This window comes from Pyrgilauda ruficollis, unplaced genomic scaffold (genome assembly GCF_017590135.1).
Source record: "Pyrgilauda ruficollis isolate IOZ18807 unplaced genomic scaffold, ASM1759013v1 scaffold113, whole genome shotgun sequence".
NCBI lineage: Eukaryota > Metazoa > Chordata > Aves > Passeriformes > Passeridae > Pyrgilauda > Pyrgilauda ruficollis.
Genome location: NW_024509544.1, coordinates 975,423 through 1,100,289, shown reverse-complemented (window position 1 = coordinate 1,100,289; position 124,867 = coordinate 975,423). Strand labels below are relative to the sequence as shown.

At 45.5% G+C, this 124,867-nt stretch overlaps 8 protein-coding genes across 13 annotated transcripts in view; 6 read left to right on the top strand and 2 right to left on the bottom strand.

Moving 5' to 3' along the window:
* Window positions 1–1,749, top strand: part of PPIA (peptidylprolyl isomerase A) — a 2,054-nt gene extending 305 nt beyond the window's left edge. Inside the window, exons 2-5 of the mRNA XM_041478510.1 lie at window positions 789–819; window positions 924–1,012; window positions 1,174–1,346; window positions 1,449–1,749. Coding sequence (XP_041334444.1) covers window positions 789–819; window positions 924–1,012; window positions 1,174–1,346; window positions 1,449–1,584 — 429 coding nt within the window. The 3' untranslated portion in view covers window positions 1,585–1,749. The remainder of the gene's footprint in view (window positions 1–788; window positions 820–923; window positions 1,013–1,173; window positions 1,347–1,448) is intronic.
* A 3,168-nt stretch (window positions 1,750–4,917) lies between these two features.
* LOC121359571 (steroid 21-hydroxylase-like) lies at window positions 4,918–11,465 on the top strand. Its single transcript, XM_041478603.1, has 10 exons — window positions 4,918–5,107; window positions 5,314–5,403; window positions 5,921–6,072; window positions 6,529–6,624; window positions 6,904–7,011; window positions 7,671–7,757; window positions 8,085–8,270; window positions 8,955–9,115; window positions 10,182–10,285; window positions 10,849–11,465. Exons 1-10 carry the CDS (start codon window positions 4,918–4,920, stop codon window positions 11,094–11,096), a joined length of 1,422 nt encoding a protein of 473 aa, XP_041334537.1. The 3' UTR covers window positions 11,097–11,465.
* Window positions 11,466–13,740: 2,275 nt separating this feature from the next.
* On the top strand, window positions 13,741–23,071 carry POLB (DNA polymerase beta). 2 transcript variants are annotated; one of them, XM_041478357.1, is made up of 14 exons: window positions 13,741–14,100; window positions 14,178–14,235; window positions 14,322–14,388; window positions 15,402–15,476; window positions 15,922–15,980; window positions 16,652–16,701; window positions 17,410–17,461; window positions 17,931–17,985; window positions 18,074–18,146; window positions 18,616–18,686; window positions 19,410–19,496; window positions 20,392–20,456; window positions 20,986–21,125; window positions 21,741–23,071. In XM_041478357.1, exons 1-14 carry the CDS (start codon window positions 14,040–14,042, stop codon window positions 21,833–21,835), a joined length of 1,008 nt encoding a protein of 335 aa, XP_041334291.1. In that variant the 5' UTR covers window positions 13,741–14,039; the 3' UTR covers window positions 21,836–23,071. The 2 variants fall into 2 exon arrangements, with proteins under 2 accessions (XP_041334291.1, XP_041334282.1); XM_041478348.1 differs by lacking the exon at window positions 17,410–17,461 and adding an exon at window positions 17,101–17,152.
* Window positions 23,072–24,055: 984 nt separating this feature from the next.
* VDAC3 (voltage dependent anion channel 3) lies at window positions 24,056–37,241 on the top strand. Of its 3 annotated transcripts, none has more exons than XM_041478397.1 (10): window positions 24,056–24,132; window positions 26,800–26,871; window positions 27,781–27,830; window positions 28,898–28,900; window positions 31,727–31,879; window positions 32,917–32,969; window positions 34,236–34,463; window positions 35,301–35,451; window positions 36,327–36,384; window positions 36,745–37,241. In XM_041478397.1, the coding sequence occupies exons 2-10, from the start codon at window positions 26,805–26,807 to the stop codon at window positions 36,834–36,836; spliced, it is 855 nt and encodes a 284-aa protein (XP_041334331.1). In that variant the 5' UTR covers window positions 24,056–24,132; window positions 26,800–26,804; the 3' UTR covers window positions 36,837–37,241. The 3 variants fall into 3 exon arrangements, with proteins under 3 accessions (XP_041334331.1, XP_041334346.1, XP_041334338.1); XM_041478404.1 differs by lacking the exon at window positions 24,056–24,132 and adding an exon at window positions 25,507–25,530; XM_041478412.1 differs by lacking the exon at window positions 28,898–28,900.
* A 261-nt stretch (window positions 37,242–37,502) lies between these two features.
* Window positions 37,503–47,809, bottom strand: IKBKB (inhibitor of nuclear factor kappa B kinase subunit beta). The gene is made up of 21 exons (XM_041478111.1): window positions 47,646–47,809; window positions 47,479–47,573; window positions 46,695–46,812; window positions 45,866–45,935; window positions 45,385–45,473; window positions 44,834–44,923; window positions 44,352–44,476; window positions 43,916–44,023; window positions 43,490–43,619; window positions 42,844–43,038; window positions 42,501–42,615; window positions 42,049–42,172; window positions 41,624–41,775; window positions 41,449–41,510; window positions 40,873–40,982; window positions 40,568–40,617; window positions 39,974–40,073; window positions 39,666–39,813; window positions 39,340–39,467; window positions 38,564–38,654; window positions 37,503–38,043 (listed from the first exon to the last, which is right to left on the bottom strand). The coding sequence occupies exons 1-21, from the start codon at window positions 47,748–47,750 to the stop codon at window positions 37,975–37,977; spliced, it is 2,274 nt and encodes a 757-aa protein (XP_041334045.1). The 5' UTR covers window positions 47,751–47,809; the 3' UTR covers window positions 37,503–37,974.
* On the top strand, window positions 47,809–56,821 carry PLAT (plasminogen activator, tissue type). 2 transcript variants are annotated; one of them, XM_041478235.1, is made up of 14 exons: window positions 47,809–47,929; window positions 49,099–49,200; window positions 49,584–49,623; window positions 50,032–50,163; window positions 50,467–50,580; window positions 50,946–51,120; window positions 51,675–51,766; window positions 52,026–52,200; window positions 52,343–52,440; window positions 52,885–53,080; window positions 53,609–53,745; window positions 53,835–53,975; window positions 55,360–55,508; window positions 56,364–56,821. In XM_041478235.1, exons 2-14 carry the CDS (start codon window positions 49,120–49,122, stop codon window positions 56,520–56,522), a joined length of 1,689 nt encoding a protein of 562 aa, XP_041334169.1. In that variant the 5' UTR covers window positions 47,809–47,929; window positions 49,099–49,119; the 3' UTR covers window positions 56,523–56,821. The 2 variants fall into 2 exon arrangements, with proteins under 2 accessions (XP_041334169.1, XP_041334177.1); XM_041478243.1 differs by lacking the exon at window positions 50,032–50,163.
* A 948-nt stretch (window positions 56,822–57,769) lies between these two features.
* On the bottom strand, window positions 57,770–65,702 carry AP3M2 (adaptor related protein complex 3 subunit mu 2). The gene is made up of 8 exons (XM_041478277.1): window positions 65,085–65,702; window positions 63,657–63,828; window positions 63,018–63,155; window positions 62,390–62,475; window positions 61,708–61,841; window positions 60,646–60,853; window positions 59,817–59,961; window positions 57,770–59,383 (listed from the first exon to the last, which is right to left on the bottom strand). The coding sequence occupies exons 1-8, from the start codon at window positions 65,355–65,357 to the stop codon at window positions 59,283–59,285; spliced, it is 1,257 nt and encodes a 418-aa protein (XP_041334211.1). The 5' UTR covers window positions 65,358–65,702; the 3' UTR covers window positions 57,770–59,282.
* Window positions 65,703–66,393: 691 nt separating this feature from the next.
* Window positions 66,394–98,645, top strand: KAT6A (lysine acetyltransferase 6A). Of its 2 annotated transcripts, none has more exons than XM_041477906.1 (18): window positions 66,394–66,514; window positions 68,325–68,367; window positions 68,482–69,252; window positions 76,889–76,997; window positions 77,530–77,645; window positions 77,915–77,996; window positions 78,761–78,896; window positions 80,338–80,648; window positions 81,799–81,917; window positions 83,449–83,564; window positions 84,401–84,542; window positions 84,969–85,130; window positions 86,020–86,113; window positions 87,365–87,596; window positions 88,695–88,905; window positions 89,565–90,260; window positions 90,968–91,286; window positions 93,570–98,645. In XM_041477906.1, exons 3-18 carry the CDS (start codon window positions 68,650–68,652, stop codon window positions 96,149–96,151), a joined length of 6,030 nt encoding a protein of 2,009 aa, XP_041333840.1. In that variant the 5' UTR covers window positions 66,394–66,514; window positions 68,325–68,367; window positions 68,482–68,649; the 3' UTR covers window positions 96,152–98,645. The 2 variants fall into 2 exon arrangements, with proteins under 2 accessions (XP_041333840.1, XP_041333849.1); XM_041477915.1 differs by having other exon boundaries at window positions 66,426–66,514; window positions 89,568–90,260.
* Window positions 98,646–124,867: the final 26,222 nt, after the last annotated feature.

Here is a 124,867-nt window from a genome sequence, read left to right as displayed (position 1 = left end):
CCGCGCCGCGCTCGGGCGGCTCCGGGAGCGGCGGCGCGATGCCAGCCCAGGGCGCGCCATCGCCCGAGGGAGTCCGTCCGCACCTGGTCCGGTACCGCTGGTTCCCCGTTACCGCTGGCCGCGCCACCGCCGCCTTCCCGCCGCGCCTCCGCTCCGCCCCGGGGCCGGGGGGGCGCGGCGGTTCCCCCCCACTGCGGGTCGCGGCCGTGGCGGCTTCGCCGCCATTTTATCGCAAGGCCCCCGGAGCATCGGGATGAGCCGTGTCGAGCTCCCGGGTAGTACTGCCCGAGTCTGGGGATGCCGGCGGGGAGTGCCGGCAACCCGATCACCGCGGGATTGTCGCTGGAGGGCGAGGCATTTGTCACCCCGCCCGGGGCGCAGAGCATCCCTGGCACGGCTGGGCCTGCTCCCGGCGCCGCGCTCCCGCACGGGCGGCGCATCCAGCCCAAAACCCTCCTGAAGCGCTGGGAGGCGGCGCGCGCGCCCCGCCCAGGAAGGCTTCAGGCACATTAATGTTTAATTTAATCCAGGCCAGCGGAACGAGCGCTTCTCTGCCCCGCTGGTGAGATGAGCGATGCCGCAGCTGTTAGTTCAGAGCTTGCGGATAACGGTGTGAGGCGGGGAGGAATCTAGAACTGCTGGCACGGCTGAGAAGCCCCCACCGCTGGGGGTCCCTGGGCTCTGAGCAGTGTCTGGGGGCATTCCCGCGGTCCGGAGTGGCCTGGGGGAATGGGGGACAGTGGCCAGTCATCAGCCCGGATTTGACAAATGCCTTTCTGTCTTTACAGCTGTTCGCAGACAAGGTCCCGAAGACAGCAGGTTGGTAAAGCAACTTTGCCTCCACTGCAACTGCACCAAGCCCTAGTACTGTCCTGAACTCAACAAATCCAGCTGTTCACGGTGGGGTTTTATTTCCTTTGCAGAAAACTTCCGTGCTCTGAGCACTGGTGAGAAGGGATTCGGCTACAAGGGGTCCTGCTTCCACAGAATCATTCCTGGGTTCATGTGCCAGGTGCGTGGTGCTCCCGCTGCAGCGGGTGCGTGGGTGGGTGAGGCAGTCTGGAACTCTGGATGGTGCCAGATTCAGGGTGACAGGTTGGTTCTGCCTTAAACCTGCACCCACTTCCAGAGTGTTCTACTGCACCCATGTCCTGAAACGCTGCCTTTTCACAGGGTGGTGACTTCACACGCCACAATGGCACTGGAGGCAAATCCATCTATGGGGAGAAGTTCCCAGATGAGAACTTCATCCTGAAGCACACGGGGCCTGGTATCCTGTCGATGGCCAACGCCGGCCCCAACACGAACGGTTCCCAGTTCTTCATCTGCACTGCCAAGACCGAGTGGTGAGTCTTGGGCTATGGGAGGAGAAGCTGGGGGGTCTCTCTGGGGGATTTCCTCTGCTGGGGGATGTCGGGGACCGGCTGTGACCGCTGCTTCTCCGGCAGGCTGGATGGCAAGCACGTCGTCTTCGGCCGCGTCAAGGAGGGCATGAACGTGGTGGAGGCCATGGAGCGCTGCGGCTCCAAAGACGGCAAGACAAGCAAGAAGATCACCATCACCGACTGCGGGCAGCTCTCGTAAACCCTGGTGTCACCGACTGACGATTCCCTGGGCAGCCTGGGCAGCACGCCCCGCTGCAGCTCACCCGCTCCCACCCCGCTCCTGATGTACTGCTGCGTTTCTACTGGGTCACGGTCCCACTGGGCCGCAGTTACCTTCGAGTCTAAATAAAACGAGTTAAACTACGGACGCCGTGGCAGTTCCCTTCTGTGCCCACCTGGGGAGGGCAGGGTGTGGTGCTGGTGGGGGGAGGAAAAAGGTGTTGAGGGGGCAGGAGGAGCCCTGCCAGTGGGGTGGTTACACCAGGCACCCCAGTAGGATCCAGAGTGAAGGGAGTAAGCTGATCTGGGCACTGAGCTGATCCATGGGGGTTCTTGGTGTTTCAGCCCCCTAGACCCCCAGAATCCACCCTGTACCCTCCAAATCAACCCCGGGATCCTCACAAGCAATCCTTGGGGTGCTCCAAATCCATTTAAGGACATCCTGACCCTTCAAATTCACCACAAGACCCCCCAGCCCCTCAGACATCCCCCATTCCCTGTGACTCCTCTGGCAGCCTCCAAATGTAACCTGGAAACCTCTCCCTCCCAGGAATCCCCCAAACACTGGGACTCTCCAACCCCCTCCAGACCCCCTAAATCCACCCTAGTACACCTCAGAGTGACTGGGAACCCCAACGCCCCCCGGGACCCTCCAACCCCTATTCAATGCCCCCAAATCCACCCCCAAGGACCCCCTGGGGTCCCTCACCACCCTCTGGTTCCCCCAAATCCACCCTGAGATGTGCAAACATCTGCTGAGAAGCCCCTGGGACCACCCCCTAAAGACTCCCTGGGACCACCCCTACAGAAAGCCCCCCCTGCACACTGTTCCAGCCCCACCACGTCCTTGCCTTCCCCCCACCACATGGCCTTGTCCTCCCCGGTGTCCTTGTGTGCCTCCTGATGTCCTTGTGTCCACCCATCCCCCAGAGGCGTCCCAGCCTGGATGTCCCCTGTGCCCCTTCCCCTGTGGTGGCACTGTCTCCCTGTCCCATTGGGGGTCCCTAGAGGGCTGTCTCTGTGCCCCCAGGCTATCATTGTGTCCCCTTTCCCCACAGTGGATGTCCCCAGGGGGGTGCCCTCCATGTCTCCATGCCCAGGATATCCCCCAAAATGTCACCCTCCTTGTCCCCCACCTGGGGTGTCCCCAAGGTGTCCCATCCAGTGTGTTCCTGTCCCTGGGGTGTCCCCACAGTCTCCCCAGGGTGACAACCACGGTGTTCCCATGCTCCCTGCATGTCCCCAAGGTGTCCCCAGAGTGATGGGCCTCAGACCAGGATGTCCCCATGTCTCCCACAGCCCCCTCCATGTCCCCTGTGCCCATCCATCTCATTCCCACTCCTGTGCCTTCCATGTCCCCCAAATCCCCCTCATGTCCCCATGTCCCCATGTCCCCCAGAGCCCCCTCGAGGTGCCCTAGGGCCAAGGGTGGTCCAAGGGGGATCGTGCCTTCCATGTCCCCCATATCCCCCATGTCCCCCTGTGTCTGCTGGTGCTGCAGGAGGGCCAAGGGTGGTCCAAGGGGGATCCTCCTGTGGGAGTTGAGAGAGGGGGGCTGGGAGGGCTCTGTGGGTACTCGGGGGGTGGGTGTGTCCAGAGGGGCTGTGGCAGATCCTGTGGGTTCTGGGGGTGTCTCTGCGGGATTAGGGAGGGACCCACATTGAGACATCCCCCCCCTTCTGCAGTACCCCTCTCGAGGGCCCCCACCATGGCACCCCACAAACTCCCCTAGTGACACATCCCAGGGTGGGGGTCCCCTTCCTGACTTCAGCACCTGTAATCATCCCAGGACCCACCCCCTGGAGGGACGTCACCCCCCAAGGGGACATCCCTAGGACTCACACTCTATTGGAGACCTCCCTCGCTACTGCTGGACCCCAATAAATGTCTCTGATCCTCAAACGCTGCTGCCAGAGTGAGGGAAATGGGGGGCAGGCACCCGTGAAGCAGGCTCTGGGTGCAGGGACTTAATGGGGGGTGGGAGCACCCCCACGAGGGCTCAGACCAGGATGTCCCCATGTCTCCCACAGCCCCCTCCATGTCCCCTGTGCCCATCCATCTCATTCCCACTCCTGTGCCTTCCATGTCCCCCAAATCCCCCTCATGTCCCCATGTCCCCATGTCCCCCTGTGTCTGCTGGCGCTGCAGGAGGGCCAAGGGTGGTCCAAGGGGGATCCTCCTGTGGGAGTTGAGAGAGGGGGGCTGGGAGGGCTCTGTGGGTACTCGGGGGGTGGGTGTGTCCAGAGGGGCTGTGGCAGATCCTGTGGGTTCTGGGGGTGTCTCTGCGGGATTAGGGAGGGACCCACATTGAGACATCCCCCCCCTTCTGCAGTACCCCTCTCGAGGGCCCCCACCATGGCACCCCACAAACTCCCCTAGTGACACATCCCAGGGTGGGGGTCCCCTTCCTGACTTCAGCACCTGTAATCATCCCAGGACCCACCCCCTGGAGGGACGTCACCCCCCAAGGGGACATCCCTAGGACTCACACTCTATTGGAGACCTCCCTCGCTACTGCTGGACCCCAATAAATGTCTCTGATCCTCAAACGCTGCTGCCAGAGTGAGGGAAATGGGGGGCAGGCACCCGTGAAGCAGGCTCTGGGTGCAGGGACTTAACGGGGGGTGGGAGCACCCCCACGAGGGCTGTGATAGGGGATATTTGGGGAGGTGAGGATTTGAGGGGTGAGGCACCCCCAGGGTGGGTGGTTTTTGGGAAATTTCAGTCAGGGTCCCCAAGGGGGAGGAATGAGCGGGTGCACATGGAAAGTTGATGCTAAGAGTTCGGGGGTGAACCCCGTAATTGCAGACCGGGCCTGGAGAGGACAGAGCTTAAAACGTGCCCTTTATAAAGTGATGTTTGGAAGGGGCAGGGCTTGAGGGGGCACTTTTATAGCGGTGGGGTCATTTTGGGGGTTAGGGATTAGAGGATTTGTGGAGGAATCAATGCATCAGCAGGCAGGGATTCTGGGGCAGGGACTACGGGTCTGTTTTATAAAGGATGGGGGGCTGCCTCCAGGGGCGGGGGGGCACGGCGCCCCTTTATAAAGGCAGAGCGGCCGGTTGAGGTTTGATGAAAAACGGGGCTTTGAGCCTCCTGTAGAAGGGCCGAGCCTCAAGGGGTGGGTTTTAAGGAGCCCTCTTTACGGGGCTGGCCTTAGGGGCCACTTTTATGCTTGCGGCGGGGGGGTTGCGGTGGCGGGGCGCGGGCGCCACCTGCGAGAGGCAGGACTTTAGGGGTGGGGCTCCATGGGGCGTGGTTTGGGGGCTCCCCAATATAGGGGCTCTCCGGATCTCCCTCCCCCCCGCGGGCCATGGCGGTGTTGCTGCTGTGCCTGCTGCTGCTGTCGCTGCTGTCGCTGCTGTCGCGACTGTCGCGGCGCGGCGATGGGCGCGGCCCGCGCTGGGGCGCGCTGCACCTGCTGCACCCGCAGGGGGCGCTGCACCTGAGCCGGCTGGCGCGGCGGCACGGGCCCGTGCTGCGCATGCGCCTGGGGGGCCGCGGTGAGTGAGGGGACCCCGAAACCCCAGCCCTGCCCTTTCCCCCTGCCTTGGAGACCTCCCCAACCTTCAGACCTCTCCTCAAAGCCCCCCCAAACCTTTCCTGGGGTCCCGATGCTCCCCCCAAAATCCCATGCCAGGACTCTCCGCTTGCTTTGGGAGCTGCCCCAGTTTTGGAGTACCCCCCCAGCCCCTCCTCTTCCCTCCAGACGTGCTGGTGGCGAGCTCGGTGGCGACCATCCGTGAGGCGCTGGTCCGGCACTGGGGGGACTGGCTGGGGCGCCCCCCCAGTTATCTGGGTATGGGGCCAGGAGAGGCCGGGTGGGCTATGGGGGGGAGGTTGGAGGGGTTCCTGGGGGGTTTGGGGAGTATCCTGTGTGTGGTGAAGCCCTTCGGGGCATTGGGAGTCACTGTGGGATTTGTGGGGTTTTCTGTGGGGCTTGGGGGGGGTCACTAAGGGTTTGGGGGGGCCTGTGGGATGGCAAGTCCTTATAGGGCATCCCTATGAGATGGAGGGGGTTGTTATGGGATTTGGAGGGGGTCCCTATGGGGCTGGGGACATCGGTACTGGGAGGGGTACTGGAGGGGGGGCTGCCTGGAGGGGCTAGGGCAGTCTCTAGAGCTCTCTGCCCCACCAGCCACACCAGGGTTCCTGGTGGGATTAGGAGGGTCCTAAGGAGGAGGCAGCTATGGGGTTGAAGGAGGCTTTAGGAGCTAGAGGGGGCCTGTAGAACACCCCTGGTGTACTGGAGGTGGGTCCCTAGAGGGGCTGGGGGGGGTTTCTGGGGGTCCCTGACTCCTCCTGCCCAACGCCAGGGTCGCTGGTGTCACGGGGGGGCCGGGACCTGGCACTGGGAGGCCCCTGCCCTGGCTGGCGGCGGCAGCGGGGAGCAGTGCGGGGGGCACTGGCCCGGGCTGGGGGGCGTCTCGGGCCCCTCCTTTGGCTGCAGGGCCGGGAGTTGTGTGAGGTGAGACCCTGAAACGGACTTCTCCCCAAACCGATCCTCCTGCAACCCTGACACCCCCGAAACTGATCCTCCCTGCATCCCAAAGCAGATCCCCACACGTCACTGACCGGCAAAACCCTGCCCCATGCGCCCCAAAATTGATACCTTAAACCCCACTCCCTTCACCCAAACCCCACCCATGCACTGTAACCATGTCCCCTGCATCTGAAAACTGCCCCCCAAACTCTGCCCCCTGCACTCAACCCCCAGTCTCTGCATCCCAAACCCTGCACCCACACCACTGTCCCCCAAAACTGACCCACCCAAACCTCACCTTCTGCACCCCGAAAGGGCATGATTCCTGTGAGTCCCCAAAACTCCCTTAGAGCTCTGCACTTCTCTCGTGTGACCCCCTAAAGCAGCCTTAGACTCCCCCTTTATTTCCCCAGGCTCCCTCTAACCTTCTCTTTCCCCCAGGAGCTGCGTTCCCATGGGGAGGCCCCCCTGGACCCCTTTGAGGTGTTCACCTTCCACACCTGCAGCACCATCGCACGCCTCCTCTTTGGGGACTTGGTGGGGATTTGGTGGAGGGGCAGGATGGAGACAGGGGTTTGGAGAGGACCCCAGCTTTTATGAGGGCCCAGGGGTTTGGGGGGGGACCCCTGGGAGTTTGTGGAGGGAACATCCAGCTGCTCGGGGGGGGGACTGAGCAATTTGCAGGTGGGTGGCAGGGGTTTGGGGGCACACGGGAGTTTGAGGGGACCCCAAGTGTCTGAAATTCTGTTGGGGGTGTTGTGGGGGATCCAGAGAGAACTTGAGTACTGGACAGTACCCAGGTGTGTCCTCCTGCAGGTGCCCCCTCCAGGGGAGCTCCGGGCCTTCTCCCGCTGTCTGGGGGAGCTGCTGCAGGTCTGGGGGCACAGCAGTGTACGGGTGCTTGACCTGCTGCCCCTGCTGCGGGTGAGCCTGGCACCTCCTGTGGGGCTGTGGCCTTTTTGCTGCATGAGGGTCTATGGAGCCCTGTGGGGGCAATGGGGGAATTGTGGGGGGCTGCAGGGGGGCTGTGGGCCCTTGGTGGGGGCTGTAGGGCTCTGGGAAGGGCTGTGAGTCTCATGGGGGTTATGTGGCCCGTGGGAGGGATATGGGGCAGGTGGGGTTATATTGGGTTGGGAGTGAGGTTTTAGGATCTGTGTGGGACTGGAGAAGAGTATGGGGGGCTGGCAGGGAGCTTATGGGGTCCATAGGGGGCTTGGGTGGTGTCTATGGCACTGGGAAGGGACTGTATAATCCTAGGAGGGGAAGTAGGGGGTCTCTATGGGGCTGGACAGGGGTTATAGTGTCTGTGTGGGGCTAGGGGGATGTTATGGGGTCTGTATGGTGTTGGGGAGCTCTGTGGGCCTGGGAGGGGCAGTTGTGGCGGGCTGAGGTGGGGTAAAGTGTCTCTGTGGAGCTGAGGGTGCCTGTAGGACATTGGAGGGGTCTCTATGGCCCGGGGGAGCAGCCATAGGGTTTCTCTGGGGCTCAGGAGACTTATTGCAGCATCTCTGGGGGAGCAGGGGGGTCTCTCTGAGGTCAAAGGTTTCTGGGGGTTGGGGTCCCTATGGAATCTCTGTGCCCAGGCCCTGCCCAACCCAGGATTGCAGAAGCTGCTGCAGCTTGTCCAGCAGCGAGACGCGTTTGTGGAGGCCCAGATCCAGCGGCACCAGGTGGGGAGCTGGGGGGCAGCCGGGGGTCAGGGGACACCCAGGGGTTTGGAAAATACATGGGGGTCTGGAAGGACCCAGGTTCTAGGTGGAAACCAGGAGTTTGGGGGGTACCCAGGGTATTGGGGGCACCCACATATTTTGGGGGAAACAGAGGTTTGGGGGGACCCAAGGGGGTGGGAGGAGCAGGGGTTCTGGGGGGGATGTGGGGTTGGGGAGATCTAAGGCTTGGGGGAAGAACCAGGGGTTTGGGGGTTTGTAGGGGACTGCCGTGTTTGGGGGCAGCTGGGGATCAGGAGAAACCCCCAGCACGTGTCATCCCTTTGCCAGGCATGCCCCTCCCCTCTCCCGGACACAGTTTTGGGGGCGCTGCTGGGGCGCACTTCTGGGGCACGGGGGGGCCCCCTGAGCCCCCCCCGGCTGCACATGGCACTGGTCGACCTGTTCATTGGGGGCACCGAGACCACGGCAGCTGCTCTGGGCTGGGCTGTGGCCTTCCTGCTGCACCGCCCTGAGGTGAAACGCGGCTCCCTCCGTGTCTTCCGTGCAGCCCTGGAGGGTCCTGTGTCCCCCCAGGGGTCCTGTGTCCCCACCCACATCCTGTATGTGTTCTGTGTGTCCCTCATGTTCCCTTCTTCGTGGGGTTCCTGCTGCTCTGCCCCCAGATGACGTGTGGCACCCTGTGTCCCCTGTACAGTGCCAAGGCTTCATGTGGGGGTCCCATATCCCCCGCTGTGTCCTACATGTCCCCCATGTCCTCCTCCCCATGGCTGACACCGTGCCCTTGCACCACCCTGAGGCGCCACATGGATGTCACAGACATTTCACAGCTGTGTCTGTGTCCCCACGTGGCTCCTTGGTTTGGGGTTGCCGTGGAGGGGTGGCTCAGGGTTAGAGGGTCCCAAGAGACAGATCTGGGGGCTCAGGGGTGTCCCCAAGGAGGCGGGAGGAGCAGGTTTGGGGCAGGGGGGAGTGGGTCCCAGGGCAGGTTTGGGGGTTTGGAGAGATCTGGGGGTTCAAGGGGGTCCTTAAGGGAGAGGCCCAGGCTTGGGGATGGTTTGGGGTCCCAGGGGCAGGTTTGTGAGTTGGGGAGGGTCTGGGGTGTCCCCCTGTCATCCCATTGCCACGGCGTGCCCCCTGGGATGGCCCCACTCCCCTGACAGCCCACGGCAGACACACACCTGTGCTCCACCTGCGCAGCTGCAGGCGCGGCTGCGGGCGGAGCTGCAGGGGGCACAGGGACCACCCGGGCCGGGGGACACGGGGCGCCTGCCCCTTCTTCAGGCCACCGTCAGCGAGACCCTGCGGCTGCGACCCCCTGCGCCCCTGGCACTGCCACACTGCGCCCTGCGCCACAGCAGGTACGGGACAGAGCAGGGACAGGGGACAGAGCGGGGACAGGGGACAGCGCGGAGGAGCCCCTGCCAGCCAGACCAGTGAGGGACACCTGAGAGCAACCACTGCAGACCAGTAAGGGTGTCATCAGCAGGGTCCAGGAGAACCCAGCAGAGCCCATCAGACCCCAGTGAGTCCCACTAAGACCCATCAGGTCCCAGCATGGCCCCGGTAAGACCCCAGTAAGAACCTGAATATAGCAGTAGGTACCAGTAAATCCCAGGAGGGCCCAGTAGAAGTAGGGCCACAGTAGACTCCAACAGACCAGTACGGCCAGGTAAGTCCCTGTAGGACCCAGTAGGCTTCAACAGACCCCAATAAATCCCAGTAAGACTCATTAGGTCCCAGTAGGCCCCAGTATAACCCCAGTGCATCCCACTAGGCCCCAAAAGGTTCTGGAACGACCCCAGCAGACCCTAACAGACACCCAGTAGATCCTAGAAGCTCCCACAACAGCCCCAGTAGGCCCAGCAGAGCCCAGAACATCCCAGCAGGAGTTCCCAGTATATCCCAGTAAGTCCCAGTGTGGCTCTGCTAAACCCCAGTAGACATCCAGTAGCCCCTAGAAAAGCTCACTATGGCTCCAGCCGTTCCCAGTAAGCCCCAGTAGACCTCAGCAGATACCCGAGAGCTCCAGTATGGCCCCAGCAGGACTCCAGCAGATCCAGTATGGCCTCAACAGACACCAGTTGACACCCAGTAGCTCACAGCAGATCCCAGTATGGCGCTAGCAGATCCCACCCAGTATGCCAGTAGACCCCCCAATAAATTCTAGTAGGTCTCAGTATGGCTCCAGTAGATTCCAGTAGGCACCCAACAGATCCCAGAAGACCCCAGAGAACCCCAGTAGACTCCAACAGACACCCAGTAACTCCCAGTAGCACCTACCAGATCCCAGTATGGACCCTGTAGATCCAAAGAGACATCCAGTCATACCCAGTAACCCCCAGAGAGCCTCAGGAGGTCCCGGTATGGCCCATGTGGCTTTCAGTAGTTCCCAGCAGACCCCAGTCTATCCTTGTCCCCTTCCAGTCTTGGGGGGCTCCCCGTGGTGGCTGGCACTGTCCTGGTCCCCAACCTGCTGGCAGCCCAACAGGACCCTGACATCTGGCAGCACCCTGAGGTCTTCCTGCCCGGTATGTGGGTATGCCTGCACTCTGAGTGCCCCCCAAACTCCTGGGCTCTCCTCAAACATCAAACTGGGGCTTTCCCTGGTTCCTGGGTATCCTGGGAACACCTTGGTGGCATGAGTGCCCCCCGATGCCTGAAACCCCCAAACCACACCCCCTCCTCCAAACCTGTGGTTCTCTCCCCCATCCCCATTAGTCCCCCCATATATCTGTGTACCCCCTAAAACCTGTGGGTCCCTCTGTTCCTCCCCTCCCTCCCCCCCACCCCCAAACCCCAGAGACCCCCTCAGGTGTGTGAACCCTCCCCAAACATGTGAATCCCCTCTGTCACCCTGGGGTCTCCCCCAAGCCTTGGGGTCTCTCCGAGCCCCTGGGTCACCCCAAACCACCATGTCTCCCTTCTGAACCCCGAGGTCCAACCTGGGGAACCCCCAGGGAACCCCCAGGTTCCCTCCAAACTTGTGGAGGTCCGCCCCTCAGTCCTGGGTCCCCCATGGCGCCGGGTGCCCCCGAAGGCCTGTGGGTGCCCCCATGCCCCGGGACCCCCAGCGCTGACCCGTCGCCCCCAGAGCGGTTCCTGGCCCCGGGCGCTCCCTCCCGGTCTCTGCTGCCGTTCGGCTGCGGGGCGCGATCGTGCCCGGGGGAGGGGCTGGCGCGGGCCGAGCTCTTCGTGTTCCTGGGGCTGATCCTGCGGGAATTCCGTCTGGAGCCGGGCCCGGCGGGACTGCCGGGGCTGCGGGGGTCGCCGGGCACGGTGCTGCGCTGTCCCCCCTTTCTCATGCGTATGGTGCCCTGCCAGCCCCCGGGCTCACCCTGACCCTGGCCTGACTCCACCTGACCGCTTTATTACTTTTCTGAACACTCTGTGACTCACCTGAGTGTTTTTTTGACCATTGCTGAATACACCTGACTTCACCTGACTGAACTGCCTGAACCTGGCTGACCGTGACCCCTTGACTGACCCCACCTGACCTCGGCCTCACCCCTGCCAACCCTGTGCCTCACCTTGACACCGGCTGTGACCCCAGCTGTGACCCTTCCTAAGCCCACCCGACCCTGCTTGAACCCTGCGTGACTCCATCCCAACTCACCTGACTCCCCCTGATCCATGGGTGCCCCCATTCAACACCCCTGATGCCAGGCTCAGTGCAGTGTGGGAGGACCCCATTTACCTCTTCCTAATAAAATTTGTACTTTTGACCCCACCCCGTAAGTCCCGGCTCTTCCTGGGACCCCCAAAACCTCCGGAACGCCCGAAGCCCAGCCTTTCCTCCCACACCACTCTCGGCAGCCGCCACAGCCGCAACCCTCGGACAGCATCAGGGGATACCGGTGTGGCTGGTTTGCCCTTCCCCGCCCCGCAAAGCCCCTGCCCGGAGAGGCTGCGGTCCGGTTCGGGCTCGCGGTCCGGTTCGGGCTCGCGGTCCGGTTCGGGCTCGCGGTCCGGTTCGGGCTCGCAGCCCTGCGAGGCGCGGCCGCAGCCGCCGCTCTGTGCGGGGCGCTGGCTTCCGCCGGTCCGCCTGGCAACAGGTGACTCGAAGCGTGAAGCGCTCTGATTGGCCGAGGGATGGTGTGCCTGGCAAGCGATACATCTGATTGGCTTGGAGCTGTTGAGGGCGGGAGGGGAGTGGGGTGCCGTGCCCCCCACCGACCAAAAACGAGGGAGAGAAACGAGGAGGGGCAGGGAGGGGACGAGACCGCCCGCGCCCTCGAGTCCTATGCTCCAAATGGGGACAACGGCAAGGGAACGGAAGGGTTGGTCGGTGAGGAAAGGCAAAGGACGGAGAGGCAATTCAAGGGGCCAGCAACACAAGGCAAGGCAAGCGTGAGGTAGGTAAGGCAAGGAAAGGGAAGGGTAAGAAACGCTAGGGTTAACAACACAAGGCAAAACAACAGAGGGGAAGGCAAGGCAAAGGAACGGAGGGTTGGCAAAGGCAACGCAAGTAAAGGGAGGGGCAGGCAAGGGAAAGCAAGGCAAGGCAAGGGGGTCAAGGCAAGGGGAGGCACTGGAAGCCAAGATAAAATGGAGGGGTAGGCCAGGTAAGGCAGTGCAAGGCAACGGAGGGGTTGTTACCTGAACTATCCAGCTGTAGGATAAATGTTCAAAATAAACATTGGACCCTTAAGGGAAGAGTCTGTCACCCTTGTAAAACTCAAGGGGAGAACAAGGCTCAAAAGGCAGCTCTCCATGCTGCCGGCACCTGCTGCTGGAAACTGCGTCGCGGGGCGCGCTCCGATGGACACGGGGATGCGCAGGGGCGGAACAGCAGCCCGCGGTGCAGCGCCTGTCCCGGGGCCCCCACCCCGGCGGGTGCCGCCCGCAGCTCCGGCTCCATCATCTCTGCAGACCCTGCTCCATCATCCCCGCAGCCCCGCTCCATCATCCCCGCAGCTCCCGCTCCATCATCCCCACAGCCCCGCTCCATCATCCCCGCATCCCCCGCTCCATCATCCCCACAGCCCCGCTCCATCATCCCCGCAGCCCCCGCTCCATCATCCCCGCTCCATCATCCCCGCATCCCCGCTCCATCATCCCCACCGCCCCCGCTCCATCATCCCCGCAGACCCCGCTCCCCGGTGACATAACTCAGGTTTCCCACAGGGTGATTTGCGGAACTACTCCACTTTTACTCCACAACTAGTAAAAGTCGTGAAGTAGATTTGTATCTTTATTCAGCGCCGGACGCACGCAGGATGGATCCTTAAAGAACACGCGCGCCCTCCGAGAGTCCAACCCCCGCTTTGTCCCCCAGCCTGTTGCATACGCATTAAGTTTCGCAATAGGCTCATGCATATTCATGACGTTACAATTAGTTCGTACCAGTCCTTGAGCAGAGAGCTCTGGTTGTCCGTTGTCTCCTGCAGCCTCAGTTTTGGCTTGCTTCTTGTTTCAAGGTCCAAGGGGCCCCTCTTATCTTGGAAGTTCACATTTCTTTCACCTTGTTCGAGGCAGTTTTGCGAGGTACAGGCTTTTTCGAACACAGCAAATTTAACAGACTAAACAAGTTAATTCAAAACAACACACTCCACCTAAATCTGAAACGCATTTCTAACCCAAGTTAATTCCTAATGTCTCACTCGGCAGGAGATGAGGGATTTTTAGGGATTTTTTTAGAACTATTGAGGGTAATTTTAGGAGTTTTTTATGAGTAAGGTATTTTTGGAGGGAATTTTTGGGGTTTTATCAGGGCATTTTAATGATTTTTGGGGTAGAAGGAAAGGAAAGTCTAGCACCCCATTGTCTGAGGGGCAGACGAAGGGCTGTGTAGGGGAGGGAACCCCTCCCCACGGGACCTTTCTTCACCTCACCCCCCAGTCCAAGGTCTGGCAGCCCCCCGTGTGAGCAGCTTGTCCAGAGGGGCTAACGGGGGCATCCCAAGTGTCCCTCCAGGAGATAGGGATGCAGAATCCAGCAGGGACCACTGTTATAAATGAGAAGCTCGATTAGGCCAATGTTCAAGCAGCAATCAATTTATTAATTAATATAGTAAAGTATGAGCAATACAGCGCTGGGTACAGTGACACAGCAGACTAACGCGGAGCAGCACACCGGGCACACCAAGACCCGCGGCTCCGCCCGCGCACCGGCACCGGACGCGGCGTGACGCCACTGCCGGAACCGCCTCCGTTCGTCCGCCGCCTCCTTCCGTGCGACCGCCGCGTCCCTTCCGTGCGACCGCCGCTCCTTTCCGTGCGACCGCCGCTCCTTTCCGTGCGATGCCGCCTGCAGCTCCGGCGGGGCTCCGTGCCGGTGCCGGCCATGAGCAAGCGCAAGGCCCCCCAGGAGAGCCCCAACGAGGGCATCACCGACTTCCTCACCGGTAGGTGCGTGCGCTCGGTCGGCTCCGTGGGTGGGAAGGGCCGCGGCCCGGCCGCTCTCACCGCGGTTCTCCCGCAGAACTGGCCAACTACGAGCGCAACGTGAACCGGGCCATCCACAAGTACAACGCGTACAGGTACCGCTGCCCTCCCGCCGCGGCCCCGGCCCCGTGCCCGTGCCGGGCCCCTGCCCGTTCGGGCGCTGACCGGCCCTGTTCCGCAGGAAAGCGGCCTCGGTCATTTCTCGGTATCCGAGCAAGATCCAGAGCGGGGCTGAAGCCAAGAAGCTGGTAGGTGCTCGTGTCCAGGTGTGGGGCAGCCGGAGCGGGGCTGAGGTGCCGGGGAAGCGTGGGGGCAGCCCCGGTTCTGCCAGCGCCTCCTTCCCTGCCCCAGTCAGAGTTCGGGGATGCGGACTGGGGGGGTTTCAGAGCTGGAACTGGGCATCCCATCTGAGCCTCTGCCTGTAAAAATGTCTTTCCTCTTTGCTCTGTTATCCCTTTGTTAATTAAGAGATCTTGAACAGTAAGAATCAAAGCCCTGTTCAAACTTACAGCTTCGGGGATACTTGATCTAGCCCTATAGCCTTTGCATTACAGTGTTTATGCTGTTTGTATTGTACCCTTGAATTCTTGTGCTCTAATATTTTATTGTGGTGTTGGGTGCCCCACAGTTCTTTCTGGACTCTAAATTCTAGGGAGTTTTCCTTGCTGGTGCCTCCTTCCCTGCCCCAGTCAGAGTTCGGGGATGCGGATGAAGTGTGGCCACTGTGGGGGTTTCAGAGCTAGAACTGGGCATCCCATCTGAGCCTCTGCCTGTAAAAATGTCTTTCCTCTTTGCTCTGTTATCCCTTTGTTAATTAAGAGATCTTGAGCAGTAAGAATCAAAGCTTTGTTCAAACCTATCAAACTTGATCTAGCCCTATAGCCCTTGCATTACAGTGTTTATGCCGTTTAGTGGGGGTTTCAGAGCTAGAACTGTGCATCCCATCTGAGCCTCTGCCTGTAAAAATGTCTTTCCTCTTTGCTCTGTTATACCTTTGTTAATTAAGAGATCTTGAGCAGTAAGAATCAAAGCTTTGTTCAAACCTATCAAACTTGATCTAGCCCTATAGCCCTTGCATTACAGTGTTTATGCCATTTATATTGTACCCTTCAGTTCTTGTGCTCTAATATTTTATTGTGGTGTTGGGTGCCCCACAGTTCTTTCTGGACTCCAAATTCTAGGGAGTTTTCCTTGCTTCCCGCAGATAATGACTTTAAGTGATTTTTAAGTTAACTTGTTTGTACTCGCCCCCAATATTTAGGATGGAGTGGGTGCAAAAATAGCTGAAAAGATAGATGAGTTCTTATCCACTGGAAAACTACGTAAATTGGAAAAGGTGAGTATCTTTCTCCTGTTCTGTATTTCTCAATAGCTGCTTTTCTTGATAACTTGCAAAAAAGCTTGTTTGCTCTGCACATTTCTGTTGTTGTCCCTGGACAGTCTTAGGGGTGGTGAACAGAGGAGTGTATGGTAAGTAGAAATCAAGGACTGAGAAGCTCAGCGTGCAGGTCTTCTGTCAGAAGTGGAAATCCTTTGCTGGAAGGCTGTGGAATTTTGTGCTTTAGGCCTGCTGTGCTCCTTAGCATGGCCAGTTGGGTGGTTTTCAGGCTGGGTACATGTGGCATTATTGTGATGCACCATACTGCCCTTGGTACTGTTCTGCAGTGACTTGTGCAAGCCAGAGTCTGACTAAGCTGTTTTGTCTTCTTAATGCTTCTTTTTGTTTGCTTATTGCAAATGGAGTAAAGAAATATTTGGGTTTTACTGTTTTGTTTTTGTAGATTCGACAAGATGATACAAGTGCTTCCATCAATTTCCTGACACGAGTCACTGGCATTGGGTAAAAGTTTCTTGGGGTGTTTTTAGGGCTTTTTTTCCCTTCTGTTAATTTGATAGACTTATGAATAGAATTTGGATGATTGCACATAATAGAATGAGCTTGAGCTGCTGAGGTAATGCCCACACTGACACACTGTAGTCGTGATTACGAGATTGAGTGAGACAAAAGGGTACAGAATGATGAATTACAGACTTTGTGGTAGAGGAGTGGAAGTAGGAATCTTCCTGAGAGAGGAATGAGAGAGATGCAGGTCAAGAATGGAACTGTGGAAGTGAGACTCTGGCCTCAGGGTTTTTGTAAAAGGAGAAGCAGAGCCTTGAAGGAGGCAACAAAACAAAAACAAATAAAAAAACCCCACGAGAACTCTGCTGCAATGTTATTGTGCATTTGGTATTACTGTCTGAAGCAATATTGCCTATTTGCTGTGACTTTTTAAATTTCTTACAATTATACATCACTGTATAGTTATATCAATGCTAAAAAAATGTGCATGGATCTCTGCTGACCAAAAGCATAAACTGGTAATGAGTATGCTGAAAAAAAAGTAAGCATCACAAGCAACCTCAGTTTTAGCTTTAAGAACCTCCACAGCTGTAAATAATTCTGATATCCTGTTCAGTGTGGTAAGGTTCTTGCTGTTCCTGATGCCACATTGCCTTGTCTCTTTGCAGTCCTGCTGCTGCTAGGAAGTTTGTCGAGGAAGGAATTAAGACTTTGGAAGGTAAATGTGAATAGTTCACACTCCAGTGATCTTTTTTTCTGTCAATCTGCCTCTTCTGCTGTGGTAGCATATATGCCCCAGGCTTTTAGGGGGGTGTGTAAGATGCTAAAGCTAGTAGAAAGGCTTAAGGCACTTCATACATATCCAAAGTAAAGTATGTGCAGGTTACATGGAAGGTAACAAAGATTTTGGTTGTTTGGTGGTCTGTTAATTCTTTTTGGAAGTGCTCTGTGCATTTGTGGTTGTCCTATCAGCTGCTGTGTAGGTAGTTTGAAATTCCCTCCTTTGAGGTTGTATTCTCCTTACATATCCTTTACATGCATCATCTTTGCCTTGATGGAAACTTACTCTAAGATTTTTAGTCCTCAGTTAACTATTTTGTTTGGACTTTTTTTCTAGATCTAAGAAAAATTGAGCACAAGCTGACCCATCACCAGCGAATTGGGTTGAAGTAAGCTTTCTTGGGTGCAAGTGCTTGGTGTTTTTAATCACTGCTTCAGACACCAGGATTAATGGAAGGTTACACAGGCTGAGTGAATTCTCTTCTCTCTGTGCTCTACCTGCCTTTCAGCAGTTATTTAGAGCTTTTGTTTCATTCGGGTTGGAAGGTTTAGTCTCCATTCAGAGGGAAGTTAATTTCAAGTGACTTCCTCAGTCTCTAAGATTTTTAGTCCTCAGTTAACTATTTTGTTTGGACTTTTTTTCTAGATCTGAGAAAAATTGAGCACAAGCTGACCCATCACCAGCGAATTGGGTTGAAGTAAGCTTTCTTGGGTGCAAGTGCTTGGTGTTTCTAATCACTGCTTCAGACACCAGGATTAATGGAAGGTTACACAGGCTGAGTGAATTCTCTTCTCTCTGTGCTCTACCTGCCTTTCAGCAGTTATTTAGAGCTTTTGTTTCATTCGGGTTGGAAGGCTTAGTCACCATTCAGAGGGAAGTTAATTTCAAGTAGCTCATGGAGAATCACTTTAGTGAGGCTGTGGAGTTGTTTCTTCACAATCTGCAGAGAAGTGGCCCAGGCTGGTTTTTTATGTGCTGTGACCAAGGTAACCTTTGCATGTCTGAGCTTGAGAATGCTGCACAGAATGTGTCTGTCCCTCAGTATTCATCCTCAGTATTCAGGCCAGTAAATTAGTATTCTTTCCTCTGATATATGTTTAATTGACTAAAATTTTAAGATGCTGCCCCTGCCACTCTTTCAGACACTTCTATTTTTACATTTGCAGATACTTTGAAGATTTTGAGAAAAGAATCCCGAGGGAAGAAATGCTGCAAATGCAGGTAAAAATCTCATTGTTAAGGATGTGATGTACTGATGGCCAGTGGATGACTGGCCACCTCTAAACACACTTCTTTCCTTTTTACCTAGGAAATTGTGCTCCAGGAGATAAAGAAACTGGACCCAAACTACATTGCTACAGTCTGTGGCAGTTTTAGGCGAGGTTGGTACTCTGTGATCTTACCTTTATTTTGGGATAACAAGCAATACAAGTCACTATGTGTGTTGTTCTTGACAGACTCTGTGCTGGAGCCTGGCCTTTCCTGTTGGTGTTGTCTTGACTAGCTGGTTCAGTGATGAGACACCCACATAAATCCTTGCTTCTCCATCCTTCCCCCATAAAGAGTAGTATCTTGTAAGGTGGATTGTTTGCTCTGCTTTTACATTAACAACATTTGTGTTTCATTGCTGTAGAGTACAGCAAGAAATTCTTGGCTATTTTCTTCTGTATGGAGAATATCAACTTCTGATGAAAGAACAAGATTCTTTCACTTTGTTTTTTGTTCTGCTAATATCTCTGACAGTGACCATTCCCTGCTAGAAAACCATGTTTATGAGAAGATGTACATTCAGCAGCATTAGGATACTTTGCCACACACAGAAGGATTTTTCTTTGCTTCTTTCTTGCCTAGGTGCAGAGTCTAGTGGTGATATGGATGTTCTCCTAACCCATCCCAGTTTCACATCTGAATCATCCAAACAGGTGCCTTTCTCAGATGCCAGGGGTCAGAACTGTACATTGCACACAGTCTCAGACTTGTATTGCAGCTTTTTGTGGTTCTGTATTTACTGTAATATTGAACTTCTCTCTTGGATCACCATGTTTATTTTGAGGAGTTATAATTACTTCTCAGGTCCATATATTATGTTGTGTTTCTCTTGCAGAACTAGTCAATATATTTGTTTTTACCCTTCTCTCCTTCCTCTTCCTGTCATACACCCCCTTGAATTCATGTGCTTTAATAATGCAGAACTGTAAAGCTAGCTAGATTAAAGGTAGACTGACTATTTTTTTATGTAGCCATAATCATTTAGATGATAGGAAACTGTCCTGCTGCCCTTGTAATATTTTGGGACTAACCCTGAAGTAGTATTAATGACAGTGTTTGTTTTTTTCTTTTTTTCTTGTGTTCCTTCTATAGATTCATTGTTTAAAAGCTGAATTAGATTTGTCATTTCCAAGTAAAGGCTATCTCACTTTGGGGGTATTGGTGGAAATTGTTTTTATCTTGCACAACTGTAATTTTATTAGCTTTTTCCCAGTATTATTGTTACATTTTTTTCCATTTGGGTCAAATTTCATGTAGAACACTACATATAATTATGATGATGTCCTGTACTTATAGGAGCCTCTGTCTAGTAAATAGGTAAGATATTCTTGTTATTTGTGGAGTAATTTCTTCTTCTTTGTTACCATTGTTCCTAGTCAAAACTTTTGCATCAGGTTGTAGAGCAGCTGGAAAAAGTCCACTTTGTCACAGATATGCTGTCTAAAGGTGACACCAAATTCATGGTAAGAGCTTTTTTTGGTGGTGAAGGATGTTGTGGGGGGATTACTTTTCCTGACAGAAGCTAGGATGAATACAACTGCTTGGGCTGCTGGAGCTGGGGGTGATGTGTGTCTGTTTTTTTAATTGTTCTGCTTGCACCTCAAAAGAATTTCCTGCAGGTATCTCTTAGGGAATACCTCGTGGCAAGATTTCAGTATTAGAAGGTGTACAGATATTTGTGTAGTTCTGAACCTTGCTGACATAACCTTCATCACATCATGTCACTTGTGTCTGTATTGCTGGATGTTTCCTGGAACCTCAGCACAACATCACTTCTTCAGCTGTGCACCAGTGACCACTTCTGTAATTGTGTCCTCAGGATCTTGGAAACATTTAGCTTTCATCTCAGAACTACGTTTACCTGATTTTGTCTAATATATAATGTACTTTTGTCTCCTTTTTTGCCTGTTTTGCTGCAGAACAGATTTAATAGATAAGCTACTAGGTTTAGGATATAATAGGGATTATGTGGGATGCCTAAAGCAAGCAATAAATTACAAGAACACTAATTTTTTAGATCCCATGCTGACAGTGCCAGGCTTTTTTTTTTTCTTTTCTTAACCTGCTGATATTCATACTTACCAAAAAGCCTGATAATAATGAGGACAGGGAAATGAGGATCCTTCCTGGTGCAATAAAAATTCAAGAAGCAGTTCTGTGCCACACTGAACAACAGTTCTCACAACAGTGTAAGATGGTGTTGCACTGCATTCTGATATCTGGCTGTTCTAGCTCAGCAGGGATTTAACTTTGCTTTCCAGGATGGCTGAGGATTGTTTAGAGGTTGTTTAGGGGTGGGGAGGTTCTCAGATCTGTTTAATTTCATCTGAATTTCTCGCTTGCCTTAATTCCTCCCAGGGTGTCTGTCAGCTGCCAGATAAAGAAGATGGAACAGCTTATCCACATCGCAGAATTGATATCCGGTACTGCCTAACCCCCAGCCCAAACCCTAGTTCAGCTCTCTGCTCCAGAGTAGGCATTTGCACCAATTTTTTAATTCAAATCTCTACTACCACGTTCAGAACATGGCATTTGTTAGGTTTCTAAAGCCTTTGCAGTGTGGCAGCCACTGGACAACTGCCAGTAATTACAACAGGTTATTAGCAATAATTTGCTTCAAATCATGATATTCTATTCAGATTCAGAGTCGTGTCCTGTTTTATCATCCTGCTTTGACACTGGTTCTTGGCAGGAGTGCAAGCACCATAACCAGGTAGTGGCTGAACAGCAGTAATTTCTGGGTAAGGGTAGATGTGCTGAACCTTTCTTTCACGTGCATTTCCCTTCCCTTTTGCATCTGGCTTGTGGGAAAATTGAATGTACGGATTTGCAGAATGTAGACACAGGAATACAAAGTAAACCCACACGTGGCTGAACTAGTGAGTTTTAAATGGCCTGTTACTTCTTTGTTGTATATTTGTTCCAAGTCTTCTCTTCTGCTTTTTGTTCTAGGCTCATCCCAAAAGACCAGTATTACTGTGGTGTGCTGTATTTCACAGGAAGTGATATATTCAACAAGAACATGAGAGCTCATGCTCTGGAAATGGGCTTCACAATCAATGAGTACACAATACGCCGCTTGGGCGTTACTGGTCAGTCTGAGTTTTTGCACAGAGTGTTCTTTCTAGTTGTGCACCTTGTGTGATCACCTTCAGTTGGTTGCAGTTGTTTTGGAAATACTTCTGGTAAATGCTGTGGTTTGTGGAATTTTTCACAGTGTCCTTTTTGATGTTGGGCACCGTTGCAGCAAGGAGGGGGAGCTACTTACATACAGGCAGCTCTGTGGCACAGAGTTACCTCTTTGGGCCTCCTAATCTACTTAAAGTCTCAATGATTTAAAGATTTTTTTTTTTCTGTGCTGTGCACAGCACATATTTGGTTTCCTACTCTTCACAGGGTATGTCACGTCCTTCAGTTGCTTTGCTTTGGAGGAGAGGTGACTATATATACCCACACACAATTATAAATTTATTTAACTGCATAACCACATGGCCCCAAAGTTAATTCATGACCTTATTTCCTTTAACACTAATAAGAATCAGTATGTAAACACTATGAACATTTTGCAGAGGGTGGGGAGATCATTCTGGGTGAGTTCCTCAGGTTTTTTACCTACAGCAGTTTTGTTTTAATCTTGCCATGCACTTGGCATTCCTGAATGGTACAGACTTTCCACCTTTCAAATATCCTGTGTAATTTCCTTGCAGGAGTTGCTGGAGAGGCCCTGCCAGTAGAATGTGAAAAAGACATCTTTGACTACATCCAGTGGAAATACCGAGAGCCAAAGGACAGGAGTGAATAACTGACTGCTTGTCTGGGTTCATAGCCTACACAAACATTTTTATAGCTTCTTACAAAGATCTGAAAGTGCACAGTCTTACTTTGAATGTTACTTGAAAAACTCTGTATTACTGATGTCTAAAGCAAGTCCATGGCGCTTGAACAGAACAGAATGTGTCGTGAACAGTAAATCCTGTGAGATTCCATTTTCATACAGGCACAGAATAATTTGGGTTGGTAGGGACCCCTAAATGTCATGTAGTCCAGTCATGAGCAGGGCCATCTTTGACTAGAGAAGATTGCTTAGAGCCCACTCCAATCTGACTTGAATGTTTGTAGGGATGGAGCATCCCACATCTCTCTGTGTATCTTACATATCTGTAGATCCCAGAATGAAAATGCACAGGCTATATCACGAAGAACTCCTGAAGAGCACTAATTTCCAGCTACTCTCTGTCTCCTCACACCTGTGTTAAGTGTGTTGGTGCAGTGCTGATGCTCATGAGTAGCTCCTGTGTACTTACTTCTAAAATCTTTCAGTATGGGCTGTGTGCCAGGGTGGCTGTTCTCCTGCTGCATGTGAATTTTGTTACTGGCTGTGTTGTACTATTGATTGCAGTGCTCTGTGCTTCATTTGGCTTGCTCTGATTAATTGATGCATTGCTACTGCTCCTGTAGATTCAACCTGCCCTTTTTTTTGTGTGCAAACCTGTCAAATCTTATTTTGCACCTCCCCTCCAATTGCTGGGAAAGGGAATGAGTATTTTGGTCTCTTCAAGAATGCATTACTAGTTGTACTTGGGACAGGGATTCTGATGGTTAGATTTTTTTTTTTTAATATAATTTTCAAAGTAGTAAGCTACTAGCTTCCATGTGTTACAGAGCATGAGCATGGAATTTAGTGCTGCTGCTCTATTTGAATACTGTGTCTTATTTTCATCTCGCTTAAGCTTGCAGAACAACTCCATTTTCAACTTGTTATACAAGGAGAGTTGATCAACCTTAGTAATGGAGATTACAGGCTGATGCTCTTACTTATCTATTTATTTTCTTCCATTTTTCTTGTTAGGAGTTTTAATTAATTTCTGGGAGTGTTCCCTGGTGCTAATGCATGCAGTAGTATGTAAGAAAACTACAAGTTAACTTGGTACTATATGAAGTATTTTGATGCCTCATTGTAAAAATAGACACATAGCTGATAAATATTTAGTATTTTCTTCTTCAGTAACCAGTAGGAATAAACAAATGGAATATTCCATCATGAATGTGTAGTGGCATTTGATTATTGTTCTATTTGCTGTCATTTCAGAAGATCAAAAAGCGTTTACCACGTTTACAAATGTTTCCTGGGCAGCACAAAGCATTGCCCTGATGCATTCTCCATCCTCCTCAACAGGTAGACCAGAAGACTGCTTTGTCTTTTGTCAACAAACAGAATTTGTTGGCTTTGCAGTCCTCTCTCCATAAAACTGCGAATTCTTCTATGTGCAGAAAACCAAAAGGGCTCCTTCAGAGAGCTTGATTGTTTTTTGTGAATTATATAAATATGCATTGTGTCTTTTTTTTTTTCCCTCTGCTTTCTCACCTGACTCCCTCTATCTCAGTTCAGTTCTTATCTCAGTCTTTTCTTCTAGATTTGTACCAGCTACAAGATTTCTGGTAATTTTAGGAGGCAATAGCTGCAAACCTTGTCACGGGGAATCTGTAACTGGGCATGTACTATACGCTTATTTGGGTGCACAACCTTATTTATGTGCAGAATAACAGAATTTGTCAGCAATACTAGCTGCACCATTCCAGCATATTCCACCATATCCAGCTAGTCAGCGCTTTTGTCCCAGACGAAGTATTAATTTAAGATTGGGTGGGCCCGTCCCCTTCCTTCCATTCGGGGCTGTAGCGGCCCTGAGGGGTTTGTCTGTGCAGAATTTCCGAATTCTGACACCGAGAGAAGGAGGTTTGTTGATAAGGCAGGTAAAGAGTTTGCAGAATTTCTGAATTCTGACACCGAGAGAAGGTTTGTTGGTAAGGCAGGTGAAGGGTTTGGGGAGAACCTCCGGTGCCCGCGGTCTCTGACAGGCCGGGTGAGGCAGGGCCCCGCTGCAGCTCTGTGGGCGCGGGGCCTGCGGCACCGAACAGCCCCGCAGGCCGCTCCGTCCGCCCGAGGCACGGGCTCGTACCGGGAGCTCCGGGCCCGGCTCTGCGGCACCGAACAGCCCCGCAGGCCGCTCCGTCCGCCCGAGGCCGTGCGCAGCGGCGGCGCCGCGCATGCGGACGTGGGGGCGCCGAGAGCCGTACCGGAGGCAGCGCGGGCGGCAGGTAGCGCCGGGGCCGCGGCGGGGGTCAGGGCCGGGCCGGGTGGGGCCGGGCCTCGCCGCGCTGTCCCGCTGGAGCCCGGTGCTGCCCTCTGGGCCTCGGCGAGGCGGAGGCGGGCGTCCCCCGAGTCACCTTGCGGCGGCGGGGCTGGACGTGAGGCCCGAGGGGGCGGCGGCCGCTGGCTCCGGCGGCAATTCCTCGCCCGCAGGCCCGGGGGCTGCCCTAAGGGCAGGCCCGGCACGCGGGCCGCCTCTCTCTCCGAGACCGGGCGGTCTCGCTAGTTGCTCCGCGTTCTCGGCCGGGAGGCTCGGACCCATGAGGCGGCTGCGAGCGAGCGTTCCCCCGGCGCCGGTATTCCGGCAGGGAGGGGAAGGGGCGCGGAGCGCGCCCGCTCCGTTACCCGTTGCGTAACGGGGGCAGCGGCGGGGCGGGGGCGGCGCTCGCGCTCCCGGGGCCGCGCGGCCGCCGCCCCGCCGGCTCCGCCGCCAGAGGTGCGTGGCGGAGGTCGTGGGCAAGGCCGCGTCCCTCAGGAAACACGGAACCGCCCTCACGGATATTTCTTGTGCAAGGATTATTTTTTTATTTAATTTAATTTAATTTTTTTTTTTTTTTTGTTGGTTTTGGTTTTTATTCCGCGGACCGACGCGTGTGTTCTTGTGGTTCTTTTCCCCGCTCCGCGCTGTGCTTTGTCAGCTGTTGCCGTGGCATCTGGTTGATTGAAATTTAATGTTAAGAGCTGTGAAACCTCAATTCTTGTAGATAAGTCTCTTGTGCAAGTAGAGCTGCTTGTTGTTAGCAAAGAATTGATGTGTTTCAGTATGAGAATCTCTTAATACTGTCTAAATGCTTGCATAAAATTTAATATACACATTTAAACACTTAGAACACAGAGGATACAGCTGCATAGTGTAAAGAGAGTGAACAGGCTTGCAGATGTCTCAATAGCCTCATTAAAATGAGGCGTAAACACAAGAGGTGGTCATCCAAAAAGGTGACATTTAGGTTGAGAATATGCTGAACAGGATGGTGAGGTCCTCCTTTACTTCAGGTGTGTGCAGTGAAGCTGCTGTGGAGAGCCCCAAGAGTGCCAAGCACGGTTGTAATTTGTCTCTCTAAAGCCAGAGTGTCCACAGACTTGAGCATGAAAGACAGAGCATGGCATGTTTTCAGAAACTGGAGTGAGGGGTTATTATTTAAGCTCTTGTTTGATGTAAAAACCTCAGTGTAATTTTAAAGTTAGAATAGACTGATCTCTTTCAAGCTCTAAATCAGTCAGTCCCAGCTCCCAGAGTGGAGCCATTCTGAAGCTTTTGGGTTATGTGGTTTGGAGGCCAGCTACAAATCCATGATCATGGAGTGTTCTGTAATCTTCCCATGGGCTCCAGATCTCCTAAGCCACAGGTATGTATGGAACTATAGAATATCCTGAATTGGAAGGAACACACAAGGACCAGCAAGCCTGTGTACTGATAGATACACACTGCAGGTTAGTTTTAAATCACTGAACAAAGAGTGCTTGTAAACTGTGCTGTGTAAATTGCCCAAGCTCTTCATTTTAGGAAGGGCTGTCTGTCTGAAAAGCAGGACAGTAGTGTTGCATTTGCAGCAGGGAAACTGAGTACACCAGTAAGCAGCTAAAATGGTGGAAGACAAGTGATAACTTAAGTACTTCCACATGTCTTGCTCACATCATTGCTTTTAAGATTAGTCTTTCAGTTTGGTATTAAAAAATGGGGGGTCAGGGATTTCTGATGTTGGGTGTTGCAGAGAAAAATACGAACAAATGCAGCAGCAGTAGGAATGGAAAGAGTTGTCCTTAAAATCTAATGAAAGGAGCATCTTTTATTCCTTTTATACCATCTTTTATACCTTTTCTATTCTGGAGCAGGTGTGCCTTTACATTTATGCAAGCTTATTTTAGAGGAGGAAGACTAATTTTCCACTGGTGAAGAGTTTGCCTACTTCTTTACTGTGGGTTTTTTGATGCAAAAATCCCTAAATTGTGGTGACTAATAAAATGTATCATCTGCACTGCACTATTACATGCCCATCCTTTTGAGTTATGTTCTCCCCTGTAGTTCTAACAATATTAGGAAGTGTACACCTATTAGCAAATTTAGTTTTTGCTCACTGATGGCTACTGGACAGTATACAGAGATCTCTTTCATATTTTTCACATCTGTGAAAAAGCTTTCTATGAAGTTACAAGTGCAGATGGAAGTGACATCTGTTTTCCTTTGGAATTGTTAAGCGTTGACCTCGTTTGTCACTTGAGGTCCCTTTCAGAATGGGTCCAAAAAATGTGATACCATTGCTTTTGGTATCACAAAAGCAACGTTTCCTCATTATCAGAAGAGCAGTAAGGTCCCCATGAGTTATTTTTGCAGTGTAAGACTGTGAGGCCAGCATATGTAGTGGAGTGTAATAGCTGGGGTTCAGTGATTCTAAATAATGGATTGGCTTTCATAAATTCTTTGAATCAAAGCTTGTTTTGCACAAAGCAGCAATGATGCAAGGATGATTTTGATGAACATTCTTCAAAGATCTGGCAGTTCTGAGTTGGTGACATACTCAGAGACTACTAATCATAGATGTTTATTAATGCTTTGGCTATAGTTTACATTTTATGCTGTTCCAGCTAAGATTCTTAGAGCTTCCCTTGTGTTTCAGATCCAATGGCTGTTCCACCGTCATACTGTGACTTGGGAAAGTCTGCCAGGGATGTTTTCAACAAGGGATATGGTAAGTAAGATGAGGATGGTTTGATCACCTTTCATATTTTTTCCTTAGGCATCTTGAAAATGCCTGTAAGAACACAAGTACCTCAGATTCCCTCATACCCTACCAGCAGAGCCCTGGAGCATGTGTGGCAGTAAACAGGTTCCTGAGGAAGAGTGACCTTTATGTCAATCAGAATAGCCTGTTGTTAAAGCTGGAGTGCATATTTTCACAATATTTGCATTTGTCCCTTTTCTGGAAACAGAAAATGATGATTACTAGATGATACTAGAAAATGTTGATTTTTTTTTTGAATCTGAGTTTGTGTGCAATAAAGATTTCATTTGTATCCCAAATCCATATGCTACATAAAACTAAAATGCACTGTGGTCTGCTCTCTCCCACCCTGGAGTTCAAGCTTTGCTAAAAATCACCTCAAGTTCCCTGCTTTAGAGTCAGTTACTTCAAGCTTTTCTACTTAGTGCAAGGGCCAGATATTTCCCTAGATTCAGAGTAGACAGAAAAGGAAGAAAGCAGTAGCACTTCTGTATATGGCACTGATTAAAGTAAGTTGAAACTTTTTTTTTTTGGAGTGGAGAAGAAGAACAATTTCCTGCCCTGAAATCAGAAATAAAATGTAAACTAAATAAATCAGAATTGTATTGATGGGTCCCAGACTGCAGGTAGCTACAGAAGGTGGAGATACTTGATGGTTGGTGTCTGTTATGATTATAAATTATGAAGCAACATACTCTGAGTTGTCAGAATTCCTTCAGTCATTCCTCTCCTAACCCTCAATATGTTCAACAACTGTTTAAACATGAAAACTGTTTCAGGTCAGTGTACCCTACCTGGCATGCTTTGATTGTGTTGGAAATAAGCCTTGTTTGTATCTTTCAGTGAAACAGATGCTGTGTGCTATTTTATTTTCAGGATTTGGAATGGTCAAGTTAGAGTTGAAGACCAAGTCTTCCAGTGGGGTGGTAAGTATTGGGGACTTTAAACACCACCAGCACAGCAATGGAAGGACAAATTCCTGAGCTGGTAACAAGTATTATAACTTGCTAGCAGGTGTTGCTTGTCTCTTTTATTTCTTATTTTTAAACTCATAGCTGAGATTTCTACAATAGTATGAAGCTGATATAGCAGTACTTTTTCTCCTGTGGCATGCAAGAATTTTTATTCACTTTTTTGTTACTTTCCTGCCTGTTCCATTGACACATCCCAAACATGAGTCTCTTCATAGCTCACATTTCTACTTATGAATGCAATTGACTTTTCCTGCAGTTGCTAGTTTTCATAGGAATTTTAGTCCAGAGGGACTTCTATCCAAAGGTCAAGGGACAAGTAAGCACTGGAGTTTAATTAACTGTGTTTTCACTCATTTCCACTGTGCTTAAAATCCAAGATTTAATTAAAACTGAAAACAGTCCTGCAGTATCCTGTATGTAGAATTTGAGAGCTTAAGTAGGCTTTAGCATTCCAAGTAACAAGAATATCCAGTGATCCCCATTTTAATGATGGAGAAGTGAAGCTTCCTCACAATTTCACAGGAGGGCTGGCAAAACTAGGAATGGGTGTCATAATTTTGATCATTAACCACAGGCATACATTATGTACTAGATAACATTTTTCTTACACTGAGTTCTGCCTGTCTTACCTACCACTCAGTGCTGTTCTGATTGGTAAGGCAGGTTGCTTCTCAGCCTGCTTTTGTAACCACATTTGCCTGAGCTCCCTCTTTCTCTTGCATTCTTATCTTGCAAAAGTGTAAGTCCTTACTTCTGTATTACTGTATTCTGCTCAGTTGAGCTTTTGAGATTACTTGCATTGTGCAGCAGGAACGTGTGGGCACGAGGAACTGGGTGGTCTCCATACTCTGGCTGCCACTGACATCTGACATCTCTTGATAGGCAGTTTTCCTAGCTGGAAACAAAATGCTAATAGTTAATTTTGCTGTCTTTTGATTGTGATGGAACATGAACAACTGTATTAAGTTCTAAAATGGGCTTTTTCTTTTCCATGCAATTTTCTTTGGATGTTTATCCAGTTGGTAAGAATGGTGGCTGTTTTATTGCTTTGTCTGACAAGGCTTTCTGTGCTGCATTTCTAAGTCATTTGTAAACTGTTGAATTGTTTTTTGTTGTGTTGTTATTCATGTTATACAGTTTGTGTCCATAGCCCTAGATCTGCTGTATGATCCATGTATGTAAAGCCATTTGCAATCTTTGTCCAACAATCCACAGCAAGAACGCTGTAAAAACAGCAAGAGGGCAAACAAGAGAGATGTGTTATTGGTACAGTTGTCTCTTGCTGCAGGTTTTGAGCTTGTTAGTGATTCTGATGCAATAATAATAGAGTTTTGGGGATGGAGATGAATTTAGGAACAAAGCATGAGATCTAATTCATACATGGGTACTAATAGTACCTCAGATTGTTACAACACAAACGTTTGGGTGTTTTTCCTGTGGACTGAAAAAACCACAGTGATAGTGTCTGTTGATGATAACTGTTTCATAGATTGCAAGTGGTTTTGCCTACTCAGTGCATGGCATTCCTGTAGATGCTGGGCACTATGAACTAGATGGACAATGAGAAGCTGTGCTTAACTGCTGATACAGACTGGTGTGTGACATGGAGTCAGAATGAGTTTGATTTTTCAGCTACAAAAACTTCAAGAAATTACGGGTTGGTGAGATGTTCTGGTTTACACAGGTAAAGACTGATGGCAGCAGACTTCTGTCTCTGTGGTGTCTGCTTCCAGAAGCAGATTGAGTTCTTGATGCCTGACAAAATGCTTTGGCTTTTGATCATAGGACAATGCATGGGTTTTTATTTCCTTTGGCTTTGAGACTAATGTTCACAATCTGTCCTTTACTTGATCTGAGAAAGAAATTAAGCTTTTTTAATCAGTTTCCTGTTCAAAGATTATAAGTTACTTCTGAATTCTGATGCAGGTTTGCCACATCTTTACACTGAATTTGTGGAAATGACATTAAACACTGTATGGAAATTATGTCTTAAAGTAGTCTTAACACATCCTGACTTCTGTCACATGTTTTGGTAGCTGGCTAGATGTGTTATAATAACTGCTGTGCTGTTGCAGTAGTGCATTATGTTAAGTAAGTGTCTCCTCCTGCCCCAGCAGCATCCCTCACCAGCCCAAACTGTGTGTAAGGAATGTGATCTGTCTCCCTAGCACTTCACAACCATTTGAAGACAGTCTTTGTATCCTTGTATGCTCTGCAAAGTCCAGAATTGTCAAAGTAATATACATCCAGGAGCACAATCCTGGAATGAGAAGGATATGGAATGTCAGGGTCCCAAAGCTTGGATATGTTGGAAATGGATCCTGCTGTCTCTTAAGCACTGTATCTTTCAATACTTAAACTTCAAGAGAGACAAAACTTGTAAATATAGTGACAGATTATTTATCTTCCTTCAAGGGAGATACTGGAGAGCTGAGGATAACAAATAAGAGCAGTTCTCAGACACTTCTTAAAGCCTAACTCATACATCCTGAGCTCACTACTGTGGCCATGTGCCTGTTCACTGCTTAATCCTCAGCTGTGCATGAAGCACTGAGCAGACTGCCTCTTGAGCTATTCCAGGAGAGATGTGTATTGAGATTTCAAGTCCACTAAAATAACAGGAAGCTCTGGTGTGTGAAGAATTGACTGAACAGCATATTACAAAACACATGTTACACAAAATTCAAAGTGGTTGGTTCCATTGCACTGCTGAGTGAAGGAGCAGCCTGACAGAGAGATATCCAGGTGCTCAGGTCAGGTTACTTTCTGATAAAGGAGAAAAGGTCTGCAGTTTGAAGGTGCCTTATGAAGGGTGACTTAACTTCTAAGAGGAGTTACTGGCTGAAGGAATGAAAGAGAAGTTGTGGGGGGAGGTACTAAAGTCATCACTACAGTGATGAAGAGTCTAAATGACAACAGCATAAATGGTAGGGGGAACCACAATGTTAGGGTGCAATGGTCAGTATGAAAAGCATCAGTTCTCCAGAAAACATTGTCACTGCTGAAACATGGGAAGGGGGAAATTATTACAATGCAGAAACATACAAGGTGTTCAGAGAAGTGTGAGAAAAGACTTTTTTTCTTTTTCCTATTCACCTAACTTTATGTAGGATTGCTTTTCTTAAGGGGGAGCAGATTTCCAGGACTGCAGCAGGTGCTTTTTCATCCACAATTGGGACAGTACTAGTAAGATGATAAAGGGAATATTAGAGGATATTGTGAAGAAAAATCCAGGAATATATACAGCTTTGTATCCCAAAGTCACGTGAAGGCACAGAACAAATTGTGGAGCATTGAAACAACTGCTACTTTGGCAGTGGAAGTCAGAAAAAGGACTTTCTGATGCATAAGCTTGGGAAAAAGTGTGGTAAAGTTAAGATGGGGGATAGCAAGTAATCAAACCCCCATGATGAGAAGTGAATGAAGGTGTCAGGTTTTTGTGTAACACTGCTTTTGCCAACCTAGGCAAGTTCCAAGGCTCTATCAGTACACTCAATAAAAGAAATATTCAGAACAGGAATGCCAGGAGTAGCATTTTGTGACACAAAAGAAATTGTTTTAGGTGGGGATAGAGAAGAGGAGATGATGATTTTGAGGGTTCTGTCAAAAGGCCTAAGGATGTGAGTGCTGGCACTTGACAAGTGGAAAAACTGAATGTAATTAAATATAAAGAATGCTAAAACATGACCCTGTGATTAGCTCAGTTGATTAGAGCATGGTGCCAGTAACACCAAGGTTGTGGGTTTGATCTCCATATGGGCCATTCCCATAAGAGTTGGACTCATGATCCTTCTGGCTCCCTCCCAGCTCAGACTTTTTGGTGATTCTGTGATATTTGCTCTTGACAGGAATTCACTGCAACCGGTTGTTCCAACACGGACACAGGCAAGGCTTCAGGCAGTCTAGAGACCAAATACAAGGAGAAATGCCATGGACTTACATTCACTCAGAAGTGGAACACAGACAACACATTGGGAACAGAAGTTTGTGTCGAGAATCAAGTAAGACCAAGTAGATACTTTGGAAATGTTTCTGCATCTGGTATGAGACAGTATTGAGATGAACAGAAAACACTGGAGAATGAAAATTGCACAAAAGTAGCTGGAGTGTTAAAAGAGGTTCCATGGATTTGCAGAACACACAGGCTGGGAGTGGGGGGTGCTAGGTAATGATTTGGGGGTACAGTTACTGCAGTTACAGGTGTGTGGAATTACCTGGCTAGTTGAATGAACCTAACTGTGTAGAACTGTCACTGCTGCAGCCAGGCAGGGAAACCAAAGACAGGTCTCATAACTTTAAATGCTTTAATGTATAAGAATTCAAATTGACTGCCTTGAGATTGAATATATTTTGTAAGGTTGAAGAGAAAGATGAATGTTTGCAGCTTGGCACTGCTTACACAAAGGGTTGCTAGCATGCAGCACTCTCAAAACACATTTTTGACATCAACAGGTTTATGCCTTTCACTTAATGCTTCAAGTATAAGGTAATGATGCCAAAGATAGTAAAAATGCTGTAGTGCCATCTGCCATGTATGGCCATTCATGTGTGTACTTTCACATGTGCTTTAAAATGGAGAGTGCTGTCTAGCTCATAACAAAGGTGGGGGAGAATGAGATGGGTATGTGCTTTGCCTGGAAAGAAGGACTGTGTCTCAACAGAGTATCTGTGGATTATGAGAGAGATTTCTGAGCTGTTTTTGCTATAAAGAATAAGGAAACATGACTTGAGTAGTTTTCTTTCTGTCATTATTGTGTGAATAATTTTCTTGTTGTCAGCACTAGATCTGTCAACTTGCTATATGTAAAAACAGGAAGTTTTTACAAAATCTATGCTGTTAAAGGGCTTTCATGTGAGAAGAAAAAGTCCTATTTCCATCCTTCATCATGCAGCATCTTCAGATTTCGTTGTAAATAATGAGGGACACATTATAGTTCTATGTTGTTTTCTCTTTAGACAGGAAATAGAGTTCTAGTAGTGGAATATAAGAAATTATATTTCAACTGATTTTTCAGCAGATGTGTATTTTTCTTTGCAGTTGGCTGAAGGGTTGAAGGTGGTTCTTGACACTACATTTGTACCAAACACAGGGTAAACATTTTCTATTACCTTTATCTACAGACTTCTAGAATTTCCCATAACTTTTAAAAATACTTCATTCATTGTGTAAAAGTTCAGCATTTATTGGAGAAGATTCTGCAGTCACTGGCTGATACTTAACTCAGAAGGATAAGTTCTGCTTGAAAGCATTCTTCAGCTTTTTGGCCAGTGGCAAATTTACTGTTTTGCAGTAGGTACTAACCTCTAACTCTCCCCTTAAACAACTAGGTCTTCATGTTCTGGACAGTCCTAAGGCTGTCAAGTCAGGAAACCAATTTTATTTTTTTTTTTTGCTGATGCTTTTGGCCAGAATGTTTGTGCACAATTGAATGAGGAGGTAGAATGGGCAGTGGAATAGCACTTAGTTGACTTTCTCAATTCTCATGTACTTAAATTTAGTAAGTAGTAGAGCAGAGGAGGGGTGTTTATGTCTGAATAATGCACAAAGATTGAGATTGCTTTGCAAATAAGGACTGGTACTAATTTATTGATGGGGAGAGCCTGTCAGAAGACTCTTGAGTTTGAAATACTCCTTGGGTATGAGGAATTAGAAGCTAAGTCAAAAATGAGACCCCAGGCCTAGGTGTGAGCTACAGGCTGCAGCACAAGTGTTCTGCCATGTCTTGAGTGGAAGAGAAAGGAGGGTGGGGGGAGAATGAAAGAGGTGGTGAAGTTTTGTCGTGGTTGTGTTTGAATTGGTAGCAAATTCAACAGAGACACACACTGGAGAGAGGAAGAGGTATCACAAGAGGGCCAGAAAAAGGCAGACTTAGGTGGATGATGTCTGGAGGATGAAGAAATCTGGTTTTGCTAGAGACTGGTACACAGCAGTGAAGGAAAAAAAACAAAAAAAAGCACAAAGAGGGAACAGTGGAGAGAACCAAACAGGCAGAAATTCACTGAAAGACAGCCTTTGCTGCAGGTGTATGGATGCTCCTGAAATAAACTGATGATGCCATAATGCATTACACTCACAGAGAAAAAAAAAAATTGAAACCAGATGGCTTTTAAAGCATTAAGGAGAAACAATATTATCTTTCTTGCTTCTTGAGGATTGTGTGGAGTTGGAGGTGGTGGGGGGAAAAGTGGCACCAGGTGAATATACATAGAATTATCCTTATCCTGTGCCCTCTTCAGCAGCAGTTCAGTTTTGGGTGGGGAGCACAGCAGTTTCATTAACTGGCCTCGAGAAACATACATATTGGAATAAAAATACATATATTACATTACTGTGGGTAAAACTGCATGTTTCTGCAGGAAGAAGAGTGGCAAGTTGAAGACCACCTACAAAAGAGATTATGTACACGTAGGCTGCAACGTAGACATTGATTTCTCTGGACCAACTGTTTATGGCTGGGCAGTGGTGGGCTATGAAGGTTGGCTTGCTGGCTACCAGATGGCTTATGATACAGCCAAATATAAGATTTCACAAACTAACTTTGCCTTGGGATATAAGGCAGGAGACTTTCAGCTGCACACTAATGTGTAAGTATTACCTGAGCCTAGAAAAACATCAGAGGAGCCAAACTGTAGGGATAGTTAGCAGTAATGGCCTTAGGTCAAAGGTGGGTGAAGGGAAGGGGATGCTGATTTGTTTCCAATTAATTTATATTCAGTGTTTTCATTTCCAGTACAACTAAAACAGGGGCAACTTCCCATCTCTTGGCTGTCTTGACACCTTGTTTCAGAATAATTTTGGGGTTTGTATATCTGAGATGGTGATGTAAAGGCCCTTTATGATAATTTGTAATTAAAAGCTGTGAGCTTTAACTAATGTAATGGCACGAGACAAAAAAGCCTTCAATTAAACTACTGTACCTTCTCCCCCTCTTCATCAGACAGAAAGTTCCTCCCTCAGAAATGGCCAAGATGAAGCACAAAGGCAGGTGTAGCACTGTTTGTTTCCAGCTGTCATCCCTGCACAGCTCTAGTCTTGGCATTCAGATGGCCTGAGATGCTTTGAAGATGATGTATTTAAACAGTTGTAATGCAGCAACATGGTTTTCAGTCTTATTCCCATAACTGAAGTCTCCTTTGTGTGTCACTGCACAGTGGCAGTGACCACTGTCACTTATCTGGGTGGGTTGTTGGTTTTTTTTTTTTGTCAGAACCTCAACCTGTAGGTCTCTGGCTGTTGGAAAGTCCTGTTCCATTCTGCAAACAAAACATGTTTTGTGTAAAAAAATATGAGCAGCAGTCTGCCAGCTCCAGCTCAGGGAAGTATTGGATCTCCTGGTTCAGTTTAGGAGATAATGATCAAATGATTGTGGGGAAGGGAAAATCGAAGGAGTTACTAAACATACTTGCATCTGTTACAAACAGGAATGATGGCACTGAGTTTGGTGGCTCTATTTATCAGAAGGTTACTAGTAAGGTTGAGACATCAGTCAATCTTGCATGGACTGCTGGCAGTAACAACACACGTTTTGGTATTGCTGGGAAGTACCAGGTGGATGACAAGACTTCTGTTGTGGTAAGAATTTTGTTACAGAAATGAGTATTTCAAGCTCCCCTAAATACTGAAATTTCGTGTTATGAAGCAGTTTTTTTAGCTAGTTACTGAGGAAGTATGGTAGATTGCAAACTGTGGCTTCTGTTGTGGTTCAGTTTTAAATTGGGACCTCACACATCACATTTGTGAAATTATTGGGCAAAAGAAGTCCTAAATATAATCTTGTCCATAGTGAATTAGTCCAACTAGCATGCTTGGAATAGTGTGCTGAAAAATGTATTTTAAAAGGTAATAAAAGGATGCAGTGTCCTTTTAATTCTGAAATCCATAATGTAAAACCGTATTGTGGTTACAATGGTGGGAGTTCAGCTGAGCTTACAGCCCTTCCCAAGTAAGTTAACCCTTGAAAGTCAGCTGACATGTGAGTGTTTTAACTGAGAACTGAAGTAACAAGCATTGATGTGTCAAAACAACAATTAGTTCCAGGGCCACTGAACCAAAATTAAAGATGAGAAATGCTATTGTAAAGAGCTCAAAACATAGTAATGCAAAAAGGGCAGTGCATATTCATGTATTTCTTGCTCATTGCAAGAAAAAAATCATTCCTGAGTGAGGTGAACAGACTCTGAGGAACTGTAGTAAGTAGCTCTTTAAAGGAAATAAAGACATAATAGAGGAGGCAGTGAACAGCATGGCATTCTGTGCAGGACTACCATTTGCTTAAGATGGAAACTCCTGAGAAAAGGAAAAGATTGGAACATGCTTCTAATAGAGGTTGGTCTACAAGTAGCTGAAGAGTGTTAGTGCATAAGGCCCCTTCTCAGGGCACTGGGACACTTCTGTATGAATACTTAAGTATTCAGTTTATGAATACTGTGATTTTTTTTGTCTTGTAGGCTAAAGTGAACAATGCCAGCCTCATTGGAATTGGTTACACTCATGCCCTCCGACCTGGTAAGTAATTCTCACTGCAAATGAGCAAATAGGGTTAAGTGCTACACTATGGTTTAATTCACTGCTTTAATTGTGTTTAAGAACAGAACAGATGAACAAAGGAGCTAGGAGTCTTTACACAGACTCAGAAGTAAAGGGTGTCTGTGTACACAAGTTCCTGTGGCAGCTAAGCCACATTAGTGAGGTCAGGTACCTGAGGCAGAGAGTCCAGGCACCTCAGTGTGTGATGGTTCTCAGGACTTGCTTTTACAGGTGTAAAGCTGACACTCTGAGAGTGTGTGATGGTTGTCATGACTTGCTTTTACAGGTGTAAAGCTGACACTGAGAGTGTGTGATGGTTCTCATGACTTGCTTTTACAGGTGTAAAGCTGACACTCTCAGGCTTGATTGATGGCAAGAATTTCAGTGCTGGAGGTCACAAACTCGGGCTGGGATTTGAGCTGGAAGTTTAATGCAGCTTTAAGTAAAACAACTGGTGGTGCTCTGGAAGATGAAGGAAAAGTGTACCCCGTGCATTTCAGCCTTAATATTACTCTGAAATTTGAAGAAGTGTGAACTTTCTACTCTTCCCAAGAATGACTTTAACCCAATGCTGAAGTCCAGAGTGTGCCAGCACAACAAAGGAAGACACATGAAGGCATGCATGGAAGTTGTGATGTTTGTGCCACATTTCAGTTTCCTGTATTTTAAATCTGTTTCAAAAAAAAAAACAGAAGAAAATCCAACCTCTCCCCACTATTGTATTGCATTTTGCATGTCCTATACTTCACAGCCTTTTATAAAAGGAGGTCTCTGTGCTGTAGTGGAAATTTGGGGTTACATCAGAATGAAATAAATTGGTCATGGTCAGAACACAAGGTTGACATGTGTTGACTCTCACAAAGTTTCCATCCATCTGGGTTTTTTGGTATTTTTTTTTCTTTTCATGCAGCTTTAAGCATGGTTAATAGATAATCTGCAAATGCTTTGTTACAAGATACCTGTACACTGAAGATTTCCTTCTCCTGTAGTTTCTAGGATAACATTCTTACACCTCTCATGTTTTAGAGACCTGCACAGTGAAAGCATCTTTTTCCATTAAAGTGTTATTGAGCGCATCAAAAAGAGCAAACCAAAAGTTTACATGTTTTAGATAATTTCGTTCCCATACAGGAAACAAGTATTAGGTAAGTACAACCATTACACTTAAAGAAAAAAAGTGCAAATCAGCAAAGTTAAGAAATTAAGTTCACAGTTCATTAGGAAGGTGACATCTACCAGTGACTGGGTATACATCCATTGTTCATTAGAAAACCCAAAATGCAGCAAAACAGCCACAGGTGATGCCTAAGGGAAGATTTATCAGGACAGAGTATCTGCTGTCTTAAGGCACAATGAAGAACATTTTCCAAGCAGTTAAGAACAGGCATTCCCTACTGTATCTTTGTGAAAAAGTGTCTTGAGAAGTGGATACTAAAAGCTAGGCCATATGTATCACAGAAGCAGTTGGTGACAGTAGAAGAAGGCAGTTGATATTCCCTTCTCAGAGGCAGCAGCTTTTCACAGTTGGCTTCCCAAAGCAGCATGGCTTCAGAGGCATCCAAAGTGATTTTACATCTCCGTTTGTCCTGGACTGTTTGTTTCTTCCACCTGAAGCTGCAGCCAGCTCCAGTCTAGAGCCTGAAGAATAAATAAAGTTCAGCTCAACTCTAAGCTAGCATTTTCTCTAGAATAAAGGCAAAGCATGTTAAAGACTTGAAAAAAATTTACTGTAAACAAGTTGGTCAATATAATTTCATGATGAGCCATGTGACTGCTATCAAGGAAACACCTAACCTACTTGCACTCTAGTATTTTACAATCTTTTTAATATTCTGCATCATTAAATAAAGCATCCCTGCCCACCACTATACTGCCACCCAATGATGTTAAATTTGCATGCAGTTTTGCACCAAGTGCTTTGCCCCATCCTTTAGTGTTCAGCACAAGTTCCCAGCACAAGGCTCCCAGTCCTGGCAAGCAGAATATGCCAGTCAACAGATTATGAGGGTGCTTCCTGTCTCTGCAGCTCCTACTCTCCCCTTGCCCAGGAGTAAATTGCAGATTTCAATTAGCTGTATTAGTGGTGGCAAAGTTGCAGAAGCAGAACTTTGAAGCCATGCACTTGCCCAGTCCATTTATAGAAGAATGAATACATTACCAAGAAACTCTGCTCTTGATCCTTCATTGTGTCATGCATCACATTTTCCAGTTGGCTACAAAGTTTCCGGGATTCCAGCAGTAGCTCCTCACTGAAAGGGGCAATTATTACACTATTAATTACTAAGACAGTTTAAAGAGATGCTGCCTCTATCATCATGAAATATTTCTGGCAGATATGCTGCAGAACACTGCAGTCAGTCAGGTCACAGGTCTGTAATTCATACTGCAACCTGAAAAGTTGGTGGCAGCCCCTGAGTTACTACACAGAGGAAAGGAAATGTATTCCAGGATGGGACTGGGTTCTTATGTGGAACCACTATTGCTAGGGAAAAAGCCTGTAAACTTAGGGATGGAGCAAAATGCAAATAAACAAACCAAGGTGTCTCATTCCAAGTGGTGAGCCAGTTCATTTAAGGAAGCCAGAACTACACGAGCTTGGCTGCAGCAGTCTCCTCAAGGACACAGCTCAGCTACCATGACCTCACATGGCAATGCTTCAACAGCTCTTGCTGTTGTACTTCCAAATGAACCCAACCATCTCAGATTAAAGGAAGAAAACAAAAAAAACCCCCATTATTACTGAAGCAGGGGGAAGTGAAGCTATGCAGGATGCCCTGTTTTTTGTAAAGATCTGCAAGCCCCAGGAAGTCTAAGTACACCAAGACTGCTGAGAATACAAGCTGAACACAAAGTGTAAAATATGAGAAACCCTGTGTGCCATTATTTCATAAAGCTTTGTAGTGCTGACATTAGCAGCTCCAGACTTTGCCTCACCTTTTCCTTACAGAGTCTGATAAATTGTATGTTCCAGAAGGGACCTGCAGCAGCAGCTGACCCGAGCTACCAAGACGTGATGTGTTCATGCTCTCTGGACTGCCAGTTACAGGACCACGTACTTTACTCTGAAGAAAACACAGAATATTCAGTGTCCAGTTATTTCCACTAGTTTTCAGCAGCCAGGAGTATGAGACAACCTGGAACCTGTCTTTACTATGAATTCAAAATAAAGAACCATAGGACACACTCAAGTTACTATTATTTCAGTAATCTATGCTACAAACCATATTCTTGGGTTAAAATGCAGTTATTCTTTTACTTACACAAGCAATTTTCAGCAAGTTCCACAGTTCTTTCTGTCGTTTCTCCTGAAGCCTAACAACTGTTTCCTCATCTTCACTCATCAGAGCCATCACTTTCTCCACTCTGGGGAACAATTCCAATGCCTTCTGTTTGCAAACTACAGTTTTACTATTAAAAAAGCAAAAAACTAATCAGATCACATGTGGGCCACTGCAGTAGGAGAACATTCCTGAAGTTACTTATTTCCTGCAATACTGCAAGATCTCATTAGCTGTATGCATTGAGTTTTAAACCTTCTCTCAACTCTGAATAAATCCACAAAACTCACCTGAGCTGAGCATAAATGACTCGAACTTTTTTTTCAAAGGTCTGGATTGCCTGGAGGAGCAGTCGTACTATTTCCTGGCTGTCACCACTTGTCCTCTGATCTGGAATGACAGTCAGTATTACACAGAAAGGTAGGACACAGTGAGAAGATTCTCAGTGGCTTGTTTCCACTACTGCTTCAATCCTGAAGCATCCAAAGTTCAGGATATGCAAGTTTGAGTGGGATGAATTGCACTGAATTTTGGCCACTTTCTTCAAAATTTAAAAAAAAGTTGAAAAGGAGAGTTGGGGCTGCATCAAAGGCACAGCCATGTCTTTTATCCTTCCTACACAGAAGCAGCAGCATATGCTTGTGGCAACAGCCTGCTCTGAGAAGAGCTCCAGAGGAGTTGTGAGAACAGCTTGCAAAGCACCAAGAAAGGAAGGCTGGCCTAGTGTGAAAATGACTCCCTGACTCCCCTCTTGAAAAAAAGCCCAAGTGCTGCTAGTGTCTGGGCAGGCCTAAAGGCAGATTGTTTTCTCAATGATCATTGCTACATCTCCAAAGTTACTGTCCACACAAAGCAAGCTGACCCTGAGCTAAAGGATCTTTTACCTCTTGGCTTCTCTCTCAGTCTTCGGTACAGCTCTCTGGCTTGTTCTTCTCTAGAATAAAAAAGCAGGAAAAAAAGGATTTCCAAAGAACCAAAATTAAGAACAAATAGTTTGAGAACTCAGATCTTTTCTATACCTGTCTGCCACTTTAGACCAATGACAGATGAGTCAAAAGCCATCTTTAGTGTTAAAGTCATCCCAGTCCCCCATAATTTGGGTGGAACTAACAGCCTTTTCATTGTCCTGTAGTCAGCAAGCTTAGCTAGAAACACTCCTGCATCTGAAGCTCAGGGCAGTTCAACTCACAAATCCTCTAGTGTTCCTCCTTGTTTACGACCTAGTGGGCTTCTCTGCAGGTCCACAATGTCTGTCTGCAGGGCCATCATCCTCTTCACTAACTGGTCCACATCATCCTCCTGAAAGCAGGGTAGAACATAAGCAACAGAACAGTCTCATACTTAGAGACACTACCACTTCACATTGGTTCTTCCTTTCTCATTCACATTTCTAAACACATATTTATTGCTGTTTGCAAGACACAAACAGCCTTGACCAAAGACAAATGAGAATATGAGTCACTTCAATTCAAGGAAATCAGGTCAGTGCTCTTAGATAAAACAACTTCCAAGATATTTTTGGGGTTTCCCTAAGATCTCACCTTTTCCCCTAAGCCTCACAACAGAATAAGCTTCATGTATGTAGTACCAGTAATGGACAAAAATGGTGCCACGCAAACCAAGGCAATGTGAAATGTGGAATCAGTCCAAACACAAGGAGTTTCTATTTAAGGCAGGGACAATGAAGAAAAAGGGGGAAGAGGGGAGTGATAATAAAAACAAGCCTCTTTTTCCTTATGATAAGCAGATAGATTTAGAAACATACCCGCCCACAAAGTTCCACAGCTTGCTCCATCTCTTTCCAGGCAAACAGCAGCTTCTCAGAAGCTACAGGAATCAAAGAAGAGTGACTGGCTTTCTCATGTTCACAGAGAAAGGGGTAAGTGTTTTTGTGAGGATAAGAGGCACGAAAAGACCTGTTTGCCAGATGCTATACTCACTAATTCCAAATTCAATCTGCTCTTTATACTTTTCCAGATCGATCTGGATGCTTGTTTTAAAGAAGTCCAGCTTTGCTTTCAGCTGCTGAGAAAGGGAGGCCATTGAATTCTTCATCTTCGAGAGGGTGCTGTTGTAACGCAACAGATTCATCCTGCATGGACAAGAAGGTCCTATCAGCCTCCAAAAATAAAAATCCACCAGGATTCCACCTACATCCAAAGCACACACTTGAGATAGCAGCGAGGACAAATGCAGTTGTGCCAAAGGGCTGACCCTCAGCTTTTCATTAATTGCTTACAGCTCCAGTCATGGGTTTCCCCATTCCAACAGGGTCCCATTTATGTCTTCCCTTTCACCAGAGCACACAGACAGAGATAAGTATTTTAAAGACAGAAATAAGTGTTTTAGAGAAAAGCCACCATACATGGCTGCTCGCTGCCCCTGCTGAAGCCGGTTACAGTCCTCCTTCAGCATCCGGATTGTGTGCCAGATCTGACCCCACACTTTCCTCAGCTGGAAAAAGTGGAGGTTCTTCTTTGGATCCTGGACTGGAAACAGAGGAGGTGGGGAAAAGGGAAATGTACATATCAACATGAAGCTGGAAAGTTGTGTTATCACAAAACAGACCAAAGTACTGCTCCTTTGAGGGGCATGTTACCGCCTGCAAAGCCCAGAGCTGGATAACCCCCGTGCAGTTCCCCCAGTATATCAGAATCAAACACTTGCTTTTTTCAGTTATTCTGATAAACGGAATGAATGACATTTTACTGCTTCTTGATGCAAAAGCTCCCTCTGCTCTTTGTACATGACACAGAACACAGAGACTGCTCTCAACACAGACCCCCCCTTCACATTCATGCCAGAGAAAGTGCTTACGGATGCAGTCAACACTTTCTGGATGGGGACGCAAGGCCACCTGAGCCTCATAGGAAACCTTCTTGTTGTCAAAGAGGAAGAGAAGGTCTGTGTCTGCAGCTGCAGTATCATTCACCTGCAGAAGACAAAAGACCCAACTGGGTTTTCTCTGGAAAAGCAAGCCTTGGTAACACAGTAAACAGAACAGTCTTCCTCAGCTAAACTCAGAACACCAAAGGCAACGATGCCTGTGCTGCAATGGCTGTTAGGTCTGTGAGGTTACCATGCCAAGTCCTGTGATCCCAAAGTGAGAGCAGAGTGTTCTGATTCACTCACAAGCAAGAAAGGGAGTATCCAGACTCACCTTGCTATCAGCTGTATGTTTAGTGACCAACTTCTGAGAAAACAATGCAAGTCCTGCTTCCTGCAGTAGTTCCTGGTCTTGTTCTGGAATTCCTGTATCTGACTGAATCCTGGCCTTCACACTCTGCAGAGTCTCTTCCTCTGTCACAGGGTAGGTGTGCACAGTTCCCGTAACCATGTTCAAAACATGAAGCAACTACAAGAAGAGTAGCATGGCATGAGAAAGGCTGAAGATACATTGCTCATGTTAGAGCAGAGATCGAGGGACTGAGACAATGACCACCAAAAAACTGCTCAAAGCACTTGGCAGACAGTCACTCTGCAATTACTTCCTCACATTATGGCAGTTCTTGTCCTCCATCAAGTGAGAGGCCACATGGCAACTAAATACCTTCAGCTGTAAAATCCTCTATCAGAATATTGAACTAAGCATGCACAGAAGCTATTCACTACTCCTAACAAACTCAGGCAGTATTTGTCCTCAAAGAAGGAAGAGGAGAGCACCTGTCACTAACAGGCAGAAGACAGTTCTATGAGTTTCTGCCTCACTCTTCCTCCTAAGTCTATGATTCAAGACTCTCCTCTCACAGACTACAGGCAACTACTCTCTGGAAAACTTTTCAGGCCAGTATGGACCCATTGCTTACCTTCAAGTTCAAAATGTCATCCAAAGCTTTGAAGCACCCATTGGGTCCGTACGTAGGATCTGTACCTCTCTGACGTGGGTGCCACATTAACATGAGTTGCAGCCATTTCTCCAACCTCCCAGACAAAACACTGAGCAATAAAAACCAGGAGATCAGAAGAGGTAAAAGTGCATTTGCAGTAACCATATGGCCTGTTCTGTGTGGGAGAACTAACAAAACTCACCCCCCACTTCTCCCTGTCACAAATGCAGTGTTTAGAAGGCAGAAACCAAGACTGATAGGTGACAAGTTTGACAAGTGACAATAGTACTGCCTGTGTCATGCACTCAATTTATTTACAGATTAACACAATATTATAGATAATATAATCTTGGTCCTTTTGCAGAAGAATCAGTTTATCTCAGCACAGCAATTTCTAGTGCTCACCTGTTCAGATTGTTCGGGCAGGGCAGACTGCTAGAAAACTTGACTTCTCCAGACAAGTCCTCTGAAACAACAATATCCAGCTCACTCTTCTGACGCACTTTTGCATGCCTAATGTAAGCAAGCACAATGGTGAAACAATTGCCTGCCTTTCCCATCCTGCAAGTTAGTAGGCTCTTAAAGCTGCTCTTGACAGACATAATACAGATGCCACTTTGGTTTCTGTTATCTGCCCTGCAGGAGTCAGCCCTCATCCCAAAGGGCAAGTATCAGGAATACTGAACTTGCTCAGGTGGGTCAAACTCCTGTAAGGGGGTCAATTTCCATAAGGGCAAGGAACATAGGGATATTATCCTCAGCATCAAGGGACCACACTTCTACTTCTTGTAAACAGGAAAGCCACACATGCCCACTTAGCACCCAGCCATGGTTCACTCACCATTGCACTGGCTGCCAGTTGGGTAGGAATGGTCGGAAGCCTGTAATGCACTCGAAGGCAAGCGTGCCAAAGCTCCAGTAATCCACTGTCACCGTATACTTCTGCTGCTCCAGCAGCTCTGGAGCCTGACAGTTTACACACATGAGACAAAGCCACCCAGCTCTGAGCTTTCTCTATCCCTTAACATCTCATTGACATTTGTAGAAATGATTAAAGACATTACTGAATGCTGCCTCACACACGCTTTGAGACTCTCTCGGAGTGAGCAGCATTCCTGGTTACTGGCACTCCTGCTTATTTATAACAGAAGCAACTAGCAGAAAACCCACTGTCAGCAAAAAAGCAGTCACCTTTGCTAGCTTCAGCACCACAAACACACCACATACCACACAAGTACTTAACCCCAGCCCAAAGCTTGATAACAGTTAATTTTACCCCACTAGAAAGCAGCAGCTGCTCTTCTGGCTGAATTCCATTCTTACCAGGTACTGCAGAGTCCCAACAAAGGATGTGCATAGGCTACCCTGATCCAACTCCTTAGCATAACCAAGGTCAATGATTTTGTGTATTAACTGAAACACACAACAGAGAATAAGAATGCTAGACTGAAGTCCTGTTAAAAGCAGATCATACAGCAGAAAGAAAAGGTTCAGCTCTTCAAACCTATACCAGAAAGGTGCCAGTGAAGAGACAGAAGTAGAAACAGGAGGCTACTGTAGATTCCTAAAACCACAATGAATTTGAAGGTGTCATAGCACACTTAGCAGCTATGAGTCTAGCTCCTTCCAGTCTTAGGTCAATCAGTACAGTCTGGCTCTTTCCTTAATAGTTGAAAGTCACAATTTCAGGTGTTAACAGATGTCTAATACAATGTCTCATCTCAGCTGCACACAGAATACCATTCATCTGACACAGTGACCTGAGACAGGCGTTATCCTGGGCTGAGTGCTCTTGCAGAGGGACCATGAAGCACATGCATGTTCCTGGTAAGCTTACTTGTCTGTGCAGGCAGAGACAACTGCTTCCTGCTTACCCTTTGTTCTCCTTGCTGCAGCACAATGTTCTCTGGTTTCAAGTCTCTGTGGATGATCCTGTTCTCATGAAGGTATCTGAGAGCAGAAGCTGAGACACAGAAAAAGCCAATTGTAAGAGCATAATAACAGTACCTAGCACGAGCTCAGTAAGGATTCAGCTCTATCTAGTAATAAGCATCAAACCTTGTACAATCAAACACTAAGGGTAAGGTGTAAAGTTAGCATCATAGAACTCTGGACACAACTGAGTTCTCTCACTGGGTGTTCCCTCACATCCTTCCTTTAAACTGTAGTAATGCTGGCTAGATTCCAGTAGGCAAGGACCTCCCCAGACTCCCAACACTTTTGGTAGATGGTCAAGATCATAAAAGGTCAGTCTAAAATGGAGTCACTAAGGTCACTGCTGCATATTTGGAGTAGACTCAGGACTAAAAGGGTTTCCATAGCTCAGACAACTATGAAGGTACTGCTACCACTTACCAATGTCAGATAACAAGATAAGAATAGCTTCTTCCCGCAAGCCACAGCAATTCTCCAGCTGGTTCAGGTACTGCAAGTAAGCAACACAGAATGCAGTCTTTCCCTCCTCTATCCTGAGTGAGGCCCCACAGTCCCACCAATTCTCAGAGATGCAAGAAATTTCAGCAACAGCAATTAAATTCTCCAGAAGCACAAAATTCCATGGACTGTGACCTGTGGTAGCAGCAATTACAGCTTCGTAATTAAACCAGCCTTGGTTTAATTTAATGGGAGGATAAAGGAGCAGGTGAAAGGAGTCACTGTCATCCCATTCTCCTCCTTCTGTTTGTTCCATCCCTCTTTGCCATTTCCCCTGTGCCTGCCAGTATCAACTCCAATCTCAGGCCTAAGGTCTGTGTTTTAGCTATGGGCAGATTATAGCAAAGGCCAGAAAAGCCTTAGAATCAGAATTATCATGTGTTATTTCTTCCTATGACAGACAGGAGTTAATCACTTTCAGGAAGGGTACAGCCTACAGATATACCTGCCCTACAATGGTCTTGGCCATACTCACGTACTGTTGCACATCCCTTACACCTGCCCTCATTCTTTATGTGCAAACTCCTCACAGAGTCACTTGCATCCAAAAAAATAAAAAGAGTTTCACAAAGCACTTACATCTTCAAAAGCTGAACATAATATCAAGGAGCAAGCCAACTTTTGATGCCATGACTAGAATTAGGAAGCATAAGGATGTGAAAGCAAAGGCTTTAAGGGAAAACTTCAGCAGAAAACCTAGGATAAGATCAGAAGCTGATCCATTCCTTGGTTACCACCCCAGGAACCTCACCTTGCGGAGGTCTCCACCTTGGCAGTACTCCATGGCCAACAATGGCAAATCATTTGGTGCCAGCTTCTGCATCCCTTCGGGGACATCGCGGGCAGCCACCACATTGGGATGGTTCAGTCTGCAGAACAAAAATTAGCCAAGTACACACGATGCTCTGCAACTGCTATACAGGCTCACATGCTCCTGGTCATCACCTGAAGTCCCACATGGTCATAAATCCTTTTAGAAACTAAATCAGTGAATTCTAAAGATTTGCATCTTTCACGGATCTAGACTCATTCCAACTCCTGGCTTTTCACGTGCAAGCCAGTGTGTTTCTCCAACACACACGCATCACAGATCGGCCCAGAAGGAACAGCAGCAAGCCTTGCAAAGGAGCGCAAACAAGTGTTGCCACCGTCCAGAAAAGACCCAAACTCCAATCAGAGCACTAAACCCAAAAACGTCCATCCAACACCCCAAGGGACTGCCCCAGACAGACATTAAATCAGGCAAAGCAGCGGCCGGGTAGCTGAGTGCCCTCACACCCAGCAGTGTCTGAGGGCACGGCACACGAGCCGAAGAGACCCAAGAGTCTCACGCAGCACAACGTGGAGTTTTCTCACGCGTGAACTTCCACGCACTTGCCGCCGGCACCTCCCGGAAGGGGATCCCTGGGCGGCCGGCGGCCCAAAGCCGCTCTCTCCCACACGTCCCTCAGCGCCCTCCCGCCCTCCGCCACGCGTCCCGGGCACCCCAGAGCGGGCACCGGGCTCGGCCCGCGGGCACCGCCGCCGCGCCTCACCTCTTCATGATCTGTATTTCCAGCGCCCAGCGGTCGCGGTTGCGCGGGCTCAGCTCCTGCCGGCACTGCTTGATGGCCACCTGCTCGCCGGTTTCCTGTGGGCACAGGACGGGTTGGGCTGAGCGCGGGTCCCGAGCCGGGGCGCCGCGGGCCCGGCCGCCGCCTACCTTGTTGTGCCAGCGGATGACGTTGCCGAAACCGCCGGTGCCCAGGCGCTCCCGCATCTCCCAGGGCCCGCAGGTCAGCGCCTGCAGCGCGGGCGGGCGGCTCATGGCGGGCCCGGCTCCGCTCCGCTCCGCGGGACCTGCGCTTCCGGCTCCGGAGCGAGCGCCGCCCTCTGAGGGGACGCGCGGGGCCGGCGCTCGGCCCGCCCGGGGCCGCCCCGCTCGGAGCGGCGAGCCGCGACCAGGCCGGGGCTCGGCATGGCACCGGAGAGCAGCTCGCGGGCTGTGTAAGTAAGATTGCAGAGTTACCGGCTTCTTCTTCTTCTTCTTCTTCCCACAGCGTCTCTAAAATTGGCCAATCCGGAACGCAGCGTTTGGTTTTCTCGCCCGCGCCGCCCCAGACAAAGCGCTGTTCTGGGCGTTGCATCGGGGTTGGATGCTTCGTCCTCCTGGGCTGGCTGGTGTGAGGTGATTTAATGCACTTTAACGGCACTGCAAAGGCGCACAACGCTACGGGGGTGGAAAGTGCGCTCCAAGATCTGCCACAACTCTAAAGTCCCCTCTTAAGTCCTCTCTTTTTGCAGGCTGATGATGAGAAATCACATCCTAAATTATCCCGCTGTACTCCCGGTTCTGCTTTAGAAACTGGACTATTTGTGCCTTTTGCTTTGAACAAATTCTAAAACAGACAAACAACAAAAAAAAACCCCAATGACAAGACTACTAAAAAACCACAGAGTCTTTCTCCGTATTAGCCTTGAATCTCAATTTATGACTCATCTATCATATTTCACCAGCTGTTATCCAGATGCCTTCTCTGGCTTTATATAAACAGAATCTGAGCTCATGATTTCTGGAAGTAGTAGTTTTCTCAAATAATTGGGTTAGCTTTCTGCATATAACATAGATGATAAAAAGGTGATAGTGTGGGCAACAGTGCCTGAATATTATCTCAAATATTTGGAACTTCAGGGCAGTCCTAGAGACTGGAAATTAAATTGTATCTTCTTGCCTGTATCTTGTACCTGCTACTCTATCACACTCCCAGGTCTTGGTTTGTAGAGGAGGCATTATATTTTAAAAGCAAGAGAGAAGATGGAATTCTGGTGCGGGACTTGTTCAAAGCAGGGGGAGTCCACCAGATCTACATCACACCTTCACAATCTCCCACTGGGGATCAGTGATCCAGGAAACACCTTCTCACTTTCCTCCAGACATAAAAGAGTGTGCTTTAGCTTATCAAGTTTCTAAGTTTATCAAGTTAAAGCACATCTGGGTCCAGCCTGGCAGTTTCCCCAGGAAGACCAGGATAGTTAGACCAGACAGCTGAGAAGTGACGGGTTGAAGATGTGTAAAAAGAATTTCTGTAATTTAAAACTTTGATTTAAAGTCACACCTTGAACTCCATTCACACCGCAAAACTCCTTTGTTCAACATCTTATTTTTGTCTCTACAGATAATTTGAGATTTGGAACTGATGTGGAAAACACTCAGAATGGAAGGCAAACTCCCATGTCTCCTTCTGCTGGTGGGAGCAATCACGACTGCCCAGTGCCAGGTAAGAGGCTAATGCATCAAATAATTCTCTTGCCATCTTCCTGTATTTTCAGCAGCACTTCCTTATCATTGACTCCAGCTGTCTGCATCAGGCAGAAGGAGAATCTGCTTAGCTCACTAGAAATCAGAGGAATAAATGTTACATCTGAATGGCAAGCAATCACCTGGTAATCCGTGGCAACTAAATGATTTACAATTCTTTGGAACCCATCCTGAGGTACTAGAGGCATTTTCACTGGACTGTCTATCAAGAGGGCAGACAGTTCCTCAGAGCTTCCCTGATTTACGTGCCCTCAAGAAAAGGACTGACTCTTTGAAGTTACTTGTTCTCTCATATTTTTTAAGAGAGCAGTTACTCACAGAATTAACCTTCTTTGCTTGCAGGGCTTACACACACGTTTCAAACGAGGAGCCAGACCTAGAGGTAAGCCAGGCTAACTAACTAAAACCATGTTAGCTGGAGCAGTATGAACACAGCAGGGGAAAGCAAATGATGTTGAAGAAACAGAGCCTGAAAGCTTTTTGTCATGGTTATGTGGATGAGAGATTCAGAAGCCAAAATACCAGACCATTAATACCATCCACAACAAAGCTTTCCCCTCTCTCTGCTCTTCCTGAAATAAAAAGAGGCCAGTCAATAGTGGAATAGTACATCTGGCAGCACAGCAGAGAGAGAGATGGGACAGTTGTGTCTGAGAAGGAAAAAGGGCAACCCATTAGACAGATGCTCCCATCACAGATACTTTTCTCCTGGAAACAGAAGGGACTCCTTTTGCTCAGCCAGGTCTTGTCCCTGAATCTCTAAAAGAGGATTTCCTTTCTCTGATTGCAGACATTTGCACAGATCATTCATCTGCAGAAATTTACCAACACAGGGGGACCTGGCTGAGGCTTTCAGGGAGCAGAATAGAATACTGTAGGTGCGACAGCGGTCGGAGTCGCTGCCACACTGTGCCTGTCAGAGGTATGTATGACAAAGAAAAATGGTGAGAGATTGTCCATCTGATCATCCTAAAGAAGAACTCCACAGTCAGGGCCACAGTTACTGCACAGAAAATTTGTCTGGGAATACAAGAGTATAGAAATGAAAACAAAAAGAAAGAATGGAAGCACTACATAAAAAGGCTGTAACAACATGGCAATAACAGGTGGGTAGGGAAAAACAGGCTGAAGGAGACTGACAGGAAAACTAAAGGTGTGTATACATTGCCAGCTTCTTGCTTCTGTGAAATCTAACAGTATTTCCTGACTTTTGCTTATTCCACAGTCTGCACTAGAAATAAATGCTACAATGGGGGCCAATGTTCACAGGCATATTATTCCCCACAGCTCTTCATCTGCCAGTGCCGCCAAGGTTTCTCAGGGAAGCAGTGTGAAATAGGTGAGTATAGCACATCAACTGCTGTGAGCAATGCTGCTGGTGTTAGCTATGCAGTGCACAAGGATGAGGTACCCAGAAGCTCCTGCTGTAGGCTAGGCTCTCTAATAAGTTGGGTTTTTTTTATTCTAAAGCTAATACTACAAAGAACTTTTAAGGACACCTGGGTTGTTTTAGGTGTCTCTTAGTAAAACTGTGAATTTTGCAACTGAAGACCATCATGTACACTTACAGTCTGCCTGACAGAGCATTTTCACTGACTTACTAGATAAGATGTCTGAGAGCCAAGTTTAAACAGAACAGAGACTAGGGAGGCTGTCTGGGAAAGAATTTGGATGCTTCCTTACATTTTGTTCCCTTTTGTTCAGATACTGAAGCTAAATGCTACGAAGACACTGGAGTAACATATAGGGGTACCTGGAGCATGACAGAGAGTAGAACTGAATGTTTAAATTGGAATAGTGGTGGCTTGGTGAACTGGATGTACACTGGCCAAAGAGAGGATGCTGCTGAGCTGGGATTGGGCAATCACAAATATTGCAGGTGAGGAGCTGATGGCACACAGGTCAGAGCCACAGGAATCAGCCCATTCAAAGAGCCTGGAGCAAAAGAATGGCTGATTGCTGTAGTCTGATTCCAAACAGGGAACACTCTGCACAGGTGCAGATACTGTGCAGCCCGTGAGCAGTAATTGCAACATCTGTAGACATGCCTAGTCTGGATGTTTATGGCAGAGTACAAAATGCAAGTATCTCTCACCCCACAATCTTTCCCTTGCCCCTTCCCAGCCCTCCCTAAACTCCAGTTTTAATTCAGTTTCCTACTGCTTCAAATTCTGGTCAAAACTGTAAAAACAATATTTCCTGTACATGACCTAAACTGCACAAGCATGATGTCCACTCCTGCTGGCTACTTGCCATCTCATCTTCACCTCAATGTACTCCACAGTTTTATAATTAGAACAGGAATTCTAGCAACTTCTGATGGTTCAGTCCACATCTTCACTGCAGAGCAGGACTAAGTTAGCAGAGTAGATGGCCTACATGACACTATTGGCAGTAGCTTTATAATGATGCATAGTATTGTGACTCTTTCAGAAACCCAGATGAGGATTCCAAACCTTGGTGCTATATCTACAAAGGGGGAAGGTACACCTGGGAATACTGCAGTGTGCCCTCCTGTTCAGAAGGTACATGCAGGGGACGGGGAATGGACTTTGGAATTGCCATTATTCACTGCATATATAATGCTTTTCTGTGAACTTGGGCTATTTCTGTAGCCTAAAAAGTTGAGTCTCTCATGTTATATCATATTTAGGCTTTTAGTATTTATGACACTGAAAGAATGAGATACATAGAGGTAATATAGAGATGCCTTGATAGAAATCATACCTAGGAACAACTGACGGGTTCACATCAATCTGTTAACGTGCAGCTTTCTTATTGAAGCTAGGAACACGAACTGCAGATCTGGAAGAGGCACAGATTACCGTGGCAGCCACAGTGTTACCAGTTCTGGAGCTACCTGTTTGAAGTGGAATTCTCTAATCCTTGTCAACAAGCTATATACTGCTTGGAGAAGAGATGCTTACCAGCTGGGCCTTGGTAGTCACAATTTCTGCAGGTATGTAGTTGGTTATAGAATTTAAAAAAACCCACCAAACTGCCTTGCAGTACTCTTGGGTAACACTTTGACACCTTTAGGTCTCTGCAAATTCTCTGCAGATCTGATAATAAAAATAGCTCTTCTCTCTGCTGTGTTGCAGGAATCCTGATAATGACAGCAAGCCCTGGTGCCATGTCCTGAAAGGAAATCAGCTCACATGGGAGTACTGCAATGTGCCTGTTTGCAATGTGCCTATTTGTAAGGATACCAGCACTCCTTGTTCTTCTCTTTCTTTGAGGCATTACTGTCCTGCATGTCATCTGTATTAAAGTAAGATCTAGAGGAAAAAAAAAAGCTGTATTCCACTCAGGCATCTTCTAGTGAAAAAAGAGCTGGGGTTAAACAAACAAACAAGAAAAATTTTTTGGAGCAGAAAGAGATTCTGTAGCTCCACTCTCACAGAAGTGCCTTTTGGTCTGCCAGAAGGGAAGATTGCAGAAACGGAGAACAGGAAAGGCAGGGTTTCCTTACTGTATTTTTCAAATCAGAATACAAGTTTCCTAGGAAACAGGGGTGAGTCAAATACTAAACAGTTTTGTGGCAGGCTGCCTCAGCATGGACTGGTGACTAGGAGGCTCTTAACCCTAACTCAAAGCAAGAGTGCCTGAACAAAAAGCCTGTTTTTGGGTTTGTCATCCACAGCCACGTGTGGCTTACGGCAGCGCAGGGCACGCCAGTTCAGCACTAAAGGGGGCTCCTATGCAGAAATTGCTGCTCACCCATGGCAAGCTGCCATCTTCGTGAAGTATCGCCGAGTGCCTGGAGAGCACTTCCTCTGTGGAGGAGTTCTGATCAGCTCCTGCTGGGTTTTGTCAGCTGCTCACTGTTTTGAGGAAGGGTAAGTTGAGGATTCAGTACTATCTGAGGGAAAAAAAAGTGTGGAAAATAGAAGAATCCAGTATAGCTTTACTGGGAGGGTATAAGACTTGGAAAAAACCCTCTTTATCTCAGTAAATCTGCACAAAAGATTATAGTTAATTGTGCTGAGCATTACAGAGAGGCATTTAATTGGGCAAAGTAGCAGGATGGGATTAAGGTACCACAGGAGAGTATCAGATACCTTAAGAACAAAGTTGTCAATACAAAAGCAGAATCATCTGAAACTTGAGAACAGCAAGGGGCTGGCAGAGGAGCTTTGCCCTGATGGCTGTAAGCACACAGAACAAAAATGAAGGCAAATAGGTCACTTTGAAGTCAAACTGCCTGGGTAACAACGTAGTAATAGAGCTAAAATAAAAATAAATTTTAAAAACTTAAAACAAAAAAAGCAGACTTTCCAATAGCACATCTTCAAGGGAAGAGTCAACTCTAGTAAATAGAATAGTAAATAGTGAATAAACAGGAATACAGACTCTCTTTGCTTCAGCTTTAGTACAGATCAGCTGAAGATTGTGCTGGGTAGGACTTCCCGAGCAACTCCTGAGGAAACAGAACAGAAGTTTCAAGTGAAGACCTACACTGTGCATCAGAGATTTGACTCAGAAAATTTAAACAATGACATTGGTAAGAACTTCTCTGCCTTTGTTACTGGAAGGTCATGGTTGGCTCGAGTTTGTGGTTAATGAAGTGGGGATATTTTTTTCCTTGTTCAGCTCTGTTGCAGTTGAACTCAGATGCAGAAGACTGTGCTGTTGAAACAGGCACTGTCCGCACAGCCTGCCTCCCCACGCCAGAGCTGCAGCTGCCTGACTGGACTGAGTGTGAGATCTCTGGGTATGGCAGAAATGAAGAATGTAAGTAGAAGATACATCTCTGCATGTCCAGAGCTTGAGTCCTCTGCCCTCCAAGAATTCAAGCCTTTAGCATCACTGAATGTGTAATGTGTCATATTGGCTTATGTGAGGACTACAAAATGTACACAGGAGTTACTCAAAATCAGGTTTTGCTGTAAGTTATTCATCTCAGTTCTGTCAGTTGTAGGGGTTGTTCTGCCAGTAGTAGAGTCTTCCTTGATACTCTCCACAGTACAAAACTTTAAAAAAAATGGCACAATGATAAGGTAGGAGAGAAATAAGATTTGCCATCAGGTCTGCCACATCTGCTGTACTCAGTACATTTGGATACTGTAATTTGGACAGAAATCCATTTCTGTCAAGCCTTAATATACCATATAGTTGCAGACTGATGCCTTATTCTGAGACATTGGCTATGCAGAGATTAAAAGCTAAAGAAATAACAATCCCAGATATACATTAAAAGGCTGGTTAAATTGTTTCTATAGTGAGCTATAACAAACAGAAATAAAGCTGTCTGAAAGTATACACGGGCAGATCTGTATTTAAAGCAAACAAAAAAAGCCCCAGCCCTCATTTTACTTTCTTCCTTTTCCATCTTCTTTAAGTTCTCTAACTTGTAAACTTAGTAAGACAAAAACTGTGAAGCATCCATTGTACACGACCTAATCACAGTTTGGATCCATAGGGGTTTTGGAACAGACCTAAAGACATAGCATGTAAGTGGAGCATAAAGTGTTTTTAAAGCTTGTCCTCAGCATTGCTTACAGGGAGTACAGGGTGAACTCTGAGAGGGAAAAGATGCTGCAACTGTAATTCAAAACTTTGCTGAATAACAACAATCCTGCCAACTTTCAGTTTTGTGTAATTGTAGCTATACAAGGGAATAAAACCAATATCCAAAATTTACCACCCAAATCTCTTCCATTCCAACTTAAGTGTACCAGTTACTCAGTATTATGTATGACAAAGCATCTAACTTTTGTTAGTGCAAGTCTAGTGTTAAAAAGCTAGGATCCTGTTTCATACAGTTAAGGCATTTTCATAGGCATTTCCCATGACTTCACTTTGATTGATGTAACTATGCAAAGATGACTTATCCACCCAAGAAACCTGGCAGTCTTCAATTTGGAGCCTGCATAAAGCTCTCTAGCTTGCTGAAGAAACAGTATTGTTTCTCAACTAGGTTTAAGCTGTTCTGATTATCAAAGTGGAACACCCAAAATATAAAAAAACCCTTTCACAAGGAAATTTTAGTTTAGCCACAGAGCTACTTCTGTTGACTCTCCCCTAAACTATGGAAATGGAATTGCAACTTTTAAAAAACATACATCTGCACATACACAGACATATATACATATTTATATTGTCATTTTTCTTCCAGTTTCTCCATTCTATTCAGAGCACCTGAAGGAAGGCCGGGTCAGGTTGTTCCCAGCCAGTCGGTGCACAGCACAGTATCTGGACAACAGGACAGTTACAGACAACATGTTATGTGCAGGAGACACAAGGCACCTTGATGATGCCTGCAAGGTAAACCAAATTCCCTCTCCTCTCCTCTCCTCTCCTCTCCTCTCCTCTCCTCTCCTCTCCTCTCCTCGTCTCTTTTCTCTGTACTTTGACCTAACTAAACAAAAAGCTTCAGAAAACAGTTTCAAGAAGTTATGCATTTGCCTACATGGCAGCTCTAGTAGACTTTTGATGGACAGAACTGGTGGCTCCTCTTTCACTTCTCTTCCCCCACCCCTCATGGAAGGGAAGGCAGGGAACACTTAAACAATCAAACCAGAGCAACACAGACCGAAAATCCCAAATACAGGAAATACCACAAAACTGAACAGGAAAACCCACCCCAGCATTTCCTAGCATTTTCTGTTGTGTGAGCATGCAAAACACTCAGCAGGAGGTTCTGTAGAAGGAAGAGGGTGCCCCTCTGCTGAAAGTAGAGAAAAGAGGAATAAAGGCTGAAAGATGGTAGAGAGCAATGACACGAGGAGAAATGAAGGCGTGCATTCAATGCACATCCTTTGTTTAAACAGCTATTTAATAATTTTGCTTTACTGTTACACACAGCAGTATAAAACCCCTTGGATCTTTATAGCTTGAATAAGGGCCTTACTCTCTTTTTTCTTTTCAACATTTTATCTGCATTTCATAAATGAGCTCCATACAAAGTTAGACACTTCAGTGTTACATTTTTCTGTGTCTCTCCCCATAAGAGGAGCATTGAGGGAGTCTGGAACATAGAAGTGACTTGGGTAAAAGTACTGTTACTAGAGCTCTTGATTTGTGAGCATACTGCATAGGGTATTTCTGTAAACATAATGCACCCCTAAAGCCAGTGGGGGTGGGAAAAGCAATTGTTATTAATCTGCTGCTTCTCTGTAGGGTGACTCTGGAGGGCCCCTGGTGTGTATGAAGGATGATCGCATGTTTCTGATCGGAATCATCAGCTGGGGAATCGGCTGCGGCCGCAAAGACATACCTGGTGTTTATACAAATGTGGTTCGTTATCTTGACTGGATTCAGGACACCACGAAGCTCTGAGAAAGAAAAAGGAACCCTTTCCAATCTTGCCACCATGCCCTCAAAGCTTCCTTCTGGGTGTTTTAAGTATGCTGACAGGGCTTTCTGTTTGTCCAGATGCTTATGACTTCTAGTGCAACAGGAAGACAAACTGCAGTGTGTGGGAAGGGCATGTTCTCATAATACTCTCCCTATTACAGTTTATTAAAAGCTAATCAACCTTTTCCCCAACATCACCAAACTTTAACCTTGCATCAAATCACATAAGTACAATAAAAAATTAATTCTGACCCTGAGTGAATAAACCAAGAGAGATCATGCATCTCTTTAGCAGCTATATTGTTTTGGCAATGGGTGTGAACTGAAGGGGACATTTAATTTCCTGAAAGCTTCATCTCCCTCCTTACTTGGCTGTACAATTGGAAGACATTAAGCTCTGTCCTTATACCATTTGACTTTGGCAATTCAAGCTGGTTTCAATAGAAGCTGGTTCTCAGTAGAAAGAAAAGCTGTAGGCATGGGCTGCTTATTTCCAGATTAATATACTACTTACTTCTTCAGTTTGGAACCAATTAATTAACCAAGTTTGAGCTTAAACTCTCTGAGCAAATTCAGGATGGCTTAATTATTAGGACATTTTATTCTTTCACTTAGTTTTGCTCCAGGCAATGGAATAGGTAAAAATTTTAACACTGGCTTGATCTGCCACAGAATCAATGCATATTTTTTGACTATTAAATTTCTATGCATTATCATCTGATATGAAGCAAAAGCTCTCTCTTCTGTGCAGGAGGGCAAAACAAAGGACAAGTCTATTGGTAGCTGTTTTAAGTGCCTGCTAGATTTACATCCCCAAGGTCCTTTAAAAATCAAAGCTACAAAGCCAAAGGACAGTATCAATACTTGAGGAGCAGGAAGGTGATGAGGTACTTAATTGTCTTCATAATCAAAGCACTGCCCTTAGCACGCTACCCAACCCAGTAAACAAAAATGGTTCAGCTGCATTCCTAAAGACATTTTCACTTCAGGTTCTAGGAAATGCTGAGCACTCCTTCTGGGAAACACTAAGAAAAATTACCAAGAAAGCAATTAGTTTCAGTTTTTCAGACAGTGACTTAGTCCCAGGTTTACAATGCCAACTGCGTAAAGACATTTATTTCCCCAAGGCACCCACTATACACAATCAAATTGGCATAATTTACATTCCTCCTCAAACACCAACTTTATTTCTTACAAAGCCTTTACAAACCACTCTGAAATGACACAGATGACATGTAAAAATTAATTTTATTGATGCCCTTGTTGAGGGTTTTGTTTGCACTGAACATGCTCAGCAGTAACGTCGCCTCAGCAGAACACCACCTGCTATGGAATTCAGCTGCACAGGAACCAGTAATCCCACAAGCAAGATGCCACTCATGAAGTGTCCACCACATGCAAGGTGGAATGAATGCTCTCCCTCGTTTAGGGTCACCCTGTTCTGTTCACAAGCATGAACTGTACATGCTGGACTCCACAGCCACACGTGTGTGGTCACATGTACAGCAGCTTAGGTGCAAGTTCTGCTACCAAGAGAAAAAACACTGGCATGTAGTGGACAAAGAGCCTGTCACAGACAATATGAACAGTGTAGGTGCCTCTCATTTCCTATTTCTGCTGTACAGAGGGATGTACCACAGGCTGGAATGGGCAGATGGAACAACAGCTCCTGAGGAAATGATCCCAGTGAAAAATCTGGCATAGGTTTGAACCCATCTGCACAGCACCTGACTGGTAGAGAAACTGAAATGAGGTAGGACAGGAGGAACACTACAAAGGTACCAGGTCACAATTATCTCAAAGGAAGACATCAGTGAGCAGGAAAACAGCAGTATCAGCATCATTTGCAATAGGCAAGGAGAGGCAAAAAGAGGTCCCAACAAGTTACTAGGACAGTGGTTATCTTCATGTAGCCACAGCTTCAAATTCCATCAGTGCTGTCTCCACAGAAGTTTCCCTGTCTGTCTCTTCTGATTCCCCAAATAAGCTAGGAGAATTCCTACCTTCAAACACTGATTAAATAAGAGAAGAATTACATGGAGATACCAGTTACAAGATCTGAATGTATTTCAAGTCTGTATTCAGAGACTAAAGATCCTTGATGATCAGGATGCCTTATGAAAAAGAGAAAGAATTCACTTCTTCCCTTCTTCCCTTTGTGGCACCATTCCCAATCTCAGGCTTCTCAACTCCCATCCAGGGAAGAACAATCTACCCTTCCACTTCTTCCAGTCGTTTCTGAGGCAGAACAGCTAGGTGTTCTCCCTGCTGGCAAGAACTACACAGCTCTACACCCTAACACCCAGTGATACAGGAATGCAGATGCTGGATCATCACATTGAAGTTTGTGGAAATTCAACTTTGTATCACGTACAATGGGATAAAAGCCAAACAAAATACAAGGAAGAGGAGCTACAAAGGGCCATAAATCCCTAGAATTTCCTCTAAGACAGCAAAATGAAGGTGATACAAGCATACATAGCTGACTTGCTAATCCTAAGGGACCTGAGCAACTCTCCCATCTACTATTGTTCCAAATACTTCAGACTCAGGTAGGGATGAGGTGGTTTCAGGTCAACCTTACTTTTCCCTGCTTTTCCAGCACTCTGAGCACTGGCTTTCCTGCTTATGCTACTAGAGACAAGGGAGCAACCCGAAATAGATGGATGAGATAAGAGGCTGCATCCAACAGCCAGGGACAGGGGAAATAGGAAAAGTGCTCTTCCTTGCTATCAGGATCCTCTAGGTTCGGACCTGGAACTTGCCAGCCTTAGTCATGTATTTTATCCCCTTGAATGGCTTGTACTTCTCCCCATACATGTCCAGGCGATTCACCTTCAGTCCTAGAGGCAAACAAACACAGCGTAAGCCTGACTGCTGCCACAAACAAAGCTGGCAGGCCTTTGGGATAAAGGGACAGAAGATCATACTGCTGGTGCAGAAAGCAAAGGGAAAGTTTTAGCAAGCAGTAGGCAGAATGGAGTAAAGCTGACAACTGCTAATTGTTAGAATCATTCTTTACAAAGACATCCATATCCTTAATTTCTTTAGAGGTCTGTAAGCACGAAATGCAAGGAAATGCAAGTAAGTTGTTTCACAGACCACTAGAAAGAACAAATCCATATATCTGTAGTCAAAGCAGACAACTTTTTTGCTTGAAGAACATGTTTCAGGTAGAATGTACTTCAGAAGGTTTGCAGAGTTACTCCAGCTACATGCAGAATGAGCACTGGCACAGCAGAGAACATTCCACTTCTTTACCTCAGAGTCACTTACCAGATATAGCCAGCTGCTGAATTTTAAACTGCAGGTTAATGGTGGGGTTTTCATCTGGTTTCGATGTCCCAGCTTGCAGGCTCACGCTCCCCTTCAGACTTGGCAGTTTCTGGGGGTTTATTTTTCCAACATCCCATGACAGTAACTTTAAGGAACAGAAAATGCAGCACCTTCTAAAGAAGAGTCCCCTTCCAATGACAGCTTTTAATGTTTCTCTATGAAAAATTTCTTTTTCTTAGTATCTTGCCTTTCATATTGGCCAGACACAGGATTAAGGAGTGGATACCTCACTCTGAACCTTTGTCCTCCCTCTTTTTCCATGAGGCTCCCCAAAAGCTATTATGAATGCTATTCCCACTACTTGTGCTAAAGGCCACATGGGTAAGCCCATCAGATTAATGTTCGCAAGAAGAAGAAATTAAGTTACCTCCTCAGGTTCAAACAACAAAACCAGAACACCCCAAACCAAACCAAAACCATTAACCAGCCCTCAGTGTTTGCAAAAGACCAGCATGACAACAAGATATGCAGACATTTGTAAGCCATCCACCAGACTGATGTCCCATTATACAAGACCAGTGCTTGGATTTTCTTCACACACCAAGTAGCCAGAACTGCAATCCACTCAGACACCAAGGTATTTGTTCTGGGGATTAAGAAAACCCTAGTATGCAATTGTTCAGAAAAAGTTCTCATCCCAACATACAGCCTTCAGCAAAGCAGGGTTCATGGAAGTCTTCATGTAAGCATGAACAGGTTGACTGCATTTTCTGATAGATACGAAAGTTTTTTTTTTTTTTAATTATCTAATTTCTCTCTTTCCTCTTACCTTTGTAACTGGATCAAAGGTATGTGTTCCCTGGGAGGGTGTGAGGGTCATATTTAAGACACTTTTTGGCATCTGGCTAGTGACCATCACTCCCTCTACAGTCTTCCCCATAGTCTGCTTTGGCCCCACTGTGATCTCAAACCGTCCCAGTGAGCTGCTGTCACGAAAACTGATGTTGTGCTTAACGTAGACAGGAATTGCCACAAGACTGGAATAAAGACACAAACAGAAAGTCCTTGTCAATCTCTTGTCTTCATATTTGTTTAAAAGAGAAGGAAATTCTACACTCATTTGCTTGAGGTAGGAGCAAAGTCAGGATTCCATTCTCAAGCTTTAATTACACTTTTTCTAATCAAGCTTGCTATATCCTATTTTATCAGAAAAGGGAACTACACCAAATAAAACAGGAGGCTTGACCAAAAATGAGAAACGTTTTTGCATGTCACAACCAGGTTGGCAAATAGTTCCTGGCAGTGCAGTACCACTTGAACTTCATGTTTGTGCTTTTGGTTGCATTTGCCACTCCTTTTCACCTACTAGAAGTAAATCTGACAAAAGTCTAGCAAAATTCTTTAGCAACTGTAACTCCAAATAGTACTTGGCAAACTGCTTCTAGAAAAGAGTGTAAACCTGGACAAGAACTTGTGGTTCCATTAAGAGAGATATCAAAAACCTAACAGGAGCACCAAACTATCTTATTTTATTCTAAAAAGTTTTTATAAACATGAAATCAACAGCTTGATTCATCCACACTGTCTAATGCTTTCTATAGAGCCTCCTCTCTATGGGAGGAAGCTCGCACTGTTGCACCAGCACTATCTAGTTTGTTTATCTGCTAGCAGTCTTTGAAAAATGCTGGCTGGCCAGAAAGAAATTACAGAATCAGTGCTCCAAACAAGGAGAAAATGTGTCATTTAAAAAAAAGAAAAATATAAGTCACCATGCACCCCTAATTCACTTGGCTCAACATGCCACCTCATCTTTAAAAGTTCCTTCTTTTATCCTTTTCCTAGCCAGAAGGATCCAAATTTCATAATTCACAGCACCAGACTCATCACCTACTTCTGAGCACTGACGTGGTAGGAGAGCAAGCGGAAATTTCCGTCAGGAGGAATGAAGGAGAGTATTCTCTCTGACTCCCAGCGCTTAAAACGCACACAGGGGTGAAAGCTGACATCGTCCAATAACCGAGGGTTCTGAAACAAAAGGAAGTCACAAGGATTGTGAAGGCAGTACAACTTAAAATGACTTCCTCTTCTTAGCAATCTTCTATCCATGAAGGGCCTACCACTTGACACACTCTTGACCACTTGGAGGTGTCTACATTCAGACATGTCTGATGCTGTTATATCCATGTGAAAGCAGTACTCAATAACTTCTATCCTTTTTCAGGATATTTTTAATTCTATTTCAGAAAACTGAGTCATGTCACATAATTACACTGGTGTGTACTCATAGCAGAGGTGGCCCTTCAGGATATCTGCTTAAAGCACCACTGTATCTCAAAAACTTAAGTCACAGGACACATCACATGTGCTTTTAAGCAAATAATCTGAAAAAGCCTTTTTAGGCTCTAAGTTGCTGAAGTTCCTGATGAGTTCCCAGTGTAATTTTTTTCTCTTTTCGTCTGGCATACCCAGATTCTGATGTCCTGGGGTCCATCATCACAGGACCCCAATCTTAGCAGCAGGGCTGGAAAACCCCTTTCAAAAGACTTAAGTAAAGATACATCCTTGAGCTTTACCATGAAGGAGAGGGTAAGGTCTGGCATCCCAGTCAGCTTGACACAAGCATCAATCACTCCTTGGATTTCAGCAGTAATAGTGGAACCTGTAACAACAAGGTAAACACAGGTGGTTTTGTGAACCTAGTCAAAAAATCCCAAAAAAGTGGAAAAACTATGAGTGAAGAGGAAGGAAATCTATTTTCTTAATGAGATGCCATGGTTCATTATGTTGCCTGCTCAGCATTTGTATCATTCCCACTGACTCCTCTAGAAGATTCATTCAGTTAAGAACCATGGACACCAACAATGTCCATTTTAATGGCCAATGACAATAGCTCCCAATTCTAACAAGACAAAGAAGTACAAATACTAAAGAGAAAATGCTATGCACAATTTTTACTCATCTTCACTCTATTTTCCCAATATAGAATTGCTTATGAGACCTCAAGAACAAAGACAAGTGAAAATCTTGGCGCCGCTAAAATTTTTGACTGAATAGCACACACAAGTTAGCAACACTGCAGAGTAAAAATAGGAACAGAGTTTCCCACACTTGGATGAAGGTGCACCTATTTCAAAACCTAACTCTCTCTCCAGGCACTATCAGGACTAGTTATCCTGTTTTAACCAGGAGCAACTTCCGTACCTGATTTGTCAATGATTGCATCTATCTCCTCAATCACATCAAAATAGGCCTCATTGTTGGTATATTTTACACCAGTACGTCTCCAAGGCACCACTGAGAGCTGTCCAGTGGGAAGCTGGTCACCCACATTAGTGCTTCCTGGAAAAAGAAAGGGAATCAACAACCACAGAAGTTAGGCAATGCTGCAGAGCAAGTCCCTGGCCTTACAGAGCTTAATTGTAATTAATCCCCGAGAACCTCTGTTTCTTTGTAGGAGAGCAATTACTCTTCCAAACTCTCAGTACTCTAAAAATGCACATCTCTCTTGCACCCAGCTCTAAAACAAACCACAGGAATGCATGGGACAGTGTCTACACATGGGGATGTGTAAACTCACATCAAACTAACTCATCCTGGAAGTCATGTCATGTCTGTAACTGAAAATGTAATCTGACTTTTTTAGGTTAAAATACCCCCAAATCAGACCAAAACCAAAGTGCAGCTGGTGCTGAAATTGGAAGGAACCTCAAAGCAAAGCACCAACAAATGACTCCCTAAACACACCTGTGCTGCATAAATGACATAGAACATAAATTTTTCTTCACCCATGTCCTAATTTACTTATGCAGGAATATTTATCTTCTTCTTGTTTCCCTGTACCTGTGATGGTGTTGACGACTGTTCGCAGAATAGTAGGAGGCTTTATCAGTTCCTTAAGAATATTAGACTCTGTTGCCAATGGAAAGCCATTGTCCAGCATCTCCTCCAGCACCTCATAAACCACCACAACGTTGTCCTTGATTATTACCTCTGAACAGACACCAAAATAATCCTGTGCAAAAGAAAGAATTATTCAGTGATCTCTGAAAGAGAATCCTAGTGATCATTCAGTCCAGTGCTCTCCCACACAGGAATAAATCAAGCCTCTTCTTGGAGGAGGCAAAAAAACCACTGAAACTCCCTGTATTACTACAGCAGACCAGACACACCACTCCCACAGACACACACAACTCTGAGCACGCCTTGGCCACTGCTCCAGTAAGGTGGTGAGTTCCCACATCAGCTGTCCCAGCTAATTCAGCAGTTTTTAAAACTGAACATTTAATTTACTTACTGTCTTATTCTACATGAACTTCAAGCATCTTACAGGAGAGATCAAGTGCATGTGAACAAACACAAACCCGAGCTTCTAGTTATTTACAGCAATTAAAGAAATCTGGTATTTTGCATAAAGAATGAGTATATGTACGCTGTGACAGTAGAGAAATCCTAGTTCTGCATTACAAACACTCTTTTTCAGCCATACAAGATTTTAATATACATCTAAGCCAGTGACTACACACTCATGCCTCATATCCTCATAAAAAACAAGACCTAAGGGTCTGACACGACCCACTGCTGGCCTGAACAGCCAATCCACTCCCTAAAGCCAGAGAAACATAACTCAGAATACAGGTTCTGACTGACATCTCGGAAGCAAAAGCTCCCATGACACTTGTTTGGCCAAGCACACACATTTCCTGTATGCTGGCAAGATGCTGGTCACAAGACATTTCAAATCCAGACAACACAATCCTGTTGTTGGCAGGAGGAAGACAGACATCTTTGCCGTGTTCCTGAACTGATCACAAGATGTGTCAACCTTAGCACGGAGGGAATACAGCTGCTCTGGGGCAACTCCTGCAATTCACTGCTTTAGGAAGCTTTGAAGAAGCATCACTAGATATAAACGCACGGGTGGGTTGTCACTAATTGATTAAAGCACGTGGCTATGAACTGCAAAAGCTCCTTATGAGAACAAGGCCAGCTTGGTCTTAGTTCACAGTTCGCAGAGCAGATAAGGCTGCAAAATAGAAACGCTGATTTATGAAAGGTTCATCCTGTGGGCACAGGTAGATCCCCGAATCCATCGTATAGGCAGGAAATTCCCTACCACGGCAAGACCCGTCTACAAACGCAGGATGAAAATTACGTGACGGGAAACAAAAAATAAAACCCTAGGAGGTGCAAACGAGAGGGGTTCTGCGGCTGAGGCCGTGCCGAGGCTCCCGCTCTCCAGCCTGGGGGTCCCAAGCCCCTCGGCCATACCTGGAACGTGTCCACGACGCGGTGCAGGAACTCGATGACGAAGAGCGGCGGCACCTCACTCTGGATGACGGCCACGAAGAAGATCTTGTGGCGGTAGACGCTGAGGAGGTAGTGGTGCGGCGTGGGGATCACCGGCGGCACGTTCTCCGCCTCCGAGGCCCGCTCCTGCGCCTCAAAGAAATAGTCACACACGGAGCGGCTAACCACGCTCTTCCAGTGCTTCTCCAGGAAGATGTCCCCCGAGGCGTTGATCAGGAACAGACTGTGGATCATGGTTGCGGCCGTGCCGTGCCGTGCCGAGCCGTGCCGGAGCGAAACCCCCGAGAGCGCTCCCCGCACAGGCCCCGCCCCCGGCAGCCCCCGGCTCCGCCCCTCGCGCGCGCAGCGCGGCCGCCGCCAGCACCGCCCCCGGCGCGCGGACAGACACGCCCCCAGCGCTCGGGACGGGTCTCGGCAGCCAGCGGGCGCTGCGCTTCGGCCCGCCCGCAGCGGTGAGGCGGCGCGCTCACGCTCCGCAACAATCCCGGCAGCGGCCGGGCGGGGATCTAGGCGGGTACGGGATCGCTCCCGGTAGAGCCCCCACGCGCCTTTATCCGGCGAGCCGTTCCGTGTCCCGTTCCCCCCCAGCCCCGTTACACACCTGACAAGGCAGGGAGCGGCGCGGGGCGCCCCCGCTAGGCGGCGCCATGGCGAGCCGGGGACGTCCCACACGGAGCGCGCTGCGCGTTCCCCCGCGTTCGGCGGGGTGCGCTCGCTGCCCCGCCTGCTCCTCCGCGGCCTTTTGGGGTCCCTTTTCTAGGGGGGAACTGGACTATAGTCCGTGGAGTGAGGAAATAACCCGGTTTTTGCAGGGAGGTACAGCTAGGGAAACGTTTTTCACTAGATTATTTTGTTGGTTCGTTCGCCAAGGAGTAACACCCCAGAAAACAGCCAGCTGGCGTGAAAACAATTGTCATGCCAAATTTACCCAAATTCTCTAGCAAATTATTCCTTTGCATAACTACAATTAGTTTTTCACGTTCATATAGCAGATCTCTGGACTTCTGAGTAAAACATGCCATGACAAATAATTCTCCTACTACACTGCTGGGAACATACAAAAACAATACAAAAGCAGTGCTTTGTATCCCATTAAATAAGCTGCCTGAGCACACAGCCTTTCTTACATGGGAGCCTCCTCTATACGGGAGCAAGGTCTCACTGTTGCACCAGCACGGAGAGGCTGAGACCTGAGATTTCAGACCCAACTATGATTCAGGACTGTGGGCAAATCTTTTAAGTGGTGCTATACGCCTCACGTCACGTCACCTCACCCTCGCGCCCCCCGCCCCCCGCCGCAGCGCGCCGGGCCCAAGATGGCCGCCGTGTCAGTTTCGGGCTTCGCTGCCGTCCGGCCTTCACCTCCCGGGACCCGGCGCTCGCGGCCCTCGGTAAGTAACGCTGGCGGAGCCGCGCCGGCGCGGGTGGTTGATGCCGAGGAAGTCGGGGACAGGCGGCTGGCGAGCTCCGTGGCCTGGGGAAGGGGAAGGCCCAGTTGGGCGCTCCAGGCTCGCGGCCTGTTCCGGCCCCGCCGCCGCTCTGCGCCAGGCCCGGCCCCGCCGTCCGCTCCCGCGGCGCTCGCCAGGCCCACGCCTCGGGGAGGTGGCGGCCGCGGCACGGCGCGGGTGAGGCGGGCGAACAGGACGGGGGTCCGCGAGCCGAGCTCCGATCAGTGTCTGGCGCGAGAGAGCGCGGCTGAGGCGGGCGCGGGCCCGGCCGTACCAGTGCGAGGAGCTGGCCGGGCCCGCACTGCCCGTGTCCGGGAGGACGGAGAGCTGCGTGGGGCCCGGCTGTCCGCCGCGGCTGCGGCCTGCGCCCCGCTTTTCCCGAATTCGCCGGTGCGAGTCTCTGTGCTGAGGCAGTGCGCTCCTTGGGGCGCCTGCTGCGGGACCTGCCCGCGGTAGGGATGGGGACGAGCGGTAGCAGGTGCAGGGGTCGCTTGTCACCCAGAAAGCCAGCGACCCACCGGCGCTGGGACCGTCCCGGTGTCGCCCCGGCCTGGCCGGACGGTTGCATAACGCCCTGCGCACGGAGCTCGGCTGGGACAGGGGACGGCATCCTTCGGGCCTCGGGATCCAGGGGCACCGCGGGAGCGCATCTCTGTTTTGCGAGGCGGGCAGGTGTCGAGGACCGTATTTCCCTTTACATCTGTGGTTCGCAGAATAAAAGAACTCTAGGCAAGCGCTGCATCTTTTCTGGTTTAAGCAGTCGTTCAGAGTCTTTCCAATACTGGCCGTGTGGAGCTCTGCTGTTGAGTCTGGTGTCTGTATGCAAATGTGTTCCGTGTATTGATAAATTCTTCAGTACTTACTAGAAAGCAGAGCACGGTAACTGTGTTGTGAACTTAGCTCTTGTCTGAAACTTCCCTTGTAGAAAATCATTATTTCTTGTGATAAACACTTTACACATCCTTCTTGGTTAGTGTACTCCTGAAGCAGAACTTCAGCACAACAGACAGTTATCACATCCATAAAATCCTATTTTAAAGATAACTAACTAAAGGCTCTAAAGTAGAGCCTCATACCCTTTCGCCAGCATCATTAATTAGCAGTGTCATAAGCATTCCTTTTACACTGTGTATGGTCACCTGTTACTTTGTCCTCAGGAGTTTTCAGTGGGCCTCATCAATACTGAAAATTACGTTGTATTCTTTTTTCTGTGGCCTCTCAAAGTGGACCATGAAATTGCAATCTCCAGCTGTGTTTCTTCACTTTTTTCCCTTTATGGAACAACTGTCATAGCTTTTCTTCACAGATGGGAAACCCATGATTACACTCCTGAAAGTGCTCTGAAAGTTTCTCGCTGTTTGCTCAAGAGTCTTAGTTATTCCTATTTTCTGTCAGTTTCAGGCAGTGTCTTCCATGTGTAAAAATTAAGAGAGCTGCTGCTCTTTTAAGATGTTTGTTGTGGTTTTCTTTTTTCCCCCAAATATTAATTTATGTTGTGCTCAGCAGTGGTACAAATCTTGGTATAGACTAATGGATCAAAATGGAAAGGACATTTTTCTCTAGGTTGCATGGGGTAATTTTAGTGCTAAAGAATGCTTTTATTAGTAGTGAAGATAAAATCTGAAATATTACTTCAGTATTTCAGAAATGTAGAGGCTTAAAACTCTATGTGTTTAACAAATTAATATTGTCTGCTACTTTTTTCTTCTTCAAAACAGTTTTTTTTTAAAATGTCTCTCTTGTTTTCTTCTAGGCCTAACATTAGAGCTCTTTTGGTTGTGAGACCAGAAGCTCAGGTGAGATAATGCTGAAATCTTTTTATATTTGTGTAAAACCTTTCTGTGAAGCTGTTATGGGATTTATTGGAAAGAGTATATAAGTTTCTAATTGTTTTGTTTTCTTCTCTTCAGTGTGAAAACAAATAATGTTTGAGAAAGAAGGATTAATTCAGGACAGAAAACGTGTATGCTATGGTTAGCTGGTTCCCATCATTCGAGGATCTGTTTTCTCGTCATTTGAAACTCGTTCAGCATCAGGATAAAGGATAACGACTCTATGGATATACAGAATTCTTCACCATGGTAAAACTCGCCAACCCGCTGTATACAGAGTGGATTTTGGAGGCAATCAAAAAGGTAAAGAAGCAAAAGCAGCGACCTTCAGAGGAGAGGATATGCAACGCAGTGTCATCTTCGCATGGTTTGGACCGCAAAACTGTTCTGGAACAGTTAGAGTTGAGTGTTAAAGATGGAACTATTTTAAAAGTCTCCAACAAGGGTCTCAACTCCTACAAGGATCCTGATAATCCTGGGAGAATAGCACTTCCGAAGCCTCGGAACCATGGCAAGTTGGATGGTAAACCAAACGTGGACTGGAATAAACTTATTAAACGGGCAATTGAGGGCTTGGCTGAGTCTAGTGGCTCATCCTTGAAGAACATCGAGCGCTTTCTGAAAGGTCAGAAAGATGTGTCTGCATTATTTGGAGGCAGCGCTGCCTCCATTTTTCACCAGCAATTACGATTAGCTGTCAAACGTGCTGTTGGCCATGGTAGGCTCCTTAAGGATGGACCTCTGTACCAACTCAACACTAAAGCAACCACTAATGCTGATGGGAAGGAGAGTTTTGAGTCTCTTTCCTGTCTCCCTCCAGTGTGTCTCCTTCCCCATGAAAAGGATAAGGTAAGACACAGTTTTTGTATGGTTGTTTTCTTGTGGTCCATGGAATGTGTCAATACAGAGTTGCAATTTGAGGCCAATAATCTTGAATCTGGTATGCTAGAAGTTATTACTGTGTATTTAGGATCCCATTGTATGCAATTTTCTAAACATGAGAGGAAATGTAATGGACTGTAATTTGTACTTTGGATCAGAAAATTGCAGATGAGCTGCTGTGGGGAATTTACAGTGCTTCAGTGCAGTGTTACTGAGAGTATGTAACAGGCTTACTGTAGGTGTGTCAGCAAAACATAGGAAGGAAGCCTCCTCTCTTGAAGGTGAGATGGATTTGCAAAGCAAACTTGAGATGTTCTTTTACTTTCACATTTTTATTTTACTGCCATTTTTTCTTTCTTAGAATTCAGGTAACATAGTGAGGGGCTGATTAGTAATTGTCACCTAATGCTGTCTTAGAGGCTTTCTTTATAATGGGCAAAGAACTTTCTGTTCCAGAGGCTCTTTGTTGTGAAATAGGAAGAAGCCTGGTCTTGTGGAAGATGTTCCTACCTGTGGCAAGGGTTGGAACTGGATGATTTTTAAGGTCCCTGCCCACCCAAACCATTCTATGATCTGCAGAGCATGGAGATCCTGGAAGGAGCACTCAGGGGGTACCTCTGCCCCCTCCTCTCTCCCCCATTTTAAATAGATGTTCTTTATAAAAAACAAATAAATTTTCTGTTGCTTTCTCATATTTTTCTGTGGTTTTCCCCTCCTTTCTACCATACTTCTGCGTTCCTAAGGTCATTGACCCTCCCCTCTAAACTCAGGATGGAAGTTCTTGGAGTGAAATTCTTACCCAGTCAGTATCTTTTTATTATTTCTGTTACTGTGAATGCAGAGTAGAACAGAAGCTTGTCTTTGTTTATTGAAGATCAATTTGCCAGTGATTCATATATTTGTGCTACTTATCTCTAGGACATCTATAATGTGAAAATTATTCTTTTTTTATCCTAAAAAGATACATTTTTCAGCAGAATGGGACATTTTTGGTTGTTCTAAATATCCTGTTCAGGGATGAGTTCCTTGGGTATGTACTACTCATGGTTTTTGAAGTCAGCTTCACTCTCTGGTGAGAGATGCTTTCATGATCTATTAGGATTTGAAGACTTAAAACTGCTGTACGAGTCTTCTTCTTTAAAGAAAATAAAATCTGCACAGCTGCTTTATCACTAGTAAAGTTTCTCTGAAGTTCTAATTTAATTGTGAGAGCTTTACTGTGGACACAGTACTTAACTTGTCAGTGTGTTGTGCTGTGGCCTGGCATAATGTAGGAAGTATTACTGAAGTATTATGCTGAAAATTCCAGTGTTCTGTCTACAAATGTTTCTTATGTAAGTCTCCAACTTTATCCATAATGCAATCAGTACAGCTGTAAAAAATGTTATGAAAACTGGATATAAACAAACCTGGCACATGAGGTGACTGGATTGAGAGTGTTGGTAGCAGTGGATAATAGTGGCTGTGCTGTTATTAACACAGTATGTTTCACAGCCTACTCAGTGTTCTTGTAATGTGCCAAAACTCAGGAGCAGCTTGATATTCTTTGAGATGAATTGTTCCCTGTGCTTTTCTTAAAATGTTATAAATCAGAACGGTGAATGGTAGTATGAGCTACTATAAATACTGACTTTAGTCTGGGATTTGTTTTTTATCCTCCTGGAAAAATATAAATTCTGCAAGGTATTCTTTCAATAAATTCTTCTGAGTTTTTGTGTCTCTGTGTGTCTGTGTTTAACCCTAGGTGTCTGCTCTTCATGTACCATCTCTGTGCTAGGTAACTCAGGCAGAGTTTCATACTAGTCTGAAGTAATTTTGAAGCTACAATGTTAAAACGTGTAGGTTTTGCCAGCATTAATTGACTGGCACATCCATGGTGGCTCAAAGTTCCTGTTCTCCAGGATTTTTTAAGACTGCTTATTTTTTGGTTTTGTTTTGTTCTTGGTTGGTTGTTTTTCCCATGTAGACAGTGCAATGACCTTCACTCTACTGCTTTCTGTTAAATCTCAACCAGTTTATGCAGGTGGAGATGACATACTGTGTTATAGTGACTTTCTTGACTTAGTGGGTTCTTGAGAGTGGTAAGGGATTTTTTTTTTTTCCTTCTTTAATGGAATATACTTGGTACAGATTCTTTGGGAGTATTATGACAATGTTTCCCTTGATTCTTACAAGAGCCTTGGCATTAACATGAACAAAAAAATTCAACCTCCCACCTGCCAACTGATGGCCTGACAGTCCCCGAGCAGCAGCCCCCAGACAGCTTCTCCCCAGTTTATGTGCTGAGCATGACACCATATGGTCTAGAATAGCTCTTCGGACAGCCTGGCTCGGCTGTCCTGGCTGTGTCCCATCCCAGCCTCATCACTGCAGGTGGGGTGAGAAGCTAAAAAGTCCTTGACTTTGGTGTAAGCCCTGCTTGGCAACTACTGAAACATCAGTGAGTTCTCCGAAGTATTCTCATCCTACAAAACACGGTACCATACCAGCTCCTAGGAGATGAATTAACAGGATCTCAGCCAAAACCAGGATAACTGTTCAATAGTTAATGGTATTACTACAATGCAGTAATTACTTTGAGAGACTACTACAACACAGTAATATTTAATACCGTTGAAGAGCAAGGAGTTCTTTCCTGGTACATCATTGTGAGGAACTTAAGCTGTAGTAAGTTGCAGGTCTTAAGGCTGGATGCCTTAAAGATAGCTTGCTCTGCTTTTTCTTGACACTTGTTACAGGAAGAATCTTTGTAAAATCATTATTATTTTAAAAAACCAACAATAACATATCAGCTAACTGAAGGAGAAGTGAAAATAATTGCTCTATGTGTTGGAAGTTTCCAGATAATCTGAAATTTGATATCAGGACAACAGTAGGACTGTTTCTTCCTCAATTAGAAGGAAAATACAGGTGGTATATTTGATATCCATTTGCACTGTCCTGGAGCTGTCTTTTATGTCAGTTAAAACTGTCTGTGGCTGCAGCAACCTTTAAGTAAACATCTTAGTATTATCCTGCAGTACAGGTAAGAGTTTAAAGCCAAAATTCAGGAAGTGCTTCCTAAAAAAAAAAAAAGAGAGGAACTTCCATGGCTGAAAAGTAGGAGTAATATTGCAAGCAGATTCCCTGTGCTGCTGTCTTGCATGTTCCTTACGGTGTGTCTGTTTCCTAGTTTTGTGTTGCTGTTATATCTGTTGGTACTTATCAATCAGTTGAACTGTGGATTATTATAATTGCAGCATCCTTCAGGCCTTCCTTCTTGCCAATAGTAGTTCTAGAACCCACTGTGCCCTTGTATACTCACATGAAGGCAAACTTATTGTGTTTTTTTTAGAAAGTTCATATGCTATGAGGGCATCATAGTTGTTTTGAAGGCTTTTAAGCATACAATAACTATTGCTATATTGTGCCTGTTTAAAGTTAGTAATTGTTAATTCCATGTCTTAAATTAAACAACTGTCTATTTAATGGTAAAGAGGTTATTTTTGGATTGATTTATGTGGGGTGGAGTACATAAATGATCTGCAACTAGAACACTGTAATTACACATTGAGAGCTCACCCATCTCTCCAAGGGCACTGTTCAAGCTTAGGCTCTCAGCTGGAGGAGGATTAGGATTCACTCTCTTCCAGCTGGTTCTGGGGAAAAGAAGTCTGTAGTTCTGTCTAAAAAAACCTTGTGGTTGATAACAGATGGCCTCCATCTGTACACTGTGTAACTCTGGAAACCCAAGTGTTAAAAAATTACTTTGAACTTTATTCACTCAATTAGTAAACAGGTGAAGTAGCTCGTAGTAATTGAGCAAATCCAAGCAGGTCCTAAATGCTATTGCCATGGATGTTGTGAACTGGTTTCACATTTGGTGTGGATTGGGGCTGAGTGTGGTACCGAGAGCGGCGCTGGCAGTGTCCGGAGTCAGGATAACTTAGAGGCAAAGCTTGCAACTCTGGGAAGACATCAGATGTGATGCTGAGTACCTGTGTCAATGGGTGCTACTGTGGAGGAAGTATTTTTAACAGTGTTCTCTGACACAGTTTCAGCAGAAGCTGAGTGTAGGATAGTGGATTAAAAAGTGGGCGACTAGTCCAATATTTTGGCTGGATCCCTGTTGTCAGTCCTTTCTGTCCAGTAGATTATTGACAGATATGAGATTTTATTTTTCTGAAGATGGTTTACGTTCATAAATTAATTGTATTAACTACAGGGATTTTTTTTTTTTACTCTCAGTTGCTTAGTTTTTTTCCTTCACTATACTGTCTGGAGGGAACATTAAGAGTTGTGGTTTCATAACTTCTATAGAAGAAGGGTTAGTTATCAACCATTGCTGCTACAAGTTGATATTATTTAATAGTATTTCCTAAATTCTGCAGTTTTCTCTTATACAGCAAAAAAGCCCGCACGATTTGTAAAATTACTTTGACAATATGAATTTCATTGGCTCTGATTTTATTGAGGCATGGAACTGAAGCAGTTGTCCTCTCCAGCCACTGATCCAAAAGGCATGGAATCCAGGCTTTGTGTGCTCTGCTCACTGAAACATGTTTCCTCATGTTTAAAATAATTTTTTTCCCTGTGGTGTAGGTTGTACTTTCCCTCTGTCTTTTCTGGTTCATCTGCTCTTGCCAGGAGCTACAGTTTTTGAGGGAGACCTTTGCAACAGAATGGGCTATTTGAAGTGAGGAGTAATGATTTGTCACTTGCTTAAAAACAGACACACAAAAAAGCATTATCTAGTGTGAATTCTCAGAAGCCATCTACCCTTGCTTCTAGGGGGCTCACATTCAGGGGATCTTAAAGAGCAAAGCAAAAAAAAAAAGTTGGTGTGAGTGTTTGTATTTCTTTTATGCTGATTTAAATTCTGTACCCACTCGATTCCAACCACAATGACTATCAGAAGTATATATGTGATGATGGGACAAAGATAGTCCTGCTATCTAGTGGGCCTCACATGGTATTAAAATGCCTGTGAAGTAAAGTGCTTTAACATTACTGGCAAGTGATCAATGTGACATTGTGGCTGCAGACTTGACTGTGAGTTTTGAGGCGTTTCCTAACCTCACTTTTCCTAAATTAAGAAGACTACAAAGCAGATGGGTTCGCCAAAAATGAGATTGTAAAATTACTACACACGCGCTTTTTCCATAGGCACTTCTCCATAGTCGCCTTTAGGAGAGCATACAGTCTGAGAATCTTTAAGGCACATTTGGTTTCTAGAAACCCTTTGTATAGTAACAACATGTGCAGAGAGGCTGGCAGGCTGTAAGACACTGTCAGTCCAATTTGTTCTGGCTCCCTCCCTCACTGAATCTGGTGACATCACACAGATAGATGTGCTTGCAAGCAAAACAGCAGAAGGAGTTGAATGTCTGCCAAAAATTTGCAGTATGAAACTGAGCTGCCTGTTTCCAGTCTTGTTTTCACTAATCTTTCATTGTGTGCTTGCATTTTTCACTTGCCAGGATGTTCTTTGCTGAACAAACACAGCAACAGAGAAATCTCTCCATACTTAGCATAACAGTCTCACACAGAAGCTTTGGAAGAGTAGCCTGATCTCCACATTCGTAATTGTTCCAACTTAATTAATTACTCTAAAACATTCTGAATTCTAGTAGAGCCTTCCCCTGAACTGTAGATGTTTTGGGGGTTTTTAAAATGTGGTAAAGTGTTTGCTTGCAGCTTGCCAGGGTGGTAAATACAGAAAACATTGAAGCTGTGAAGGATAGTCTCTGATCTGGTTCTTCCAAACCTAGACAGTGTTACATGTGGACATCCAAATGTGAAGAACTGTGGGGATGAACAGAGTATGCACAAATACTGGCTAAAACAGAAAAGAATTACTATCTTAGGGTATTGACTGTCTATAAAACTCTGTTTGATGAAATAAATTGCTCATGCACTTCCTGGAGAGGATATGTGAAATAATATTATTTTTCCCCTGAAAAATTGCATGAGTGTTAGAGCTTTCCTTTCAAAAGGTAGAAGGTAAAACTAATTCCTGAAATCTTGATTCCAAAGAAATTGGAGCACTGATTGACCCTTCATACACAAGAGTTTTTCCCCCAGTAAACCTGATATTTACTGGAAGCAGCTAGCTGGCTGGCACCTAGAGTCCAGTCATGAACAGAAAGAGAACAGTTTGTGTACAGTAGATCCCTTCTCTCTGTTAAAACAGGATGGGGAATCCTTGCATAGCTGATTTTGCTGTGGTGACTATGGCTGGAAAGATACTGCCTATGGGCAGTGAAGATGCTAGCTTGCCCCTCCCACTTGGATATTAATTATTTGTATGTTTGGCATAACTATCTACAGTTATCTTCTTCTCACTCTTTCTCAAAAGGAGCAAAAACTGCAATCTGTCAATTAACAAATCCTGTGAACATACTCCAAACTGTTGTAGTTTGATTGGCAGGGGATTTCATATTAGTTTAAACTTCAGCATCATTTGGGATTTACCCAAAGGCTAATATAAATACTTGTATTCTAAATGAGGAATATCAGGCTTTCATTCCTGTTGTGTGGCTTAATGTTGAAACAGCAAATTTCCAAGGTGTTCAGATTGTTTCCATCTAGTGGGTGCTTTAAGGACCACACCTCAGACTGGAAGTGCACTGTGTGTGCTATGTCTGTGCACTGAGTGAAAGGCAGAGCTTTCAGATTTTCAGTTTCTGTATTACAGTAGTATAAACAAACCTGTTTCCTGCAAGAAACTGGATACAGCTTTGGCTTTGGCTTAGGCAGAGGAAAGGTGCTTGAAGTTCTTCTGGCATATGTTTCCATGCAGTAATTAACAGTATGCACATATGTACCTGCAGAATAGATTCTGAAAAGGTATGTTCAAAATCACTAACTGTAACTTGATACAGCTAGGCAAAGAATGTTTCTCAAAACTTGCCGTAATCTAAAATTATTCCCACCTCCAGTGTTTTAAATGTGATTTTAGCATATTTTTATTGTATTTTTAAATTAAATTTTGTGTACATCTTTGCTCTGGAAACTATAAATCACAGGATTTAAATGCAGAATTGGATTGGAAAGAATTTGCTAGATAATGTTATCCAGCACTTAATGTTAAATTAGGCTATCATTTTCACTCTTATTAGTTGATCAAGTACCACTTTAAAACAAACAATTATTGCACTTGCTACATCTTTGATAAGGCTGTAGAGTGTCAGGCCTTAAATTTAAAAATGTCCTGCTTATTGCAGTCCAAATGTATTGTTGGCTAGTTCATATCTATTTCTTACTTTGCTAGTGCTGTGCCTCATTTTAAATACATCATTTTTGCTACACAATGTCTAACTCCCCCATAACTTTTTCAGAGAGAGCACACCTTTTTATCTGCATGTGATTGCTACGTAGCATACTCACATAATTTTCTGCAGAAAATTTTTATTTTAGTTTTTCATAACAGTGTTAACAGTTGCACAGTTTTTGTACTTAGGAGTGCTAACTTCTCTTCAGTTAGTGCTGTGAATGTGAAAACCAGATAAAATCTTTGAGACATAATGTGTATTACATCACATTTATGCGATATATAAATGTCTGTGTCATTTTGTGTATTACAGTTTGCTCCCAGTGCTCTTACTGTCTGTTTTCCTCACAGCCGGTTGCTGAACCAATTCCAATTTGCAGTTTCTGCCTTGGTACAAAAGAGCAAAATCGGGAGAAGAAACCTGAAGAGCTCATCTCTTGTGCTGATTGTGGCAACAGTGGTAGGTGACCATTTACAGGGCTGCTGGTTTTATCCCCTTCCCTTGAGACAGAAGAGCTCTCCAATGCCTGGTGCTGCCCCACACACACAGGGAGTATGCATCTAGTGAGAATCTTGCCATTTAAGACAGAGAAGTCTAGTGTGGTCACTCCTGCTGACCCAGACATGTGAGGAATATGCTTCTGTGGCATACAATACAGTTATAGTTCAGCTGAATCTTAGGCTTCCAGAGGGCAGGCAGCTAAGCTAACCTAGCACAAATAACTCATTTGGCTCCTGGAAGTTGTTTTTTTTTTTTAATGTGGCAATGAAGACCAGTTTCACCATGTTTCTCAATTCAGTCATAAGGAATTATCTTTGGGTTCTTTTTGTATGTGGGCCTGCTATTTGCTATCTAGGGCATTGGTTTGTGTTATAAGTAAGTAAGAATAGAAGCACCTAAAAATTGTATCTGGATAGCCAAAATTGTGCATGGGAATGGCCATTAACAGAAGTATAGATTTTACCAGTAACATTTTCTCTTTTTTCTCTAGGTCATCCGTCCTGTTTGAAGTTCTCTCCAGAGCTGACCGTTCGAGTGAAAGCCTTGCGATGGCAGTGTATTGAATGCAAAACATGCAGTTCCTGTAGAGATCAAGGAAAAAATGCTGTAAGTGTAGTGAAAAATGCTGTAAGTGTAGTGAAGTATGGATTGAATGAAATGGATACCAGTTTTGTGGTTGTTATGTTAAACTACAAAATAAAAATATATTAGAGGGAAATGTCTGCAGCTTTTATTTTAGTCTGGTATACTTTCTGAGACCTGTGAAATACCTTGAATTGTAGTTGAAAACTATGTGCCTGTTCTCTGAAATGGTGACAGATTAATGGAGGGCTTGATGCTGATGCACATATAAAGAGAGATTATGTCTTCAACAGGATAACATGCTATTTTGTGACTCCTGTGACCGTGGCTTTCACATGGAATGTTGTGATCCTCCTCTTACCAGGATGCCAAAAGGTGAGGACTTTGTAGTGAAAAGGATAATTTAAGATGGTGTTGGAAGAGATCAGTGGGCAGGCAGTGCTTCCACTTATTTGGTCCTCTTTTAGCTACATTTAGCTCATTTCTGTATGGAATTACCTTTCAGGTATTAGAAACCAGAGGATCAGAACTCCACATCCAGGTTTTTTCACTGTGTCCTGTTTCCTGTATGTTGCTCTCTGTGAAGGATTTTGAAAAAAAATTCTAGAGATTTGAAGGAGTAGAAGTGATCCCTGCAGATTAAGATGATCAGCTTTCATTTGCATGAATAGCCTTGTGTGAAAGAAAGAGATGGCTTGTATGTTTTTGGAGTGATAACCATTTGGACAGTAGAATATTCTGGACAAGTGAACTTCTCTTTCCAATCAGACAGCAGATTATCTATGGAAGATTCTTCCTTGGCAGTTAGAAGAAAACTTTCTTATATAAGATAGTTGGAAGAGCTATAGTCTAAGCAGATAATGGGATAATTAACCATTAAATTACTGTTTTCTGATGATGTACTGCCAATTAAGGAGACTTCCTTTGTGTTTGGAACTCTTTGAGGGCTGGGGAATATTAACAGGGCTTGAGTTTAGATTGTTGAAGCATACACATAATTCTTCTGACACATATATGTGACAATCAGTGCCTTTGGTACTGTTCCACCCTTAATCTCAGAAAGTCTGTGGACTGTATTTTTCCCTTTTTTCCTATATAGATGTCTTTTGCATTCAGTGATGGGGATTTGTGTCTTACAGGTATGTGGATATGTCAAATATGTCGACCACGGAAGAAAGGAAGAAAACTTTTACAGAAGAAGGCAGCACAGATAAAAAGACGCTATGCTAACCCAATAGGACGTCCCAAAAACAGGTTAAAGAATCAAAACACAACGTAAGTCTCTACAAGGAAGAGTAAGATGTGAAATTCTGTAGAATGGGGTATTTCTAAAGTCTCTAGTCTATTTGTGAGAAGTTTTCTTTTACAATTAAGAACTGTTCATTACAAATTTTCTGAAAAGGGCTGTGAAAGACTGAACCTTAGTGCTTCTTTTGGCCAAGATTTTTTACTCTTTGTAGTAATTTACTATTTCTTTTTGAACTATTCCTTATAGTCATAGACAAATTTTTGCTGTTCATGTAATCCCTTTTGCTGGGTGGCTCCTTCTTCCAGCATAATTGCCCTGCTTTGCATTTCTCAAGAACCCTTTCTGTTATTTAAAGAAATTAAATAATCACAATAAAGCATATGAGATTGTTTGACATATATTTAATCTGACACTGCTGCCAGAAAATATTTGGCCCCTTTCTGCTTCCATTCCACATGTTTCTGCATTTGTGGAGAACTGTGTTGTGCTGAAAGTGGTTGTGTTGCTGCAGCCTTGTCATGGTTGTTGTGGGGCAACTAACTGGTTGTCAGGGAGTTTGATTTGGGTAGGCAAGAGGAGCAAAAGGAAAACTGGCCATCTGCTTCTACTGTTCTGTCTCTTTTAACTATTATTTCATCATTGACTCAATTTTTTTGCCTTTGTTCCATCATTTCACTTGCAAAATATATCAGAATTGTGCAAAGATGTGGTTTGTCTTCTTGGGAAAAAGCTGCCTGTTTCTGTCCTCCGTGCCTGAAAAGACTGTAGCTGAAAATAGTCAGTCAGTCTAGGACACTCCTTCTGAGAAGTGTTGAATACTCAGTTATCTCATAGAATCATGGGATCATTTAGTTGGAAAAGATCTCTGAGATCATTGAGTCCAACCATTAACCCAGCATCCCTGTGTTCACCACTACCCATATCCCCATGCCACATCCACACACCTTTTAAATACTTCCATTTCAATCGAGTTTTAAAGTTTACAGTCTTAAAGATGGCAGCTGTTTGGAGAGCAATGCTGTTTTCAGCTAAGGTGGCCATCAGTGGTATAGGTTCTTAGCTAATGGGAACATCCTTTGTGTATTAACTTTCTGTGGAATTTTTACAACAATTTCCTATCAGTACAAAAACTATGGCAATGACAAGTGTAAATGTTTTGAAGCCTTCTATGAAATTTTTTTGTTCTGGTTACTGATTTTAAAATGTAATGTTGTGTTAAATTTGGTGAAAATCTGTTGTTTATACTCAAATTAGTTTGACATAGTGTTCAATGTAGAGAAAAATAGTACAGCACCTTCTACTGAGATGTTCAAATCCTGGCTCCTCTAGGGTACACAGACTCTTGATGACTCCCATATTATTAAATTCCTCAGCTCACGTTCTGTGTGGTTGATAAATAGGTTAGAGAAGATGGTAGGCCACCTTACCACATCTTCTAACTATATCTTTCCCCTTCTCATCCTTTAGATCAAAAGGTCCTTTCAGCAAAGTTCGCACTGGTCCTGGTCGGGGTCGGAAGCGCAAGATGGCTCTGTCCAGCCAGTCAGCATCAGAAGGAGGATACCTGGAGCAGACAGATGTCTTGGACTTCTGCAGAGATGGCAGCAACACCTTGAAGTTTAACAAGAAAACCAAAGGGCTTATAGATGGCCTTACTAAATTCTTCACTCCTTCCCCTGATGGACGAAAAGCTCGAGGAGAAGTGGTAGACTATTCTCAGCAGTATAGGATCAGGAAAAAGGGTACCAGGAAATCTAGCACTTCAGAATGGCCCACAGGTAAAGATTTTTCACCCTGCCAATGTAAGTATCCTGTATACCAAGCAAGTGTTCAAAGGCTAGGATGTTGAACTGACTGGAATTGTTAGAGGCTGGAAACTTTGAGCTGAAAGTTAACACTGGAATGCACTTATCTTTGGTGCATTGAGGTAGAATGTGAGCTGGGAAAAGGAAGTGATCCTAGAGACCTTAGCCTCTTTATATATGATGGCAAGTTGTTATGATGAGTGAAATGGTTACAGTGAGGTAGAATGCCCATTGGTAAGGAGGCATTTGCAGACAGCCTAGGAAATGGGCTAAATAATGTCACATTTGAAAGAAGTAACATAGGCAGTTGTTCATAAAAATTAAAAGCAGCAAAGTAGAAGTATGAAATGGAAAATAGATAACTAAAACCAGTCTGACAGACCCTGGAGTTTCCAATCTATTGATGCATGCAAATGTTCCTTGATTTTCTCAGCCATAGAGGAGCCTTTTTGTGCAGCTTGACATCTTCTTGCTGAAAACTATCCCTTCCCTTTGGAATGCAGTTCTGCTTTCCTTGTTTATTTTTGCTTTTCTAACTTAAGATATTATCTGTGCGCCTGGACCTTTATTTAATTTCTGTATTCAGATATTTACAGTTTTGTTGGATGGTCCTGAATTGTTCCTAAGCAGGCATTGGGAAATATTCCACAATAAAATACTATGTTTACAGCTTTAGAATAGTTACCTGCATTAACCTGGCTGGTGCTGGAAGAACAGTAATGCTTTGAGAGTGAGGTGAAGTGTCTAGAGGCTTTTGTTGGGTTTTTTGTTTAGGCTTGTTTGTTTGTTTTTGTTGAAGGGGTATTTCTAAGGTGTCCTGGTTTTGGTTTAAATAGTTATGATCCTTGTTTTTGAAAAACAGGCTTAGTGGTAAGTCAGTTATGCCTTCATGGAATATCTAGGTGGCAACATTTGGACCTGCTTAAATGTAGGACAGTACTACTTACATGGTCCCCAAATCTAGAACCTGTTCTTCTTTTGTGGTCCCAAATCTGAATAGAAAATCCCATCAAAAAAATCCTGGCACAGTGTGTGAATGCAGCCAGATGTTGTTTGTCACTGCACTAAAAGCAAATACTTTTTTGTAAATGTATATGAAGACAATTTTCTCTTTCATTTACAGACAATCAGGATGGCTGGGATGGAAAACAAGAAACTGAGGAACGTTTTTTTGGAAGCCAGGATGTCTTGAATGAAAAAGACATGGAGTTGTTTCGAGATATTCAGGAGCAAGCACTGCAGGTAAAGTTAAATTTTCAGTGTCTAGCAGTAAGTACCAAATCTGTAAAAGACATTTAAACAAATCTAAAACCACCACCCCAACAACAAAATAACAACAAGAAATACAGACTTCAGATGAATCAGTCTGTCACAGAGGCTAATGTTCTTGATTTTTGCTGCTTGAGAATGGAGAACTGACCTCAAGAGAGCTGAAGGATAATACAAGACTGAGCATAAGCGTGTAAGAGGTTAAAGTGGTTAAAAAAACCTTGGGGACTGTGGCTTTAGTCCTGCCAGAACTGTTAAATAGCTGGTAAAACATGTGGACTATAAAAACAATAAAATATAGGATGGTTTGCTAGGAGTATGGGTGACAAACTCTCTGAGTACTTGAAGCATTCTTTTCCTCCATACTTTACCTCCTTATGGAACAGGATGGAGCATTGCTGTTTGTCTGTGTGCACATTTATAGATGTTCACCAACAGAAGTTGCTGTTTCTTTTCATCAAGAGCTCCACAAAATACAGATGCCTAGGATTAGATCCTGAGGTGACTCTTCCCAACACCAGTCCCACTTAGGAAGCTTAGCAAGATGTTATTTTGGAATGTTACCTTTCCAACACTAACCCATTGTCCTGGGTACAACTGTCTCATTCTGCTAGCATAAATTTGCATATAGGTAATTCACTGGTGCTCTTTATATTAGTTGCTGACCTCCTGCATGAAGTGTTCTCATTTGTTAGTAACTGCAGTCCAGGTGGTTCATATTATAATGCAAGGCTAGTGGGAACAATTGGATTTCTGTCATTCTGTGAGTGACAGTCTTGTGAGATAAAATCTGCATGAGTTGAGAAAGCATTTGTTTTCTTTGAAAGAAGAGCATTTAGTATCCTTATTTTTAGTTGCTATAAAATATACAGTTACTATCAGAGGAACAGGGGAAATAAAGGTTGTAAGTTAAATAGCTTAAAATACTCTATTTTCTATTTTTTTCTTCTAATAAATATGAGGTTTTTATTTTCATTCTTCAGCACTTGTGATGATAAGGAGGTTGTTGCATCCTGAATGTTGGTTTGGTAGCTGCTACATTCACAGTAGTCCACTGTAGTCCATCTAGTCTCAGAGCTGGAAAGACATTAATGTGTGATGTTAAATACTTTCATATTGTGGTTTTTAATCTCAGGAGCAGTTTATGTTTCTGTTCTTGAAATAACAAGTAAGAAAATTACAAGAAGACTCAAAAAAGATTGTGTTAAACTTCACTTTCTACTAATTTGTATTTAAAACTATGTCATGCAACACTGTGAATGGTAGTGGAGATACATGGTATGATAAGGTTTATTAATTCTTTCTTTTTGTGACTCACATGGTTGCTTGAAGTGTGACTGGTACTGGTTTTTAGTGTCAGAGAGCAACATCTGCATCTTCCTAATTAGCAGTGAGTTCGAGCAGGATGTACTGTCTAGATAAAAATGTTTTAATTTATTTCATCTTAAAAGTCTTTCACTTGGAAATTCATGAAAAAAACAAGGGTTTTTTTCCCCTTGCATAGAAAGTAGGGGTGACTGGGCCTCCTGATCCACAAGTCCGCTGCCCTTCTGTTATAGAATTTGGCAAATACGAAATCCAGACCTGGTACTCTTCCCCATATCCACAGGAATACTCAAGGTAAGACTCTTCTTTGTTCTTCTTCAGTGTTTATGGGAAAGCTGTACTCCAGCAGGCGTAGAAATCTGGTGGTTCCTATTTTTTGGTGTCAGAAATATTTTTCTGCTGTGCTGCACCTATAATTGCTTTGTTGTTCTCTTGCTTAAGAACTTTGCAAATTGTCTAAACTGCAATCCCTTTGAACTTTATTCAGAAAGAGGAATGACTTGTAAAGCTGTAGCTAGAGGAAGAAAATTAAGTGAAACTCTTTATTCTGCTGTTTAATAAGAACGTGTGGTCTGTCATGAGGAATTGTTCCAGCTGTGCAGACATTCCTGCTGAAGCTACAGTACATAAATGGAGTTAAATCACAAGAATTTTGGGATACTTGCATTCCAGTTGATCATGTCAGTGTAGTATATAAAACAGTTTTAAAGCAAATGGGTAGGTGGTGATGTGACCCATCACTCAAGGATATGTACATACAGCTGGGATGTTGTTTGTGACAATGAGGAGAAGAAGGGAATAGGAATTATTTATCTCATCCATCCTAGCATCATTAGTGAAAAACTGGGAGGGATTACTGTTTTTTTTTTTTTCCCTAGGATTTTAATATATTTCTCCTGGCATAACTTAATAATGAAAATGTAATTATGCAGGTTATTAGGGGCATTTTTTTAATTGCATTTGTTACAGAATAAGTGTCATGACTTTAACTATGGTAATGTGGTTTTGCCCTCATTAGCACACACACAGGATGAGTGTATATTTGGTTTGTTTTCATCAAGCAGGAGTGAGGAAGTTTATACAAAAGTCTCTGTCTTCAGTCTTTGTTCTTTCTTTATCTTTGCTTACAGGCTACCGAAGTTGTACCTTTGTGAATTCTGTCTAAAATACATGAAAAGCAGAACTATTCTCCAACAGCATATGAAAAAATGTGGGTGGTTTCATCCTCCAGCCAATGAAATTTACAGAAAAAATAATATATCAGTCTTTGAGGTAAGTTAGAAAATGAAGCTGCTAGCTCTTATCTATGAATTAGGGTCCTCAACACCTAATCATGTGATGAATTTTTCATAGTCCTAAACATCTTCATTCTTGAAACACTGAGTTTCCAGGAGTGAAGAACAACAAGCAAGCAGCCAGTAGGAACTGTGTATAGATTATTAATCTGTAAAACACAGAAGACTCACTCTGTAAAAATCTGGGGGTTTTATTTTACAAAAATTAATTTTAAGTTGCCTCTTAAGCTATTGAGTGCAGCAGTGACTTGGTCACAGCCTCTGTTCTGTGGAAGTTTTAAGTCCTTTGAGATGCTACCTGTGACAGAGAAGTCTTCTTTCATGTTAAGACATTTGAAATGTACAAATGAGTGAAGCCTGTCCTTGCAAATGGAGTGACAGAACTTTTCCTCATGTCTCTAAGGTTGATGGCAATGTCAGCACTATCTACTGCCAGAATTTGTGCTTGTTAGCTAAACTCTTCTTGGATCACAAGACTCTCTATTATGATGTGGAGCCATTTCTTTTCTATGTGCTGACACAGAATGATGTTAAGGGCTGTCACCTTGTTGGCTACTTTTCCAAGGTAAGTATTTGGGTACAAATTGTTTGGTATGATGAGCAGTGCTGCTTTAGATTCTTTAAATTGTTGTAATTTAGGCTCTTGCATTTTATATAATAAATTATGTAATACAGGTATAGACATCTGTTGCAGCCAGGTTTTATTTATATTGCATTTGGAGACCACCAGTTAGTAAACACAAATTTCCTGTAATACTGAATAGCATATACTTGCTAAGGAACTTGTACTGCAGCTTAGTGGCTAAAAAAAACTTTTCAAATTATTTCCTGCTCTTGGTGGAGATTGGGTACTACTGTTCATGAGATAAACAGAATTACCAAGCAGTTCTATCTCACCTTTTGTTCTGTTGTTTTCCAAACAAGTTTGGCAACTTTGCAATGATTTGAAGCCTTTTATTTTTTTTTGAGGGAACAGGGCCAAGATTTCAGACAGAACTTTTCTTAAGGTTTTGATCCTTAATTATTTAAATTATTTTAAAATAGTTTTATTTGAAGCTTTTTCTTTAGTATTCATAACAGCAGATATGAGACTAGATTTTGTAATGTTATGCTTGTAACATTTAAAGAATCACTGAAATATTGAAGTCTTTTGCAATGACTTAGCTGCCTTCATATTTATTCTTAGAATTTACCTCCTCTGCAGCCCATGTTCTTTTCTGTATACTATCTAAGAAAAGGGTTTTGTTAAGTTTTTGCTTTTCCTATCTGAAATGATGGTAGAGCTTTAATATTGTCTCTTCAAAGTCTTTCCTTGGCTTTATAATTCCTAAGAAACTTTGACTGTGGCTTCCTGTCTCACTTTTTGATATAGAACTACTTAGGCATCTTACAGAGGAATTTACACTATTTCTTACTGATCTGTTTTTTCAATATGATCCTTTTTTTTCCAACAGGAAAAACACTGCCAACAGAAGTACAATGTTTCCTGTATAATGATTCTTCCACAATACCAGCGTAAGGGCTATGGCAGGTTCCTAATTGACTTCAGTAAGGAGCTTTTTCTTTACTTTTTTCAGTCTGTCTTTTCATATTTTAAAGGACTTAACAGTAGAAGCAGATATTTTTCAAAATAAAACATACCTCGGGACCAAGGCTTCTAAAACTCACAAGATTATCTGAACTTCACCATTTACTATTTTTGTTGGAACTTGGGCTCTAAAGACAAATTGATCATTTTCCCCTTAGTTCCAATGTTTCCTGTGTAAGCAGCTTAAGGTAGAAGCTAAAGGCATGTGGCAGTATAGTGTTTTTTATAGCAGAATCTTATCTTGTGCATGTAGTTCCTTATATAGAAAGCCAGCTGTAAGACTGCATGGTCTGTGGAAATCTTCAGCAGCTTGATTAGGGGAATAAGTGTCTTAAGCAAAACTGTCTTACATTTTAATTTAGTTTTGAGAGCAATAAAACCAGACATACTTAAGCTCTGAATACTCAGATAATTCTGAGAGTCGTATGTGAATCTCTGTAACATCATGGGAAACTTCCTCTCTAACTATACATTGTTAATTATGCCTAGGGCAACTTAATACAGCCCTCCCTGTGGACATACAAATTTTGGAGTTAATGTTCAGAGGAAAACTACTGGTAGAATTGTATCAGAATGATGTAGATAAGTTTTTGTTCCCCGGAAAATACTGGTGAAGCAAAAGAACTCAAGGATGTATCTTGAGAACAGCAAATGCAGGTTGTGGTAGAACAGCAGTGAGAAGGCACATTTGTCATCTTTCATCCATCCCCCTATGTCTCACTGGGTAGAATATAACCTCTCAGCCTTTATTGAACCTGTGCAATGTATCACAGTCTTAAATTAATGAAATCTCTGCAAATAGAGCTTGGTACTCTCCAGTATGGTCCTGAAGTTTGACAGTAGAGAATTTTCAAAGAAATTATTAGTCATATTAGTTTTAAGAGTGTGTTTTTCCTCTGTCATTTCCAAAATTGCTGTTGCAATTGTGCTTTAGGCTTGGTAGGTGATTTCTAGGTAGGCACCTGCTGCCATCTCGTGGCATTACCTATAGTCAGTGTCTGATGGCAGCAGAGTTCAGAAATATCTTACTCAATCACCGAATAACAGGAGTTTAAACAAGCAAATAAAAAAATGGCCCAACACCTCGAAGTATCCTTCAGAGTTGTCATCTACATCTTGTAGACAGCACTAAACTGTTATATGAGGCCTTTGTAGAAGTAAGGGTAGAAACAAGCTAATATTTTGAAACTTTTTTCTTCTGTGTCTTTTAGGCTATTTGCTTTCAAAGCGTGAGGGTCAAGCAGGATCACCAGAGAAGCCCCTGTCAGACCTGGGGCGCCTGTCATATATGGCTTATTGGAAAAGTGTAATATTGGAGTGCCTTTATCATCAACGTGACAAGCAATTAAGCATCAAGAAATTGAGTAAGCTGACTGGAATCTGCCCTCAAGATATCACTTCCACTCTGCATCACCTACGAATGCTTGACTTCCGTAGTGATCAGTGAGTACAGGAGTCCCATTGTAATCCCAGATACTTCAGATGTATTTCATTGAAATTGAATGGTGTTTGAAGACAAGTCACATCTAATAAACTTGATTTTACTAAAGACTTCAGTGTCCAGATACTGAGACTATGGTACTCATGTGCAATCCAAGAATCATTCAATGTCAAAGCTGGTTCAGATGTCCAGCTGTGTAGCACTGCAGATGTGGAATTTTGAGTAATTTGCTGCTGTGAGAGAGAGCAAGTTGGTTTCTTGGTCATGTTTTCTTGGTATTTCTCAGCCAAATCAGTCTAATACACTTGCAAATGGAGCAAAGAACAGCAACTTCCCTTCTCTAGAGGCAGAGCTGCTCCTCATTTTCAGTCAGTGAGCAGACAGTTGGTTTCCTCCTTTTCCCTATGTCTCAAAAATGCCATAAACTGTGTAGATTTGACATGGAATGCTTGAAGAGTGGGACAGATCACTGGAAGAGATGAAATGTGTTGGTGTAGAATAGAGGTCACCTGCTTGCTCAGCCAACAAGTCAGGTGAAATACTGGGAATTAGTCTTGGTCCAGACCATAGCAGTTTGGTGAGTGGGGTTGTATTCTATTGTGTTTGTGGTAAAATTGAAACTTACTTGGAAAACTTGAGGATAGTTTTATGTTCTCATCTCACAGTATACCTTTGACCCATGATGTTTCTCTCAGACCCTTTAACAAAAAGCACTATGCTAGTGGGACTGCAACTTCTCTTGAGCAGTCCTTGTATTTATCTTCAGTAGCTTTCACCTTATACTGCCCATTTCCCAAATAGTATACCCCTTGTCCATAATAAAAATGATACTCTGCAGCTGAATGTTACCCATGGAAGGAAAATGGCTTCACCATTAACAAGAAGTGGAAAGAATTTTAACATTCCCTCAGTTGTGAGATGCTTTCTCTGGTAGTCAGATGGTACTGCAAACTGTACTATTTTAATAAGTTTCTGTTCTCTCTGAAGTTACTTGTGGCAGCAGTGATTAAGAGAAATATATTTTCTGTAATATATCTGTTTGACATGGCAACATGTACAGTATGTCACCTGTTACTGATCAGAGTGTTGTTGCTGTTCAGATTTGTGATCGTTCGTCGTGAGAAGCTTATCCAGGAACACATGGCAAAGCTCAGAACTAACGTCCGACCTATTGATGTGGATGCAGAATGTCTGCGTTGGACACCTGTTATAGTTTCCAACTCAGTTGTTTCTGAAGATGAAGAAGAGGAAACAGAGGATGGGGAAAATGAAGAGCAACAAAAGCAGAAAGAAAAGGATCCAGAGACCAGTGTAAGAGTGAATCTCTTATTTCTGTGTGGCGTGTAGCTTATACTTCATGATTTTTGAGGCAGCACTAACAAAATTTCAAATGTGAAGCTTGTGCATTTGTCATAATCATAAAAAACAATGCAGTCGTTGTTAGTTTGTGTATCTTTATGGTTTCAGATTAGAAAATAAAACTCAAGGAAGCATCAAGGCATAGTCTAGAGAGCAATCCTTGAAGGGGTTGCACTCTTGCATCAGGTGGTGAGCGCTCAGTAGAACACTGAGGCAAATTATTTGCTGTTACTGTATTTACATTAATCTAATGGTGCATTTTAATGGAAAAATAGCTTCAAGTTTTCTCTCACTTTTTTCTTGAAAATTGCACAAATAATGTATTTGAATGTAGCAAGGTGAAGTCAGCATTCTGGCACACCACTGAGTGGTTGACTGAAGTGACTTGTTGGGAAGCTAAGTGAGGTATATTATCACCTCTGAGGAAAGGAGTAGCAACTAGCACTACATGAATCTCTTAATGGTTAAATCTTTTTTTAATCCTGGATTTTTAAAAGTTACTTTTGTTAAACTTTTCTGGCTTTTTTCTCAAACACTTTTGTGGAATCAAATTCAGGATAGACATTTATGCTGAAATGGGAAGTGTGAAATCTATTTGTTTTTGTTTAAAGCAGATGGTAAAATCTGTATCATGGGAGAAGAAAGAGCAAGAGCCTTACTCACCAACAGAGAGTGAAAAAAAGCCAGACATTGTTGCTCCAGCTAATTCTGCACGACCAAACAAGCACATTTTTTCCCTGGATAGTCTTCCTGCTAACAGTCAGCCATCCCGAAGAGGTCGATGGAACCGCAAGAGCAAAAAACTTCACGAGCCCTTTTGTGAGAAGGAGCCAGCGTTGCCCATCGAGGAAAAAACAGCAGTTCCCAGTGGACGGTGCAGTGAGTGTGAGGAAAAGTCAGCAGCCTCACGAGGCCGATGCAGTGACTGTGAGGAGAAGTCAGTGGCCTTGCAAGGAAGGTGTGGTGAATGTGAGGAGAAATCTCCAGCCTCGAGAGGCCGGTATGCTGAAGATGATGAAAAATCTGCAGCTTCCCAGGGACAGTATGGCAAAGGTGAAAAATCTGCAGTTCCCCATCGGCAGCACAGTGAAGCTATGGAAAGGTGGAGGGGGCAGTTGAAAAAGAACACAGAGCCACCAAAATGTAGATTCCCAGAGGACTGCGACAGATTACCCCGGCGCTACAGTGATAGTGACAGGGCACTCCTGAGGTGTTTTAGTGAGAGCAGTGAAGAGGAAGATGATGAGCCTGTGAGTCCTCGGTCAAGCTCTCCGCCTGTTCTCACCAAGCCAACACTGAAACGAAAGGTGTGTGCCTTATTTCTTGTTCTTTCTGACTGTTACCCAGTCAGTTTTGTCTGTGTGTTAGGGCTTGCTGAAGGATGGTGCAGTTCACGAGGTGTGTATTAAGTGTAGAGAGAGCACATGTTCAGTGTTCCAGAGCTCTCTCTGCAGGGTACTTCCTGATGACTTTTTCTAGTGGTGGTTTTTGGTAAATCAGAGGTAGGAGTTTGAGGGGTTTTTGAGTCTAGCCTCCATCTCGTGCTTTTGATTTTTTTTTTTCTAACTTGGTTATTGAAGTTTTTCTCAGTCATGCAAAATAGAAACAGATACAGTCTTACTTATGAAAGAAGCTTGCAAAACACAAATGCTGTCTAAACAACTGAAGTTTGAGTGTAAAGCCTTTGAAATTATTTACCATGGAGATGTGAATTCTACCAGTGTGTCTAAGCAAATGCTTTCTTCACTAAAAAGTTCTCTACTGTATGATTTTTGCACCTTATTCTAAGCTATTCACATCTGTTTTGTAGTGTGTTTAAAGTTGCAGCTGTTATGGATGGGCTGTTGGCTTCAGCTGTTTAAATTCTAATTAGTGGCAGGTGCCAGACAGTATTTCTAGTGAATTCTGGATTCTAGAAGGGAGCTCTCTGCTGTTCGTGTTCTGTATTTATCTAGTGTTTCATTTGCACTGCACATGATAAAATATCTTCTCTTTTGCCACCTTCCACTTTCAGAAACCAATTCTTCATCGGAAGAGGCGGGTCCGCAAGCGTAAGCACCACAACAGCAGCGTTGTCACTGAAACAATCTCAGAAACCACAGAAGTGCTGGATGAACCATTTGAGGACTCAGACTCTGAACGACCAATGCCTCAATTAGAGCCTACATTTGAGATTGAGGAGGAGGAAGAGGAGGAGGAGGAGGATGAAGAGGAGGAGAGTGAGCTTTCATCCAGTGGATACTTTCAGCACTTAGCCCAACCAGACACACTCAGGCATAGACCCTCTTCTAAGAGGAAGTCCAGAGATGAAGAGGAGTCTGATGACAATAATGGTATGTATGGTGGTACACTAGTGAAAGTTTGATAGATTGTCTTGGGTGATAACAGCTCATGACAAAACCAGCTGCTTTCTTCGGCTTGTAACTTCCAGCTGAAATGTAGGTTAGGCATAAATTACCAGTCAAACTAGCCTCAGACATTCCCTAGTTTTATGAAAACATGGTGCATATATTTAACTTTCTTACTGGCAATGACCTGATCCCAGGCTATCCTTTTGATTCAGCTTTCCTAATGGAATTAGTATCTGTGATTGTGCAGCAGAGTCACTTACAGAAATAAAACGGAAATGAACTGGCAAGCCCCCAATTTTCCATAACAAAGGGAAATGTTAAATTGTCTCTTCTGACATCCTCTTCTTCATCACATTGCATGTTCACCCTCTCAGCTTCTCATATCTCCTTAAAGTTCTCTGAACCTTCATTTCATAAAATAATTTGGTTGTGACTGACAATTCAGATCATCTGACATCACACAGTATCTGTTGACTGCTTTTGCCTTTTGCAGTTGCCTTTGCACATACATATTAAAACTGTAATGGCTTTTAAAGAAAATACAGTGTGCTGTCAGTTACCTAAACATGTTCATCATAAACAGCTGGCTTTTTGTTTTGATAAAAAATTAGGCTGGGTGAGAGGGACAGTGCTGCCTTATGACAAATCAAAAATACAGTGTTGCAGCAATTAACAAATGGTTCAGATTTAGGCTATTTCAATCATAACTGTGAGGTAGAAATGTTTATAGGAATCTTAGAAAAAATTTTTCCCATCACTACAGAAATCTTGTGATTTTTTTTTCTTTTCTTTTTATAACTTTCTGACTAGGGTCCAGATTTTTCTGCTGAGAACTTAGTGTCTAGCTGAGGCAATGCATTGAAAGTGTTTTAAGATTTCCCTGAAATGCTACATTGCAGTTTCTTAAATGGGTGTCTGATGAAAATTTGGATGGGTTCTGATTTCTGTCAGGACAGCAGTGAGAATGGATAGTGTAGAGTGGTGATTTGAGGCCAGTTTTTAGTAAGGGTTAGGCATTCTGGAAGACAGAAGGTGTTCTGTGGTGTCAAAACCAAGATTTATTTCTCTATAGTCTATCAAATCTGTGCAAATTAAGTTGTGTCTGGGAAGATGAAGCTTGGTAATGGCTGAGCTATATTATTTTGCTCTTCTTAGTTCTACATGTAAGTTTTACTGTGAATGTGGGAAATGTAATCCTCTGTAGTAGATAGGAAATGTGGAAGACAGGGAAGAGAAATAGGGATGGGTTTTTTAAGAGGTGGGTTTTATTTCTAAGGGTTGAAGTGTTAATGCTTTAGTGAATACTATGAAAGTAGTGTTACCTTCTTCCTGTACAACAAAAGGCTGGCTGACTGTGGCAGACCTTTTCTTTTCTTTATGCACATTCCAAATACTTATTTTTGGATGACATATGGAGTTACTGATTTTTAAATTCAGTATTCATTTTTTAATACCCAGATTTTTTTCAGAATGCTTATCATTGGAGGGAGGTATTTAAAGTAAATGCCTGTCTGAGCAAAGGGCAAGAGTAACTCACTTTTTTACAGTTGTATAAAAAGCCACTGACTGTCTGAATTGACAGGTTCAAACCAAAATTAATTCAGGGAATGTCTTATACTATTCAGTAAGTTCTCAGTAAGTGATCACATTCCTTTCTGGCTATATAAGCTCTGAACCTGTTTGAGTGTTTGGAAAGTCACTGAAATGCAAATCTTGCTTCATCAAATAAAAGATGAAAGAGAAATTAATCTTCCTGTTAATGATTTCTTCAATTAAAAAAATTACTAGCCAAATCGAGGCATCTGTGTATTTCTGTTGGCGTTAAAAAGCATAAGGCTATGAAAAATGTGAAATTATTTCCTTTCTTAAGCAGATGCACAGATCTAAATGGAAACATGCTTTTATTGCAACTTCATATGTTCCTGTACACTGCAACACGTTCATTTGTGAGCATATTTTATAAATAAAATTTGTCTTTTCAGGACTTTATTACATAGCTTAGAGCTTAATTTGAATTGTGTATTAAAAGCTCAGAGCTTTGAACGTGGAAAATCTTCAAAACATTGATGTTCTTAGAAAATGCAATGTGCAGCATGCTGCTGGTGAGCAGACCTAGTGATCCTTCTAAACTAATAAATCAATTCTAATATATTTCTGAGCTAATATTGAAGTTGATAAACACGTTGGGGATGCTTGGGAAGGCTTCCATGAATGCTTAGGTCAAACAAAAATATTTGAACAATGTCTTTCAATTTGTATTTTCAGGTAACCCACCCCTGAAACCGTTATCTATGCTGAGGAATAGTGAAGCAAAAGATTCTTCACTTGAGCCAGATACTTCCACACCTGTGAAAAAGAAGAAGGGATGGCCAAAAGGGAAAAGCCGAAAACCAGTCCACTGGAAGAAAAGACCTGGTCGAAAACCAGGTTTTAAACTGAACAGGGAGGAGGTGCCACTGTCAGTTCAGGATGAAACAGTTGATGAAGTGGTAGCTAATTCAAAACCAGGGCGTAAGGCCAAAATTGCAGATAAAGAAGAATGTGTTGAGCAGAAGGACCTGCCTCTCACTGAGGAAAGGAAAGAGGAAGATGTGAATATGGAAGCTGAAGAGGTAGGAGAGGGAGAAGAGGAAGATACAGCCAGCAGTGAAGTAAGAGCAGTTTCTCCTGTGGACAGCAACAGCAGTCCAGTGCCAGAAGTAAAAGAACCTGAGATAGAAGAGGAAGCAGAGGAGAAGCCAAGGATTTTAGAAGAGCAGAGGCAATCAGAAGAAGAGCAGCAAGAATTAGATGAACCTGAACATGACCATGAGGAAGAAGAGGAAGTTGCAGTAGTGACAAATCAAAACGAAGATCATGATGCTGATGATGAAGATGATGGTCATCCAGAGTCTTTGAAGAAAAAAGAATTGGAGGAACAGCCTGTTAAAGAAGGGGTGAAGGAGGAGCCTCAGGTGCAAGAATGTTTTTTAGAAACAAGCATACCAAGCAGTAGAGAAGATGCAAAAGAAAAAGATGAAGCAGAGGCAGATTCTGAGGAAGAGCAGGCTTCCAATGAGACATCAGTGGGCTCAGAGCATGTCCCTGGGTCTGAAGATGATCACGAAGAAGAGCAAAGTAATAAAGAGGGGTTAATTGAATTAAAGGAAGAGGAGGAGATTCCTCACAGTGAACTAGATCTTGAAACTGTTCAAGCAGTCCAGTCCTTGACACAGGAGGAAAGCAATGAGCATGATGTAGCTTACCAGGACTGTGAAGAAACTCTTGCAGCTTGCCAGACTTTGCAGAGTTACACCCAGACTGAGGAGGATCCTCAGATATCAATGGTTGAAGATTGCCAGGCCTCAGAACACAACAGTCCAATATCCTCTGTTCAGTCCCACCCCAGCCAGTCTGTGCGTTCTGTCAGCAGCCCAAACGTGCCTGCTCTGGAGAGCAGTTACACACAGATAAGTCCTGAGCAAGGATCCCTGTCCGCACCCTCTATGCAGAACATGGAGACCAGCCCCATGATGGATGTGCCTTCAGTATCGGACCACTCTCAGCAGGTGGTGGATAGTGGCTTCAGTGACCTTGGCAGCATTGAGAGCACTACAGAGAATTATGAAAACCCCAGCAGCTATGACTCCACTATGGGAGGCAGCATTTGTGGAAATAACTCTTCCCAGAGCAGCTGTTCATATGGAGGACTGTCTTCTTCTAGCAGCCTCACTCAGAACAGCTGTGTTGTCACTCAGCAAATGGCAAACATTGGCAGCAGTTGCAGCATGATGCAGCAAAACAGTGTCCAGCCTGCAGCAAACTGTAATATCAAGTCACCTCAGAGCTGTGTAGTAGAAAGGCCCCCAAGTAACCAGCAACCAACAACACAGCCACAACAGCAGCAGCCTCAGTCCCAGCAGCCACAGCCCCCACCTCCGCCCCAGCAGCAACCTCCATTATCTCAGTGTAGCATGAACAACAGCTTCACCCCAGCACCTATGATCATGGAAATACCGGAATCGGGCAGCACTGGTAACATAAGTATCTATGAGAGGATTCCAGGGGATTTTGGTGCTGGGAGCTATTCACAACCATCAGCCACGTTCAGTTTAGCCAAGTTGCAGCAGCTGACAAACACCATTATGGACCCTCATGCCATGCCTTATAGCCATTCTCCTGCTGTGACTTCCTATGCAACCAGCGTTTCTCTTTCCAACACAGGGCTGGCTCAGCTGGCTCCTTCTCACCCCCTGGCTGGCACCCCACAAGCACAAGCCACTATGACACCCCCACCAAACCTGGCGTCCACCACCATGAACCTCACGTCGCCTCTGCTTCAGTGCAACATGTCTGCTACCAACATCGGTATTCCCCACACGCAGAGGCTGCAGGGGCAGATGCCGGTCAAGGGGCACATTTCCATCCGTTCCAAATCGGCCCCCCTGCCCTCAGCCAGCGCTCACCAGCAGCAGCTGTACGGCCGCAGCCCGCCCGCCGTGGCCATGCAGGCTGGGCCTCGGACCTTGGCCGTGCAGCGGGGCATGAACATGGGCGTGAACCTGATGCCGACCGCCCCCTACAACGTCAACTCCATGAATATGAACCTGAACGCCATGAACAGCTACAGGATGACGCAGCCCATGATGAACAGCAGTTACCATAGTAATCCTGCCTACATGAATCAGACAGCACAGTATCCTATGCAGATGCAGATGGGAATGATGGGGAGCCAGGCCTATACCCAGCAGCCTATGCAGCCAAATCCTCATGGAAACATGATGTACACTGGCCCCTCCCATCACAGCTACATGAATGCTGCTGGGGTGCCCAAGCAGTCTCTTAATGGACCATACATGAGAAGATGAGCAAGATCAGCTTGCATCCTAAAAACTGAAATAAATATAAATAAAGGAACCTTTTATACTGACGAACCAGAGAAAATGGACCTTTTTCCAGTTAAAATATTGCTGTAGATTTAGAGGGATTTTCTTTGGTTTATTTTATTTTTTAGGAAGCCTGGTCTTTATTTTTTTTTTTTTGATTTTTGTTTGTTTGTTTGTTTTTCTTTTCTTCACAATCGTCAAACATTTTACAGCTAAAATCACTTACAGATGTTTTTTAGAGGGGAAACATGCACAAAATCTTCTCATAATTTAAAAAGAGCCTTACTTTGCTGACAAAGTGGACAGACTATGTGTAACGTGAAATCATCTTCCTAAATTTTTTTTCAATATATGTCCTTTTCCCTCCCCTGTGCCCCTCTGTATGCAGTTTCTAGTGCTGCAGCCATGTAAAATGTTTGACATCTCAAAGAATAACAACCCTTCCCTCTAAACCCCACCTAACATTTCCTACTTCTAGCAGGAGGCACTTATTGGGAGATTTGGAAGGGGACACAGAGGATAAAGGAAAATGTTTATTTCTGCAAGTCAGGAAAAAGCTTTAATTTTCCTTGACTCCCTCACCCTCAGTAAAATTTGGAGTTAAGTGTAAACAATAAACCATTCACATCGGTGTTTTTGTAGATGAGTTAATTGAAATTGTATGTTTTATGCTGAAAATATAATGTAACTTTAAAATGATCCCATTCACCACCCAGACATGCACGTGGGCACACATGTGCATGCATGCACACACGTTCTGTCACTGAACTGCTGGAAGCATCTCAAGAGAGAACTTGTTCTGTATCCCTTCGGCAGTCGTGAAGAGGACGGGGTGGGTAATGGTCTGTTAGGACAAGAAAATGGTTACAGGCTCTTCTGGTGACCTGCGAGTCAGCCGCAGCTCTGAGCTCCCAGACTGCTTTAGTACACGCTTGGAAATGCTGAGAGGGCTTTGCTTCTGAGCCTTTGGGTCAGACTGAGCTCAGAAGCAGCTGTTTCCAGTTAAACTCTTGGCTTGGGAAGTGCTGGAAGAAAAAGTGTGCGTTTGGTGACTGGGATGGGAGCCCTGTGGTGTCCTTGTCACTCTTCCGTTCCTGGTCTGGGGTAGGAAGTTGCTGAATGTGCCGCTTTCTGGGGGGGGTCAGCGATGTTTTTCCTGATTCTCTTGCTGTGTTTGATAATCCATTTTGTAGAAATGGCCACACATTTGATCTAGTGTGGGAAAAGAAGGGAATCGGCCTCTTTTTCAGCAGTGAAACCGTCCCAACACCACAGCAGGATCTAGGCGGCAGGATTTTGCTGTTTATTACTGCAAAATCCAACTTACATTAATTTTGGCTACACTGCTGGCATGTCACCCAATACAAAAAGGGACAACCCTTTAATGTAAAGTTCTTTTTTTTTTATTGTATGTGAAGTAGAAATGCAGACACATTAATAAGACTAATTCCTTTTGTTTTTAAACCAAAAGAATCTAAAAGTTGGGGTTTCTTCAGATGCACTAAAATGGACTTTCCTCCAGTAACTGCTAACCATAAAAGGCAGAATTCAAAGGACTTCCACTTTTTATTTCTGTTTAGTTTTTGAGCATGTACAAGGCTGTGTAGGACCCCATTTCTCTGTATATACTATTCCAGTTCCAAATAACCCGTGTAGAAAGCGCACTGTGCTGCCCTCTCTTCTTAGATCTTCAGCTGTGTCGCTGCTTCCTGGGGGTGGGGGTGGGTCTGAGACAGGAGGAGAAGCTGTTGAAACGAGGGCCATGAATTTAGTTTGTTTGCCTTTATGTTTGGTTTGGTTTTGTATGGGTTTTTTTATCAATTGGGCAGCTCCCTTTTCCACAAACCTTTGTGACTGTAGAACTATTGTAGAAAAAAAAAAGTTCTTTTCTATATATAAAAAGAAATTATCCAACGCAGTAATATTGGTACCTACCATTTTTTCACTTCTGTTTAAAAAAAAAAATGTATTTTTAGCAAGATAACTTGGGTAATCTTCTAAAAGAAATTAAAAAAAAACTCACTGTTAGTGACTTCGATGCCTTTTAAAAATAAGAGCTTTTTCATTTCATTCCATCTTTAAAATTTTTTATCTTTGTTGTAGAATATTAAAAACTATTTTAAGAAAGATAAAATTCTCTTTAAAGAGATCTCTAGAGTGTGTGAATAGGAGCTCCAGATGCCTCTAAAAGCCGCATGTACAAATGAAGCTGAGTCTATTCCTGTCTGTTTATATTTGCTTTTCCTGTTTTGTAACCTCTTTGTACTTTGTTCATGGTGACTTGTAAGCTAAGGGGAAGGGGGTGCCTAGATGCCTTTGTAATTCTCCATGTCATACGCTCCTGGCTGGATGGTCTCCCTTCCTCTCCTTGTATGTAATATCACTTTTTTTTCCCCTTTCTAGCAAGTACTTTCAAAAGAACTCTGTACATTTTAACATAAAAAAAATAAATTATGTTGAGCCATTTTGGATGTCAGTTGTGCGTGTAAATTTTTTTTCTTCCTTTTGGGTGGTGAATGCTGTCCCTGACACTTGGTCCTGGGAGTGTGATTCCCCGTGGGCCTTTTCCCCTGAGAGAGAATTCACTTAAGAGATCTCTTGATCATGTTCATTTTTACCTAGAATTTCCAATTAGAGAAAAACAAGAACAAACTTGAAGCTTTTCCAGAAATCACCACCTTCACACTCCTCTCTGCCAAGGCTGAGCAGAACCAAGTGTGGTCCTGCTTTTATCAGCTTCACTTTGTAATTTCGACCTGCATCCTTTAAAACTGGCAGCGCGTCTTTGAAGTTTCCTTCAGCTGCTCTTTCACCTGTAAGGAGAACCTCGAATAGGAGGAGAACAAGACATTCTTTTAGCCAGCAAGGCTTGCCCTGCAGCTTTGAGGCACAGTTGGATTGCTGGGGTGCCATCCTGCTGTGCATTCTCCACAAGCTCAGAGCTCTGACAACGCTAGAGGGAAGCACAGCTCCAGCATGGGTGTGATCCATGCTTGAGTTTCCCCGTGCCAAGCATGATAATCCTCAGCAAAGAACCTCAGCCTCCTGTGGTCCGAGGGCTGTGGCTTTTCCACAGATGTGCTGTCACAAGGTTGTCTTCAAGAAGGCAAGCTGTTTATAAAAAGCGTTATTTGATCAATTATTTGTTAACTGGTTGTTAATTAAAAAGTAACAACAAAAAAACCCAGCCTTGTTTTTTTTGGGCTAACTTGATGACAACCACGCTTGTGAGCCGTGAACAAGGTGACCTCTTTTTTAGAATCTTGACCAACAAACTATCAAATCCTACCATTAGAGAATGGTTTGGTTTGGTTTGGTTTGGTGGAATTGCCAAGCCAAAGCAGGTTTGAAATCTGGCTGTTTTGAAGAGCATCAATGTTGGGTTTGGTTTGATGCAATTGCCAAGCAAAGCAGGTTTGAAATTTGTCTGTTTTGAAGAGCATCAATGTTTGGTTTGGTTTGGTTTGATTTGGTGGAATTGCCAAGCAAAGCAGGTTTGAAATCTGGCTGTTCTGAAGAGCATCAATGTTTGGTTTGGTTTGGTTTGATTTAAGGGAATTGCCAAGCCAAAGCAGATTTGAAATCTGGCTGTTTTGAGGAGCATCATGGTTTGGTTTGGTTTGGTTTGGTTTGGTTTGGTTTGGTTTGAGGGAATTGCCAAGCAAAGCAGGTTTGAATTCTGGCTGTTTTGAAGAGCATCAATGTTTGGTTTGGTTTGGTTTGGTTTGGTTTGGTTTGGGGGAATTGCCAAGACAAAGCAGGTTTGAAATCTGTCTGTTTTGAAGAGCATCAGTGTTTGGTTTGGTTTGGTTTGGTTTGGTGGAATTGCCAAGCAAAGCGGGTTTGAAATTTGGCTGTTCTGAAGAGCATCATCATTTGATTTGGTTTGGTTTGGTTTGGTTTGATGGAATTGCCAAGCCAAAGCAGATTTGAAATCTGGCTGTTCTGAAGAGCATCATCATTTGATTTGGTTTGGGTTGGTTTGGTTTGGCTTGGTTTGGTTTGGGTTGAGGGAATTGCCAAGCAGAGCGGGTTTGAAATTTGGCTGTTCTGACGAGCATCATCATTTGATTTGGTGTGGTTTGGTTTGGTTTGAGGGCATTGCCAAGCAAAGCAGGTTTGAATTCTGGCTGTTCTGAGGAGCAGCACCTTTGGCAGCACAGAGCACGGTGTGAAGAGCTGCTCCTGCAGGTTCTGCAGTGCACAGCCAGTATCACACTGTGGACCTGGGGAGAGTTGCTCTGTTCAGCACTGTCCCGTTTGCTGTGGTGGATAGGTGAACCAAAATGCCTGCTTCCAGCTCTCAATATACATGGAAGAGTTTGAATACAACCTACAGCAACAAACTACTGCCTGGGAGGATGGAGTTGTGGTTCTTGAAAAAAACTAGCTGAAAGGAGAATGATCTTAAAGGGTTACGGCAGTTCTGATAGCTCATCAGTGAGATAATTCAGAAAAAGCTAAAAAGAACTGAGCCATCTTAATTAGCTCAGGGAAAGAGCTCCTTGCTGAGATCCAATCTCTTCAAGATCTCTGCAACTAACAGAGGAATGCAGATTGACAGAGGCAGACCAGGTTTACAGCAGCTGAGGTGAGGCCTGCAGCATCTTTTATCATCACAGCTTGTCAGCCAGAATAATTTACCTAAAAATAAATACTTGAGGTTGAGCTTTGAATGTAAAATTCTTCTGCCCCAAATACAGAGAATCTCAGCAACTTCACCAAACATTGGTTTTTCACCTAGAGCAAGGCAGGACTACCTGCTTCAACTCTTGAAACAGGTGCAGTACCTTGCAGAGGGAATTTTTTTTTCATTTTTCCTTCCTTAGGGAGAGGTTCTGTTCTGTTGGATAGCTCTGTGTGTGAAACTGGCACATAATGACCCTGTTCATTTGGTGTCATAATTTTCCTAAGGGTTCCTCTGTCAGTATTTGTTTGCTCTCCCTTGCCAAATACTTTGCCCTGTGAACTCAAGATAGTGACTGTTGTCACTATGTCACTATGTTTGTCATTTGTGTCACATAGTGGAATCCCAGTGTGTGATTGAGGTAACAGAGTTATCCTAGTAAAAAAATCTCTTTTCAAGGAAAAAGTGATAAATATGGTGCTGTGTGACAAATAATTAAATAAAATTATTGAAAATTTTCTGCTAACGTGTTGGCTAATATATGCACGTGGTACCTTTCAGCTAAAGGAGAAAGTCTGTTTACTGAAACTGTCATCCTCTGTTTCCCTATTTTACACAATAGGAACAAGCAGCAACAAGAGATCATCTGCAATCCCAGATACTTCCCAAACAGCTTCTCTAAAGAAGATAAAAATCACTGTTGGACAAAAATATATTATTTGGTGAAAAATATTATTAAGTGAAATGACTAAGTCCATTTCCTACTTCTCCTAACCTGTGTCCTGCATGAATGTTGAAGAGAATGAGCTTTTTTTTTTAATTTTATTTTATGTGCAGCAGATCTCTAGGGTCCCTTTTGTACCAACCAAACACTGACAGCATGTAGAACCTTGGTATCAGTCATAGGACAAATGCTTCCTAACTGGGAATGTTCTAAGTGTATGCCCCTGCTCAGGACAATCTTACATGTATGGCCAGAGCTACCTCCTCCCAGTTAACCTGACTTTTAAATCATGCTGTCAAAATTCAAGACAGGTGTTTGAAAACCAGCTACCACTGATGCCAAAGACCATTCAGCTGGCATTCCCCACACCAGACAGCTAAGCATCCCTTCAAATCCTAGGGAGGTACCAAGACAACAGCTCTGAACCCTTAATTTGGGAGGGATGAAATCCTCTCTGGTATCTCAGGGGAAAAATAAAAGGGTGTCATGTAGGAAGAGCTGAATTGTTGCTGGTCAGCAGATTTCCTGGGTCAGGGCTTCAGTCAGTCCCCTGGGAGGAGCTGTTCTCCAGGGGAGCAGCTTCACCTTGCTGTGTGTTCCCTTCAGACAAAAACCTTCTGCAGTCTGAAGTAGGCAAGACTGCAGTTACTTCAGGAGTGTCCTTGTCCTCCTTTGCGTTGTGTTAGCGAGCACGCTCTTGAGACCAAAGCAAACCACAGAAGCTGGTCTGCAGAAAGAGATCTTCAGAACTGCCTGAGCGTGTACAGCAAGGGGTCAGCAGGTGATGGCTGAAAGGCTGGGGACAAAGGAAAGAACTGGAAAAAAGTGTCTTTAGAGGCCATTGCAGACAGCCTTGAGCATCCCTCTGTCTGTCCAGCTGTGCAAGAGGCACTTTGATCTGTTTGCAAACCTGACTGCTGTCCACAAGGACCTTCATCAGGGATCCTGCACAAGGCTCAGGAAGTCCAAGTTGGTGCAGAAGGAAAAGGGAATTGTGCTGTTATAGGGCAGCACTGTCTGGAAGCTCTGACAGCTTGTGTACAACTGGACATAGCTGTGTTATAGTCAGGGTCTGAAGAATGCAATGGTGCTCTAGGTAAAGTGATAAGGAAAATGAGTTTTAACAAGGAAATATTTCTAGCCCTAGAAAAGTTCAAGTATCTCTCAGCTGCACTGGTAAAAGCTATTCATCAACTCGAGTGCACCTTCCTTTTCTGGGGATGGCAGATGATGCTTTTGGTGTCTTTCAGGCTATACCTGAAGTGCATTAGATCAATAATCCCTCTGATTTACAGATGAAGTCTGAACCTGGGGCTATCTGAAGTCTTGCTAGCTAATTCTCTGCTCTGCTTTGTGGCAAGGCAGGGACTTAGTGGTATTTTGCAATTCATGTGTCTTTGTTATGCAGTAATGCACTGGGCCACAGGGACAGGGGTTTAGGAATAATGCTGTGGCCAGGAACAGTATTTTGAAAGTTCCTTGCATCTCAACTTCCCTTCAGCACCCTTTTCCAGCATTCCCATGAACCTGTGCTTTAAGGGAGAAGAACCTGTGCTCTTCTCTAGAGAAGGAGACGGGGCCCAAACCATAGAACCAGAATAATTTGGACTGGAAGGGACTTTAAAGATCATCCTACTCCACCACCCTGCTGAGTGCAGGGACACCTTTCACTCGGGTTGCTCTGACTTCCATCCACTCTGGCCTTGAACACTTCCACGGATGGGGCAACCACAAATTCTCTGGCCAGCCCATGGCAGCACCTCACCACCTTCTCAGGAGAGAATTTCATTCTCATATGTGAACTAGACCTAGTCCTGTCACTGTAGTATCTTGTAAAACACCCTTCTCCTTCTTTCTTGTTGGCTCCCTTCAGGTACTGAAGGCTGCAATTGGGTCACCCCTAAGCCTTCTCTTTTCCAGGCTGAACAAACCCAGTTCTCTCAGTCTTCCCTTGTAGTTCAATCATGTTCAATAGTCTGTGATGGACCTATCCTTCCCAAATTTATCTGCCTCATGCATTTCTTTGTTGTCACAGCATCCCATAGGAGTGGATTCCATATTTCATTAGTATGTTGAGTAGAAAGATTATGGAGGTTTTTGTTTGGGTTTTTTTTTTTTTTTAATTTTAAATATTCTGTCTCTGATTCTCTTTTTTATGTAAAATAATGATTTTGTTTTTCACTTTGTGTGTTCTCTGTATCAGTCTGTATCACAATTTTCTGTGCTCCATTATTGCCTTTCTTTCAGTCTAGAGTTTCTCTACTACCATGTGCAGTCCCTCCATGTATCACAGAATTTCAGAATGAATGAGGTTAGAAGAAAATCTGGCAGTCATTTGCTCCAACCCCTGCTCCAGTGAGGTCACCTAAAGCAAAGGGCACACAACCTAAAGCAATTCTGTGGTGACATAGAGCTGCCTCCTGAACTGTCTGCCTGCTAGTGCATGGGGGATTCCTTCAAGCCTCACTATACAGTTTGTGCTTCTTTGAGTAAAATCATCAGAATCTTGTCATTATTGTTGTTCTAATTAGTTCCTCATTGTGCATTAAACAGAGTGGCAGCCAAGCATCCAAATAAACCTGTCTGGAGGCTTTGTCAGGTATAAGCCTGCAGGCAAAGTAGAAAACATTAGGCTAGATATGCCTAAGCATATCCAGACTCCAAGAATGGCCACTCAACTGGTTAAAGAGCCTGCACTTGCAGAATAGCCTGCCAGTGGCATGAGGATTTCTTTGATTTGGCAGCCAGGTACACCCATGTTAATGAGACTTGCACCTCCTCTGAAAAGTGTCTCCTTTATGGTCACTCAAAGCACTTGCAAAACTGAGCTCTTCTGAGCCCTACAGTTCTGAGTTAACAGTGCTGTTAGCTTGGAACAGTAAATTCCAGGCTGGTTTTGTGAGTAACTTCTTTCTTAGATGGCTTTTAAAACTCTACCCTCTGAGTTCATTAAGTGTCCCTATTCTTTAATGCAGCTGCTTTTTATTCCAACCTTTTGCTTGGAGCATCTGGTAACACTGCATAAGGCTGCCTGGAACAGGAAAAGAGAAATAGATAACTGAGGTCTCACACATTCCCCTTCACATGCTTCTCACTGTTCAGAAAAAGAAAGAACACAGTGCCTGATGCATAAGCCAGCAAATAGGTTAGCGGGTTAAAAGCAGCAGGGACAAAATAAAAAGCTTTCCAGGAGACTCCTAGGCTCAACAAACTGGTTCAAATGCCCAGAGAGCTGGTGGGCTCTGCTCCTTGTTCCCAGAGCAAACTTAGGAATTTTGCTTTTTAGCAGCTGAGGCATGCCCACAGTGTTCCCAAAGCTGTGAGCACGCAAAGCCTGGCTAGCCTCAGCATCTTCTCCATCAGTTCCTGCTTATTTGCCTGTGCTCAGTCTGCTCTGGCTCCCAAGCAGTTAAGAGGTGGGATCTGTGTGTAGGAGGAGGCTGTGTCCTGCCGCAGACAGGCGCAGGGAGGATGCTGCCGCTGGCTGCTGCCTCTGCAGCTCTCCTGACATCCGAAAAAAAAAAAAGGAATGTTTGTGCCAAAGCCTGGAGCGCAGCACAGCCATCCCTTGGGTGCAGGCCCTGGATGCTGACCCTGCTCCAACCTCGGAACCTGGAAGGGAGCAAAGGCTCAGAAGCCCTTCAGGGGCTCTGAGCAGTTGATGCCCAGCCTGGTGGGAGACGAGGCTGCTGCACACAGCAGAACTTGGTGTCATCCCCCAGTTCCCCGTTCTGAAAAATTGGGAAATCCCACAGAAAGGAATGCAGACTAGCAGAGAGCTGATTTAGGATGCGAAGTCCAACATCTAGAAGTGAGGTGCTCCCAGTGTGTTGTGGCTCATTTTGACAACTGCCTTGTGTGTGTGCCTGTTGTTGGACAAAGGTAATGTTTCCTCAGCCTCATATGGCCTGCAAAGGACTGGTGTGGAGGAGGCTCAACTAGGGTGATAGTCCTACTGAAGGGAGCATTTTAATTCTGCAGCTTCTATTCAGTTTTGTGATTTTTTTTCCCCCCATGGGCATTGAGAGAACATTGCTATAAAAAGATGTGCAGCTGTATGGAGACTTGAGTGTATTATTTATCAATGTGGGTAAAGGAAAATACACAGAACTAAAGCTGTACTAGGAAACACATTGTGAAATTTTATAATTTCCTGTTCTTCATATTTTATTAGGACCTTCTCTATATTACCAGTCATCATATTCTTTAAAAACTGTATGATGTGCCAGTCTTTTTTCCTGATTTTAGCACACTCCTTGGTCTATGGGTAAAGCAACAGAACTGGGGGAACCTCAAAGGGAAAAGAAACAAAGGGGAAAAAAATGCAAGAAAACTTACCCTAGCAAAAAAGTGACCTACAGTGTGTGTACAATTAAGTTTGCATCTCAGCTTCTCGCCAGTCTAAATAACCTGTGACTGTTGGGCAGTTGCTGAGGAATTGACATTAATCCCTGCTTTGCCATCTTTTGTTGCAAAGGGACCATGACTTCCTAGAACTTGGGGAGCTGGTTCCAGAAAAGTACAGCATTTGCAGAGCTTCTACCTGTGCAGATAGTTTTCCCATGGGTGCTTTGCCCATGGATTTGCACCTAGGCAATGTTTTTTTCTGAGGGACAAGAACTGAGCTGATAAAGGCAGGGCTGCTCAGAAGTGCCTGGACAGATAAGCATCCTTTATAAGTGTGTTAATTTATAACAGATAAGCACACTTTGCTGCAGGGGATGGTGTGGTCCCCGTGAAGAGCCCACCCCAAAAACCCCATCCTGGTTTTATCCTGGTGCCGTGTGCTGGAACCAAAGTCACTCCTCCAGGCCTCACCCCTGGGTTCCAACCTGGAATTGTTTGTGCTTTTGGAAAACAGCAGCAGGTGAAATGTAGGGCTCTGTGTAGAGAAGGTATGGCTGACTCTGGGAGTCTTGCCTAGGTACCCTCAGAGAGGATTTGAGCTCTGGTGATGCCTGGGTAGGCAGGAGCTGGTAGCTTGGGTTTACTTTGCTGCTGCTGTGTGAAGAGCAGACTGAACCCTTCATTTCTGTCTCCTGTTCACCGCTAAGATCCCTCCCCTCCTCTGCTGCTCAGTCAGCGGGGAGATGCGAGGAGGAGAGGATGCTGCTGAGCTGCACTTTGCTCCAGTACTTGGCACATCCTTTGCAGCATCGGCTGTTTTCTGAGCAGGGAGGCTGCCTGCCTGCTGACGGATGCAGCCATTCCCTATTGCTCCCTTCGCAGGAAGATGGAATCACAACAGGGAGAGTGAGTGAGTGAGTGATGCGGCTGCTGCACGGAGACTGACTGTGAGGAGGAAAACTGGAGAGACTGGAATATGTGCCTGCCTCAGCAGCACTGCAGTGGTAAAGCCCCTGACTGAATAGATGCAGGTTACTGTTCTTTAGGCATTGCTACAGAGAACTCAGGAGTCGGATGAAATGCATCGGCCTCCTTTTTCACCGCTTCTCCACTGTCATAATGCATTAATTGCTGGGAGTTATTTTCCTTCCTGTGGCTGACTGCCTGCATCTTTTTCCCTACTGCAGGAGAAACAGTGAGGGAGAGAGCACAACACCAGCCCAGCGTCCTGTCCCACAAGAAGGCTTCTGCGTGATGTGCCAGCACAGTCAAGGGCTGCTGCAATGGTGCACAGAACCTCTGGAACACCTGGATTTGGGATTATTAATGGTTGATAAAGTGGTCCCAGATTGCATCTAGCAGCTACCTGGAGACGTTGGCTGCCCTTTGGGGCTTACTGACTGCTTCCAATTTTCCTCTCGTTATTGCTTTCACACTCAGCATTTGAGTGAGGGGAACGAACTTCCTCGGCCAGGAATCGGAGGTGCTGCACGGAAAGTGCAGGCGCGAGCTCCGGAGGGGACTGCAGTCTGACCAGCCATGGCTCAAGCAGCTAAGCAGCTGAAGAAAATCAAAGATATTGAGGCTCAGGCTCTGCAGGAGCAGAAGGAGAAGGAAGAATCCAACCGCAAGCGCAGGAACCGTTCGCGGGACCGCAAGAAAAAGGTCAGTGGTGTTGGGGCGAGCAGCCCTGCGTGCAGGTGCCCGTGGTGTGGCAGCGAGTGCTGGTTGTGTTTGGGGGGATTGGAGGGTGGGGAGGCACTGGCAGAGGGGCAGCCTGGTCCCTGTTCAAACCCGTGTGCAGTCAGCACAAGAAGCAGTCTGCCAAGCAGAGGACAACTTTTGGGAGCAGAAATCTGCTGTTTACCCTGTTTATCTGCGGGGGGAGGGAGGGAGCAGGGATGTAAAAATACCCAATGAAGGGGTAAGGGAGCTGAGGGGTTTATCAAGGCAGCTAAATAGACCCACTGAGCCCAGTAACAGATTTGATCTCTAAGATAAAAATTGCTGTTTTCTAGCTTCCTTCAGTTTCCCACAATTGCTTTTTGTGTTCAGAGCTTAGGAACAAGAGACCCCCCCACCCCTTTATCTAGTGAAGGACTAATTTCGTTGTCCACTCCATCCCTTGCTTAATCTGCACCAGAATACTGAAACCAGGGCACAGCAGGAGCAGACTCCTCACAGAGAAGGCATTTTTGTGCAGAGATCTGTGGGTTCTGCTGCTCCTGGGGGTAGGCTATATTTGTGCATGGGACGTGGGTCACCCTTCCCTGCTGGCAGCAGGTGAGGGGAATCAGGGACAACGATTGTTGTCTGTCCCTTCTGCTGGTGCCTGGGGTCTGCCAGCTGTTTTGAGCTCTAGCTCCTCTCTGAAAAGTCACTGGCAGTTTTTTCTTGCTGTCAGCTTCCTGCACGAGTGGGCATGTTGCTAAGATAGCTTTGTGCCCCTTGCAGACCTCTTGAATCTGAATGTTCTTATCACAGCGTGCTCTGAGGGTGTACGTGCTCTGCACCAGTGCAGGAAGGCAGCCAGGAGAGAGGTGAAACCAAGGATAATCAAGGATATATCTGATAGGAGGTCATGATACAGGAATTCTTAGGTGGGCTTCTCCTCTGCCTTTACCCAGAGACTTCCATGTGCCCCTGTGAGCAGGAGCCTCACAGCAGAGCTGTGTTCTTGGTAGCTGGGCCCTGAGAGTACTGAGGACAGTCTTGCTTTTCTTAAAGCTGGGCAGGGACAGCCCGGAGAGGTCTGTGTCCACAGAGAGTAACTCATCCAGGGGACATGAGTGGACACATCAGGACAGAGGTGAGGTCTGCAGGCAGCAGCTGGGGAGGTGATTCTGGGGGTCGTTCAGCTGCCACACTCGTGTCAGATGCCCCCTTCTCCAGTGATGATAACTCGGTGCCTGCAGGTCCATGGCTGCTCCCTGCAGGGCCTCTTGGACTGGAGGTGATGGAGCAGCTTGCCTCTCACATTGCCAGAGGGTTTTGAAGGGATCTGATGTGAAGAACGCCCACATCAGGACATTTTTCTATTGGCCAGCTGTCCCTTGTTAGCCCCTGCCCCAAATCCTCAGTGTCTCCAGTGGCAGTGTTTTCCCTGTGCAAGTCTCCCTGGGGCCAAGTGGCCTACCAGGATGTGCTGGAATCTCTCACCCTGCTGTGCTGCAGCAGCTGTGGGGGTTTGATTTGGGTGAGGTCAGTTCTGCTAGTGCCCTGTGAGCCTGCATGGGACTCGCGTCGTGTCCGTGCCACGTCCCTTGCACTGTCTGTTGGAATGTACTAAAAACCACTGTGGTGTCCCTGACTCCTGCTTCCCTGCCAGTGCCTGTGTACATCTTGCTTTGTGCACAGACACAGGCTCTTTGGGGCAGAGGCTCTTCGTTCACCTGATGTTTGTACACTGCAGGCCATCAGTGTCTTGGTGTCTGGTTGAGCCCACCAAGCACAGCTGCAATGAAATTTAGTAGAGGCATGCCCTGTGATCCAGGGAAGCCTCAGCATGACACAAAGTAAAGATGGCCAGAGAGAAGGAGATTTTAGCCTCAGAAGAAATATCTTCTCGTCCCATTCCGTGTGAGCTGCTGTTATGAGCTGTTTTGTCTTCAGTTTAGTATCCATTAGCATTTCCTGGAGTTTTTGTGTGGTTTATGTGTCCTATGAACTGCACAGTTGTATCCAGCAGGAACCTTACGTTTTGTGATACTTGGAGGCAGTGAGTTCTGTTATTTAATGCTGTGTTGCCCAAAATCCTTCTCCTTTGACCATGATTGTATTTGTTGCTTTCCAATTTCTGTAGCAATTTCTTGGGTTTGGTATGAAGTGCATGTAACAATAACCTGATTGACCTTGTGCTGTCCATTTCTGTGTTCTCTACCTCTTGTTTGTCTCTTGGCACAAGGACAGTCCAGATGTATAACCTTGTCACTTCTCCAATATTCCCTGCACCCAACCTTTGCAACTTAAGATGATGACAGCTGAGCTTTCATTTGACTGCACCAAGGATTTAAGGAATGGCACCTTGTCACCCATCCAGGCTCCCTGTCCAGCCCAGGCACACTTCTGCTTTGGGCAGAGCTGCCACATGGAACAGCCAGGCGTGTCCTGGACTGCTCCTGCTCTGGTCAATCTTAGGATGACCCCAGAGACCAAGTGTTCAATATGTGTGTTCCCACATTTAATGCAACTGCTGAGCTGTGGGGACTTACCAGGGCTGTGGCATGAAGTGTTAGTGACTTCTGATGGTGCCCTGCAGACAGGAAGGTGTGATAGAGAGCAGACGTGAGCAAAAGAGGGAGTGAGTTAACACAGGTTCACTGCTATTAGACAATGTGCCAAGCATCATCTCAGCTGGCTTCTTGCTGTTCCTGCTTCAGGATCCTGGCTTCAAACCTCTCTGTGTTTTCCTTAGATGGGCAGTTTATAGGGGACCAGAGCCACTCTGTCATTGCTGCAGGGCTGCACGTGGAGTTTCTGCTGTGGCCATCTGCACTGACAGGGAAATAGTGATTTACAGGAGCAATATCTGTGCTTTGGATGCAGCTATATGTCTCTTTTTTTGTGGTTTTGAGAGGCAGTCGTAGACAAGAACACTTCCTTCCTCTCCCTGCAGATGTGGTAAGGCTACCTCGGCAGGAAGCCCTCACTGGGAAGTCATGCAGATCACTTCAAAGGCAGTCCTGCCTTTGCCAGGGTCACTGGGCAGCAGCAAAACACACTGGAAAAGTGGAAAAGTGGAAAAGTAGTGTTCTGACTCTGTTTATGAGGCAGCTCTGTAGCTTGTTATGTGAATACAGTTATTGAGTCCTTTTTGAGTTGCATGCGACTATTGTAGTTGTGTGTTAAAGACAGAAAACGGGCCAAATCCCTTGCCAGGAATTCTGGAAGCACTGGCAGAGCTCACCAAATGGGTTGTTAGAGAGGGCCCAAACTGGGGCCCAGAGCACTTGGCTTGCCCTTTGTCTCAAACATACATGCACAAGCAACTTGCAGCTGGACCAGGTGGTCCACAATCGATGGCTGGTGGCATTGTGGCCAGGCACCATTTAACTGAGACTAATAAATAAAAGTTAGTGCTTCTATGAAAATCTTCCTTCCTGTTGAAGTGTATTTATTTACTTACTGGTACTAAATTCAGCCATATATTTCATAAACAGGGGCACACACCTTCATCTGCCTCTCTACAAAGATGCAAATTCCAGCTGCACTTCTCAGTGGACATACAGGATTCATGGAGCAGGAGGCTGGAAACTCTAAAATGTTTTTGACAAGAGTGCAGGAAATAGCAGGAGGACTTCAGTAACAGCAGCAGTGCCAATACTGTCCAAAGAACTCGTCAAGTGCACGTGTAAGAGCACACTCAGTCTGTGTGCAGCATAACTGGGGCCACAGTGTTAGATAACAATCTGAGCAAAAGCTTGAAGGGAAATTCTTGTGATGATTCCTATCAGTGTTTAAATTATTCGTATCAAAGATGTGATACATCCTCTCAGTACATTCAGAGCAAACTTTGCTTGGGAACAAAGCTGCCTGAATGTACTTTGTTTTTTTTCTTTTTTTTCTTTTTTTTTCTGGCTGGGAGGCAGGGAAGATACAATGAGGAACAAAATTATTTTCTCTTTCTGCTTCTGTCTACTTTCTTTGTCTTGCAAGTGTTCAAGGGTAAGACAGTCTCTTGTTATGGATTTGTAGAGCTTCTCCCACAGTGCATTCTTGAATAGTAAGTGATCCCTAATAAGAAACTCCCTGCATGAAACTCCTTGGCTTTTTTTCTAGTTGATAGTTTCCTGAAAACAGCACGCAGATCAGCCTGAGGGCTCATGGATCTCCACATTTCAGTCTGGCACTCATCCTTGGTGCCGTATTGCTCCTGCATGCTGCAGCAGGAAATGTTTTAGTGCTCAACATTACACACTGAAATACGTCCTGCCAGCAGAGCTCGGGAGGGTGCTTTGGAGAAGGGAGACAAGAAATTTGTGAGAGAGGGTTTGAATTTTGTGGGAAAGCGAGGGCAAGGTGTTTCCATTTGGCTGGAGCTCTTCCATTTGGCAGAGAGAGAGCTCGTTCTCCAGCTGGAGTGAAATGGTGGGAAAGAGCTAAGGGAGGACAGAGGATCAAGTGACCCCCTTCCTATATTCAAGCATGGAAAAGGGATAAATGTGGGCAATTAAAAGGCTGATAACAGCTGTCAGAGGAAACTCGGAGCTGAGGTGTGTGAGGTGACTGGGCAGAGGCGGCGCTGAGATAATTGCGGCGACGTGGAGGATGAAAATGAGAATGCTTTTGCATGGATTAATTTTTCCATCCTTTGGAAGCTAGGGAAATGTGGTAACTAGAACAAGTCAGGAAGGGTTTGGGCCAACAGCCACAAACTCAATCAGACAGAGGAGCAATTACAGATGATTCCTTGGAAGGACAGTCACACAGTGGAATGGGGCGACCGCGCTTGTGCTTTTTGTGTGACAAGCAAAAGAGGTCACAGTCACTCAATGACTGTTCACTGATAGGGTGTATCAGGGTGGTCTGAGCTCAGGATTCTGGAGACAGAAAATCAAGACACCTCTGTCAGAATTATGCAATAAGCACATGAGAAACTGGGGTGAGAAATCGCTGCTGGAGTGCTGCCAAGGAGCAGCCACTGGGTTTGCTCTGTCTGCTCGCCTGCATCCTTTCAAATGGCTGTTTCTTTGCAGCAGCCCTCAGCTTGCACTGGGTTTGGAGAGGATGCAGAGAAAAGAGTGATGGACAGAAGGAGGGCAAAGGATTTCAGCAGACCCAGCTGCAGATGGCTCAGAACATCCCAGTGATAACTGGACTTTTGAGCTCCGCTGTGTCCTGCTCCCTTGGATATCTGGGCACTGTACCATGGCTGGATTAGGCTACTGAGATTCCTGCATTCAGTGGCAGTAGATCCTGCCAGAGATGTGACAAGGCTGGCTGTCAGCCACCTGGGTCTTCACTAGCTGCTGGGAGGTATGCTGGTATCTTACCTGCACACAGGAGAAAGGACCATGCTGCCTGCAGAGTCAGAGCACAAGAGCTGCTTTGGCTCCTCTCCCCATGATGGTGAGGGGTAGGAGGGGGGTGAACAGGGGCAGAATATGGGCATCTGGATGTTGGGTAGCAGCAGAATCCACTGCAGCAGGGATTTGCTGGTGGCAGAAAGCACTGGGGGGATGTTGGTGCTGTTCTGCACTGCCGCTCTGCAGGCTCTTAAATTATTCAGGCAATAACAGCATCTGTGTGTGCTTGGTGAGCCCACTGTGCTGAAATGAGGTGAGCAGGATCTGAAGCCCTGTAGCACTCAGAAATCTGGTTCAGGAGCAAGTTCTTTCAAGCTGTGCCCTGTCCTCTGTGCCTGGCACCTCGGCCAGGACGTTTTCCCCAGGAGGGCACTGGCTGAATGCAGGGATGAACCCTGCCTGGAGCAAATGCTTGCAGGAGGGTGAGCACAAAGGCAGTGCCTTCACAAAAGTCCTGCATGTGACAGCCTGGTGGGATTAGTCTATCCACCACAGGAAGCCACCTGCAGCGTGGTGAAACTCAGGTACAGCAAGCTAGAGCTGAGCTCAAAGGAAAGCAGATTTACAGAGTGCTAAAATTAGAAGTTTAGTCTGAATTATGCTGATTTGTTTTAATTGTCTAAGTGTGTCAGGGTTGTTGAGAAATGTAGCCTCTCTGTCGTGGTCTGGGATGGTGTATGATGGTAGGATGGATCAAGGATGGTGGAGATTTCTGGGTTCTCTGGCCTATTTACATCTTTCTTGCAGTCCTCACCTCCAGCTCTCGACATGCCATGAGGGTAGGCTCTGAAAGCCTTAGCTCTGAATTGAATAGACCAGCCTTGTTAAAACTTTTGATGAGTAGAGGGCAGCTTCCTAGGTGGAGGGAAGTTCCTGACACCTTCTCTCTCTAAGGGCACTTCTCAGCATGACAGAACCATCTGAAAATTCACCATTTTTTTCACAGATGATTATGTCATGTTTTGAGCCTCAGCTCTGCAAGCAGCAGCAAAAACTCAAGCTCCCTTCCTATTTGCAAGGCAGATTTTGCTGACTGGGTGAAACTTTAAGACAGAGCCATACATCTCTGTATAGGGGCTGCAAGTGTAGAGGACTGTGTTAAATCTATGGCTTCAAAATGTTGCATCCCCAGTGAAAAATCTGCAGCAGAGACAAAGCAGCAGGTACTCACTGAAGTGTCTTGGGAGGCAGAAGGAGAGAACGCAGCAGCAGGAGAGCATTTAGAAAACAGACGAGGTTTCTATATTTATACAGAGATGAGGAAGGAAGGGGAGAGAGAGCTCATGTTTGTGTGTGTGGCCAGGCCACCAGGAAGATTCCTGTTTGAAAGAAAAGGTACTCCAGCAGGATAGCAGAATTGAAGGCTGTGGTCTGTCACTACACCGTGGTGACAGGACTTTGCAGGCTTTGTAGGGTGCATTCATGTGCCTACGTTGGAACTTCCAAATGGGAAATGCAGAGAACAGCACACTGAAACCCTTTGCAGAATATAAACTGTGCTTGATTTTTAACCAGTGTGATAGTCTCTGCAAAGGAATAATAAATATTGTCACCTCCTTACGGTGTCATTTCTCCAGAAAAGTTTGTCCGAAGGTGTCCAGATACTCTGCAGGAAATGCAGTGTATTGAGTCCATTCATGATGCCATGCTTGGAGTGAGGAGCATTGTGTCTTTCCCAGGACTTGCTGATGACAACACCAAAGAATAAGATAAATACTGTGAGAATATGACAGAGAGGTGTGGGGTGAGTGAAACACAGGTTCAGCTTTAACAATATACTTGCCTGTGTACTGAGCTCTTTATTTCATTGATCTGAATATGGAGGGGAAGAGGAAAAGGTCCTTCTTTGGTCTGCCTGAAAATCAGCTGTAACTTGCTGAGGACTGAAGTGTGAGTTTTTGCTGTGTGCTATAACCATAAACATATATCTTGTAGGTTCTCACACTGCTGTTTGAATCAATAACATTCTACTGTAAATGCTTTCCATGGATTTGATTATACTAGTAACTATTTTGTCCTTAAATAAAATGCTAAACTTCAACAATCCAGTTTTCTTGTGAATCTCTGCATGGAGTTTCTCTTATTTTGGAGTGATTTTTTTAAATTTACTTCCCCTCTCCATTTCCCTTGTGGTGAATGAAACTCAGACTGAGAGTGGGAGCAGGGAGTGGACTACAGGGAGGTGGTGGTGTATAGAGAGTTCTAAGAAAGGTAAATCTTACTGAATTGGCTTTTGATGTTAGAGTTGCCTTTACTGCAGTGGGGAGTGTTATAGTTCTTCCCATCTTTAATGCAGAAATAGAAGTTGTGTCTGTGGAACTCTGGCTTGGCTTGGGGAGGGGGTTCAGCGCTAGGGATCAGTATTTGTCCTGAAGGCTTTAATTTCCTATGCTTTTCCACTCTTCAGCTCTTTTTCTGGCAGAATCATCTTAGCTCACAGTGACAGGAGGTTTGGTCCAAGCAGGAATTGCTCAGCAGAGCATGGCATGGCAGCTCTCTTTCCCTCTGTCTCTCGGATGCACAGCAATGTGCTCCTGCTGAGGAGCAGCACGATGGTCAGCAGGCTGACCCCCTCCCTGGGAGCACTGGGGAAAAATGCTTCTCCTCAGCCTGCTGCCAAGTGCCTGTGGAGCTGAGATTGCAGTAAGAGGAGCTGCAGTGTCACAGGGCGAAAATATAAAATATTTGTTGCCCACCAGTACGGCATCAGCAAAACTGCTTTTCAAACCTGTAAACTCATCCCTGCCCGTGCTTCTCAGACCGGTCAGGGAAGTCCTCCAAGGCCAGCAGCAGTTCAAAAATGCACAGCAAACACACCTTCTCTCCATTTAAAAGGTGAGGCAGCAGCATTTGCTGTCCCCTGACATTTCACAGGGATCAGCAGCACTTGCCTGCAGGGCCGCTCAGTATGTTGTGTGGCACCACCATCATTTTCTGCACAGGGTCAATGAGGGACACTCATTCTGCCTTTCCCGTGTAGCCAGACACTGTGAGTAAATTGCAGATATTTGGGAAGAGGAGCTGACATCTTTCACTAATTCACTTTGCTTCAAGTCATGCCTTAGAGCTAAGAAAGCTGTGAAGACACTTGGAGCAGCTGATTGAGAGGCTCTGCTCACAGCTGCAATAATGATGCAACTTCCTCATGAAACTGGGAGATAAGGTTCATCACTGAGAAGGGGCATTGCATACTGAGAGCTTCAGCCTGAACAGACTTTTTTTTTGCAGAGGTGGTGTGGTTTTTGTCTGTTTTGTTAGGAATAAATGCAGCATTTTGCCTGGAGAAGGTGCACTGTAATATGACATGAACCTGTAGTTTGTTCTGGACAGTAAAAATCTATTGTAAAACACTGAGGAAATAGAAAAAGAGATCAGAAAAGGAAGAGGCTTCAGAGTTTCCCTTACTGTTCTTTGGAGATTTCTGGGGAAAAAACCAAACACCACAAATGGAGCACATAACATGATTTTTGTCCTCTTTCTGGAGCTGCAGCTGCTGCAGTCAGCTCCCCACCCTCAAGCTGTCTGCTGTTTACTGCCAAGCTTTGCCAGCAGGTTGCTGGGATAATATTAGGCTTTTTTAATGACAAAAAAGTGCCTGGAAAACAGATATATATAATTTTTGTATTTACATTAAAAGGGGTATATGCCTTGCCAGAGATCTGACTGGGAGGTGCCAAGAAACAGCAAAGCACCAAGGAATCTCTCTAAGTGCCCAACCATGAAAACAAGGCCCTAATTTTGGCTGTGTTTTTAAAGACCAGCATGAATAAACATGCATGCAAACATGTTAGTGCCTCTGGAGAGGCACTAAGAGGCACTCAGGGTTGCAATAAAGCAGGAGGGCAGAGTAAAATGCTGGAGGCTTCCAGCAGACCCATGTTCCAAACCATCGTCAGCAGGTAACACAGCAAAGCAGCTGTAATGGAACTGGTGCTCTCACATTTCTGCCACAGTGGGCGTCCTGGCCAAAATGGTTTCTCAGCCTCTTCCTGCTGGTGAGGTGAAAATGGCTCGTCTTTTCTCTTGAAAAGACCTTGAAGAAGTCAAAAGAGGAAATAATAGGATTTCTTTACTGTTTAATTCCATTCATAGACAAGCACAGCCTTAGTAGTCCCTGCAAAGCAGATACTCAGGCTCCCTCAAGAAGTTAAGAGGAGGAATTCTAAAATTTTACGTTGAACTGCTTTTGTGAGCCTGATATCCAGCATCCTCTATAGCTGCTGTCAAAGATGCTGTGATACTTTTCACAATAAAGTGTTTGTGTGCATGGATTGACTCTTCTGTTCAGCAAAAAATCTTTCTCAGGTAATTGCATTCTGCTTCTTTCCAGCCACTTGTTTCCCCAGTTCCTAGAGCTGCTGGAGGCTGCCTGCTCTTAGTCTGTGTATGGGATCACCACTTCAGCAAGAGGGTGAAAAAATACAAGGAAACTTTGCAGCTGCAGTGCAGGCTGAATCTTAAAAAGAAAGTGGTGGGAATGACAAAGTGCAGGACATATATTGTCCATGTAGAAGAGAGACTACTCTCTGAAGCAGGAAACTACTTCAGGTTTCTGCGTTTCATGTTGTAAAGCAAATTCTGTCAGAAGTCTGGCATAAAAACCCCTCAGATGTTTCAAATCTTTCTCTCTGCCCCTACACTTCTTGGCTTGTACTGACCACCCTGGCAGCTCAGTAAGGTGGGTAGATGCAGGGTCAGTGTAAAATGTAATAGCAGCCATCCCCCTGAACAGGGAATGATGAGCATTGACTCCACGACTGCAGAAGGCTGATCAAAAGCTTTATTAAGCTATACTATATTCACTATACTGCATGAAAACCCCTTTGCCCTTGCCAGGCAGTGCAATAGACTGGATCCAATTGGTCAATGACTCAAAACACCATCACCAGAGTCCAGTTAAGAAACTACCTTTTGGTAAACCATCTCCATAACCCATTCCATATATGCACAACAGGTGCAGATATTAGGATAACAATTGTTTTTCTCTGAGCTTTCTCACATCTTCCCAGGAAAATCCTAGGTCAGCTATGTCTCTCTCCATTCAGAGGATATGTGGTTACCACAGTAAAGCATTTCCTGGCACTGACAGCACTGGGTTTTTTTTGCAAATCCTCAGGGATTCGTAGTGCTAAATGCTACAAGAGTGTTAATTTTGTAAGGTAAGAAATTGTGCAGTAATAAGCTCAGAGGTGTCCTTGCCATGCAGGGGCTCAGACCACCAGCTCCTCCTGTGGCTGGCACAACTTTTGTGTCATGTGGAATTGCTTCCTCCTCTCTGCTGTGATGCAGTGGAAGATGGGGACCACGTTGTGCTGCATCTCACCTGGCTCTGCTGGCTTGTCCTGGCTGCTCATCCCTTCCTGGATTCCCTGTTAATGGCTCTGGGGCCAGCCCTCTCGTGGGGCTCAGCTCCCAGCACTGATAAAATGGAGCACCAGCATCCTGCTTTTTATCACTTGGGGGAAGGGAGATTTTTTTCTTTTTATTAATAACCCAAATTACCCTGTGAAATGGCACTTGTCTGATGTTAAATATTAAACTCCCTTAAGCGGGTGAGCTGGGGCACAGCAGCAGCAGTGTGCTGCTGGTGATGGGCTGTGGCAGAAGATGAAGTGGTGCTGGACAGCATTCATACTTTCTCCCTGGAGGGCCTTCCATCCTCAGGGCAGCCAGGTGCTCTTGCACACAGCTCCCCAGCTTCCAAATGGCATTTTTCACACTTTAAACATTTCGCACGCTTTGAGCAGATCTGAACATCAAAGGCTGGTGGATCCTGGCTCTGGCGTTGCCATGGCAACAGCAGCTGAGAGGATTTGGATGTTTCTGGGATGGGATTTTGCTGCTGGGTGCGTTGGGCAGAGTGGGGCTGCTCTTGTCACATCAGTGCCACCGTGGGCACCGTGCTGTGCGAGGGGATGGTCTGGGCCAGCCCAGGAGGGCTGCCCTGCAGACCCCCGTGTCCGACCTGCCCACCTCAGCTCCCTCCAGTCTGGGAGAGCAGAAGGGAGCCCTTCCCATGCTGTGCCACATGTGGAAGTAGGTCAGCTGAATTATACCCTTAGATATGCTCATTTCTCTCTGCTGGCTCTCAAGGGAGCTGAGCATCGAGCCTTGCTACAAGCGTTGACTCTGTAGGAGCCCAAAACTGCTTCAGTGAGCCTATCCTTGGGATGCTGGCTTCAGGTGCCTCTTCTACCCCCCTGCAGCTCCAGATATGCTGGATGCAGTGGATTTTCAGGAGCGAACACAAAGCTGAACGCTGTGAAAATATGATATTGATCTGTCTGGGTAGCGTGCTGCAGTCAAGGGGCTGCTGTTGATCCTCACTGTGAGTCTGTCAAGCTGTGTGTCCTGGGCAAAATGCCCCATCCTCCCCCTTGTGTGCTGCTAAGTGGCCCCTGGCAATTCATTGCTGTGAACATCACTGTGTGAGCACAATTCTGTGAGCGTTTCTCGTTTGGGTGACTCTAGCATCTCTGCTGTGGGGACAGGCACACGTGTGATTTATTCCGACATGCAGGTAGCAGATGTGCTTTGGGGGGTGCTGTGTGTGTGCAGGTAGGCACTTGAGACAGATGGGGGGTTTGGTGCAGGAAAACAGGTAATTCTGAGCACCCTGCCTGTTCGCTGTGCTGTCACAGCAATAGACAACGCTCAGACTCGTGAGCTCAGTGCTGCTGGCCACTGCATACTAAAGGAGAAATATTTTGTCAAACTGCCTGAACATGACAGAGCAAGATCGTTTGGGTGCAGGCTGTGGTATTTAGGTACAGTGCAGACCTTCAGGGACTGGGTGGCTGAGAATAAAGGTACACTGACAGTGTGGGGTAAGATCTGAGCTCTTGCTCTCTGGCTTGATGCTCAGGTGCAGATTTCTTTCCAAGAGGAGCAGAGTGCAGCCTGCCAGGTGGGGACTGTGCATTTATCTTTTCTCACAGGAGGTCAGTCTCTGCTGCCTCCAGGCATGCACTGCAGCCAAGTGATGGGAATCTCTCATTCTTGAGATTCCCAAACAGCCACAACATTTAGGCATCTCTCAGTTATTGGTAGACTTGCAGTTACAGCAGGACCAGCGGATTCCACAGGATCAATAGCTGGGGTGGATTAACTGCAGCCTGAGAAGAGTCCTGTTACATCTTTCAGATTGTGCCTGTCTGAATGAAAGCTGAAATCTGCGCCATGAGCAGTAATTAAGAAGTGATTTGCCCTTGGCCCATATTGTGGGCATAATGCCAAATTCTGAGTTCCCAGAACTGGTAATTTTCAGATTCAGGCTGAGTTAGGTGATGCTTTTTGCTCTCAGAACTGCCTAATCTCTAAGAGGGGTCAAACAGTGAGCGCTAATCCTGTGGGTGAGTTGTGCTCTGGTCCACTGGATAAGAGAGCTGGATGCAGAGGTTGCTGAAGAACTTTATCTGTGCAGATATCTTCTTTGCAGCCAGGATAGCACAGTACTAAGCTGTAGCAAAAACAATGGGCATGAATATTCCTTTCCTTTGGGAGCTCTACAGCTCTTTCATGTCTTCACTCTGAGAATCTTTCTGAGGTTTTATGCTTGAATAAGCATAAATAAGGTAAATCTGTGTGATGATATTTTCAGTTGTGTGGCCTGGCTTGTTCAAATGATGAGCAAAAAGAACATTTGATAAGTCCTGGTATGATGCCAGAGAGGCACGTGCTATGGAACTGTCTGTCTGCTCAGTATGTGTGCAGGGAGGGACAATCATGGCTGATGATTCCAGCACTTTGGAAGCTGAGCACCAGTGGCACCCATGGACTTGCCTCGAAGTGACAAATGGTCATGCCAGAAGCCACAAACACCACAGGAAAGCAAAGCCTCAGCTGTGTGATGTTCTGAGGGCTGCCTGCTCCGAGCTGCAGCATCTATCTCAGCCCTGCAGAGCATCCTTATCCACTTACTTGTGCCTGCATCACTGCTGCTCTCTCCCAACAGGAAGAAGTGGCCTGGCAGCGCCACTGTTTTTCTGTGTACCTGCTGTTATCCATGGCTGGGCAGCAGCAGCAGCATTGCTAAACATTTAAATTATTCAGCTTCTGTTGTTGACTCAGCTTTCAAACTGCATTGATGTTTCCTGAGCTAATGGCTTGCTGACTGGAAGCTGGGAGCCTCAGCAGGTGACAGGAGCACAGGGAGTGTTTTCCTCTCTGAGGAGAGAGGGGACATGCTGGAATAAAGTGAACCTGGCTGTTTCCATGTCCTTGCACCAGGAGAGTATGCAAGTGCTCAGCAGGGAGCAGCTCCCTTCAGAGGCTGCAGCCCTGGACTTTATCCTGGCCTCATTTCTCAGGTGGCTGAGTTCAGGAGGGGTTGTGCTTCCTTCCCTGGGCAAAGGCACGTGCAGCTTCCTCAAAATATTAAAGCCCATTTTTATGTTACTTACTTTTCTCCAAGGTGATGTGTTTAGGGTTCTCTGCAGCACACGTTACACTCCTCTTCCCTTAATGAAAGGGAGAACAGCTGGGGACAGGCTGGCAGCAGCCAGCAAGTGCCTGGTTCTGGGCAGTCACTTCTCTGCTTACATGGCAGATACCAAAACCCAGGAAGGAGCCTTGCATTCCTTCACAGCTACATCATCACACAGCTGAAGAGTTTCTCCAAAGGTCAGAGGCAGAACGTGGTATCTTAAAAAAAAAAAGCTCTTTGTAGCTGAAGGACTGGTTCTCTTCAGAGACCTCTGCCTTCTACATTTCTGACAGAGCTTCTCTTCACCCCTGACTCTGTCTGCACTTCAAGGTTTTCATCTCAGGTGTGACCCCAGAATGCAGCAGCACTGAGGCACCAGGGATGCTGAGCCTTGTGCCAGGAGCTGTCTCAGGATAGCAGAGGGAGAAAATAGTTTTCATGTGGGTATGAGAAGTGTTTTAGCATCCAGGGAGCAGCACTAAAGAGAATACTGGAACCTGGCTTGCAAAAAATCCCTAAAGCCCACTGGGGTGCTCAGATGTTATTGTTTGGTATTTTCACTGTAATTCTTGGTCACTTTTTCTCTGTGTCAATTTGTTCTTTTTTAGACAATATTCCTGTTTTTTTCTATTGTAAATAATGTCCCTTTGCAGAGCCCCAGTTTAACTCTGTGCTAGCTTTTGTGAGTACAACATGACACTGAGTCCACCTTCGGTTGTCTCTGAAGCCTTTATGGTAATGATCATATGCTCAGATGTCACTAAGGAGAGGACAAAAATAAAATTTTGGGAAATGAGCAACCCAGACAATCTCAGTTCAGCATTTGGAAACAGGTAACTGTTAAGGAACTGCCTGAGACCTTATTTTTGTGAGGTGTTCTCATGAAAATGGAAAGAGCTTTTGGAATTAAAAGCTGTTCATTTATTAGACTTGTATTTATTATTTTTCAAGCTCTCACAGGCTCTGATTTCTCAGACAGGGTTGTGCCAATAGTGTTGGTTTCTCTAAAGCTGCCAAGATGTTTTTGTTAGATATAACAGGCAAGATAACAATGACAAAATCGAGTTGCTCTGAGGTGTGAGTTTTCAGCACTGATACATGCAACTCACCTGTCTACAACTAGGAGGAACTTTTGGAGATGCCTCAGGAGAGGTAGTAATGAGACCTATTAGAGGCACCAATGGGAAGTGTTTGGGAAATTACAATTAGCAAGGGACAGCAATTAATGGAGCAAAGATTCCTATAGATGGAGCCTGCACCAGCTCCGTAAACAGCCTGGGAAATAAATGGTTTTTAGTGTGTTACAAAGTGCTCTGTTCTCCCCCATCTTTAGGGGAGGGAGAAAACAGACAGGTACCTCCCACCTCACAGGATCCCCTTGACTCCTGCTCCCAAAATCACCTCTACATCTAGAGCTGCAGGTATGTGACTGTAGTAATGTTAATGCTGTGAACTCCCTGGAGTTCCATGGGTGTGCTGCAGCCTGTGACCTGCCAGCCCACGTGGATGTCACCAACAGCCAGGGATGCCTCAGTGACCCCAGCTCTCAGCTCTGGGGCAGCTGCTGGGGGCTGTTTGCAGGCAAAAATCCAGGTCTCAGTGGGGAAACAGAGACTTTGTGGCTTGGCCAGACTTGCCAGGACCGTACCTAAAGGCAATGTTTCTCTGCCAGAGGAGCTCTGACTGCAGACGTGTTGTATTTGGGTGCTTTTCTCGTTCCTCACCGTGGTAAAAAGGTTCTGCTCAGTGATGGGGACCTGGGGCAAGTCCATTTTGTTGTTTCTGCCACAGCACCATGTGCTCACCATTCCAGACTGCACAACCACCACTGCTGCTTCCCACCCTGCTCACAGCCACAGGCTCTCCTTCCCTGCACCCTGCTGTGGCAAAGGCTGTGCTTAAGGGAGCCCTGTGTTCCCCCAGCACAGGGGACAGCATTGTCCCCTCTCCATCCTTGTGGAGGGCATGAGGCATCACTGGATTGCCAGAAATCTGTAGGGCTGGGCCAGTCTGAGACTGGCTAAAATGTTTGCTGCCCTGGGGATCGTGCCATGCTTGATTTTTCCTGTTCTGGGTTTGGGAAAGTCACCAGTGCCAGAGGCTGCACAAAGCAAAGCCAAACCAAATCTCAAAATGAGGGAAAAGGAGGGTTCCTTTTCCCATGGGGTGTGCTGGGGGTAAGCCCAGTCGGATTGTAGGGCACAGATTAGGGCTTTGTCAAGTGTTTACGCTCTCCTGGTGGCTGCAGGATCTGGAGAAAGTTTGCATAATGCTGAAGGAGAAACTTTGAATTGTTGAATGAGCCCTGGCTGGTAATGGCTGTGTCAGAGTGTGCTCTTGTGTCTGCATCCATGCCATGCAGCTGTGGAGCTGGCAGGAGTGGAAGCAGGTTCTGAGGCACGGGTGGACACTGACTCTGTGGAGCAGCAGCACTTTTCAGAGCAAATGCAGTGTGCCAGGCAGCCAGCAGTTGCAGTGCCCATCCTTTTGGCAACAAACATTTGAGCTCTACCTGGGCTGAAGGTGGAGTCTGTTCTCTTTCAAATATCAGAGGGATTCTAGACTGCCAAGGAAGTGCTGAATGACTCTGGACAAAGGGAAGGTGTTTTCCCTAGACTGAGGTAAGGACTCTGCTTTGCTCTAATGCTGAACTTGGTCTTTGCTCAGTATAAAAATCTCAGTTTCTGTGTAATGCAAAGCATTTTGCCATCCTAATGTGTTCTATTGATCTACTTTTCCTGCCTCTCAGCTTACACAAGCTTTTCTGGTGGTGGGCCGGGCTGTTTCATAGCGATTCCCTAGAGAGACAACAGCTGGCAAAGCAGTTGTTTCTTTCTCAAAGCTGCAGATTTTACAAGCTGCATTTACCCCAGGCCTTTCCAGGTGTGATCACCTCATGGCTGTGCATTCACTGGCTCGGCCCCAGTGCCTGGCTGCACACACCTTGGCCCCGTAACCGGCCGAAGGGCCGGCTGAGCGGTAGCTGGAAACAAACCAAGCTGTGTGGCTCCCCCAGCCCTTTGCCTGGCCCCAGCTGAGCGTCTGGAGCACCAAGAGGGATGACTCCTGTGCCCTGCAGGGTCACCCCAGGCTGGAGCTCTGCAGAGGGGGGGACGGGAGCGGTCTCCAGGAGGGTCTTCCTTTGGACAACTGGTGTGACTGCCTTGCGTGTCTTTCAGAGAGGGCATGCACCAACCACTGTGGACCCCTTGCCTTCTTGCTGCAAGCAAGGATCTCCTGAAGGGATGCTGGAGCAGGAGTCTGCTGTGCAGGTAGAAGGGGGGAAGGGGCGCGTTCGTTGTACTCTAGTGGGCTCTAGGCCCTACAAAGAGCCTGGAGCTGCTGTCACCAGACCTCATCTGCCACTTCAGTTCCATCTCGGTGTCCTCCATTTGGGACTGTGCCCAGCCAAGGTCTGCAGGGACCTGTGAAAGACCTCAGGTCTTCTGCTCGCTGTCTCCAGCCCAGCCTGCTCTGTGTGGCACAGACCAGGAGACTGCGTGGCTCTGGCCACAGAGCTGTTTCATTTTGCTTTGTATTGCTGAAGTTC

What these genes read in the sequence shown, in the direction of transcription:
- LOC121359571 (XM_041478603.1), top strand. Translation starts at nt 4,918, where the DNA reads ATGGCGGTGTTGCTGCTGTGCCTGCTGCTGCTGTCGCTGCTGTCGCTG. An exon ending in GCCTCCTCTTTGGGGACTTG is followed by an intron (nt 6,625 to 6,903) that starts GTGGGGATTTGG and finishes GTCCTCCTGCAG; the next exon opens with GTGCCCCCTCCAGGGGAGCT. An exon ending in CCCAGATCCAGCGGCACCAG is followed by an intron (nt 7,758 to 8,084) that starts GTGGGGAGCTGG and finishes TCCCTTTGCCAG; the next exon opens with GCATGCCCCTCCCCTCTCCC.
- POLB (XM_041478357.1), top strand. Translation starts at nt 14,040, where the DNA reads ATGAGCAAGCGCAAGGCCCCCCAGGAGAGCCCCAACGAGGGCATCACC. An exon ending in GGGCTGAAGCCAAGAAGCTG is followed by an intron (nt 14,389 to 15,401) that starts GTAGGTGCTCGT and finishes CCCAATATTTAG; the next exon opens with GATGGAGTGGGTGCAAAAAT. An exon ending in AAGAAATGCTGCAAATGCAG is followed by an intron (nt 17,986 to 18,073) that starts GTAAAAATCTCA and finishes CTTTTTACCTAG; the next exon opens with GAAATTGTGCTCCAGGAGAT.
- VDAC3 (XM_041478397.1), top strand. Translation starts at nt 26,805, where the DNA reads ATGGCTGTTCCACCGTCATACTGTGACTTGGGAAAGTCTGCCAGGGAT. An exon ending in TGTTTTCAACAAGGGATATG is followed by an intron (nt 26,872 to 27,780) that starts GTAAGTAAGATG and finishes TTTTATTTTCAG; the next exon opens with GATTTGGAATGGTCAAGTTA. An exon ending in CACTCATGCCCTCCGACCTG is followed by an intron (nt 36,385 to 36,744) that starts GTAAGTAATTCT and finishes TTGCTTTTACAG; the next exon opens with GTGTAAAGCTGACACTCTCA.
- IKBKB (XM_041478111.1), bottom strand. Translation starts at nt 47,750, where the DNA reads ATGAGCCGCCCGCCCGCGCTGCAGGCGCTGACCTGCGGGCCCTGGGAG. An exon ending in GTCATTTATGCTCAGCTCAG is followed by an intron (nt 39,814 to 39,973) that starts GTGAGTTTTGTG and finishes CTTTTTTAATAG; the next exon opens with TAAAACTGTAGTTTGCAAAC. An exon ending in ACTTGCTGAAAATTGCTTGT is followed by an intron (nt 39,468 to 39,665) that starts GTAAGTAAAAGA and finishes TGTTTTCTTCAG; the next exon opens with AGTAAAGTACGTGGTCCTGT.
- PLAT (XM_041478235.1), top strand. Translation starts at nt 49,120, where the DNA reads ATGTGGAAAACACTCAGAATGGAAGGCAAACTCCCATGTCTCCTTCTG. An exon ending in GGCAATCACAAATATTGCAG is followed by an intron (nt 51,121 to 51,674) that starts GTGAGGAGCTGA and finishes TGACTCTTTCAG; the next exon opens with AAACCCAGATGAGGATTCCA. An exon ending in GGTAGTCACAATTTCTGCAG is followed by an intron (nt 52,201 to 52,342) that starts GTATGTAGTTGG and finishes GCTGTGTTGCAG; the next exon opens with GAATCCTGATAATGACAGCA.
- AP3M2 (XM_041478277.1), bottom strand. Translation starts at nt 65,357, where the DNA reads ATGATCCACAGTCTGTTCCTGATCAACGCCTCGGGGGACATCTTCCTG. An exon ending in TGCAATCATTGACAAATCAG is followed by an intron (nt 62,476 to 63,017) that starts GTACGGAAGTTG and finishes TTGTTGTTACAG; the next exon opens with GTTCCACTATTACTGCTGAA. An exon ending in ACCTTACCCTCTCCTTCATG is followed by an intron (nt 61,842 to 62,389) that starts GTAAAGCTCAAG and finishes CTTTTGTTTCAG; the next exon opens with AACCCTCGGTTATTGGACGA.
- KAT6A (XM_041477906.1), top strand. Translation starts at nt 68,650, where the DNA reads ATGGTAAAACTCGCCAACCCGCTGTATACAGAGTGGATTTTGGAGGCA. An exon ending in TTCCCCATGAAAAGGATAAG is followed by an intron (nt 69,253 to 76,888) that starts GTAAGACACAGT and finishes TTTTCCTCACAG; the next exon opens with CCGGTTGCTGAACCAATTCC. An exon ending in CACTTCAGAATGGCCCACAG is followed by an intron (nt 80,649 to 81,798) that starts GTAAAGATTTTT and finishes TTTCATTTACAG; the next exon opens with ACAATCAGGATGGCTGGGAT.